This window comes from Dendrobium catenatum, unplaced genomic scaffold (genome assembly GCF_001605985.2).
Source record: "Dendrobium catenatum unplaced genomic scaffold, ASM160598v2 fragScaff_scaffold_30, whole genome shotgun sequence".
Classification (NCBI taxonomy): Eukaryota; Viridiplantae; Streptophyta; class Magnoliopsida; order Asparagales; family Orchidaceae; genus Dendrobium; species Dendrobium catenatum.
The window spans coordinates 463,120-607,298 of record NW_021318492.1 but is presented as its reverse complement, the minus strand read 5'-3'; the positions used below and the strand labels follow the sequence as shown (position 1 = coordinate 607,298).

At 34.3% G+C, this 144,179-nt stretch overlaps 10 protein-coding genes across 16 annotated transcripts; 5 read left to right on the top strand and 5 right to left on the bottom strand.

Moving 5' to 3' along the window:
• Positions 1-2,760: 2,760 nt before the first annotated feature.
• Positions 2,761-12,024, top strand: LOC110103755 (thioredoxin X, chloroplastic; the record flags this gene model as incomplete). The annotated part of the gene is given in 2 exon segments (XM_020832579.1): positions 2,761-2,913; positions 11,633-12,024. Coding segments are annotated over 2 exon segments (360 nt in total), but the record flags the coding sequence as incomplete, so codon positions are not given.
• A 3,578-nt stretch (positions 12,025-15,602) lies between these two features.
• On the top strand, positions 15,603-34,809 carry LOC110103763 (plastid division protein CDP1, chloroplastic). 3 transcript variants are annotated; one of them, XM_020832599.2, is made up of 14 exons: positions 15,606-16,168; positions 16,395-16,508; positions 16,604-16,741; positions 25,269-25,373; positions 25,477-25,599; positions 25,682-26,050; positions 26,140-26,235; positions 26,313-26,441; positions 32,666-32,731; positions 32,810-33,290; positions 33,447-33,601; positions 33,682-33,872; positions 33,956-34,131; positions 34,353-34,809. In XM_020832599.2, exons 1-13 carry the CDS (start codon positions 15,887-15,889, stop codon positions 34,038-34,040), a joined length of 2,334 nt encoding a protein of 777 aa, XP_020688258.1. In that variant the 5' UTR covers positions 15,606-15,886; the 3' UTR covers positions 34,041-34,131; positions 34,353-34,809. The 3 variants fall into 3 exon arrangements, with proteins under 3 accessions (XP_028549085.1, XP_020688250.1, XP_020688258.1); XM_028693252.1 differs by having other exon boundaries at positions 15,603-16,168; positions 32,810-33,601; positions 33,688-33,872; XM_020832591.2 differs by having other exon boundaries at positions 15,605-16,168; positions 32,810-33,601.
• A 5,243-nt stretch (positions 34,810-40,052) lies between these two features.
• Positions 40,053-59,260, top strand: LOC110103777 (dolichyl-diphosphooligosaccharide--protein glycosyltransferase subunit STT3B). The gene is made up of 6 exons (XM_020832611.2): positions 40,053-41,181; positions 53,312-53,848; positions 54,559-55,016; positions 55,160-55,282; positions 56,210-56,269; positions 58,680-59,260. The coding sequence occupies exons 1-6, from the start codon at positions 40,282-40,284 to the stop codon at positions 58,807-58,809; spliced, it is 2,208 nt and encodes a 735-aa protein (XP_020688270.1). The 5' UTR covers positions 40,053-40,281; the 3' UTR covers positions 58,810-59,260.
• A 2,063-nt stretch (positions 59,261-61,323) lies between these two features.
• On the bottom strand, positions 61,324-64,793 carry LOC110103785 (chaperone protein dnaJ C76, chloroplastic). The gene is made up of 4 exons (XM_020832622.2): positions 64,351-64,793; positions 62,891-63,147; positions 62,591-62,774; positions 61,324-62,082 (listed from the first exon to the last, which is right to left on the bottom strand). Exons 1-4 carry the CDS (start codon positions 64,717-64,719, stop codon positions 61,447-61,449), a joined length of 1,446 nt encoding a protein of 481 aa, XP_020688281.1. The 5' UTR covers positions 64,720-64,793; the 3' UTR covers positions 61,324-61,446.
• A 3,599-nt stretch (positions 64,794-68,392) lies between these two features.
• On the bottom strand, positions 68,393-79,659 carry LOC110103790 (endoglucanase 5). Its single transcript, XM_028693123.1, has 16 exons — positions 79,522-79,659; positions 77,392-77,446; positions 76,588-76,685; positions 75,375-75,540; positions 75,157-75,233; positions 73,946-74,173; positions 73,044-73,256; positions 72,627-72,827; positions 72,439-72,525; positions 72,115-72,279; positions 71,902-72,025; positions 70,716-70,879; positions 70,015-70,348; positions 69,706-69,753; positions 69,009-69,074; positions 68,393-68,817 (listed from the first exon to the last, which is right to left on the bottom strand). Exons 1-16 carry the CDS (start codon positions 79,657-79,659, stop codon positions 68,525-68,527), a joined length of 2,457 nt encoding a protein of 818 aa, XP_028548956.1. The 3' UTR covers positions 68,393-68,524.
• A 1,243-nt stretch (positions 79,660-80,902) lies between these two features.
• LOC110103822 (pentatricopeptide repeat-containing protein At1g50270) lies at positions 80,903-83,079 on the bottom strand. The gene has a single exon (XM_020832684.2). The coding sequence runs from the start codon at positions 82,900-82,902 to the stop codon at positions 81,055-81,057; it is 1,848 nt and encodes a 615-aa protein (XP_020688343.1). The 5' UTR covers positions 82,903-83,079; the 3' UTR covers positions 80,903-81,054.
• Positions 83,080-86,535: 3,456 nt separating this feature from the next.
• LOC110103832 lies at positions 86,536-103,958 on the top strand. The gene is made up of 12 exons (XM_020832691.2): positions 86,536-87,213; positions 89,429-89,545; positions 89,636-89,822; positions 90,062-90,216; positions 90,320-90,494; positions 93,570-93,631; positions 100,401-100,482; positions 101,776-101,833; positions 101,918-102,042; positions 102,126-102,218; positions 102,333-102,403; positions 103,397-103,958. The coding sequence occupies exons 1-12, from the start codon at positions 86,711-86,713 to the stop codon at positions 103,521-103,523; spliced, it is 1,755 nt and encodes a 584-aa protein (XP_020688350.1). The 5' UTR covers positions 86,536-86,710; the 3' UTR covers positions 103,524-103,958.
• A 1,614-nt stretch (positions 103,959-105,572) lies between these two features.
• On the top strand, positions 105,573-108,900 carry LOC110103840 (ubiquinone biosynthesis protein COQ4 homolog, mitochondrial). Of its 2 annotated transcripts, none has more exons than XM_020832709.2 (3): positions 105,573-105,778; positions 107,105-107,319; positions 107,952-108,900. In XM_020832709.2, exons 2-3 carry the CDS (start codon positions 107,140-107,142, stop codon positions 108,450-108,452), a joined length of 681 nt encoding a protein of 226 aa, XP_020688368.1. In that variant the 5' UTR covers positions 105,573-105,778; positions 107,105-107,139; the 3' UTR covers positions 108,453-108,900. The 2 variants fall into 2 exon arrangements, with proteins under 2 accessions (XP_020688368.1, XP_020688360.1); XM_020832701.2 differs by having other exon boundaries at positions 105,647-105,778; positions 107,138-107,319.
• Positions 108,901-117,138: 8,238 nt separating this feature from the next.
• LOC110103815 (pentatricopeptide repeat-containing protein At3g22470, mitochondrial-like) lies at positions 117,139-119,950 on the bottom strand. The gene is made up of 2 exons (XM_020832672.2): positions 117,702-119,950; positions 117,139-117,611 (listed from the first exon to the last, which is right to left on the bottom strand). Exons 1-2 carry the CDS (start codon positions 119,485-119,487, stop codon positions 117,271-117,273), a joined length of 2,127 nt encoding a protein of 708 aa, XP_020688331.1. The 5' UTR covers positions 119,488-119,950; the 3' UTR covers positions 117,139-117,270.
• Positions 119,951-120,942: 992 nt separating this feature from the next.
• On the bottom strand, positions 120,943-136,063 carry LOC110103855 (branchpoint-bridging protein). 4 transcript variants are annotated; one of them, XM_020832717.2, is made up of 9 exons: positions 135,897-136,063; positions 128,365-128,690; positions 127,874-127,984; positions 127,732-127,777; positions 127,573-127,655; positions 125,549-125,626; positions 124,797-124,850; positions 122,985-123,119; positions 120,943-122,884 (listed from the first exon to the last, which is right to left on the bottom strand). In XM_020832717.2, the coding sequence occupies exons 2-9, from the start codon at positions 128,662-128,664 to the stop codon at positions 121,193-121,195; spliced, it is 2,499 nt and encodes an 832-aa protein (XP_020688376.1). In that variant the 5' UTR covers positions 128,665-128,690; positions 135,897-136,063; the 3' UTR covers positions 120,943-121,192. The 4 variants fall into 4 exon arrangements, with proteins under 4 accessions (XP_020688376.1, XP_028549061.1, XP_028549060.1 ...); XM_028693228.1 differs by having other exon boundaries at positions 122,985-123,083; XM_028693227.1 differs by having other exon boundaries at positions 128,365-128,682.
• Positions 136,064-144,179: the final 8,116 nt, after the last annotated feature.

Sequence of the window (144,179 nt, the reverse complement as noted above, 5' to 3'; positions counted from 1 at the left end):
GGAGAAATGTAGAGAAAATATGGAGGATATACATATGATATGATATTTAGTGAATTAGAGAAATCATATGATATTTGTTGATTTTGATAAAGTATATGATAAAGTTCCAAGAGAAGTGCTATGGAGAGTTCTAGAAAAGAAAGGGGTAAATAGTGCTTATATTCAAGTCATTAATGATATACATGCATGAGTTGTTACTTGTATTCAAACACAAGGTGATTTGACTAAGTATTTTGCTATCTTAGTTGGATTACATCAAGGATAAACCTTAAGCCCATATCTTTCCACTTTAGTTATGGATGTTCTCACTAAACATTTGCAGGAGATTGTACCTTGGTGTATCATTATTGATGATGATATTCTTTTTATTGATAAGACTAAAGAGGGAGTTGAAGGTAAACATGAATTATGGAGGTCAATTTTAGAGTCTAAATGCTTTCATTTGAGTAGATATAAAACTGAATATATGGAGTATAATTTTAGTAATAATAGATCTAATGGGAGGATTTTGACTTTGGGTGATAAAGTCATTAATAAGAGTATATGTTTTTTATATCTTGGGTCTATTTTCAGAGTGATGATGAAATAGATGGAGTTTGAAACTCAATAAGTAACTCATGTCTATCAAAATATAAACGACAAAGGAATGGGGCATGCAGTATGAGCAATAGAAAGAGAGTAAAAGAAATCAACCTGAAGTCACCAAAACAAGATAGTAAGGACACATGTCATGTTTCCTACAACAGACTTCTAATATGCTTATATATATGTCAAACAACTATTGATGCTAATACCTGGAAGGTAAACACCAACCTAATGGTGTCAAAACTTGACCCCGCCCAAAAAATTCTAATTTTGAGTCAACCCGTTTGTTAGATGGGTCAGATTGAGGTTGACTCAAAAACTTGAAATCAACCCGCAAATTACCCGGGTCACCTATATGCAATCCCGACTCTTACAATCTCATGGTCCATAGTGAATCCTCCCGTGTCCACCATGGACCTCGCCAGCACAACAGTATCATGCCCTTGTCGTGTTTACACCCTGCACCGAACGATCACACCCTCACCCGCACTCGCTTCCTCACCCCGCTGGCTTTAGCGCCCCCTTTATCTCCGAGTTAACAAGTTGAATCGGGTCTAGATCTGAATTTCTAACCCATCTATAAAATCGGGTTGGGTCTAGGACAGCTGAATCAAACCCAAGTCAATTTCTAGTTCGACATGAACCAGACTTGAATACCCATTTTGATACCTTACAACATCTCTAGGAAATCCAATGATTTCATGTAAAGTCACCACTCTTGCGATTCGTCGACCCCTGCTAGCAAAAAATCAATAAAGTTCTACTGACATACATACAATCATACAAAATATATACTTTTATGAATAACCAACATATATTATATAATCAACATGTTAAATTTGATGTGTATAATTGCTATGATTTGCTGGAATGAGATTAATTTAATTTAACAAAGTTAAATCGTATAAATTTAATTTTTCTGGAAAAATTAAATTAGCATGAATAAGAACTAATGAGCAATAAATCTAGGTAAAGTTATGTTTATTACATACTGATTCATTATGAACAATAATGAATGTTTATTACATGTGGGTTTAGAGTAAATAATTCAAAATACAATAGACAATTTAAATACATGAAACATAAGTCTCAAACACAAATAAAAGTATAAAACTACATAAGTAATTTTAATCAAGATCTAATGTCACTACTCCAACTAACATCCAAACAACAACAACAATAATAAAAAAAATAAAAATAATCACTTACTCGACCTTGATCAATAGGGAAGGATGGAGAAGAAAATCTCAACCTTGATTCAAGAGAAAGACGAAAATAAGAAAAGAATCATTCTCATGAGGAAGAGAGAAAAGAAGGGATAGGTAACTTTGATGGTTGTTGTGGAGAGGAAGAAATGAAGAAGGAGGCTCGGCGGTTGCTACGAGGGAGAAAAGTGGAATATTCACAAATGACATGAGAGGAATGCAATAGACAGGAGAATCCAATCAATTAGGAAAAGAATCGAGTAATCCTCACGATTGGAGGTAGAGACAGCGGGCGAGGCGTTCAGCTTGCACAAGAGTGGAAGATTGTGCTTGACTTCAGTTCATGAGGAAGAAATGAGCGGTTTGTTGCTAGCTGGTTCATCAAAGAACCATGGTCGAATGAACCAGTTCGGATTATATAAATCGAATCCATTTGAAATTATTATTATTTTAAACAAACTTCATTTCGTATAAAAATGAAAATGGAGATAATCTTGTTCAAAATGAATATTCACATATATTTTTTCAAGAATAAAATAAAATAAAATATTTTTCAAATCAAGGATAGAAGCATGTGATTTCCACCAATAATTTTTTTTTTTTGGGGGGGGGGGGGGGGTTAATTCCGATCAATATTTTTTCAATTAGAAAATTATTATCAACCATGGTCAAGTTTCACCGGTGTAAATTTCCAATTACAATGTCACACTAACACTTCTACCTTAAACGAATGGACTCAAAAGAACGAAAAAATTCCGCTGCAATGCTCGCTAAGAAATGGCAGCGAGCTTCTGCCATTCGTTACTGACCCCTGTCCTCCTCTCGTCCAAGGGGACCATTCCTCGCGTGCCTTCTCTTCCGGTGCGGGTACTCCGACGGAATTACTCTCGTACCCACCCTCTTTCCGGGCAAGACTAAGGGGGATTTTCCAACGTTGTCCTCCGCTCCGCTTGCCGGCGACATCGGAAAGCTCTCGGTGCGCTGCGCTGCTGTGAGAACAATAGTTCAGAGCGAGTTCGCTGGCCAGGTGCTGGGGTCGGAAATACCTGTGCTTGTAGACTTCGTCGCCGATTGGTGTGGGCCTTGCCGTTTAATCTCGCCTATAATCGAATGGGCTTCGCAGGTATGTATTTTATTTAGATTAGGTCATTTTAAGTGGGTTTAACACAACGGCAATTTTACGGCTGTTTGGTTTGAAGGAATTGCAAGAAATGAAATGTTAATGAAAATAATAGGAATTAAATTGAATATTGTTTTGCTCCTTTTTTTTTAAGGAGAAATTTTTACAGATAAATATATTTTTTCTTCCATACATTTTGAGGAAATTTTGAATTTTTGTTTTTCGCGGGGAGGGGAGAGTGCGGGTCTCATTTGATAAATTTTTGTTCCCATTTTTCAGTAGAATTGCGTAGAGCAAATCGTCAATGAGAAAAATCTATTTGTTTATATTTCTTAAATAAATTTACTTTTCTCTTAATTACATTGGAACAAACACCCTATATGAAATCGTGGAGTAAATTGCATTTGGATTTCCCTTTATTCCGTCAAACCAAATAGCTACTTAATCTCACAAATGTTTAGTGAAAAATACTTTTTTGATGGATTACGGGATGAATATGAGTTTACTACTACTGTTCAGAAATTTATCATTAATTTAGGGAGAGAGCTGGGATAAATTCAAACAAAATTAATGGTTTAGTCATACTAATGCGGGTTTTAGTTTACCCAGCCAACTTAAGAACAAAATTTATTTTGGGTAGTTTTTGGGGTTATGTTAACTTCAGGATAACTCCCTGATTTAATTTCTCTCGTTAGGTTAATGTGTTTTGTAGTGAAGGTGGCCCGTAAAATTCAGTAATTTTTCTGAATGGCACAATTTCTTTGGGAATGAGTATATAATTTCTCTGGGAAAGTGGCTATTCTGTAGTTTTTTTTTTTGTCCAATTGCTCTCCAACTTCTCATAGCATAGAATTGTCATTAGAGTTTCATAGATTCTTTTAAAAGAGTAGAAACATAACTCATATGTTTTATTAATTGAAATTAGGGCCCGAGACTAGTTATATATAAGTAGGCAAAGAACAATCACAGATAAGAAAACACCAAGGCCAGTTGCATATCAGTTCACATGGGAAGCTTGCATGTATTTAGTTTAAAGAATGTAACATGTTGGATTCAAACTTACATGACATCCTAGGAAATAGGAACTATGCCGCTTGAACTAGTACTCTTTGGTTGAAAACTTAAAGTTTCATAAAGTTCATGCATGTCATTGTGTGAGAGTTGGATATTTTTAATAAAACAAAATATCATTATCTTTCTTTGTGTTGGTGGTGATTTATATTGTTTACGTATTTGTATAAATTTTCAAATTATAGTTGCAGATGGGTGACAAGTACATGATCTTATACCTTTTCTGAACGCAACGAGCAAATCAAGATTTTGAATAGATAATTCAATATAAGTGGATTTTGAACTTGTGTTACCTAGTGAGTTCTTGTGAGCTTATGGATCAAATTGGATTCATGGCCTATTTTAGATGCTATCGGAAGAGCAGAGTCGAGCAGCCAAGAGGAATGTGTCGCTTTATTCCCTACCGTCTTGTTTCTTATATAATATAAATGCAACTCACTATTAATTATAGGCTGTGCGGAGATGGGATGTTGAGGAGTTGAATTGTGGGGACTTGAAGGATTGATTTGATGTTCTATTTGGTTGAAAAAAAATTAACTTGATTTGTATTTTGATTAGTGGAATGCTCATTGTGAACCATACAAATTTGATTTGTTGGGAATTTGAAAAGAGAGATGTGAGGAGAGTGAGATGAACTTGAGGCATCAATGTCCGAATGTTGGTATTCTTGTGTAAGTTCTTCCCTAAATATTATATTTTGGGTAGTAAGGATGTCGCTCGAAGAAAGTAATCGTCCATTGAGTTGTATAACTTTTTTATGGTTGCAGGATAACATTTTTTATAGCTCGAAGAGTACAATACAAGATACATTTGTGAGCTTTGGGATCTAATTTACTTTAATTTTAATATATATACACATGCAACGCACCCAAACACTTTAATTGGAATGGAGGATATGATTAAGGTGTGGGGGCATGAATGTTGGAGTAAATTTGGTTTTTGAAAGTGAAACACTTGGGAAGGCATTTTGTTTATCAAATATGCAACTGCTAGAATTGCCTCCCCCTTAAATGTTTAGGGATGTTTGTTTTTCTCTCAACAACTTTATTTTGTTAAGGCGTGTCAACACAAAAGCTTTGATGAACAATCTCCGACTTGCTAGATAATCACCATTGGTGGTTTCAAAATATTCCTTTTCATTGTCAATTTCCAACGCTTCTATTTTTGAGTTGAAGTGCCCATGGATCATATTATTGAAAATTTTGAAAATCCGACCTTTCTGTCTATTTTCTTTCCTGAGAACGACCAAGCCACTCTTTTGTTCTCATAAGTTAAAGAAAGTAACCATATAGTTCCAATTATATTCTTAGTTCTTGATGGTTCCCCTACATCACTGAATTACTGAGGCTTTGTAATTTTGAAAGTGATAAGAATTATGAATGTGCTTTTGAAAATTGATAAGATTTACATTGTATATCTTTTAGATTTTTACACTTAATAATGAGTGGAAGACATTTTGGAGATGCAAAATTTGGAAATCCCAACTAATAATGGCATAACATGATTTCACTTTCTTTATTAGAAGTGACAACTAAGATGAAACTTTTGGCTGATTGATATTGTATCCAACACAATCTGCCTTTATAGTGACTTTTCAACTTTAAGGAGATGAAGACTTGACCACACCTTAGCACCGCCATTTGTCCCCCCGAATCTAACAAGTTGAGGAAATTTTAGTTACACAATTAAGTTCATGAGTAAACTTGCTAATTGATAAGAGTTTGCAATTAAAATTTAGGATGAGAAGCATTTAATTGAGTGCAAGGTCCTTTGAAATAATTATAGAAGATATTCTAACCATCTAGATGAGAGATTTATTTTCAATTCCAATTATTTTCCTGCCATGTACTATATAATTGGAAGATGGTGACATCCCTAGTTATGTGATCAAAATTCTTCATGTCAACAATTCATGGCCTCAATTTTGTTTGTTTATAGTAAGAGCACTCAAGAAATTAACTTTATAAGCTAAGGAGCCTATTCTAATAGTGATGCATGCAAGGGTTTGAAGTGATTGGGAAGGCGTCCTCTTCCTTTCTAAACGGAGTTAGTTTGATTGTTGTGATGCTTTTCTTGATTGAGATAAGGTTTCCCGTACTTTCATTATTGATGGAGTTCTTGAAGGTTCTTATTCTATCTATTTCCCATGTATTTTTCAATATGTCTTTCAATTATGGATTGGTCGTTGACAATAGTCACACCAAGCTTGCCCCTACGTATTTTTTAATGTCTCTTGATTTGTTTGTCGTCATTGTCGTGCTTTTGAATTTTGTTTACTAGAAGTATTGAGTTTTCTATGAATGGACAATAGGAAGAGATCAAGGCATCTCCTTTTTCCTGCTATCCTCATTGTGAACATCTAAAAAACTTATCAGATATTAGGCAAGTGCTTCATCCCTAAAATTCTTCCTTGAACCTCATCAAAGTTCTTGTTGAGTCTTTTTAAGAATTTAAGAATTGTTTATTCTCTACAATTACCTCGTATTTCTTTCCATCTCTAGCTTAGTCTCAATTATCCTCTCCTAACATATCAACGCGTTGCCAACTACGAGTGAAAATGTTAAATTATCGAGGGAGTGATAGATCTCGTTGAAAGGATCATGGATCACAGTTTCAATCTCAAATAATTCTAAAGTGTTTTCATTGTTGGAGTATATTTCTTTTGTTGCATCTCATGTTTCCTTTCCAGTACCATATTTTAAGAAAGACTCCTATTTCATTGGTCGTGGAATTGATCAGCCAAAATATGACCATGTTGTTTTTTTAATTCCAAATTTTGATTTACGGGTCTTCCTTTTCAGGCGGGGCAACAACACCAGTGAATAATTATCATTCTCTTTTTTCGAATTGAACATCTTGGTGGATTGAGGCCATTGAAGGTAATTATGCCCATTCAATTTTTGTCTTATAATCGAAAAACATTGTTGTTTGTTGCACCATTATTTCCCATGATAGGAACTTTTGGGGTTGAAGGTTACATTAGAGGCAAATGATGTGTCTATTTTTTGGTGACCATGTTATACTTGGTCATCAAAATTCCTCAAGCTTTATGGCTAGATGAAGGATACAATTGGAGAAGCCTATTGAATTGGTCTTTAAATCGAGGGATGCAATCGGACTTGGTTGTAGTGAATCTAAAGACAACAACAAAGATGTGGGCGAGGCAAAGACATTTGGATTCAAAGTCGAGAGATTGATTTTGGTGGAGGATGACTTTGGAAACTTAAAAATATCCTATTGAAAGAACCGTACACATACGTAAGAGAGAGAACAATCTCATTACTTGAATGGAGCCTAATTCCTTACACAAAAATAGGAAATGAAATAACTAAGAATCGGGCAACAAAATATCAAAATATCCTATTCTTGGTAATAAAATAAACTAATTTATAGTAACCATATAGTTTTAGAATGCCATAAATATGGTTTTTGTGATACCCTTATGTGAAGCTTATATATTTCTATCAATTTTAATTTTCGTGGACCGCTTATTTTTTTTTCTCGCTCCTTTTGTTACCCTCATTGCTTATGGTATTACCCATCTCATTCATTATAATATCATTTGGTTGTTTATCCCATACCTTTCATATATGTGCATTAATCTTATCATTTATATATATTCCTAGGATACATCCAAAAGACTACAAAATGCTCTATGAAATTGGTTAATTAATGTTGTGATGAGTGCTATATTAAGTTGATGTATATCGGATTTGGTTGCTTGCCTTTTAGGATTAAACCATGGGCATTCATTGTCAATTGTTTTCCATAATGCTTGTTTGGCAGGACAAATTTTAGTTAGTTGCCAGAGAATTCGCTCAAATTTGTATGATAGTCTATTTTGACATACTCTACACAGTTGTCAGGCTTAATTCTATTTTGACACTCCTATATGTGTCCATCAATCAAGGATGATATATGTTACAAATGGATAAGAGCAATGCCTAATTTTATGGTGATTTTATGAAGAACTGTATATGGAGCAACCACCTGAATATGCTGCTTAGGTGAAGAACTACATATATTTGCTTAATAAGGTCATACTTGGGCTTATATATATCCCTCTAACTTGGTTTGCAGACTTCTACAAAGTTATTATCAAGATTGATCATTGTAGTGGCACTACAGATCCTTTTATTTTCGTTAGTCATACGCTAGTAGGCTCGATCTTATATTTGTTTATGATGATATCTTAATCGCTAGGCGCGACCATTAAAGCACTCACAATAATGAGGATTCAATGATGCAACTCGGTAGTGAAGGCTAGCAGAAAATTTGATTTATGTGATTGTCAACAGATCAGATGTTTCGTTTGCTATAAGATTTTTGAGCTAGCACATGCAAACACCAAAACAAAAGCACTTGGAGTCTGTTTTCCGCATTACTAGATATATCAAGAAGATTCTTGAAAATGGTTACTATATGCTAAGACTAAGCAGTTGTAAATATCGATTCTGCAAGGCATAGGACGTCAACATTTGAATTTTATATTTTGTTGGAGTTAATTGGGGGCTTTAGAAGATGCCTATGATGTTGGAATAGAGGACAAAGTGTTGTTGACCAATAAAGTTTAATAGATGCCTAGGATTAATGGAATGCATTTTGAAAATATATGTTATTGAGGTTCCATGAATGAAATGTGGATTCAAATAAGATTTGTTTTAACTATGAAGGTTGAGGTTTCCCAAAGAAATAAGCTTCTAATGTTAATTATGATTTGAGCATATTCGGGAGAACTCTCAATTTAGGAATCACACTTGTTTTTAGGTTAGATATGAGCATATATTATTGAGATTGTTATAGTTTGCTAATCAAGGGTTAGGCTTAAGCAAAGGTCAAAAGAAAACCATTTGTGGTCAAAATCTATGGAAAATAATAGGTTTTTAGGGAAGAAAATGGAATTTACATTCTAATACATTAGATAAAATCTAGATCATCATAAACAGCCTAGAACTGCAACTCATTAAGATTTAGAGAACAATTTATAAATTTAAAGTGTTTTAGAAAGACAAGATAAACATGTTAAAATGGTGTATAAACTCAATTAAGATCACATAATTTTGTCATCCAGGATAATCAATTTTCTAATCTACCTAGTTAAAGAAAGTAACCAATTTAGCCTGACCTGAAGAGTTTTGTCAGTAACCACGAGTTAATATCGTCGAAGGGCATTACGTAAATTTAGGAAGTCCAAGAAAATAAGATAAATAACTTAAAGTGATAGGAGGACAATCGTGATTGAAATCTTATTATTCTATTATTTTAAGTTATGATAACATTAGTCCTCTTGGCCAACTTGTAACTTGAGAATTTTTGTCAGCAACTATGAGTTGCATCATATAAGAGAACCTTGTATACTGGTGGGTAGGAATACACATGCATAATCCTTGGATGACAAATAAGACTTCTACTCTACAACCATAATAGGAAGAAGCCTAAATTGAACACATAGTAACACCCTAATAATACTTGCTTTGATTGAAATAGGAGCCTAAGCTCTAATGTTAAGAGGAACTTAAAAAAATAATATTGTATGCATGTATAAAACTTACAATTTGACCATATGGGGTTAAGAGCTTGATTATTAGACTTACGTTCCATCTGGGTCAAGAATATCACTAACTCACCTAAATCCATTTGCAAAAGTGATGTTATCAGATCTTAATGAATACAAAAGCGCCGAACACATCTTAGAATTGGGAAGGACATGAGTAAATGCTTTTGCTATCGTTATGTGCTTAAATGTCCTAATATAAATCTTATCTTGTATATTGACTCATAAGATCATTTCATGATGTAAATTGACGAAGCATTTGTTGATGAGTCATAAATTTACTGCTAGATGATAAGGCAAATGCTCAATTATTATACATATTGAGGCATAAATGAGCTGTGTTATTTATTTTAAAAAATCCGACTAAGAGAGTGGTCAAGCACATTTTTCTTGATTTGAAAAGATTAATTTAATTGCATGTTTTACTAGGTGAAAAATATAGTCATAGGATATATTCATCATCACATATGCAGTAAAACATGGACATGGCAGTTAAATAGGTAGTAAAAGAGAACACAATTTCTATAATTACTCATTCCCTGACCTGCCATCCTAGGTCTCCTGCAAAATAAATGTCATTAGCACGTATATATCACAACTCAACATCACATCTTGTCATATTACAACGCATCACATATATGCATAATTATATCACTAACATCATAGTAGATGCATCATTGATCTGAAGCTAATGAATGCAATTGGGCCTAAGCATTTATACATCATCAATGTGCAAATAAAGGTGCTCATCTCATAAGTGCAACATCGAAGTGTGAGAAATTAATTACCATCATAACCATCTGACTATATATTTCAATTTTGAGACCTTTTAACTAATGATTTGTTATATGAGTAAATGAACATCTTAAGCAAGTCAGTAGGATCATTTATAGGTTTTAAGGCTTTAGGAAAGGATGCATGTGTGCATGTATACATTTATGCATGCATACAAAACAACTTATAATTATTTAATTTCTTGGATATCAATTTTTGCCTCAAAACAACTTATATCATCAAAACAACTCCTTAAGCAAGTCAGATGTATACATTTTTGCCTCAATTTTGAGTTCATAGGTGCATTCCAAATCTCCTTCTATGCATATATTTTGTAGTTGATGATATACAAAATTATGTTTAATATGACTCCCACCAGATTTCTGGATATTCACCACAAATTAAACATTCATCCGAAGATAAGTACTAAAGGTAGATAATAAGCAGATAGTAAGATTTCAGTTCATTTCCAGATGGTCGGGAGCACAGCCACATTAGTGGTTTTATACATGTGGGTAAGGTAGGTTCTAGAGAGTGCTGGATGGTGAGGTTGTTATTGCCAGTCAGGTGTCAGGAGTAGTGGAGACTGACTGATGTAGAGGTCACCACTTTAGGTGTAGTGTACATGAGGTACACCTTGAGTGGTCTAACAACTTTAGCTTGTGCTTAAGTTCAGTTGATTAATTAAGTTTGAGCTAAAACATAAAAAAAATGAGCTCGAGTCAGTCTTTGCTGCAACTTTTTTTTTGGGGGGGGGGGGGGGGGCATTTATTATAAATGAGAGAAGATAATTTCAATTCAAACAAATGTTGTAATAAAATGATAAAAAGAATCACAAGTTAGAGGAGAAATAATAATAAATTAGCTGAGTTGAATTAGACTTCTTAATTGTTTTTTACTTTAACTCTTGAATTCTAATATGTTTTCATATATTTATATTAATATTTTTTAAACCGGCTGCTCACGAGCTAAATAGTAAGTTTAGGGCTTACAAGCCATTATCAAGTCGAGTGACTAAGTCAAAACCAGCTCGAGAATCAACTTTACTCATTTACACTCTTAGTTAAACCACAATGCATTCTAGTAGTTTTAGGCTTCGTTTGGGACGGCTTTCTTCCTGCTTCTTAAAGCAGCTTTTTAATACAAAAATTAAATTTTTTGTATTAAAAAATGTTTTAAAAAGCAGCAAAAAAGCCATCCCAAACGATGTCTGATTTCATAACACTGTTCTTATCGATTACTTCACACACAAAAGAAAAAAAAGAGTTATTGAACAGCACCATTCTGCTAACAGTATGCATACTGAATATTTTTGTTTTATAGGAATACAATGGCAGATTAAAGGTTGTGAAGATTGATCACGATGCAAATCCCAAATTGATCGAAGAGTACAAAGTCTATGGCCTTCCAACCTTGATTCTCTTCAAGAATGGCCAAGAGGTTCCAGAAAGCCGTAGAGAGGGCGTTATAACAAAGATTAAGCTCAAAGAGTATCTGGATTCTTTGTTGAGCTCAACAAACGTTGTTTAAACTTTACTTCTTTTTGTATTAATTAATTCTTTCAAGTAACCTGGATTCAATATACTCTACGTTTTTAGAACTTGTCTTTGCCTGAAGCCTTTTCAGCGTAATATTTATTTATAGCATATTGTGAAAATTTTATTCTTGGCAATATTGGCAATGAATCGAGTGCAATAAATTTGACTTTCAGCTTATTTTGATCGATTCTTTGATGTGTATTTATGAAGCCTATTTGTGCATAATATAGTGATTATAATGTTAGTTATTTGTTGATCAATTGTGTTGTATTATTGCTAGGATTTCAATTTAATATGTTGAGCTTGTTGGGGGTTGCAGGGGTCCTCTCCCTACTTAGGTTTTGATGCTTTGCACTTAAAAAAAAAAAGTTCTCGTACAAACGCACGGCGTTGCAGTGTGGTGTACCTGAGCGTTCGACGCTGCATAGTTTGCTTGTAGAAAAACAGAGAACGGAGCGTTGCGATGCTCCAGACCTTTGCGCTATTAGGGGGACTCCGACGCTGCGACACTGTTAGGTAGATTGAAGATAGAGAGTTGAGCCCCTGGCATTGCGAGATGGTCTGATAATTTTCTTTCTCATTTTTCATTAAGTGTTCTATCGCTTGGCGGTTTTGTAAATTTCTCTTTGTATGTTATAGTGTGAGAATGGCATAAGGATAAACATAAGCAATTATAGTGAGAAAGAAGAGAGATTTGCACTGTTTCTACCAAATTTTCTTATTGTGGTGTGATTTCGTAATTTTTTTCCGGTTTCAAATTTTTCATGTTAAATTATGATGTTCTTTATTTTCACTGCATTTTATCTCTTTATTGTTTATGTTCGTTGCATGTTTTAATCCCCCAACATATAATTATCATTGGACTTAACAACAATTATGTGAGATTAGTTTTATGAATTATTTGTTTTTTAATGACTTTAATAATATTATTTTTGGTTTATTATTATTTTGAATTATTTTATATTAGTTCAATATATCTTTTTTATAAAATTTTCAAGTTTTAATTTTTACTTGGTTGAAGGATAATTTAACTAGCAGAGTTAATTTCTTATGAATTCCAAACTTACATTACTGTCAAGATGTAATTATGAGGCAATAATATTTTTGTTCTTAATTCTTAGACAAAAAACAAAGCATTATTGATGTTGAATACTTACTAGTTACTATTAAAACATCAATTAAATTATTTTTTTTATTAGCAATTTAAAAAAATAAATAAAAATTTGATATTTAAATAATTTAAATAATTTGTTATATGCACACATTTTAATAATGAAATTATCTTGAATGGCCAATAATTTTTATAAGAAATATTAATTACTTATTGAAAATTATATAAAGGGTCGATGAACTCTATTTTCTATGTTCCTCTAGTTGAAATAAGTATTTCACCTACACTAATATTTATGATCGATCAACTCAATTGAATTTCCTGCATCGAAATTCTTAAAATATTATTCTTCACTCATCATCAAGACAACATCATAATTTATCCTACTCTCAATCTAAAACTTAGATTAGATCATTTTTTAAATTAAAAATCTATATCATGATTCATAAACTTTCTAATAAAAATTTGAAAATCATACCAATGCTCATTCATTTCATGATCAAGATGAATTTATAAAGATTTTTATTTTTTTTTGACATTTTATTGCACTGGCAAAAATTCATCTATATGTGATATGTTACAAAAATTGTCTTGATCGGATACGAATATTTGATGCAAATATGAATAAGAAACTCCTCTGATACGAGGCTCATGACAGCATGCATAATTCTTTCCATTGTTCATAAGCTCTATTTAAATGGCCAAAATAAAAGATAGATGCAATTCTTCAAATATAGATGTTGGGGCGTGACAATTTTGACCACCGTCAACCGACTATGGTACTTTAGTCCTCCATCGTTTGCCAATTATGGTCTCTTCGACCATCGTCGCCCGATTATGGTCCTTTCGACGATCGTAACTCATCGACTATGATCCTTCCGACCACCAACGCCCGACTGTGGTCCTTCCAACCTCTATTGCCTTCTAACAATGATCCTTCTGGCCATCATTATTCAATTACGGCATTCCCAATCAAACAAAATAGACGATACTCTATTTAGAACAATTATCATGTCATTCTCCAACTATGGAATATGCTTTTTATACAATGTGTGTTTATTTTATTGAGCCAACGCTCTCCTCCAATGAAGGGCATTATTTGCAATCAACCAGAAACACTAGTAAATTCATCTAAATTGGGCAAGACCTTGTAGTTTTTTCCCTTTTTTTAGAAGTTTTCACGTAAAAATTATGATCACTCCTGAACAATACACCTCTCTCTCTAATCTCTATGTGTGTTGAATATTCGTACAAGACTAAGATGCTAAATTCTCTATTTCTCTACTGATGCAAAATTTTCAAGACGCAATAATATAGTACCATCTTGTTAGCATAAAATACCAATTGATTTTTCTTAGGTCTTTGTACAAATTGATTCATCATAATAAAAACATAATTATTGCTTAATTATAAAATACAGAGACAATTTTCAGATCCTTCAAACTTGAAATATTACATATTTTCTTACTGAACTCTGACAGATTACTTATATGATGCGAAAATGGAAGTTATTTACATGCTTATGTCGCTTAGGTCCTCCTTCCTCCGGCAGCTATAATAATACACAAAGTATTTTAATTTTATAAAAAAATTGTTAATTTTTAGATGATGTTAAATGAAACAACTTAGAAATAATCCAATTTGATTCAAATTAATTCAAAATTGAAACGAATAGAACTATGATCGTATTTCGATTCACTAATAGTATCATTCATTCTAATTTTGAGACACCTCTTAGTCCTAACTATTATATTCATAGGGGAGTCAAAATGGATTGATGGGTTCGATTCAAGTCAGGCCTGAAATTGACCTGATTTGTTATGTATTGTTCCTAGATTTAGGATTATTTTTTGTATGACATGTATGATCATTTGTGTAGCTATTTGTATAGCTTTAGGAGTCTTTTAATAGGGGTTTTTAGGCTGTAATATGAGGCCAAGAAAGAAATAAAGTTTATAGAATTTTTGGCTCTCCTCCCCTCTCCTCTCTCCCTCCTCATTCTCTCTCAAGATCCGGTGGAAGTTCTTCTTCCACAAGGAAGGGATCTGACATGATTGGAATCCAACCAATATGAACTTGACCCGTTTAAAATACTGGTCAAAAGACCAACCAGAAACCAACCAGCTAAAAAATCAAACACTACACATTAACCTATTTTGAATTATCATACACTTCTAATACCGAAAACATTTATTAAACATATCAATCTCAACTCAAATTTTTAGAATCAAATCATTTATTTCGCTTCTAAACTATCATACACTTCTAAAAAAAATGTATATTTAACTCAAACAATCTAATAAAAATGTAATATATTTTAATTTGAGAAATATGTAATGAAGGGCCTAAATACATGATTTAGATACATACAATTTTATTACAAATTATTTATATATCTAATACCCAAAATTTTAATATTACATTCTTATCACTCATATAAAATTTTAATATCGAATATATCACTATTATATTTCATGATTATCACCCATACTATCTTAAAAATTTTAATATTTTATTTTATACATTCATATTTATTTTATAAGAGATAAATACATAATATTATAATTTTAAATATTGAATATTTAAATAGCATGAAATAAAGTGCATGTATATCCACAATGAATTTTTTTGTGTGATTTTTCTTATGGGAATCGAGCTTTTATGTTACAGCGACGCTCTTTTTAGCATCAGTCATGTGGCGGAATCGATTCCTCAGCATTCGGTTTCCAATTTCTCCGTGCGCTTGAGATATCCTATGACTCCGGCAGTGGAGTGAAGCACAGAAGCCCTAACCCTAGCGCCGTCTCCATTCGGATTCTTTTCCACCAGGTGCACATATCACATGTAGTTCGGTCGTTGTTCTCCATCGAGATGAAGAAGCTCTGGTTGACTCGGTGTTTAGCTGCTGATTAATTTGTGCTTCTGGTCATGGCATTGGTTCACTTGGTGCTAAGTTTAGCTCCTTACTCTCGTTTCTTTGGGTATGGAGTTTTTGATGAGAGACGGCGGGTTATTCCCCCGTCTGAGTCTCGAGGCGGCGGAACTTTCTTAGGACGGATAGGTACAACTGGGCTAACGAAGAGGTTGTCGCCGGAGGCAAGAGCTAGATTGAGTCGGAGGTGCGTCGCAAGACGGTCTGCATTGAAGGCGACGGAGGTGGAGAGTGGGCAGATCGTAGGGCTGGTGGAGATTCCTGTCACATGTTATCAGGTTGTGGATTTTCTTATTTTTGTAATTTATATCGTTTCTTTGATTAGCGAACTCATACCATTTGCTGGAATAATGAATTCAAATGAGTTGTAGCTTTCAATTAAAATTCTAGTACTGTGGGTTGGAAGTTCGAATGAATGTTATAGGCATATGCGTGTGTTACTTTTGCAGTGTGACTAAACACCTTCATGTGGGTTTCTTCTTAGTTTCAGTGATATCTTTGCAGTTCTTAGGTCTTTCTCTGAAAGCTGAAAAGGATGAGGTTGTAAAAGCTGTGATGGATTTAAAAGATTCAGAGATCGAGGCTGGTTACACTGGAGATGCCATTTTCTCACGGCAGGTATCACAGGCAGAATACATTTTCATGTTGATGAGATAGATGTGAACAATTTCAAAAAAATATTATGTTGACATTCTTTCTACTTGTGTTTCCAGCATCTTCTAATGGATATCAGAGATAAGCTTCTATTTGAACCAGAATACGCTGGCAATTTAAAAGAAAACATTTCGCCAAAATCTTCTTTACGCATTCCTTGGGCTTGGTTGCCTGGTGCTTTGTGCCTTCTACAAGAGGTAAGTATGTCCTTTTCATCTGTTTGAAATTTTGACCCTGAAGAACTTTCATGATTGATCATGGATTGCTTAGGAAATACAAAAATGGGAATTCAATCATATCAGATCTTATAAACCTTGTTGGATGGTTATGGGTTAAAATATTAAGATTTCATATGATAAAGGAATATTGGTTATTTAGCGAATTTCACAATGTTTGATTTGATCACCATAAGGATTTGAAGCATACTTAGGATTATAAACATATGGCCATATGAAGCAATTATGCTATGAAACAACAAGTATCTTCTAAATTCTTCTTTCAAGAATTTGCAATATTTGTTTTTAATTTGAGATGTTTTTTAGGCAGGCCAGTGTAGTGTAGTTGCTAGATATTTCCTCTTTTTTTCTTTTTTCTTTTTTTTTTTTTAAGGGGGAGGGAGGATTTTGATTGCTATTTTTTTCTCCTTAGACTTTCGTGTTTGGCTTTATCCATTATTTGGGGTGGTGGCTTACAGGGCTTTGGAACGATGGCATTTGAATTGTTTACTTTGGACGTATCATGTACATATCTTTTTTGTGTTCTCTCTTGCTCCAAGCGATTCATGTTTTGTGGGATGTGGCTTTCTTTTATTGTTGTGATTTTGCAGTTTTTATTGGCAGAGCATGTATGCATATATACATATTGTGGATTTTAAAATTTTGGAATTTGGTTTACAATGCTAAGGTTTACATGTTGGAATTTGGCTTTCCTTTATTTTTGTCTCCTTTGGCTTTGGCTTTATCCATTATTTGGGGTGGTGGCTTATAGGGTTTTGGACGGTGGCATCTGGATTGTTTACTTTGGACGTATTACGTACACATCTTTTTGGTTTCTATTCTTTCTTGCTCTAAGCGATTCATGTTTTTGTGGCATGTGGCTAGGCGTGTAAACGAGTCGAGTTGAGCTCGAGCCAGGCCCAATTCGAGCTCGAACTCGATTCACCCCACAGTAAACGAGCTTGAGTCGTTCGCAATCCTTTCGCGTCTAGTCCGCCTTCCGCAGTGGTCTTCCGAGGTCCATGTATTTCTTTTTCCGCGTCATCTTCCGAGGTCCGCGTCGTCTTTCGCGTCGAATCCCAATTTAGTTTGCGCTCATGGTTCGCTTTCGAATCACAAATTCCGTTCTTCTGCGGGATTTTCAAAACTTCAGCAGGCCACCCATATTTATTATTATTATTTTTTAATTTGATTTGAAAAAAAAATGCAGATGCAACACTTCAACAACTTTTTAATAAAAGCTATCAATTCTTTACATGCCATCCGTATTTACTATTAATTTTTTTAATATTCTAATTTAATAAACAAAATAAAAATTATTTAATTATAAATTAGTGATTCGAGCTGGCTCGCGAGCTCACGAGTCGAGCCTCATACAAGATCAAACTTGTGGCTCCCTAAGCTCTGCTAGCAAGTTTGATAACGAGTCGAGCTCGAGCCGGCTCGGCTCACTTACACCCGTAGCTGTGGCTTTCCTTTGTTGTTCTGATTTTGTAGTTTCTATTGGCAGAGCATGTATGTATATATACATATTTGGGATTTTTAAAATGTGGAATTTGTTTGACAATGTTAAGTTTTCCGGATTGTGTATTTGGTTGTGGATATATATTTGGATTGTTCCAATTTATTGTTTTAATTAACATTGGGATTAGTCTAATTTTGAATTGAGTTAATCCTATGCCAGCCATTTCTATTAGCCTAGGGGATAGAGTCTATAAGTAGGGGTGTGTATTTGGTCTATTTAGTCGATTTGGTTTACAGATTGGATGGACTAATTAATTTTGATTCAAAAATTTATAAATTTGAACAAATTAAACTATTTTTCAAATCAAACTGATTCAAATTGAACTTTAGTTCTGTTTATTCAATTCTATTCTAAAATAACTGAAAGGTAATTAACTTTAATAATGAATCTAATTATATTTAGCTTAAATATTATATATTAAGAAAAATACCAATTAGTAATTCCTAAATTTATATTTTTTGCATTTGAAATAAAGAATATCCATATTATTTATATTTCATGGGATTTGTTGATTAATTGTTTGAAGATATTATTATAATTTAATTTTTTGGTTTGATTAGCTTTAAGAAACAAAAATCAAAGAAGGTTAAAATTACAACAAAAAATTGAATTGATACTTTAATAATCGAACCTAAGCAATAAAATAAGATTCATTTGGCTCAATTTTATGGTTTTATTCAAATTTCAAACAATACACATTGTATTTATAAGAGCCATGTAATTTAAACTTTAAGCTTAAATAAAATTTCTCTTTCCAATTTTAATCTTGTGTGTGAAAGTTGGATATGTGATTCCTTTGGGTGCAGTACAAGTGCAATTTCCTGATTTTGGGGGAAGTCTTCTTTTTACACCTACATTAGGCTTTTTTTTTCTCATTTTGATATTTTCATTCATTAGTTCATTTCATCTACATAATTTAATATTGGTTTGTTTAATGCTATTAATTTTGATGGAGAATTGACTCATTTTAAATTCAATTATGAAAATTTAATTTAATTGTTTTCTAATTTTTTGTATTTTTAATTCCTTGCATAATTTCTTGAAGTATTTCATCACTTCATTATCCATTGTATTGTAATTATACTATTGCATGTTCATATTTAATGAAAGTAAGTTGTTAAATGAATTGGTGACATGTGATATGTGAATCATCAAATTTCTATGCATGAAATAATGTTGCACATCATATTAGTACATCAATTTGTGAGAAATCTATTATGCTGTATTCTTATTGATTCTTATAAAGATTCTCTTTGAATTTGTCTCTCCAATTTGCAATCCTGAAAGGGTATCTATGTGACGTATTGGGATTTACTTTAGTCTAATAATTCACCATATAGGAGTGGCGATAGTCTAGTATTTGTGTGACTAAAACACCAGCAGTGATGATCCCATACTAAAAACATGACGCAGTTTACATATAGACAATCTTAACATGCACTTACATACCCCCATAAATAAACAATGAGATTCTAATTACGCTGAATTACACAAATTATACTTAATTAATCGTTGCATATGGTTCTTTCTAAGTTAGCTCCCAAGCTAGAGCCTCATCTTTCCTAAATGCAAAGTTGGGGTCCTTTTCCCCTATAAATAACTTCAATGAAAAGCTTTTGGAGCTTGTAGGAAGAAGCATTGAAGCACTATCAGAGGAACATCATGATGACATTATGGTATAAGTGCATGTTCATTACAAAATGGTCTTTGCTTATAGTTTTCTTCATCATCAACTTGATGTCATCAACTGTTGGTTTAATGTGATCCTTTTGTTCGTTGTTTCATAAGGACTCCTTAGTCCCCATAAAGCTTAGCTTATCTATGTCACCTATACATACCTTTCTTGGCTTGTGTTTAAATGATACTCTTACTAGTAATTTTTGTACCTTCATTTCTTGGTGTGGGTGGGATGCTCTTCGCGTGGAATTGTTACCCAAATTCCTCGAAATCTTGAGGCTTTTAGCTAAACTTCGCTCCTCATTATGGGAAAAAAATATACCATGCAAAATTGTGGCCATGATCACTGTGTCATCAACTAGGAGTTGGGCTCATGTGCACTAAGAATAAGATCCAACCCTAAAAGATGCCACTCGTAAACTTTGACACAGATTTTCTGCAATCAAAATGCAGTTGGAGAATGAAGCAAGCATGATTGAATTGAGTTGGAGATTGAACAAGGATTGTTAGCTCCTCTTGGTTTAAAAGCGATGAAAAAGCACAAAAATGCCATATGGACAAATAATGGAATGCCCGTAAAACATGTTGCATGTAATTGTGTTTGACATATATGTCCCTAAAATATACAACAATGTGTAATTACATGAACTACATTCATAATTATGCATGGCCTCACATTTTACCATGGTTTTGAAAATTGGACTGGATCGTATGGTTCGACTGGTTCAACCGTGAACTAGTCATGTGGCCTGTTCGATCCTCATGAAAAATCGGTCCACTATCAAATCGGTAAAATTGGTTCCGATCTTTAAAGACCATCCAATTTTATTCATAATATATTAAAATAATTTAATTTAATATATAATATTTAATTAAATATGATATTAATTTAAATATAACATATTTTATTTGTTTAATTATATCCGTCAATTTTAAATTATTATGTATTAACACTGCCATTGCCAGGTCCCAAGTCCTGGATGAGAAAAGTGGTGGGTTGCGTTAGGTATTTGACAGCCAGCGTAAAACTTGTCGAACAATAATAATAATAATAATGTATTAAGCACTAACAAATAATACCCACATGGTTCCACCACCCTATGTGGGTTCTTAATTCATGAATACATGAAAAGCCATATGAACAATACAATGCAAACCTCCTAAGTGATGTGGGACTAAACAATTAGTAGAAATTTCTACAATGTGTGCATGGTGGATTGCTTCCATGAGGATTCTTTGAAAAAAAAAATATATAGAATATTCAAATAAAAAATGGTTATAATAATTTTTAATGTTCTTAAATTTATAATTATTTGTGTATTATAATTATCTTAAAATATATTAAAAATTTTTTAAGATATATTTTCGGTATAATTTTGATTATAATATACTAATAAACTTTTTTTTACCTAATTTCTCTCTAAATATGAAATTAAATAATATTAAGAAAATAATAATCTAAAATAAATAATGTAGTATGACTTTATAAATTTGATTTTATAATGTGAATTATATATATAATTTATAGGTGTAAATTTTACCTAAATATATAACATAAATTAAAAATTATTTATATTAAATTTATATATTTATATATAAAACTAAATTTCTATTAAATAAAAATTAAAAATCAATGATTTGAGATATTTAAATTTAAATTAAATTTATTAATTATGTGATTTAAATATATAATAAAAATTAATAATTATTTATATTTAATTTTAAATTTATGAAATATATTATTTATGTATGAATTTATTTATTTTTTAGTCCCAAAATTATTTTATTTCATAATTATTACAAAGTTATTTATTATTTAAATATATTTTTTTTCATTTGGGGTAAGGACCATTAACTGCAATAATTAAAATATAAAATGCCACAATAATAATAAAAATTATTATTATAATAATAATAATTTTTTCAAAATAAATTTTTATGTTGATCACAACAAGTATTGCCTAATGAATGAATGAATTGCAATAGAGATGGATAGTCCCACAGATGGACCCACCATTTCTTTGAAAAAAATTCAAGGAAACTCAAGTGTCACAAATGGTTTCTAGCCAATCCAAATCAGGAAGCTTGCAGGCATCTTTAGCTTGAACCAATGGGTCTAGCCAAAGAAGAGGGTGAAGAGCATTGGTGTTCTCTCTTGCAAAACAAAATTGTTCATAGACTATAGAGGACAACTTAAAAAGAGGAAAGCATGTCTTAAACTTTAACCACATGTGGAATTGTTTCAGTTAAATTCTATAACAATCTGTATCCGTTCCACGTTTGTTAAGCGTGTTTGCACTGACAAGGCTTTATTGGGTTACTTTTGGCCTTTGATTAGAGATGTTAGCTTACTATGTCAATAGCAGGCTCCATGCCCATGTTGGTATATATACACAAATACTATTGGAGTCAATACTGTGCATCGTTCGAAGTTCTGCCAAATGACAATAACTATTGTTTGGCACCAGCATAGGTGGTCTCACTAATACTTTGATGCTTGTTCTCTACTATCCATTAATCTACCCCATCTTTACCAAATTGCAATTTTTTCTAAAATTTTATTCCTTTAGGTTTATTGAGGATGTTAGTAGCGTATTATGTAGATGAAATTCTATTTACTTGATGATAGTGGAAATTTGTACTTTCTACTGTGCGATAGTTGTTGGATACTAGATAGTTATTTAAGGAGTTCATTCAAATGACATAATTTTATTAGGTGATTTCTTTTTAAATAGATGAAATATTAAAACAATGGATACAACAATAACAAGTCTTTATTCCACTATGCGGGGTCGATAGTAGAATAATGGATGAAATATTTAGTCAAGATCAAGTATGTGATATTCAAGTCTATCATGTGTGAGATAACAAAAATTATCAATCTATATTGTTAAAAGATTAAGTGATATTTATGCGTGAATGTGTTTAACTATCAATGATTTATTATAAAGAAGATTGGGGATTTAGATGAGATACAGTGTAGCTGAGCTAGGGGTGTAAACGAGTCGAGTCGAGTCGAGTTTTGGCCCTTATCGAGCTCGGCTCGTTAGATAGATAGCGAGCTCGAACTCGAGCTCGAGCTCGAGTCGAGCTCGACAGTCGAGCTCGAACTCGAGCTCGTGTCACTGTTAACGAGCTCTTAGAAGTGGGCTATTTTTTAAAATCATATTGAAATTATTTATAAATATTATAATCTAAGCAATCAAATAAAAAGTATGTAAAACCCAAAAAAATCCAGCTTCCTTTTCCCCCAATTTCCCATTCTTTATGTGTTTATGCTTTCAATGCTTCTCTCATTTGCCTTCAGCTTCTCTTTTTTTCTAAAAGACAGAAGTTGACTCATAAATTGACTCAAACTCATCTGCGTAGGCTCAAGTTCTAGCTCGATTAATTAAGTCAAGTCAAGTTCAAATTTTTGTTGACCAAGCTCAACTCAAATTGTTTCACCCAAAATCAGTTAACTTCTAGATTTAAGGTTGGTAGTTAAAATGGAGAACTGTCTTGATGTAATATGCCATAAGAGAAATTGATAGACTTGAAGGTTAAATTTTTGAAATTATAATCAAATTGGTTATACTTGATGGATATGACAAAAATAAGTTTGTTAAGATGTATCAACTAGAATTGATTGATTGGGAATTGTTTATGTTTATAGAGATGATAGGTGTAACACACTAACACTTATTGAAATGAGATAATATAAAATAGTTTTAAGGTTGTATGGACATGTAAAATAGAGGGTGAGGGACACACCCATAAGATTGGTGTATAAAAATTATTGTGAAAAAGATGACGGGAAAAGGTATAAACATAAGGTAACTTGGTTAGAAATTATGTTAAAACGATTGTGCATATAGCGTGAACACCTCATGCTAAACTCAACAAGAATTAATGGAGTGTAAGGATATATAATTCCGATCCAAACCATTAGGATAATACATGATGATGATGTTGACACATGACCTTGCATGATAGAGTTGGCCTAGAATAATGCTTAGGTAACTTTGATTGTAACATGGAGTTCAAGAGTTTGAATACAAAAAAGCATATTGATGTAGTCATGAATTATTATTTTATGTTTGTTTTTTTCTTGTGTTTTTGGATGCTATGTAATTTTATTTTGTATTGCCCTATGATGAAAACAACCCATCATCATGCTGGGTTAGGTGCTTTCAGGTCAATTCACTCCATTGCCTTCCTATTGTGTTGATCTTACTTCCTTGCTCCTGTTGTCTGCTATTTTTTCCCTGTTGTCTTCTATTTTTTCTCTGTTGTTTGTTGGTTTTCCCTGATTTCTTGTCATTTTTCCTGCTATTTGCTCTGTTTCTCTGTTGGTTGTTCAATTTTCTTGCTGGCTGCTCAGTTTTCCTGTTTTCTACTTAGTTTCCCTGCTGGTTGGCTCGGTTTTCTTATTGTTGGATGCTCGATTTTCTCTTTGTTGTTTCCTATGCAGGATGCTTTGTGTTTCTCTTTTGAGGGCTATGTTGGATGGTTCTTATTGGCTGTTTTGGAGGCTCATTTATGAGAGTTAATGCATGCCCTTTCCCCTCATTTCTCCTATAAATACTAGATGAATTTCATTGTGCAGAAGTTGTTGATTATGTAAATAAATTTAAAACTGAGGGTTTCTACTTAGCTTGCGAGCTAGTCTTACCCCTATCCCCTATTACTTCCTCTCGGTCTTCTTTCTACTTCTTCTCTCCACAGTTTTTCTTCCACCAGTATCTTTCTTCCATAAACATTGAGAGTTATAAGGTGTTGTTGTGCCCTGTTGTGTTGGTATTTGCCAGAGGGGCGCCGACTTGAACGGGATCATAATTTTTTGTGGTGAACTACTTGTTTGAGTTTTCCTTTGAGCATCATTCCATATTTTTGTGATTTGCATGTGAGGTGATCGATTGCGGTTGTTCTGAGGGTATAAAATTTCATGTTTTAGTTTGTTTCTTTTTTTTGCTCGATTTCCTAATCATTTTCTCATATTTGTTTCCTATTAAGTCTCTTTCAGTTGGTGTTGGTTTATGTTTTATTGAAAGGAAGTGTCTTAATGCTTTCCTAGTGTTCTCCTACTTGATTTCAGAGCTTAGATTTCATCAATTTGGTATCAGAGCTTAGGTTACATTAATTTGATATCAGAGCTTAGGTTGCATTACATATTAATAATTTAGGGGTAAAAATGTATGCATCAGTTTCTTTCTAGATATCCTACATAAGTTAGAGACTCGTGCAGTAGGTACACCCTAATCATGACATGGCAATGTATTTTTATTATACTAGCTATTTGAATGCTTTTGTTGCATTTTTTTACAGGTTGGAGAAGAAAAAATGGTGGTAGGAATTGGTAAGGCAGCTCTTGAACATTCTGATGTTAAGCCATATGTTCACGATGTGCTTCTCTCTATGGCACTAGCTGAAGTAAGATATGGCCGTGAAAGGAACTCTATTTTGTTTAAAAATATTTCTTTATGTCTACAACGTGTCAAAGCTAAACATGTAAGTTATACTTTCATTCTTTTAGTGTGCAATTGCAAAGGCTTCTTTTGAGAAAAGCAAAGTGTATGAAGGATTTGAAGCCCTTGCTCGTGCTCAGTACCTTTTAAAGAGCAAAGATTCTCTTGGGAGTATGCCACTGCTATCTCAGGCAAGTATGCTGTTGAAGTGTCTCTGTAAGCTTATTCCAACATATTCTTCGAAATAAGTTGTTTTATTAGGCATGATTCCAGATAGAGGAATCTTTGGAAGAGCTTGCTCCAGCCTGTACTTTGGAGCTGTTAAGCTTGCCTCACATCTCTGATAATGCTGAGCGTAGAAGAGGTGCGATTGCGGCCTTGCGTGAATTACTCAGACAAGGTCTTGATGTTGAAACTTCCTGTAGAGTTCAAGACTGGCATTGCTTCTTAAGCCAGGCGTTGAAGAAGATGATGGCCTCTGAAATAGTTGATCTACTTTCTTGGGAAAACTTGGCTTCTGCTCGGAAGAACAAGAAATTACTTGAATCTCAGAACCAGAAAGTTGTAATTGATTTTGATTGCTTTTATTTGGCGATGATTGCACATTTAGCTCTTGGTTTTTCAACAAGACAAATGGATTTGGTATATTCTCGTTGAACTGATATCCTATTTTAGCCTTCATTGCTAGGTGTGATTTTTTAACTCAGTTTAATTTTTCCCCTATATTGTAGATCGATAAAGCTAAAACCATTTGCGAGTGTTTGATTGCATCAGAGGGTGCAGACTTGAAGCTTGAGGAAGCACTTGTCTCATTTCTTTTGGGACAGGTACTTTGTCTCTATCTAGTATCTACCCCTTATAGCTCTCATTTTTTATATTTATAATGCTAATTCTAGGCTTTTAGATTGGTGAAGCAGCAGTGTTTGAGAAGCTTCAGCAGCTTGAAATCAATGGGAACTCAACCTTGCAAAGTTCTACTGCAGATATTCCTAAAACAGAAGTCAGGGACAAGCAGGCTATATATCAATCACTAGTATGTCATGTGCCACGCTTCATGAATCTCATGCATTTTTAATGTTTAAATAACTTACTTGTGTTAAAATCTGATGATATTCAAGTGCTAGCTGGTTTATTCAGGTAGCTAAACTCCATTCAGCTTATCCCTTTTTGCAAGACCTCAATTTAGGTTATTGATTATAGCTTAGTCGAAGCATATTTATTGTGTTTTCTTTCCTGGGAATATTCTCTGCAATCGAGTCTGAGCTGATTATTCATGGTGCTTATGTTGAATTTTGGAGGCCTTCAGGTTTATTTGTTGTCTTAATGATGAACAATAATATTCATTGTAATCAGGTATTGAGCTTGTTTAAAGGCAACCTAGCTTGTATAGGTGGATCTATATCGTTATATAGTATACAAAGCTGATTGATATATTGTGAATGGCATTGTTTGCAAACCATAGAAGAAGAAAATTACAATCAGCTAATGGAAAGTGAGAGGACAAAACCCTGATCTTCATTACCGTGTACAATATTACAATGAAATCTTTTATAGAGATGGCTACAGTAATGTTTATGTAATATTCAAGAATTTGAAAGGTTAAAAGTCAAAATTTAATCAGAATATTGTATCCCATTTTTTGCACCTCTCAAATTTGATAAGTAATATTGCTTGCACGATATATTGTTGAATGTTATTTCAGGTAAAGAAAGGGACAAAGTAGAACCTAAATGAGGATCATGTTATGATAGACTACTATGTTTTTGGTGTTACAATTTTGTTATAAGATAAAAGAATAATTAGGCATCTATGTGACTGAAAATTTTGAGGTGTATAAGGAGTACTAATGTGTATTAGAAACTCTGTAGTTAAACAAATTAAAAATATTAGAACTACTTATACTCAATTGATTTGTGTTAATTGTTAAATTCTTTTGGATTAAAAATTTGTGTATACAAAAAATTATTTTCACTTGTCCCATTATGCTTTGTGTTTGACTGAGAGTGGCCGTTGGGGGGTGTGATAGTTTAAGTAAATAGTAGAGGTATTTATAAATGGATAATTCAAACATATGGACAACCATGATGAAATTCAAAGATATAGTGGAGATGTGTTGTAGTATTGCCCCTCAAATTGATGAGTTTCTTAGAGTTGTCAATTTGTTGTGAAGTAATTGGAAGCACGTGTTGTTTAGGGACTCAGTGAAGATATCAGCTAGCTGCCTTTTAGTGGCAATGTGATGGGCAATAATGCTTTTGGATTTGATGCAATCACAAATAAAAATGATAGTTAATCACTATGTTTTGTTATGATATGAAACACAAATGGTTATTGGCCAGAGCGATTGCCAAAGCATTGTCATATGATAGGTGATTAGAATGCTAATCAATTAAAGTCAATGAATCTATATTATATGAGTAGCGATGGTTGCCAGTACTCTATATTTGGATTGCTTCTTCATGCCCCAAGAGATAGGCATAGAATCATGAAGCATGCGGTAACATGTAGGGACTTGTGGTTAGTGCAATCTCCTGCCCCAATTTGAATCAAAATATTCATGTAGTTGAAGGGGCCATGGTAAATGGGTATGCCATATGTTGGTGGCTTTTACGCATTGAAGCACCCTTTTGTGCTGTTGGAAATGTTGATCAAGTGGATGATTCGTGTGTTGACATAAATGGTTCATGACCAAGTCTTATTATAGTAAGATATTGGGGTGATTCTACCAAATGGCGATGGAGAGTAGGTTCAGAATAGCTAGTGTCATGGGTTTTTGGGGAGGATGCTTTGGAGGTGTTAGGATTTTGAATTGGCTTGCAAATGCTTGGCTGTTGAAGAATATTGAGCTGTTGAAGAATATTGATAAGGTATTTAAGTGAAGTTCATAAGTTATTTAATTTGATTGAATTAGGGGTGTCAAAAGAGACTGACAGGTTGAGTTTGGGTGTGACCCGACATTAACCCGACCCAAATCTAATAAACCCGAACCCGACCCATTTAATAAATTGTTCAGAAAGATCAACCCAATCCGCTAGCAACCCTAATGACCCGAGTCTGACTTGTTAACTCATTACTTATAACTTATTTTTTAACTCAAACTTGAATTGATCCGAACTTTTTAACACGAATTAGTTTATTTTTTACAACTTATTAATTATTAAGTTTAGGATATTTGATAAAAAATAAGAAGATTATACCTACAAGAAAAAAAAAGGGGGACATTATTAAACATGTCATTTTTAGGTAAAAATAGGTTTGTTGGTCAACATGAATCTAACCAGTTTAATAAATGAGTTAGAAAACTCAACCCAAACCCGTCTCGTTTATTAAATGGGTGAACCAGAGTTCCGATTTCTTAGGGCGGGTTCAGGTTGGATTGGTGGGTCGGGTCACTTATTGGTAGGCTTAGATTGAATGCCCAAAAAGCAGATAGATAGCCTAAATTGCACATATTGAAGTGTTGATTGAGGTTGCCCCGCTACTAAGAGATGACATTGTCATGATTGCTATTTGCTAGTTAGGAGAATTTCAATAACATAAAAAAGAAGATACATTATTGCGAAATTGTGTAGCACCAAAGAATTCACAATGTTGGGCTAGAATCAAAGCTATTGAATGTGTTATGAAAGAGTGGCAAACTACCAGCGAGGTGATTGTGGGAGGCCATACATGATTTTTTGTAAGAAGCATACTAGCTAAGGATGGTGTGGATCTATGAAACCTTAAGATTGATATAAATAGTTTTTTGAAGACATCCCTATAAGAAGGTGTTGAAGACATCCATTTGGTTGTGATGGACTACATCAATGATGAGAATTTAGATTGTTGGTATTTTCCCAAAGAGACTAAATGTTTCATTATAGTCAAAGCCTTGCACCTATTTATAGCCTTTCTGGTCTTCGAGAGAGACTTATGTATAGGGAGAATCACAACGGATTAAATTATACCATCCTGAGGGGCAGGAACGGTGGTGGGCCTTTATGCTCCAGCATGAAAATCAATGGAAGGAAAATTAGTCATACATGCATTTATTTTTTAATAACTCTGTAGAAAAGATATCGTATTATCTCAAAGGATAAAAGATGGGTCAGTCTATAGATTCGAAAGGCAAAAATATAACAAATTTTTCCTCTACTCAACACATATTATTGAATAGGGTTTATTTTATTATTAGTAATCCGATTTCCCATGGTGCAACCCCCATAGTTAATCACATCTTGAATAAAGAGTTCAAGAATACTCTTGATGAAGTGTGTGTTCATTTAATTTTTTCGGGGTTTGGTACATAAAATGTCTTCTAAGATTTTCTATTTCAATGGAAGAAAGGGGCTCAAAATGGTTAGTCATCATGCAAATGGTATACAAAAAGCATATAGAGGTCATCATAATGGAGGTGAAATCACACATGGGAAACATATCATGCATAATAATCGAGCATGTGAAACGACGTCATCCACTGACGTGGATATATGGGTTTTATAATCTCTCAAGAATGGTAACTTGCCCATTGATGAGAATTAAAATACTCAATAGACAATTTAAGTCTCAATCCTAAATTTAAGGGGGACTAAATTTAAGAATGAGATATGGCCCATTGTCTAATCTAATGCTGAAACTGCAATGAAACTTATAACTTGAAACCCCACCAGGTATTATGCTTGCTCATGACTTGGACTTACATAGGGGTGTAAACGAGTCGAGTATTTGTCTAATCGAGTTAAGCTTATTTAGTTTTTACTGAGCTCGAGCTCATTACTAAGCTTGAGCTCGTCTCATTAAAAAATTTGTAGGCTCGAGCCCAGCTTGATTGCTCAAGCTCAGTTGAAAAACTCGAGCTTGACTTGTTTATTGAGCTCGATTTCTTTGTTTTAAATTAAATTTTTTATTTTTTTTTATAATTTTGTTTTAACATATAATTAATTTAAAATATTAAATATATTATATAATGCTAATTTAAATTAAGTTTTAAATATATTTTAAGTTAGTCGAGCATCTCAACGAGCTTACGAGCCAAGCCTGACTGAGCTTTAGCTCGTTTAATATACAAGCTCGAACTCGTGGCTTGATAAGCCCGTTAACTAGTCGAGCTCAAGTCGGCTCGCGAGATGGCTCGGCTCACTTACACCCCTAGACCAACTTTTTTGCCTAGACCTGCCTAATTGCATAAAAATCATGATGTTCATTCTCTATACATGTGCAAGATAGGGTAGGTGTGATGTATGAGAAAAGTTCTTACAAACTGACCACATAATCAAAAGATAACCCGACTATGAATGAACATGATTTGCATATGAGAGTTTAATTTAGTTATCTAATTTTAAGTGAGTTGTAGAAAATAAATCCAACATATTGACTCATTGAGCTATGCATATGTGTGCATTAGTCTAAGGTTTTTATTAATTTTTTAAATCTTATTTTTAATGGACAGGGCGATCAACAAAATGTTGACTACACATCTGTAGTTCACCAAAGGGTTTGATATTTATTTTTTTAAAAGAGAATCTGTAAGAGAAGACATTCATCTATTTTTAAAGATTATTTTTTTTAATTTTTTATGATTATTTTTTAGTCATTTGGCTATTTAAGATAAAAAATTTAACATGCTAAAGTCTAATGATAACAAAAATCTAGATCGACTCCAAGCAAAATATATAAAGAAACATAGAAAAAAATGCAGTTCTAATGCACAATTAAAATAAACAATCAATCACAATCTTAAAGAATAGAGAAAAGCCCAAAGTACAGCTGGGTCTGTTATACATCTTAGGAAAAATGAAAAGAAAAATAGTTGAGCTCTATCATAATTACAACTCAGTTTAGAAACTATGCATAAAAGAAATTATATGTTGAGTCTTGAAGGTCTCCATCTACATCATCACTTGGTTACCTGCCTTTTGAAATACCTACATAGCTATCCTATGTTATAATATACATGAATAAAACGAAACAAAACAAAACAAAATCCCAACAAAATATATGTTAGCACAATAAAGCATTAATCATATGATTATATAAAGCTTGGCATATATTGGTGTTGACCTGTATTTTTAGCCCCTGTAGGCCATGCCTATTCAGGGCTTGAGCTTATTATGATAACACCTTCAAGTAAAACATGTATATTTATTAAATTTAACTGCTTTTGGGCATGACCACCTGCAAGGTAAAGCAATATATTTCTATCTAATCACTTAAGTGCAAATGCTCAAAATATCATATCACAAATCAACAAACAAACATGCATAATGTTATATAAGATCATCACATCACAATATGCATAAAAAGAAAAATTCTAACTGGACCTTTGCCCTAAGATGCCCAAGGGATGCGCTTATCACAGCGCCTAGTGTTTGCTAAGCTGGTAAGGGTGTTAATCTAGCCAAATATGTGGTGTTCAAATTGTAGGTCTGATTGAATAATGTTTAAATTTATTAACCATGGGTGATTTTAATTTAAATTATTAATGATATCTGCTCATTTATTATATATTTTTTAATTTAGGAGTTTTATCATTAAGGATTATAACGAGCCCAAATATGATGAACACAACCCACCCTGAAGTGGGACATGTCATCATAAGGGTCCTCAAATCTAACTGGACCTTTGCCCTAAGATGCCCAAGGGACTTTTTTAGGATCTATAGCATGTTATTCTACTTTTTACTCTTGTTGGTGAAAATTCAATGGCTTGCTCATCTTTTTTTTTGTTCTGTTTAGTGATGCCAAATGATAGAAAATAAAGCTGGGAATAAGCTATCAAGTATCATATTTGCTTTTGTTAAAAAAAAAATCTTAACTAAAATATTCTTACCCGTGAAAAAAACTTCTGAAAGTTGGCTAGGGATTGCATGGTCTGTGTGACATTCTGTCTAACCAGATTAGGCTATGAACAATCAAACCACGAAGAATAATTGTATCCATGATGAATTAGCTGGTTTAACAAGCTCTCTGTTTCTTTAGTTTTCTGATGAGTAAGGAGATTTCTCACGTAGAATCATCTTTTTTGAGGAAATTGGCATGTCTTACCCGATATATTTATTGAAATGATTGATTACTCTGTTTTGTAAATTTACTGCATTGAATAGTGCCTGTTGGAAAGATTTGAGTTATACCATTACTTCATACCATCTTTCATGGCAGGAAGTGTAGTTTAAACATGTGGTAACTAGATGGTTTTATCTGTTGCACGCCTTCTCGTTATCAGAGCTTGCATTTAGGTTGTAATTTGTCTTATGCCAGATGACCTACTGAAATTGACCAGGAAAAGTGGCTGAAGGATGCTGCTCTTTCTGTGTTTCCCGATACACGAGAATGCGCTTCCTCTTTGGTGAGTGTAAGAATTAATCAAAGGCTGAAGAAATCTATTTGCTTGTTGCATCCTTAATTATCTACTGTCATCTTGCAGGCAAACTTTTTTGGAGGGCCAAAAAGGATTCTCAATCTCAGTAATAAAAAAATAGGGACTTCTACTGCCTTTTATGCTAACAACAGATCACCTTCGTTTGGTCTTTCACGAGAAAATACCACTTTTGTTGAGCACTCTCCAATAAAGTTAGCAAGACATATGGGAGAGGCTGTAAAACAGCTCGCACCAGTGAGCTTGCAGACCCAATCAAGTCTGAAGAAGGCTAACAATATGACCAGCAATCCATCAAATTCTCCATTGAAGAGAAGCCTTAATCTTCAGAATTCAAAATTTTGGGAAAGCTGGAGCCTCACGGGTGATATTCTGGGAAGGATAGCATGCACCACCTTTGTTGGTTGTGTCATGCTTGGTGTATTAAAGATGCTTAGTACTGCTCAGCCCAGAATCTCACATATGTTGCAGCCTAGTCAATCAACGATGAACAACAATGCCAGCATATGGACATTTGACAATGCACCTGGTGTGAAAAGCTCTTCTTTCATTGATAAGAGTATTTTCTGTCAGCTTAAAAATCTGCTGGCACTTTTCAAACATTACTACAGACATCCAGCAGATAGAAGAAAAATAGAAAATCCTTTGTTTATTGATAATCTTTCATCTTTAACTATGGCATCAGCTGTTGCTGGTACTGCTGCACACAGAAGGAAAATGCCTTTGGAAGAAGCAGAAAGCCTGGTGAAGCAATGGCAAGATATCAAAGCCGAGGCATTGGGTCCTGATCATCAAATAGATACCCTGTCTGAGATTCTTTCTGAGTCAATGCTGTCAAAGGTCGGCATTCTGTATCTCTTTGTTTGTTTCTTTAAACTTCTCTGTAATTTTTCTTGACATCCTCAATTTGTTATGGGCAGTGGCAGGATTTAGCATCTTCAGCCAAAAAAGGAGCATGCTTTTGGAGGTTTGTTTTACTTAAATTATCTATTCTTAGGGCCGATATAGTACTAGATGAGCTTGGCGCTGAGGTTGCCGAAGTAGAAGCAGTGTTAGAAGAAGCTGCTGAGCTTGTAAAAGATTCTCAGCCCAGAAGACCTAGCTATTACAGGTACTTTCTACAGCCATCTAATCACACTTCTATCCTTTTCTGAAATGCCTGGTTATTTATTCTTCTTGAATACCTTACTGCAGTACATACAAAGTACAATATATGTTAAAAAAGCAGGACGATGGTTCATGGAGGTTCTGCAGCGGTGGAATCGAGAGCTCTACATGAACTTCCTATAATCATCGACTATTAAGAGCACATCATATGTTTCTCTACTTTTTATCATCTTACAGCTTTGTGCAGCATCTTGTTATATCCAGTGAGTTCTTTTAATTAGTTTTTCTTGCGTAATTCATATACAAGAGATCTTAGCAAATTAAGGTTTCGTTTGGGACGTCTTTCTCTCTACTTCTTAAAGCAGCTTTCTAGTAAAAAACATTAATTTTGATGCTAAAAAGCTGCTTTAAGAAGCAGTAAGAAAGCCGTCTCAAACGAAGCCAAAGATTGATAGGGTTCTATGCTTTTTTTCTTAATTTCTAGGTGATGATGGGTTCATTAAAATAATCAACCTGTCAATGGACAAGAAGTAGAAGCTGAGCTACATTATCAAATAAATTCCTGTTTCTTACACGGCTAACTCTGCAGTAAGCCCTTTCCTTTGGCCATTATTTTCTTCATATTCTAGACTAACCGGCATGTTGAATTTATAGCTTGGTCCAGTTTGGCACCAATGAACTATGCTGATTACTGTTAAGAATTTGAATTGTTTACTTTAAACTAACGATGATATTCTTTTCAATTTGGTCTTTGATTGTCCCACTTTCGGATTTGCTGTTAGCAGGATTGCAAATACCATTCTGATTTGCGTTTTTCTATGTATCTTTGTGTTTGGCAAGTCCCTTTTTAGGATAGAGTTGGTTTTCCTGATTGTCATTTGTTAAATATTTGCATTTTATGGTTCTTTTTCTTGATAAAAGACAAGGGCAGCTTTCATATCTTTTACTGCTTCTAATGAATGGTTAATTCTGCTGCTTTGAACGCTTTGGTCTTGGTGGACTAACGATTAAATAGTGGCTTTTTTATGTGTAGCTGTACAGTTGGTACTAATTTAAATTGAATCGAATGCATTTGAACAGACTTCGTAAATCAGCTTTTTAGTATATAAATTAAAAATTTTGTACGTAAATAGCTTCTTGAAGCAGTAAGAAAATTGCCCCAAACTGAGAAGATGAGTTTTCTTAGAGTATGTTTTTTTTATTTGTTTATAAAAGGGTGTTAAATGCAAGTATGCAACAATACTGGTGAGTCTTAGGTTTTGTTTGAGATAGTTTTTGGTCACTATTTTTTGTTGCTTTTAAAAAACTGCATTAAAAAGTTGTTTTAAAAAGCAGTAAGAAAATTATCCTGAACAAAGCCTAAAGCTTTGTTTGGGTTGGCTTTCTTATTGTTTCTTAAAGCAGCTTTCAAGTACAAAAATTTTAATTTTTGTACAAATTAGAAAGCTGCTTTAAGAAGAATTAAGAAAGACATCCTAAAGACCTAAGCGAACTTTAAGGTTTTATTTGAGATAACTTTTGGTTATTATTTTTTTAACTATTTTAAAAAATTTTTGTACTTAAAAATTTGTATTAGAAGAAAAAAAAAATTATCCCGAACAAAATCTTAAACTCAAGTCAGCAGATTCATTCATCCTTTGATTCCAAATTGGGTGAGGCAGCTGCTCTATATTATCTATTTCAATTAATTTATCTTTTTTTTTAATGTTGTACGATGGCCATTTGCTAGTTCAACCTGGTTGCCATTTCCTCAAAATGAAGATCACATTGTAAATTACTTCTGCTAATTTGAAATTTTATTATATGAGTTGATCACTTTTAATGCGTTAAATCACTTTTTTAAATTGATATTGGTCTTTATTATTATACACTTCTTTTTAATTAATCGTAATATAGGAAAAAATCATTGAGAATAAAAACAAAATTTATAAAATGTATATAATTTTAATTATTTCTCCTCCCGAGTTCAAATATAGGTTCAATTGAAAAAGATATTTCAAATTTAGTTCAATTAAAAAATACTTAAGTAAAAAATATAGTGTGATTGAAAGTAGGAATTATTGGAGTTAATGGCGGATAAATATATTGTAATGGTTATAATTCTTTTACCAATATATAATTATTGTAATTGGCTAATTAATTAAGTTGATTAATAATTAGTTAGAATGTTAGGATTTTAATTAGGATAATTAATTTTTATTACTGTTTAATTCAAAATTCTATGCAAATTAATTAAGAAGTTTATATTTGGTAATTGAATATAGTCTTAATCATTGGTGTTACAAACTTTGGATTTAATGTCTCTTTCCTATTGTTAATCTAATGCGAATGATAAAATCTCTTGATGGAGGGTACATAAATAAATGCCTCTCCAGAGGAGAGAATATATTTATCAAGCATAGTTGTTTCCTATAGAAGGAGTAAGAATGAGAGAGGAGGACAAGAAAAATGAAGAGAAAAGAAACAAGAACATCCAAATAAGATATATTTAAGTGGTTAAGAGTTGTAGCTTTTGTCCATTATATAAATGGAGGATGATTCCATATGAAGAGAATAAAATAACTACATGATGCTAGCCTTATATCTTTCATAGTGGAGAGAGAGAGAGATAGAGAGAGAGAGACTAATTTTGGTCAATATGGACCCATAAGTTATCTAAAGTTGAGATTTTGTTGCATTAGCAATCAATCAATATAAAGTGTCATTGAGGAGATTCAAAATCATATTGTGGAGGTTAGACTCTACCTCTTGGTACCATATGTCAAGCCCACAATGGCAAGTATAAGTGGTGATGATTACTAAGTTAGGATGTGGATGTGGATGTCCGAGGTTAATAGACTAATTTCTATCAATAGATACATGTTGGTTTCCTAGACATAGCTAATGGGTTAACCTTTGGGCATCAATGTGGTGGTGTTATCATATTGTTGGTGAGTTGTGGAGATGTCTCACTTGATCGACAATGAGAACCAATGCAAGGGTGTTGAATGTAAACCATTAACTCGGAGGAATTAAGCATCAAGAGACCTTAATGAATGGGTAGAAGGACATTTGTCATTAAGAAGGGTTTATCGTTACAAGGCACTAATTAAGGTTTTGTTTGGGATGACATTTTTATAGCTTCTTAAGGTAGCTTTTTAGTATAAAAATTAAAATGTTTATATTAGAAAGCTGCTTTAAGAAGCAGTAAGAAAGCCTTCTCAAACTAAATCATCAAGCTCAGATGGTCCTTGGGAAGGCCAAACAAAAAAATGGGCCTTCTATGATTTATGTGGGTTGATTATATTAGTGCTATCAAAATCATCTTAATATATTTTTCCTGAAAAATTATGTGTTAGAAGGTGGGTCGTTTATGATTTATGTTAGTTGATTATATTAATGCTATCAAATCATCTTAACATATATTTAAATGACCAGAATTGAGTGGATAAATTACGTGTTCTACGGATTCTAGCCCCTTATGCCTCCCCTCCCTAACACTGATAGAATCTTAACGGATTCTGGCCCCTTATGTCTCCCTTTGTGCTTAAAGCACCAGAACAGAACAGATATACATAATTTTCAGAGCAGACCTTATTTTCAGATTTCCCGGACCCAAACAACGAAATCACAAAGGATTTTGGCCCCTTATATCTCCCTTTGTGCTTAAAGCACCAAAACAGAATAGATATACAGAATTTTCAGAACAAAACTTATTTTCACATTACAGATATCAGATTCCCGGACCCTGACAGAATCTCAACGGATTCTGGCCCCTTATATCTCCCTTTGTGCTTAAAATACCAGAACAGAACAGATATACAAATTTTTCAGAACAGAACTTGCTTTCAGATAATTTTCAGAACAGAACTTGCTTTCAGGTTTCCCAGACCCAGACAACGGAATCACAAAGGATTTCGGCCCCTTATAACTCCCTTTTGATATCACAGCACATCAAAACATTCAAATCATAAAAATCGAATACTTCAGAAAATTCGTTAGCGGCAAAACGACAGTATACGAAATTTTCACAAAATTCACAAATTCAGAAAATCACCAAATTACCAGTAATCGTGTAAAACAACGTTACAAAGATTTACTCGTACTGAAGCAATATTTTTCAACAGCCAGATAATTTTATATTCGATAAAAAGCGCAAAGAACTCAAAATATCTGGTAAAAACTTTTCAGAAAATACTCAAATTGTACAAAAAACATCAGTTCAATAACATACCAAAAGTTACGCGGTAAAAGTTTCGTCAATACAAAGATATGCACGTTTTTCGGTAACGGAAACACAAAACTGAGCAGAAAAATACCAAAACTCGAAATCTTTGAAATCAGAAATAGGATTCGGATTCCTTACTGCGAAACGAACAATTCTTTCAACAGTGGCGTCGGACGAAAAGCGCACCGCGAGCTCCAAAACCCAGCTTCTTCTTTCTCTTTCCTTCTCTTTCTCTCTCATGCCTTTTTCTCTCTCTTCAAAAAATATCTCAAAATATCTCAAATCGGATATTTATCAAACAGGATCGTCCCGGACGATTCCCACTCGCCTCGGGACGAACTCCTCTGGACTCAAAACGTCCAGATGAAATTAATTCCAATTTATTTCGTCCCTGGACGAAACTCTCGGGTTCAGTTCGTCCCGACCCTTACAGGTTCATCCAGACGAACCAGGCAGATTTCTTCACAATTTTCTTCAGTTCGTCCCGTACTAAGGCCAGTTCGTCCGAACTAACAACACTCAAAAAATCAACTTCGGAGGGGTTTTACAATATATATATATATATAAAGCTCTAATTATTATTAATATGATTGTATATTATAGTATATAACTATTGGTCGTACTAAAATGGAAAGGAAAATGATTATTAAGTTTGGTCGTTCGTCTTATCATGAAAGAAGAAGAATGATAACACGAAGAAATTTTAAAGTGATAGCTCATCTGAAGATGATCCCTAAAATAGTGAAAGAAAGTTCTCTATCACTGGTTGTATGTCTAAGAAGAGTGGTGATTTCGGTGTTAACATTAAAGATGAATAGATGATAATGAATTGTATATATTAGTTCATGGATCCCATGCAAAGTGACCTTTTTTTATGAGATTCACCAGTCTTTAATAATACCAATGGGTGCTTATGAGTAATGAGAATTAATAGTGATTGGGATTCAAGAACAACTTTAAGTAAGAGTTCTACTGCTACAAATGATGAGGGTGTCTTAAAGGGTCTCAATAACACTTTCTCCTATAGTTGATTTGACATCGTCATTACTTATAAGGAAATTGTTTGGAGTGAATAAGCAATGAATTCCTTCTCATGGGGGTGCTGATTGTAAGGAACACAGGTAATATAAGGGTGGAGAATGAGAAGATGCTTGAGAGATGAGTGCTTATTAATGTAATGCCAACAAAGGAGTTAATGATTTTGCTAGCCATAGGGCATATTTTGTTCCCAAGATTAATAGTGAAGAAATTGGTTCAACAAGTAATGTGAATATATTATATGAGCATAAGAGAGATTGGGAGGAGATGAACATAGATGGTATCTTTGTTATATTATAGACGATGAAGAATTTGAGACTGACATACTTACAATAAGAAATGCAATAGTAAAAAAAAAGGGTATAAAAACATCTATTTAGGAGCTTCTTTATTTTTTACCATAAGATAAATGGTTTGAATTGTCTAGTGTACAGATTTTCACGAAGTGCATCTAGAATGTAATGTAATAATGCAATCTTGAGTAACCAAATATGAGGAAGATAAGGATTCAGAGCATCGAGTTGGTTCTTATAGTTTCTTATCACCTCGATTTAATGCATGAAATTATGTAAGTAAATTGTCTTTGTTTATATGCTCACACTTGCCTTTAGGCCATTTAGTATCTAGTAACTCGCCATATTGTCATCATGATAACTTGTCAAGTTTAGGTTGACATGATAGATGATTGCTAAGCTTCTTAAGGATATGATCAATTTTTATTTTTCATAAAATAGAGGAAATTTTTAATTTAATATTTTCTCATTTTAACTTATTTATCTTCTTATACGCAAAAATATATACATAAAATTTTATATTTAATTTTAAATAAATTACTATTAATGATTTTTATTTTTTTATGATATGATTTAAATTTCAAGTATTATATAATAAAATATAAAAAATTTATTTCTATATATATAGAAAGCCTTTCACGCCTAGCCGTCATCGGATCCTTCCAAGTTCTGCAGGAGATCGACGATAGTCACGCTACTGTTCCTTATTGTGCTCATCCGTCCAAGATTTTAGTCCACTCTCTGTAAAGCCCTTGCCGATCACAGTCCTAGGGTTTCCATTTCTTCTGCAATCAAATGTATCCCTAATTTCCACCCTCATCCTATCAAGATCCCCTGTTTTTCTCTACCCCGCCCCAACATCTGGCCTCCCTGACATGGGAGCCAAGGCCGGATCCTCCCCGCCGGTGGTGCCGCCGCCCGCCTCGTCCGCCACTTCTTTTTTTCCATCCATCAACGGCCTAAAACTAAAAACCAAGCAGCAGGAGCTCTTGATCCGCGTCTCCATCCTCGCTCTCGTATATGTCCTCGCCTTCGCTATCCGCCTCTTCAGCGTCCTCCGCTATGAAAGCATGATCCATGAGTTCGATCCGTATTTTAACTACCGTACCACTCTTTTCCTCACTGAAAAAGGCTTCTACGAGTTCTGGAACTGGTTTGATTTCGAGAGCTGGTACCCTCTCGGTCGCATTATTGGAGGTACCCTCTACCCAGGTCTCATGGTTACTGCTGCCCTCATCTACTGGACCCTTCGCTTTCTGCGCTTCGCCGTCCACATCCGCGAGGTCTGCGTTCTTACCGCTCCCTTTTTTGCATCCAATACCACAATCGTTGCATACTTCTTTGGGAAGGAGATCTGGGATTCTGGTGCTGGTTTGGTAGCGGCTGCGCTTATTGCTATTTGTCCTGGTTATATCTCGAGATCCGTAGCCGGTTCTTATGATAACGAGGGAGTTGCCATATTTGCGCTTCTCCTAACATTTTACCTGTTCGTCAAGGCAGTCAACACTGGATCGCTTGCTTGGGCTCTTGCTTCTGCGTTTGGATATTTCTATATGGTATCGGCGTGGGGTGGATATGTGTTTATAATCAATTTGGTTCCACTCTATGTGCTGGTTCTTCTGGTGACTGGGAGGTATTCGATGAGGTTATATATTGCTTACAATTGCATGTATGTGTTAGGGATGCTGCTCGCCATGCAGATTAGGTTTGTAGGTTTCCAGCATGTGCAGTCTGGGGAGCATATGGCTGCCATGGGAGTGTTTTTCTTGCTTCAGGTTTGTTTATTTTCTTTTCTAGCTTTGCAATGGATTAAATAATGCACAAGAACTACTATTAAGATCATTCAAATTATTATAAAAAAGCTTAGAACTTTTATCTTGTTTTGCTGTACTGATTTCCTAGTACATTTTGTAGATAAATGCGCTTAAAAAATGCTGCCTTATTAGTTATCGGGCTTATATTTGTCTAATTGCTCAGTTTTGCTTCAGAAACTATTTTGTGGGGTGAGGTGAGCACCAAAGTACAATTAATTAGATATAAGTAGGTTAATGAGTTCCGGTTCAAATGAAAACGACGAGCGAAAGTTCTCCGACCAATCAACCTTTATTTGCTTTGGCCTACGAAACATGCTGACTTGTTGGTTGTTAGCTATTGTGAATTACCTGAGTGGAATTTTGTTAGAGCTTTAAAGATTTTACATTGGGATATCAGCTTATATATTTCAGGTAGGCTGTTGAGGATTTTTTATTTTAATGAATGTTCGGTACCTCAATTACGTTCTAGTTTGTTGTTTGTGTTGTTCTCTATGTTTTTTTGTTTATCAAATTTTATTGTTCCATCACAACTTGTCTCCTACCTCTCTCTTTCTGGCCTTTGTGATGGAGGTCACCATGATGACTTAGTTTATTCCTCCACTTGCCTGACCCAAAGGATTTTAAATTGCATGAGTAATCGTTTTTAGATGAATATATCGTTTTTTTATTATGTAGGACCTTATCACAAAAATAACTTCTGCTATCAAACCTCAGTTGTTTCTGTATGCTATCCATTGCTTCAACAAATTTATTGGCAATATTAAGTTATCATTGTCATTATGCCATCATAATATATTCTATGGATGCCAATACTATTCTACTTATATTTTTCTTATGAAGATGCACCTTAGCTAGCTTTTATTGATGTGGAAGAGTTAATCTTTTAAAGAATAAAGCTTAAGATCGGCTTAATTGTGAAGACAAACCTCCTTGCTGCCCTATCAACTACATGATAGCATTTTGATTTTTTTTTAATTCCCATAAGTGAGATTTAATGAGTAGCGCTGATGCCTATGGTGGGCTAGTAACAGGGGCATTTTTCTGTGGTTACCCCATAAGTTTTTTGTACAGGATTAACTAACTCGTTTATGGTTACACTAGTAATGAGAATTGAATGATTGACATTTAAGACAGTTATTTTAGAGTGGAACACCATTCATTAACGAATAAGAGCTCTTGCATGGGTGACTTCTAATGTTACTTGTTAAATAGACAACTCCCAGTGTCCACAAGCAGTTTTTTTTTTTAATCAATTTTCTCATGTCAAGGGTGATTTTTGAGAGGATAAACATGGCCTTGTTTATAACTTGTATGAAGAGAAACAATGTTCGGGCTCCATTGAAATGTGTGGTGCATTCCTTGTAGTTTTTATGTGATCGTTCTCCTATATAATCTGAAAAGGTGCTCCTTTCTAAAATTTCTCTTATTCAAAAACTCATATATTTTGGATTATTAATATGAATCCCTTAATTATAATGATCATGACAATTTTGACTAATTTCATTCCAAAATAAAACTCCATGTTCTTTTTATGAAAATGATGAAGATATTAATCCTTCAAATTTTGGTTTTTTCTATTTTAAATTTGATGAATATGGACATTTTGATGTTGAATTTTAGCAACTCATATATATCTTTTGTGTCGTTGATGATTTCTTCGTTCAAATGAGATTTATACATTGTTGTTTTTTTATACTTTTTATGATATGTACATTTGTAGGATGTCAGCATTTGAAAAAAAAAATCTAAGTATTTAGGCTAATAAGTTCAAATTTTTAGAAGAAAGTAGCTTTAAATAAAACTTTACTATTCCTTTTTCAAATCATGGTCCAGATCACTCTGACGTCTAAAATAAGGCTTGTTGTAATAAAATGTTTGTTTATCTTTTAATTTTCTCGGATTAATATATGTGATTTTTGTAAAATTTGTCATAGCTTTTGCATATTTTGCATGCCATTGAAATTGTTAATGGTAATTCCTAAAATGCTTTGTGTTTAAGAGGTCTTCTATTAACCTATTTAGGCCATATAAAAAATTAATAGCATGATTACACAGTTTTTTGACTATACTTAATAAGAATTGTGGTTGCCATCCTAATGAAACTATGTAGACAATTCGACATTAGTAGCTTGATAAACTAAGATGTAAATTGAGGAGGTGATCTGTTGCCAACCTTTCAATGTGTGGCCTAAGTTGGCCATTAAGAGGTTAGGATAGGAAAGGAGCTTTGTATTTTTGTTTGGACTTCCTAATAACTTAGGGATTGAGTTAAATATATTTCATTATTGCCTACTTGTTGTAGTAGATGTTTTCTTCTTCTTCTTCTTCTTCTTCTTCTTCTCTCTATGTTGTTATGGAAAGCAAGTTCTCTCTCTCTCTCTCTCTCTAAATTTTTGCTCATGTTTTTCCTAAACAATAGATTCTACAATTAGCAATCAGAAACTTCTTCTATACTAGAAAACACTCAATCTTCAACTTTCTTATGGTTTATCTGAAATTCCAGCACCTGGTGACTATTTTTGGCAGGTATTTGTAGGGTTCAACGCTACAACAACAACATCAAACCTTTACCCCACTACATGGGGTCGGTTACATGAATCATTTTTCTTCATTGTGTCCTGTTAAGAGTCAAATTCTCATTTAAATCTAATAAAAAAGAGGTCATTTCTAATATTTTTAACCAAGTTTTTTTAGGTCTACCTCTACCTTTCTCTATATAGGTTAAATCTAATACATCTACTCTCTTAATCGGGTTATCAGAAGGTCGATGTTTTATGTGACCATATCATCTTAGGCGACTCTCTGTAATCTTATCTGTCGTTTGAGCTACTCCAACTTTTTCATGCAAATAATTGTTTGATATTTTGTCTCTAAGAGTGAAACCACTCATCCACCTGAGCATCCTCATCTCTGCAATACTTAATTGTAGGGTTCAACATTGCAACTACAATATCACTGCACTGCCAAGCACGCTACAGTAACTCAGGATACTTTGGTTGTGGGTATTGTCGCTATATGGAAGACAACTAATGGAGGAAATAAAGAGACATATAGGAAAGGTTTTTGGGGAAAAATTCTTATTTTTTATTGATTTTATTGCAAAAAATAAACATAATTGGGATCAATCTAAAATAGGGTACCCAATATTTAATAAAAAACTTAATAAATTTAAATACAAGATAATTCCTACATGAATTAACTTATTATGAGTTTAAAATAGTGCCCAACTATTGATTAATGTTCAATTTGGCCCCAAACTTTTGCATTGTTCTAATTTAGTCCCTTAACTATTAAAAATTGAGTCAATTTAGTCCCAAAGCTTAAAATAAGAGTTAAAGTTAACAACAAGATTAAACAACAACAACAACAACAACATCAAGCATTTATCCCACTACGTGGGATCGGCTACATGAATCCTTTTTCTCCATTGTGTCCTATAATTATTAATTTTTAGTTTTAATTATCATTATTAACTAACCATCATAAATAATATAATTAAAATCTAAGTTAAACATCAATTAATCCAAGTAATTAATTAATTACATCATATTCTTAATTAATTTTAATTAAAATAGTTAAACTAAATTAATTTTTTCCGATGTTATATTTCTCTAGCAATGCATGTTTTACCGTCTTGCTATAGCCGCAGGTTTTCTTTTCCTCTTCTCCACGCCTGCTTCGCGTGAGAGGTTGAGTTTTGAACGAATCACTAAAATAACTTCTTCGCCTCCTTCGATGACGTTTCTTCATGTTGGATCCAAAATCACACCTCGTCGTTCTACTGTAGGATCGGAAGTAACAACGATAGATTGTTTATTTTGGTGGTAGCCATCTTTCTTCGTGCATCCAAACAACCCCGCAGGGTGTCTTGCTTACGGTGTGTCGTTTGTCTAAGAGCCGCACATGAATCTAGCACGTCACAGTATGTCTCGCTCGCAGCCTGCTTGCTTGCTCACGTTACTCTTGCTCGCTCGTGTTGTTTGCAGCTTCTACCTCGCACAATTTGGTCTTCAAGGCATACAATGGTAAGGCGAGTGAGCATGTAACAAATAATTTTACCTAATTGCCCAGAAAGAAGTGAAGCTCTCCAACTTTTTCCATTAATTTAAATGGAAAATTTAACCCAGGGACCAAATTGGATAAGTTTTAATAGTTGAAGGATTAAATGGGGGCAATACGAAACTCTTAGACTAATTTGAGCATTTATCAATAGTCGGGGTACTATTTCAAGCTTTTACTGACTATCTGATTTTTTATGTGATATTGTGATCATAGGTTCCCCTCTTAGGAAGATTTCTTTTTTTATGAAATCATAACTTTTGGTGGGGGGACGTTGACTTTTCAACCTTAAGTTATGTCATTGCTGTGTTTGTCAACTAATATTTTAGGAAGTTTCTAGGAGATCTTAGAAACTTGTCTTGAGAACTTCTTGGCTCATGGAGCTTGAGTAGAATTTAATCTTTTGGAGCCTTTTGTAAATTTCCAATAGTCATATTTTGGGTTTACTTTTTTGTTTGACTTGTTTCTATGATAAAGTCTCTTCTTTAGAGGATGCCAAAATATATGAGACATTGATTTTGTCTTATTCTTTCCTTGATTGAATTTGGTAAGAGGGTTACTTTTTAGTCTCCTTTAACAATTGAGGCTTCTCTACTTGTTTATGACTTACTCCACTGTTTTTTGGAATACATGTTTTTTTTTTTTTCTTTTGGATGTCTTTGAATAACTAAAGATAAACAATTTTAACTGTACATGGTTTTTACTACACCTTTATCACTTTCACTTGGAGTTAATTTTGATGATCGGTTTTCATTAAATTGATAAATATGGCAGCAATGTGTTAGAGAAGAGCCGTATGTCTTGCTTCCCAGTCAACTTTTGTATCAACAAGTTGCTTTTTTTTCTCAAGTTAGAGAGTAATACTAGTTTTTTTCTCTGTAGGGCAGTCTAGAATCAATAGTAATATCTAGCTTGCACCAATAATTTGCCTACTTGCCCTATTGTTAATTTGTCTGTCATTGGAACTCCGTATTCTATTTTATGTAGAAATAAATTTACTTTATTTGTGAGCTAAGATTGATAAGGGCATTATATAGTACATATAACTTTTATGAAGATATGAAACGTCGAAGATTAGATGACAGTTATAAAGTGGAATCATTTTGCACACCATTCATCAAAGTAATCCTTGGTGATGACGAACTGCAACAAACATTGATGGCCCTCTTCATCTCTAACCTTTAAATATTGTGATGCGGTATATTTTCCAACACTAATTTATGCATTAACTTGGTAGAAATAAAGTTCTTTTAGTTGCTGGTGTTGATTAACTCTATCTTGACGTGCATCTTTATGGAAAAAAAAATTCTCGTATTTCTTTTTTGGAGGGAAACCCGTCGCTATATCCATTAGCATAATTATCAAAGATAGAGATGGTTCCAATTATCTACTAGATCCTGCTAGGTATTGTCCACCATTAATAAAAATATTTTTGAGAGTAAGATTCGAGATCTTATGATTTTGTCTGTGTATGAGGAAGCGAATGTTATGTGGGAAAAAGTAGCTAGTAATATTAAAAATGTTGCAAATGATGTGCTTGAAGTTTCAAAAGGAAAAGCTCATAATAATAAAAATAGTTGGTGGTGGAATTAAAATGTGTTAGAAAAGATAAAAGAATAAGAAGCTTTATTATAAGAATTGATTTAGTTGTAAAAATTTTAAAAGTTAGGAAAGATATAAAGAGGCATGTTAGGTGTCTAAGAAAGCAATATGCGATGCAAATATTTTAGCTTTTAATGATTTTTATAATAGATTAGATTCTAAAGAGGGCAAAATATATATGTGTAAGTCAGCCAAACAAAGAGATAGGAATAGTAAGGATTTAGTTCAAGTGAAATGCATTATGGATGAATTCCAAAAAGTGTTTTTTTTTTTTTTCATAAGAGTATTCAACAAAGGTGGATGAGATATTTTGCTAAGTTTTTTAATGAAGATTGTGAGAATATGATTGACTTTAGTGACCTTAATATTTTAAATAAAAATAGATATTTTTATTTTTATCGGCGTATTAGTAAAACTGAAGTTAGAGAAGCTTTAAAGAAAATGAAGTGTGGAAAAAACTATTGGACATGATCATATTTCAACAGAGATGTGTAAATGCTTAGGTGATGAAGGAATTTCTTGGCTTACTAAAATTTTTAATATTATTTTAAAGACTAAAAAGATGCAAAATGAGTGGAGAATGAGTGTGCTGATTCCTATTTTTAAGAATAAAGATTATTCACAAGATTGTGCCAATTATAGAGGAATTAAGTTGATGTGTCATACTTTAAAATTTTGTGAGTTATGGAGCATAGGTTATGATGCGATACTAATGTTTCTCAAAATCAATTTGGATTCATGCCAGGTAGGTCTACTATGGAAGCTATTCATTATTGAAAGGGTTGATGGAGAAGTTTAGAGAGAATAAGGTGGATATACATACAATATTTATTGGTTTAGACAAAGCATATGATAAAGTTACAAGAGAAGTGTTATGGAGAGTCCTAGAAAAATAGGGGTTAATAATCCTTATATTCTAGTCATTAAGGATATGTATGCAGGAGTTGTTACTTATGTTTAAATACAAGGTGGTTTGATTAATCATTTTCCTATTCGGTTGGATTACATCAAGGATCAGTCTTAAGCCCTTATCTTTTTGCTTTAGTCAATGGATGTTCTTACTATACAGTTGCAAGAGGATGTACCCTGGCGTATGCTTTTTGTTGATAATATTCTTCTTGTTGATAAACTAGAGAGGGAGTTGAAGGTAAACTCTAATTATGGAGGTCTACCTTAGAGTCTAAAGGTTTTCTTTTTAGTGGATCTAAATCCGAATACATTGAGTGTAATTTTATTAGTGATGGGTCTAACGGGGGGTTTGTGGTATTGAGCGATTAATAAGTGTACTTGTTTTAGATATCTTGGGTCTATTATTCAGAGTGATGGTGAAATTGATGGGGATGTTATTAGTAGAATTCAAGTTGGATGGTTGAAGTGGAGGAATGCTTCGGGTTTGTTGTGTGATATAAAAGTACCACTCAAATTTAAGGAAAAATTTTATAAGATGGTGGTGAAACGTGCAATGCTTTATGGCGCAGAATTAAGTTAAGTGTTGTCGAGATGAGGATGCTCAGGTGGATTAGTGGATTTATTCTTAGAGACAGGATACAAAACAAGCATATTCATGAAAAGGTTGGAGTAGCTTAAGTGACTGAGAAGATTAGAGAATGTCGCTTAGATGCTTTGGTCATGTAAAATGGCGGCCTTCCGATGACTCTGTTATGAGAGTATGTGTATTAGATTTGGCCTATGTTAAGAAAGATAGAGGTGGACCTAAAAAGATTTGGTTAGAAAATATTAGAACTGACATTTTTTTATTAGATTTAAATGAGAATTTGACTCTTAATAGGACACGATAGAGAAAAAAAGATTCATTTAGCCGACCCCACGTAGTGGGTTAAAGGCTTGACGTTGTTGTTGTTGTTAAGGAATAATTCATGGTGAAGCTTACATCACAATTTGTGATAAGGCTAATGATCATGTGTATGTTGTTGACATGAGTATAGAACTGACCGCCAAGAATATTTAGTTGTGTAAATGGCTGTATACACACGCAACCAAACCATACATGGTTGTATTACTCACATAAGGGTGAGTTCAAAACATCTGATATAAAATGTGCCCATTAGATGGACAAGCTTATGGGAGTATGCAACTATATTTTTTGGGTCATATGAGTACACTGCTATGAACTCCCGCTTATAACACACATAATGTTTTGTACGATATGCACGAGCAATAATTTTTCTAAACCCCAAAATCTAGAGAGAATTAGAAATCAGGAGGGAAAGCGAGGCAAGGAAATTGATGGGCACTGAAGGTTGAAAAAAACAAATGTAGTTCAAATAGGTGCTATTGTGCGGTGAGAGCTTCCAATCATTACAAATTTCAAATGATTACAAAAAAACACCTCAAACCCTGGTGAAAAAGTATTGAAGGGGAAGAGTTGTTGGGGAAGACTGAAGAGTCATTAGAAGTGGGTTTTGAAACCATTTGGTTTAGAAGATGTCTGAAAGTGAATTGCTCTACTTATATTAGTGGATTGATTGAAGAGTTTAACTTGCTCTAAAATGAAAAGTGATCAACTTCAGTGCCACGGAAGGGCCGTATGTCTTACTTCCCAGTTAACTTTTGTATCAACAATATGCCTTTTTTTCTCACGTTAGAGAGTAATACTAGTTTTTTTTCTCTGTAGGGAAGACAAGAATCAATAGGAATATCTAGCCTGCACCAATAAGTTTGGCTACTTGCCCTAATGTTAATTTGTATGTCATTGGAATGCCGTATTCTATTTTATGTAGAAATATATTTACGTTATTTGTGAGCTAAGATTGATAAGGGCATTATATAGTACATATAACTATTATGAAGATATGAAATGGCGAAGATTAGTTGACAGTTATAAAGTGGAATCATTTTGCATACCATTCAGCAAAGTAATAGTTGGTGATGACAAACTGCAACAGACATTGATGACCCTCTTGATCTCTAGCCTTTAAATATTGTGATGCGGTATATTGTCCAACACTAATTTATGCATTAACTTGGTAGAAATGAAGTTCTTTTAGTTGCTGGTGTTGATTAACTCTATCTTGACGTGCATCTTTATGAAAAAATAATTCTAATATGTCTTTATTGGAGGAAAAACCCGTCGCTATACCCATTAGCATAATTATCAAAGATAGAGATGGTTCCAATTATCTACTAGATGCTGCTCGGTATTGTCCACCGCTAATAAAAATATTTTTTAGAGTAAGATTCAAGATCTTATGATTTTGTCTGTGTATGAGGAAGCAAATGTTATGTGGGAAAAAATAGCTAGTAATATTAAGAATGTTGCAGATGATGTGCTTGAAGTTTCAAAAGGAAAAGCTCCTAATAATAAAATAGTTGGTGGCGGAATCAAAATGTGCTAGAAAAGATAAAAAATAAGAAGCTTTGTTTTAATAATTGGTTTAGATGTAAAAACTTTAAAAGTTAGGAAAGATATAAAGAGGCTCGTTAGGTGTCTAAGAAAGCAATCTACGATGCAAATATTTTAGCTTTTAATGATTTTTATAATAGATTATATTATGAGGGCAAAATATATATATGTATAAGTATTCTAAGGAGGGCGAAATATATATGTATAAGTCAGCCAAACAAAGATATAGGAATTGTAAGGATTTAGTTCAAGTGAAGTGCATTAAGGATGAAGTTCAAAAAGTGCTTTTTTTAGAAGAGGATATTCAGAAAAGGTGGATGAGATATTTTGCTAAGTTTTTCAATAAAGATTGTGAGAATATGATTGACTTTAGTGATCTTAATATTCTAAAAAAAATACATATTTTAATTTTTATCGGCGTATTAGTAAATTTGAAGTTGGAGAAGATTTTAAAAAAATGAGATGTGGAAAAACTATTGGACCTGATGGTATTTCGACATTGATGTGGAAATGCTTAAGAGATGAAAGAATTTCTTGGTTTACTAAACTTTTTAATAATATTTTGAAAACTAAAAAGATGCCAGATGAGTGGAGAATGAGTGTGTTAATTCCTATTTTTAAGAATAAAGATGATTCACAAGATTGTGCTAATTATAGAGGAATTAAGTTGATGTATCATACTTTAAAATTTTGTGAGTTATGGAGCATAGGTTATGACGTGATACTAATGTTTCTCAAAATCAATTTGGATTCATGTCGGGTAGGTCTACTATAGAAGCTATTCATTTATTGAGAGGGTTGATGGAGAAGTTTAGAGAGAATAAGGTGGATATACATACGATATTTATTGATTTATACAAAGCATTTGATAAAGTTCCAAGAGAAGTGCTATGGAGAGTCCTAGAAAAAAAGGGGTTAATAATCCTTATATTCAAACCATTAAGGATATGTATGCAGGAGCTGTTACTTGTGTTTAAATACAAGGTGGTTTGTGTTTAAATACAAGGTGGTTTGACTAATCATTTTCCTATTTCAGTTGGATTACATCAAGGATCAACCTTAAGCCCTTACCGTTTTGCTTTAGTCATGGATGTTCTTACTAGACATTTGCAAGAGGATGTACCCTGGTGTATGCTTTTTGTTGATAATATTCTACTTGTTGATAAAACTAGAGAGGGAGTTGAAGGTAAACTCGAATTATGGAGGTTTACCTTAGAGTCTAAAGGTTTTCTTTTTAGTGGATCTAAAACTGAATACATGGAGTGTATTTTTAGTAGTAATGGATCTAACGGGGGGTTTGTGGTTTTGAGCGATCAAGTCATTAATAAGTGTACTTGTTTTAGATATCTTGAGTTTATTATTCAGAGTGATGGTAAAATTGATGGAGATGTTATTAGTAGAATTCAAGTTGGATGGTTGAAGTGGAGGAATGCTTCGGGTTTGTTGTGTGATAGAAAAGTACCACTCAAATTTAAGGAAAATTTTTATGAGATGGTGGTGAGACTTACGATGCTTTATGGCGTAGAATGTTGGCCATTAAAAGAGAAGCATAATATTAAGTTAAGTGTTGCTGAGATGAGGATGCTCAGGTGGATGAGTGGATTTACTCTTAGAGAAAGGATACGAAACGAGCATATCCATGAAAAGGTTGGAGTAGCTTAAGTGACAGATAAGATTAGAGAATGTCACCTTAGATGCTTTGGTCATGTAAAACGGCGGCTTCCGATAACTCTGTTAGGAGAGTAGGTGTATTAGATTTGGCCTATGTTAAGAAGATAGAGGTGGACCTAAAAAAATTTGCTTAGAAAATATTAGAAATGACATTTCTTTATTAGATTTAAATGAGAATTTGACTCTTAATAGGACACAATGGAGAAAAATGATTCATGTAGCCGATCCCATGTAGTGGGATAAAGGCTTGATGTTGTTGTTGTTATTAAGGAATAATTCATGGTGAAGCTTACATCACAATTTGTGATAAGGCTAATGATCATGATGAACAATTGTGTATGTTGTTGACATGAGTATAGAACTGACCGCAAAGAATATATAGTTGTGTAAATGGCTGTATACACACGCAACCAAACCATACATGGTTGTATTACTCACATAAGGGTGAGTTCAAAACATCTGATATAAAATGTGCCCATTAGATGGACAAGCTTATGGGAGGATGCAACTATATATTTTGGGTCATATGAGTACACTGCTATGAACTCCCGCTTATAACACACATAATGTTGTGTACGATATGCACGAGCAAAAATTTTTCTGAACCCCAAAATCTAGAGAGAATCAGAAATCAAGAGGGAAAATGAGGCAAGGCAATTGATGGGCACTGAAGGTTGAAAAAAAACAAATGTAGTTCAAATAGGTGCTATTGTGCGGTGAGAGCTTCCAATCATTAGAAATTTTTAATGACTACAAAAAAACACCTCAAACCATGGTGAAAAAGTATTGAAGCGGAAGAGTTGTTGGTGAAGACTGAAGAGTCATTAAAGATGGGTTTTGAAACCATTTGGTTTAGAGGATGTCTGAAAGTGAATTGCTCTACTTATATTAGTGGATTGATTGAAGAGTTCAACTTGCTCTAAAATGAAAAGTGATCAACTTCAGTGCCACGTTGAGCATTGCAAGTTGCTGCAAAGTGCTAGTGTGCATGGTTTGCAATGTAGAATGCTTCGCAGTTGAGTGACATTGTGAAACTCCATGTCAAAGCATTTCACTCTAAATGCATGATGCGAAGCACACTCTTAACAGTGCCACTTTTATGCCACAGTGTGATCATTATTTATTTCATTTGCTTTTATGCTTCACATGGTTAAAAATAAAAGCTTAATGTTCTCCTATGATTGCTATCTGCTCTTTTGTTGTTTTGGAATACGTACTCTCATGTGTATATGTAGTGTACATGTTTTAATGATAAGCTAATTTGTGTGGGCCGTGTAGTTCTTCAAACTGTCTCATGCTCTGTTCTATGAAATATCTTTCTACGCCATTGTTAATTTATTTGCTTACTATTTTTAAGAATTTTGGCTTTGCTTCTAATTTAATTCTTCTCTGCAGGTATTTTACTTTCTAGACTGGGTTAAGTTCACGCTAAATGATCCCAAATTATTTTATTCCTTCTTGAGGATAGCTTTGACATGTGCCATTAGTGTGGGTTCTCTTGCTCTCGGAGTTGGCATGGCCACGGGATATATTTCTCCTTGGACAGGTCGTTTTTATTCTTTGCTTGATCCGACATATGCAAAGGACCATATTCCCATTATTGCATCTGTTTCGGAGCATCAACCAACTGCATGGTCTTCCTTCATGTTTGACTTTCATATTCTTCTTTTCCTATTTCCTGCTGGCCTGTATTTCTGTTTCAAGCGGTTATCAGATGCCACTATTTTTATTGTTATGTATGGTCTCACGAGCATGTATTTTGCTGGTGTAATGGTTCGTTTGATACTTGTTGCTGCACCTGCTGTGTGCCTTATTAGCTCTATCGCGGTTTCTGCTACCTTGAAAAATTTAACAATGTTAATTCGAGCAAAGAATAATGCTACTCCAATGGGATCCAGCAAGGGGACAGCTAGCTTAAAGGCATCAGCTAAGGTGAGTACAATGCTTTCCCAATCTAATATTTTTTTGTTTGGCTTTTATTTTTTCAATTCTTAATATATTTTTATTAAAAACTGATGAAATAATCAAAACCTTTCAACATATGAGTTATACCTGTTAAAACGGAGAATTTGAGAGGGAAAAGCTTGAAATTATTCATTACAATCTTCCCTATTTATAGATCTATACAAGACATCCTAATGAGGAAAAAATAAATTGCATAATTAATACATAAATAATACATAAAAATCTTTCCTAAATACGTCCCCTCATTATGGCGTAATCCATGAGAGTATCCCACGGATTGATCTTTGTGTCCGTCGGATCCTTTGCACTAGGAACGGCTGGATTTCGATAGCTGGATTTCAACAATACCATTTATAGAATAACTTGATTATTCTGTAGGACCAAATGGTCTTGACTATATGTTAAATTTGACAGTGACTTGTTTTGGTCGTACCTGAACATAAATGGAACACTAGTTTTTCATCTGTAAATATATTTTTTTTTTCTGTCAGTCATTGCCACTAAGTTCTTTGAAATTGCAAAAAATGGATTCGAACTCCTCCCGTATTGATGTTAACCTTAATTGTTTCATATGATGATTATTATTATTATTATTCTATTTAGTTAATGGTAGGTGTACGCTTAACAGTTTCAGAAATGAACTATTATTGAGTTAGCTCATATTTATGCATTTCCAGGCATCATCTTTCGACCAACCTCTACCTTACCAAAGAAATGTGGCTATTGCTTTGTTGCTAGGCGCTTTTTATCTGTTAAGTAGATATGCCATTCATTGCACTTGGGTCACATCCGAGGCCTATTCTTCTCCTTCAATTGTCTTGGCTGCAAGGGGTGCTCATGGTGGCAGGGTCATTTTTGATGATTACCGCGAAGCATATTTTTGGCTCAGGAAAAATACCCCTGCAGATGCCAAAATTATGTCCTGGTGGGATTATGGATATCAGATTACTGCAATGGGAAATAGAACTGTGATTGTCGACAATAATACTTGGAATAATACACATATTGCTACAGTAGGTCGTGCAATGTCATCATATGAAGATGAAGCATACGATATAATGAAATCATTAGACGTGGATTATGTGCTTGTTGTATTTGGAGGTGTTACTGGTTATTCTTCAGATGACATTAACAAGTATGTTGTTATCCAGTTCCTCAGCTTTGCATACCATTGCGTGCATCCCATTAAAATCTTCAGTTGTCCGTAAAACCAGTTTAGCTAACGTTTCATATAGCTATATTGTTTCTTTTTTTGTATAAAACTGATAAATCTTGCAGGTTTCTTTGGATGGTACGTATTGGTGGTGGAGTTTTTTCTGTCATAAAGGAGCCCGAGTACCTTGTGAATGGCGAATACCGAGTTGACAAAGGGGCTGCACCAAAAATGCTGAACTGTCTCATGTAAGTTTTAACCATGATTGTTAAAATTTCGTTTTCGAGATTTAGATGACTTTCGAGATATAGATGACTTTTGTAAACATTATTTAGTCATTGGAGCGGTGAACTTTTTTTTTTGTTGGAATGGAATTGTGGCCTAGGGGCTGTTGGTCAACTGCATAAGTAGGTTACTGCATTTCATTTCTCTTCATTCCAATTTATTTTTTGTATGATGCAAAAGAAATATAAATTATAATTTTTATAGATCTAAAATATTTCTAGTATTTTGTTGCATTTTGGGAATTGTTAAAAATGGGTGATTTTCAAATCCCGAATTGTGCCCGGCTGCCCGCTCATGATTCTCACCCAATCAGCCACGGCCACCCACCACCACGGTTTGCCACCGCCTGCTCTCATTTGCATTTTGCCTTTGAAATTTATCATAAGAAACACAAATATTTTAGTGCATTTAATTTACATCCAACCAAACAACTCCCGGAAAATGCATGCATTTTTTTATAAATATTCAACCAAACTACCCCTTAATAAAGTTCAGCACTTCAATTTTTGAAAAGTCTTGCAGGAACTATCAATTTTTATATGATAATTAATATGCATTGATATTTATATTAAAACAGACTGATGAAACAACTGTGATACGTTCACGCAGATGTTGTGCACGCTTGTTGGAGTAGATGGCCAGGAAGCACTTACTATTTTCAGCTGTAGAGGGCTTCCTTATTATGAATGGAAAAAGCCTTTCATTTCATTCACTAACTAATGATTGGGTTGTCAGAATGCTAGGGATGCATTTTTTTAATTTTTAGCAATCATCATTTACTATTTTTATTATTGCTTTTGGATAGATTTTCTAATTGCAAATGATTACCTGCAACATCACTTGAAATATTCTTTTTGTTTGACAATCTATTCGATTCGGTTGATTGGCAGGTACAAACTTTGTTACTATAGATTTGGAGAGGTTACAACAGAGTATGGAAAGCCTCCAGGGTACGTTGTTTGCCAGATTTCATGTCATTTAATAGCATTGGTTTAGCATGGAATTTACCTTGAAAGTTAACGACTTTTTCTTTGATGTTTTTTTTTTTTTGTGAAATGATATGTCAGGCTTGGGTGTTACCTGTTATTTAATTGTATTATGGTCTCTATCTCATTCAGTTTTACGATTGCTATGTGTTTTTTTTCTGCATTAACTAGCTTTCCAATGGTCAAAGAACTAAAACTGCTTGGACAATGCATTCATATTTTTCATTTGTTTTATTTGAAAAGAAGGCGACGGGTGTAAATGCAACATGGATAAGTTGCTCTCCTGTTTGGAAAAGTTGAAGAAGCTTTGCGAACCATTGGGCTAGGCAAGTGGCAGTGAAATTTGATTATATGTGATGCCATAGATGTTTTATATATATTAGATCTCATCTTAAGGGATCATTGTGGATTTTATCCGCTGTCATGACAATATTTGTCTTCAAGCATAGACATGACAACAATAACAACAACATCAAGCCTTTAATTCATTACGTGGGGTCGATTACATAAATCATTTTTCTCCGTTGTGTCCAATTAAGAGTCAAATTCTCATTTAGATTTAATAAAGAAAAGTCATTTCTAATATTTTCTAACCAAGTCTTCGTAGGTCTACGTCTACCTTTCTTAATATAAGCAAAATCTAATATATCTACTCTCCTAAGTCATCAAAAGGCCGACGTTTTATGTGACCAGACTATCTAAGGCGAATCTCTCTAATCTTATTTGCCATTGGAGCTACACCAAACTTTTCATGTATATGCTTTTTTGTATTTTGTCTATAAGAGTAAAGTTGCTCATCCACCTGACCATCCCCATATGCAACACTTAACGTAATATTATACTTCTCTTTTAATGGCCAACATTCTGCGCCATAAAGCATTGTGATAGGAAATACTTGATTTCAAGTATTTCCAAATCACTTCTACAGCAAATCTCGATGCAAACTGCTGTTCACTGAATATAAATATTATTAACCCTTTTTTTTCTAGAACGCTCCATAGCAGTTCTCTTGGAACTTTATCATATGGTTTCTCTAAATTAATAAATATCATATGTAGCTCCTTTATCTATCTATATTTCTCCATCAAACCTCTCAATAAATGTATAGCTTTCATAGTAGACCTATATGGCATGAATTCAAATTGATTTTTAGAAACATTAGTATCATGCCATAACATATGCTTAATAACTCTCTCTCATAGTTTTAAAGTATGACACATTAACTTAAATTTCTCTCTAATTTGCACAATCTTGTGCATCTCTTTTATTCTTAAAAATACGTATCAACACTCATTCTCTATTCATATGACATCTTTTTAGTCTTCAAAATAATATTAAAAAGTTTAGTAAGCCAAGAAATTACTCTCTCCTAAGCATTTACACATCTCTATCGGAATATCATCAGGTTCAATAGTTTTTGCCCACTTTTTTTTTTTAATCTCTATAACTTCGATTTTAGTAATATGCCGATAAAGTAAAAAATCTATTTTTTTAATTTAGGGTGCTAAACTAAAGCCAATTGTATTCGAACAATCTTTTTTTTTTTTTGTGTTCTCACAATCTTCTTTGAAAAGGTTAGCTAAAATATCTCATCCATTTTTGTTGAATATTCTCTCCTAATAAAAATACTATTTTGATCTTCATCCTTAATGCACTTCACTTGAACTAAACCCTTACTGCTACTATCTTTTTGCTTGGCTCACTTATACATATATCTTTCGTCCTTCTTAAGCTAAATGTAAAACTTCAATTAATTGTAATTTGTAAATTTGTAATTGATTCACCTATCTTCTAAGGAACTTGCTTAAAGATACGAAATTACTTTGTTGATGGAGACTTGTCATTGCTCAACATGTTAATTATTTATACTTTCTTGCAAGTTACTTTGTAATGTGATATATGCCATCATTACTCTAGTTCTTGCCTGTAATTTTCATCAGGCAACGCATTATTTTCATCAGGATTTGGATATTGTGTACATTTCAACGCTGCATTCACATATAAAGCACAAGACTAGTTGTGCTTTTGCGGTGCGTTCTATTTTGGTTTCGTTTGAGGCGGCTTCTTACTGCTTCTCAAAGTAACTTTATAGTTCAAAAAATAAAAATTTTGTAAAAAAAAGTTGCTTTATGAATTGTCCCAATTCCCAAACGAAGCCTTAGTTGAATCTCTTTCAAAACTCCTTATCCTGATGTGTTCTTAACTTGTCCTTGGTCATTACAATACACTTATGGCATGTTAAAAATATTAATCTCTCTGTAGAGCTGCTAATAAGTTGAATTTCAGTATATTCTGTCACTTATTATGTACTGAATTTTCTGCTTCAACCTTTTTTTTTTTCCTCCTAATTTGTAGCTTCTTTTATTTCTTGCAGATATGATCGTGCAAGGGGTGTTGAGATTGGGAATAAAGACGTGAAGCTCGAGTATTTAGAAGAGGCCTTCACAACTTCAAACTGGATAATTCGCATATACAAAGTAAAGCCTCCCAAAAATCGGTGGTGAGGTCATCTTTAATTTCCCAAGATTAAATCAGAACCGTTCCAAGTTCAAGTTTCTTCTGCTTATCCCAAAATCAGAACCATTCAAGTGCAGCTATAATTTCATTTTGATGAACAAAATTTTCTTAGAAGAGGAAGATTTTCTTATTAAAAAGATGTTGGCTCAGGTTGCCTGCTTTGAGTTTTGCTATTTAGAAAACAAAATTTTCAGGTTTCAATCCATAAGCAATAATTTAGCTTTTCCGGGTAAGAGAACTTTTAGGTGAAGCCTATAGGTGTTTTGAGGATATATGGAACTTTTGCATCGATTTTGTTCTAATCATTTTAGAAACATTTCAATGTGTTTTGTTTTTGAATTTGACTTCCACATTTGTATCCAAGCAGATTATTGTACCGAATGCAGATGGGATACTTGAAACCCAGGCATGAACTAAGAAGCCTCGGTTGGCTTTTCAGTGGCATTTTTCAAAAGGTAATTGGGGGCTATAGGCTTCAAATATCAATGAGCTATGTAGTGTTTAATATGTATCGAATATATTACATATTCGACACATATCTATTATGTATCGGACACGTCAAAGATATGTTTGATTAAAAAAATATTTTAAAAAATTGAATATGAATGTCTCATGTGTCTTAAATATTTTATGAAAAACTTTTAGGATAATTTTTATATTTTAAAATTTTATTTATTAAAAAATAAAATAAAAATTCTTAGTTTCTCTCAATAGCCTCAAGTCTAATGGTTGTACTCACATTTCTCAAATATGACATTTTCTATTATATCCTTCCAAGGTATTCATCTTCCATGCACTTGCAAAATACTCTCGGGTGCTTATGCAAGCCATATCAAGGATATAAAGCCTATGTTTGCCCTACTTAGGCTTCATTTAGGATGGCTTTTTTACCGTTTCATAAAATAATTTTTTAATAAAAAAATTTAATTTTTTAATAAAAAGCTGTTAAAAAGCCGTCCCAAATGAAGTCTTAATCTCGCTCATGTCTCTATATCAGTATGTATTTATCTTTTTGTTTATATTTTTCTATTTTTTAAATGTAATCTTTATGGCAGCCCTCTAAACTCTAAATAAGAATTTGAGGCATATTTTGGCCTTCACCTTATTTATTAGTTACATATATTATTTTGCTCTTCTACTCATCATACTCATTGATTCCTTCAACTTATTCTCTCGCTCTTTGCTAAACATAATTAAATATTGCCTACTAAATAAATTTGAATCAATGTATAAGACATTTGATGTTGCTCCAGCAGTGCAAAAGATGTCTCAAAAAGATTTTTTTTGGGATTTTTGAGTCAATTAATATAAATTTACATATATATATATATATATACAAATCCAAAAAAATTAGTTGATAATTAAAACTTCAAAGCAGCATACCCAAATGAGCTGCATGACTCACAGAAAGATCTTTAAAAACTTACCGTATTCTTAATAAATAAAAGGAAAAAAAAGCAAGTAATGCACAATCACGTGGAAAGGTAACTCGGGAGGGCAAAATTGAAATAAAAAAAAAAATATTGCTATACACAACGCACCATGAACTTTTATTTGGTCCGGTAACCTGACGTAGTTTTACGTTTGGATGTCAGTAAAATAGTGCCACGTGTTCTTACTCTTTACCGCACGGCCTGACAACCCGACCTGTAACAGACCCGGGATTGCTATGTTCGCATATTGCTAGGTATTGATCGATTTTGCTCGGCAATAATGAGAAATACCACTCTGTGAAGACTAATACCTAGCAATACCGAGCAATATCGAGTTTTTTTCTCGATATTGCTCGATATTGGCCTTGACAGAGCGATATTTCTCATTATTGCCAAATAATACCTAACAATACCGAGCAATACCTAGCAATACGCGAACATAGCAATCCCGGGCTCCGGTCCGGGTCGGGTCATCGGGCTGCGCGGTAAAGAGTAAGAACACGTGGCGACATATTATTGGCGTCCGAACGTAGAGTTACGTCAGGTCACCTGACCTACTAATTGTTCGCGCCCCACCACACACTTCAATATGGTAAACAAAGAATAAATTAAAAAATTCCCTCCTATAAGTTTAATGTCCAGGCTAAAATAGTCGTGAACTGACGCACTCATCTTTTTTTGCAATAGGTAGGATTAGAACAGGACTTGATATCATCTCCGATCGAACTTTATATTATTGTATGTTCTCAGTCATTTGCTCCATTCGAACTTTAAATCGTACTCCAAATTTTGGTAGGTGAACAGTGCGAGGCTAATATTGACGTCGGACTGTTCACCTACGCCAAAAAAATAATCGCTACAAGATTTGCCGAAGAAGCACGCGAAAGAGGAGAAAAGCGTGCAAGAAATGATTAACATCGCAGGAAACGTGCGAAAGAAAAAGAAATAGCATTCGATTGGAGAAGAATGAGTGCATTTTGAAATTTTAATGTATTTTGGAGTGAAAAATGAGTTTTTCGGTTGGAGATGCCCTACGCACGATTTTTTTTCTTCCTTCCTTCCATACTATTCATATAAAATGATGGAGCTATATTTAAAATCCAAACTGCAAATATATACATACTATATATTGAAATGTTCCTGTATAATTCTAAAGCCCTATGCTTCTATACTGTTAAGAACCAATCTCATTCATCTTCTAGAAACATCCTTCTCTCCAAAAAATCCAATAACTGTAACAATAACCAGACCAATAAAAAACCAAGTGATACCTGCCAATATAACCTGAAGCTCAAAACTGTTGACAATTTCCAAAGCAAAAGACCCACCTATATGTTCTTGCAAGCCATGGCCGAAGCTTGAATCTCTGCCTTTGGATCCATTAACAACCGCTGATATTACTGCCATTGATAATGGAATTCCAAGAGCCAAAGGGTTTGTCTTGTTTTGCCTGCTTATTTCCTCATCAATAGCTTCATTGTTCTTTTCTTTTATAGTAGAACCTATTTGAGGCTCTGGCTTGCCAGAAGCCGATGAAGTAGTTAAGCTGCTGGCCGATTGGGTTGGAAGGGTAAGCAATGGTGTCCAGTATTCTTCATCATCATGGCTTGCTGTAGGCCTGTTAGCGAATCCTGTTGTTGCTCTTGCTTTCAATTTGGCTGCAGCTTCTTGAAGTTTTTTGACATTTGGTGGTGATGGTTTTGTTGAAGAGTCTGTGAGACTTAGCTGAGTTTCTGCTGAGCTGACCTTTTGCCAATACAACCAGTTTGAAATTGATCTGACTGCATCCATAACTGAAGTTCTGGATTTTTTTTGGAGATCAGACTCCTGCAAGATGGAAGGCAGAACAGATTAGTTATTAAAGAATGTTCATATCAAATCTGTCCATCCATTAGATTTTTATATACATAGCACCTAAAACTATTGAAAATGCATATTTAATACCTAAACTTCTATATTTACTAATATAGTAACTAAAATCCCCTTTTTCTTCTATTCTACCACTCCATTTGAAGTGATGAGATACTTGTATTCACTGTGAAAGAATGTCATTGACGGGAAAGACAGTTGTTGATAGTGATTTTTGACGAAAAGGTTTAAACGGAATGTTAGAATTGATTAAAAGAGGGATTTTAGGTGGTATATTAATAAATATAGAAGTTTAAGTGTTAAATATGTATTATTTTCAATAGTTTTAGATGTTATGTATGTAAAAATCCCTTTAGCTATTAACTCTTCATGCAGAAACGTTTTCATTCCTTGGGCAGTTTACATTCCTACTTAGGAATATATTTACAGTTAATAGTTCCATGAACATGAAATTTTCCTTGCTAACCTGTGAATTTTTGGCTGATGCTTTAGCGTTCATCTCATCGAACTTCCTCTGAAACTTTTTCACCTCATCGAATACGTTGGCCACCCGTACCCCTACATTGTTGCCTCCCGTCATCCTCACATAGCCACGCGGCTGCTTTGACATAAGGAATTCAAGGGCGGCAAGGTCTGACCTCTCCACAACCCTAGAATCAAGAACAAAGCATTTTCCCACAGTTGAGTACATCTAGAAAAGTTTTGGTTTAGTTTAACATATTCAGAATTGCAACAAAATCTGTGGAATAGAAGGTTAATGTATTACGATATGCAATCCACCGGACAGGTTTTTATTGCATCGAAGATCTTGTCCTCCGAATCAGCCCACTGTGCGACTACTCTTGCACGGCCATAAGCTGATTCAATAGCAAATGTATTGTTTGCATGCAGAGCACATTTCAAGCAGCCAATGCACTTGACCTCATCGACGAAAACCGCTCGTTGTTCTGCCTGATTTCCAAGCCATCTAGAGTAAATAGGTTTGCCCGTGTATCCTTGAAATTCTAGGTGTTTGGATCTCTCCTGCATGAGCAACACCAGAGTCATATTTAATGAGTTTGTGAAGAGGTGAATTGTCACTGTGTAATTTGGTTGCTTATGGTTATAAATATCATGCATAGCTACAAAACAGTCTTACAGTCTTAACATGAGATCAATTAGTTCAAAGCTCATACAAGAATAGGTCAAAAAAGTATACACAAAAAGAACGATTTGATGAAGATTAAGGTGACCATTCCCCTTAAAATTTGAGAAATGTGAAAATCATTATCACCATTGTTGGCCTTGCTCTTCAATCATTCCTATTTATGATGAAGTATTAAACTTATTAAACATAAATATTTTTGCACTTCTTTCTATACTACCTCTAGTCTACCTATCTTCATTCCCAATCATCCACAACAACAACAACAACATCAAGCCTTTGTCCCACTAAGTGGTCGGCTACATAAATCCTTTTTCGCCATTGTGCCTGGTTAAAAGTCAAATTCTCATTTAAATCTAATAAAGAAAGATCATTTCTAATATTTTATAACCAAGCCTTTTTAGGTCTACATCTACCTTTCTTAACATAAGTCAAATCTAATACCTCAACTTTCCTAACCGGGTCATCGGAAGGCCTCCGTCTAATACTTCATTCACAATCATCTGACACAGATTTATCCATTTATCCATCCATCTTGTGTGAATTTTTTATCTCTCACGATGCATAAGCAAAGCACTTGAATCTATTCTTAATCATTTTATTTTCAATAAACGCTACTCTTATCATTCCTTTAATGAGATGAGTGCAGAAAGAATATAAAAGAATTTCGATTTCCCTACTCTTGAGGTGGTCAAAAGCAGCAGCGGGTCGATGGGTTAACAGGAGGAGTGCAGGGGGCTGCCCCATATAGTTTGAAGATGAATCCTGTGACGCAACGACCATCAAAAGGGTTATCTGCAATGAGGGTCGTCACCATGGAAGTTTTAGAAATTGGATAAGGTAATCAAGCGGCGTTAAACATTTCTGATCGGGTAGAGTCAGTCTTTCATCTCCCTGGATCGGGCAAACATTTCTGATTTCACTTTTAGGTTTCCCTAGATTGAGGAGACACGATTGAATCATGGAGGGATTATTAAGAAACTCATCAACAATAAATCATAACAAGACAGAAGCAAACAAGCACTAATCATCGTACTGCATACATAATCGAAAGAGAACACAGAGAAGAGGCAGAGCAAAACCCGATCATAAGCATAACGTGAAGCTGGATCAGAGAGCACCGAATAAACTTGGTTGAGGAGAATGGCCATATCGTGACCCACAGGCCCGGCGATGTCCGGATGGCACTTCTTCTGCAACGCACGATACGCCTTCCTTATTTCCCCCGTCTCCGACGTCCTCTCCACCCCAAGCAGAGAATAGAGATCATATTCCCCCGCCCATGAAGCCACCGCCGATCCACGCCTTCCGCCGCCGCCGCCGCCGCTTCTGGCCTCGCAACGGATATCCTTCAGGCGGGCACTCTGATTCTTCCATTGCTTCTTGAATCCGCACGCAGTAACCCATGGAGAGGCCTTTGCGCCATTCACAGAAAGAGCGGCGGAGGCCATTCTGTTTGGTTTGTTGTTCTATTACCGATCTTTAAATGGTCGTTCGTTGAAAGATATTTTGCAGTTGCTTCTGAGTGTACGGCAGGAAGAGCGTAGCTTAGGCCATTTAAATAAATAAATGAGTTACTGATAATATTTTTTTTAAAAAAATTATGTTACTATATTCTGATATAAAAATTTAAGAATGAGATTAAAGAAAAGTCTAAATGAAAATATTTTTACATAAAATGGGTGTAAATTATTTCAAATAAAAAGAGTTTTAAATATGTTAATTTTTTATTTGAATTAAGAACTTTTTTAAAATATTTCGAATTAATCATCTATTTCAATTTTAATGTATTTGACAATCATTAGATTTGATCGAATTTTAAATGCAATATAGATTTTCTGTTATAGGATGAGTTTTGTGATGTACAAAACAATTAAAACAAATATTTAAATACCAACTATCATATATCTTTTTATACTATGAAATGCTGCTGAAATTATTTTTCATTATTAAATAAAATTTAATTCTCTTATATTTTTTTTATGATTTTTCACAAGAGAAGCTGCTACAACAACAACAACAATAAAAACAATAACATGTCTTTTATCCTAACATGTGGGGTTAGCTATGTGAATCTTTTTTCTTCATTGTGTCTTATTAAGAGTCATTCTCATTTAAGTTTAATAAGCAAAGAATATTTCTAATATTTTCTAACAACGTCTTTTAGATCTGCCTCTACCTTTCTTAACATAGGATGGATCTAATATATTTACTCTCATAATAGCCTCATTGGAACTAAGGCTGATGTTTTATGTGACCAAACCATTTAAGGCGACACTCTCTAATCTTATTTTCCAGTTGAGCTACTCCAGCTTTTCAGATATATACATGTTTTGTACTCTGTCTCTTTGTGTAAAGCCACTTATTATAATAACTCTAATATGAAAATTATGAAATAGAGCGCCTTGGCACTGATTTAGTCAGTGCTGTGACACTAGGCCATGAAAAATATTGTAAGTGACTATGCTTTTACTTATGTTTTTAATTATTTTAATTTCTACAGATTTTATGTCTTCTAAATCTATCAAAAATGCATTATCTATTGATTTCATAAGTTTTCACCGTGCAAGTTTAGATATACTATAGATTTGATCATTCTGAATGATTTAATATTATTTTAAATGAAATAATGAATTTTGTCAGATACATGATATGATAACTACACGTGATACCCTACTAATCTACGTGATTCATTGATTAGAAGCCGGAGATTGATTAAGAGTTATAAGGAGTCGGGGAAATTGATTAACATGATTCAATGGGAGTTATAAGGAGTACATTAATTGGGAGTTATAAGGCGATACTAGTTGGGAGTCATAAGTGCATGAGCAAGTTACCCTTAAGATATACTCATTGAATATCTAAATATTAGTATCAAATATTGCTACAAATACTATATTGATATTGTGACTGACACTAATTCAATTTACTTTCATGAATACTAGTTAATGTTATTAATCATGATACTAATATTGTTACTGGCATTAGTATTGTTGATTCTTAGTGATACCATGAATAATGATGAAATGGACTAAGATGTCATGAACTATGCTGGATAAATTGATGCAGATAATAAACTATAGAAGGATAAATCAATACAAATAATAAGTATGGATATTAATGCATATATTTTTTTTATATGAGTTATATCATATTATTTTATTTTATATTGCATTGATTTTAATTATAAGATTTTAATTACTTGTTGGACTATGTGCTCATTACTTGATTTTACATGTTTTTAGGAAAGTGTAAGGATCCTATAATATGAGGTTTCATACAAGATAAAAATGCAATCATGTTTATTTCTACTATTCATTGGTAAACTATTGCTAAATGATTAAAATGAAAGAGATAAGTAATTCTTTCAATATAGATCCTGTAGTGTGACACTTATCTACTTGGGCATCCTCATATCTACAATACTTATTTTTATGCTTCTTTTATAATGGCCAACATGTTGCGGCTTAAAGCAATGCAGGTCACATTAAAATCTTATAACTAGATTCAAAACAAGATAACAAAGTAATATACATGTCGTCAGTCAATTCATAACAATAATAGTTATATGATCAATAATCAGTGTAGAAATAGTAACACTCACGTGTAGTAGCATTAGAATATATAAATGGTAAACTAGTGCAACACAAAAACCAACAAACCAATATAGTGGGTAAATGATAAGTTAGTTTGGCTGTCAAATCAAGTAGTCGTATAAATCATGAAAGCAATCATATAAAATGATAAAAATCAAATCATCGGTAAAGAATTGTCAAACTCAGATCAATATAATAAAATTTTATAATAATATATACATGTTATTCATTTATTCTATATCAGTATCAAATTAATATTTTAATCACATGTTGCTCAATATATCACTTGCTTAATATATCATATGCTTAGTATTAATAAAGTGAATCAATAACAATAACAATAACAATAATAATGAATCTATAGTAGTATCAAATAATATCAATGTTAATATCGACAACAGTATTAGTATAATTATAATACTCATATTCCATTAAGCAGTTGTTACAACAGCATCGTCGGTAAAATCAGTGGCATTAATAGTAAAGCAATATAGTAACAATAAATATGTATAATGACAGTAAATCAATATAATATCTGTAAAATCGTAAAAATAATAATGAATTTGTAACACGTATTTCTAAGTCACATTTAAGCAAGTAAGAAGTCGTGGCTATCATAATATTTTTCAGTGGTAGATAATCAATAATCAATAATCGTTAGATCAGTAAACAGAGTCATAACTCTTTATATGTCGGTATAGTAATAACTCTTATAACTCATATTCATTTTATTATGTGAATCTGTAGATGATAACACCCAACCACAATATTTAAAGGAAAGTCCGTCAGCCCATCATTCTGTATAGGTCAATCAATCTTTAACTAACAGGTCAATCAATCTTTACTTGTCCTTTTCACACATTACTATATATAAAATACCAACTAGCTATTATCGAATCACATATACTTTTTTATCTCAATGCTTATATTAATAATGTGCTCAAATAAAATATTAAATTTATATGCATTGTATATCATACTTTTAAAATCCCTATAAAAGAAATTAAGCCCTGCTATTATGTATTAACTTTCCATTTGTGGATGCTTATTTTTTGTAATTCCCCTCAGGAAAAATTAGACATTTGTTTTCAAATAATATTCTTTTCATTAGTTGTAAGAATGGGTTGATGCTTGTATCACCTGCTCTATATTGAATTTTTTCAACTGGGCTAAACGTCGTGTTTTTTTCCTTTCCGGATTTTCTACGTAAAGAAATTTTTCTAGTCTTACTACTTTTATATGTGCATGTTATATTTTCGTACAATATTGAGATGTAAAACATGCACTCTATCGACTTGAATTTTTCTAACATATAACATATATTATTAATTTATTGTTAATTTTGTTACATGAAAGAATTCAAAATTGATGAAAGGATATGTATCACACTTCCTCATAGATAACACATTGGTACTGAAGTTTGTTTTTGTAATTACTTTATTATTTTAAACAACATTTCATTAACATTCTCACTTCTTTAGCAAAAAGTTCTTTAAATGAAATAAATACTCTTAGAAAGCAAAAAAAATTATGAAAAATTAGATAAAAGATAAGAGAAGAAAAGAATGTTTTACAAAGTTTAGACATAAATAGTTATTTCATGATGATCATCAAAAGAACAATCCCCCTTTTGCTTCCATGAAATCACTGATCCTTTGGCTTAGTTATAGCTGATTACTGAAATCTTTGCCTGGAGTCCTCCTTGAACATAAACAAAAATGAATGGTTTGTTTGGGTTCAAAACCTTGAGCCATTCAGGAAGAACATATACATTCTTCTCTTGTGTTGGTGAAAGTCCCCAAAGAGGACCTGATAGGTTCTCTATTGCCAGCTTTAGATTGGTGATTGGCTTTCCGCTTTTGTTTATGATAGTCACCTTGTGCCTGTAGTACTTAACTCCTTTGTCTGAGTACCATGTATTAGTGATTGAATGGAAGAACTCTACAGGATTTACTGCAATGGAATTGAGATTTATAACTGTTAAGTACATTTAGCCTTAGTGATTTCACTTGGCTGCAAAATTTTCACTGAAATTGTTAGAATATTTTGGTGGGGAGTTGAAAAGGAATCAAAATTGCGCTAGAAGCACTGATGATTCCAAGAACAATCTCATTTGAAAAAAAAAAAAACAAAACCACACTTACCAATAACTGGGGAAGGGCTTCTTGCTATTGTAGGAGGGTATGGTTTAGTCTCTTTGGCAGCATAACCTACAATTCAATTTACACCTTTTAGCTTTCTTCAACAAATAGGCCAGATTTTGAATTTCTTTTATTGTTAAAATTTTGATAATAGTTAGTCATTCATGTTAGGGGTGTCAATTTCGGGTCATAGGTCAGGTTCGAGATCTAAAATTGACCCGACACTATTCGGGTCAGCCTGAACGCGGCCCGTTTTTGCAAATGGGTTGGTTTATTGAACCCAAACCCGACCTGCTTCGGGTCATGCTCAACCCGACACGACCCGAATGATCAGGGACCGTGAAAAAAAATTGATAGTTTTCGAGTTAAAATGGGTCAAACTCCATTTTTCGGGTCAAAACGGGTCGAAAATAGGTCAATCTTGGGTTTCCGGGTCAAAACGGATTTTCAGATCAAAAACACATCAATTTCGAGTCACTTTCAGGTGAAAGGGTTAACCTGAATCCGACCACCCGATTTTTGAAATAGGTCGAATTGTTGAACCCGAACCTGATCCGTTTCAAGTCCGTGTTGACGCTAACCTAAAATTTTTGGGTCGGATTCGAGTTGGGTTTTCGGGTCGTGTCAAATATTAACACCCCTAATTCATGTTAAGTGATTAATAAAAATATATGGATCATGAATATGAATTATGTCTCACCTTTCGGTATGATTGGGGTTGGATTTTTTTTCTCTCCTGAAAGAAATCCTGCAATCAATCCCTCTACATCATTAATAACAAAATAAGAAGAAATCATTATTAATGCAAGGGTAATAGAAGGTTCTTTGTTTAAAAAATCTATGAAAAGTTATGTAAAGCCAGCAGTCTTCTTGTGAAAAGTGTAACAATTTAAAATCTCTATGCACAAGGATAATAATTTGCTCTATTTTATAAAGCATTAAATCACTAAAGATCAAACTATAGATGGATTTGGACAAATTCCTAATAGACTTATAACTTGCGAATTACCTGGACCTTGTGAAAGGGAATGCAGCTTAGCGAATAGGCCAACAAGAGGGGCATTTCCAGCAATGGCAGGTTCAGTTTGCTCATAATTGGACCGTTGATCAACAAACTGATCTTGATGATCAGGACCTCCCACAAGAGCTCCTAAGATAACATTTGGGTTTCCCTTTTTGCTATCATACCACTGCTCAAAGCCTTGTATGCATCCCACAATAGCAGGAAGAACAGATTTTGACTGAATCGAAGCACCTCTATGATGCACATTGATTGGATACTGCCCTTGGTACCCAACCAGGTAGCTCATCAGTTTTGGATTCTTTCCGAGAATGTAATCAGCCTGTGTTTTTGTGACCAATTTGAACTTTTAGTGGTTTTGGTTTAATCCAATTTGATGCCAATTAACTTTTCTAATCTTTACTGATTTCAGGAGTTTCTACGAAAACTTAGGGTTTTCACCAAAAATCATTGGTTTTTTTTGGGAAATTATTGGGTTCGAACACCGCATATAGCTTACCTTTCAGAGACAAATTAGATGCAGCCACGTTATCGAGTATCGAGTAGTACCGAGCCGCGGTACCGAGTAGGATGTAATATGGCGCATTTTCATTGGGCAATGGACGGCCTCCGGTGACCGACCCAATAATTTCCTTTTTTTGTTTTTTTTTTTTTTGTGTTTGTTTGTTTTTTGAAGAGTTGAGGCATACCTGTGATTGAGCAAACTGAAGGATTTGATGAGGAGTGACTTGTCCTTCAGGGCAGTTGAGATTGGAGTTGGTTGGTGACAGATAGTCAGCATAGACCGCCATTAAAAAAGCTGAAGATGAAACATACTGCATGTTGTTCCACTCATCAAAGTATAGCAGGCCTCCTGAAAATAAGCGGCAATTGCTGTAAGTAATGGTGCAAACAAGCTGAATATTTAATGAGTTTGGGATCTAATTTGTGACTTTCTTAGTGTAACATCTTTTAAACTTCATAAAAGTTAAATGTTTTGCGGATGATTTTAGAGTACGTTGATGATTTTTTATAGTAAAATATATTACTAAAAAAGAATTTACGTGTATATATATATGCATAAATATATCAATCTTTAGTTTATCAGGTTGTCTCTTGATAATGTTCGGCTCATTTCGAAAACAAGTTGAATTATCTTGTTCAAGCACAGCTCATTTAATGAGCTGATCTTGAACCATCATAGAGTAGGGGTGTTAATTCGGGTTAAAGGGCCGGCTGAATTGACCTGGGGCTAAACGGGTTGACCCGAATCCGACCCATTTTACTTTCAGAACCCGAACCCGACACGACTCGCCAACACGACAATTTACTGATTACTGACCGTAGCCGTAGGGGAAGGCGGGAAGTCTAACTGTTGATGCTTGAGGAAATCCAAATGATTTAACTCAACGAGCAACCACTACGGACTACCGACTACAAGTGAAAGAGGAAGTGAGGAAGCGAGAAACCCTAACTCAAAAATCCCTAAAACGACATAACTCATAAAATGCCATTGAACGAGTGTCACGAATCGTATAAAGTCGTATTAATGTGGCTTAATGCTGGTCGGGTTCGGGTCACCTTTGGGTTAACGGTTGACCCGAACCCGACTCTTTTCTTTAACGGGTTGACCCGAATCAAAATTTTCAAAGTCGGATTCGGGTCATGTCAGTTATTGACACCCCCTCTCGTAGAGCATAGATTGAGGCTTTGTTTAGGACTGTTTTTTTACAGTTTTTTAAAGCCCTTTTTTTTAGTACAAATTCTTTTAGCTTAAAATTTTTTGTACTAAAAATTTGTTTTAGAAAGCAGTAAAAAACCCATCCCAAACAAAGCCTGAGCTGTTCCCAAACATCTAGTTTTTCTGATGCTCCTAGCTGTAAGAATGGAATGAACCTGGTGTCATGGCAACATTATAGCCATTGTTCTTCTGAAGTGAAGAACAGAGGAAGAACTCAGCCTTGGCCTGGTACTGCTTCAATGTGGCAGTGTACGATTCACTTCCTCCTTGCTTTAAAACCTGAAACACTTTACACTAAGAATGAGTAATCTATCCTTCTATAATTAAACTATAACTATGAAACTCAAAAAAATCAAAGCTATTTCAACCTTTGCCATAAGTATTTGCAGGCCTGCATATTTGTTGTCCCATGAGAACTCTTTAACCGCCCATTCAGTGCCTCCTAAAGAGCCAGAATTGTCCACCACATATTTGAGATATTCTTCATCGTCTGTGGCCTCAAAAAGCCAAGCTGCAGCCCAAAGAAGCTCATCCTGCAGATTTCATATCATCGTTGTCTTTATTATCAATAGCTTTATCTTTTTTTCCTTCCTATTTGCACAAATACTTTTGAATAATGTACTCATTTCACTACACTAATTTTATTTGTTGTCTAAAAGTAAAAAGATAAAAGAAAATTTCAGTCCTCTTACATCGTATCCTGAAGAACGATAGAATTCCCGAACAACTGGGATTGAATCATCATATTTTCCCCTAAATGTATCAGCAAATGTGAATAGCTGCAACAACACCAAAATCAAATCTGTTAAGTAAACTAAATAAATGAATGAAATTGCGCTATTTGAATCTAAAAAGCTAAAATTTTATAACTATTTCTTACTTGCTTGGCATGAAGCAGTAGAAGCTGCGAGTAAGAGGAATTGTAAGGTCTGAAAGCTATGGAAGCTGCAGCCAATGCAGCAGCAGTCTCTCCAGCAACATCTGAGCCTGGATTTTCAGTATCAACCTTAAAAGCAGTTCTTGGTGTTGTCATGTCCTCTGCCCTCTCCCAGCAGTAATGGTCAGTATTTCCATCTCCAACCTTGTTAATTTCACTCATTATATCAGCAAAAAAGAATAAAAAGGCTGGAACATTCACATTTTCATGTTAAGGCTTCGTTTGAGACGGCTTTCTTACTACTTAAAACTATTCTTTAGTATAAAAGTTAAAATTTTTGTACTTAAAAGCTGCTTTAAAAAAGCCGTCCTAAACGAAGTCTAAGTAGTAAAAAAAAATCAAAGGAAGTCTTGAGATTACCTGAGCCCATAAGAGATTGGGCTGCTTGTGAGCCTTGATGAAGTAATCAGTGCCCCACTTGATAGCATTAAGAGCATACTCCAGTTGGTTAGCAGCTGCTATTTCTTTCTCGAACTCGACCAAACTCCAAGATAGCATTGTCAATGAATAAGCTATTGGTAGGCCAAATTTCACATGATCACCTGAGTCATAATAGCCTCCAACCAAATCCACCTGATCAAACACACAATTGTGTTAGAAACTGTTGAGTTTTTGTTTTAACAATTTTTTTAGTAGATGTTACTCTATTACTCCTTGTAGAGTAAATGAACAGAGTTCAAGAGAATATTATGTGTTCATGTTTGGCTCATTCAAATTTCAATTTATTTTAATTTGGCTCATGTTTGATATTAATATGAGCTCTTAACAAACAACAATCTCTTTTAGCAGCTAACTGTCCCTCTAACATATAATTATTCTCTAATTTATCTTTGTTGGAGTTGCCTCGAATTTGACTCGACCATTGTTTGTTCATGTCCTTGACCGTCATATGCTTCGCAGATATGTTGGGGGTCCAGGGGGACATTGCCCCCTGGCTGGGTTTGATATGCCTGGTCAGGTCACGAGGTCAAGGCGCACTGCCCATGCGGGGGTTTTTGGGGGTCAGCACCCCCGGAACATATTTTTGTTGTAAGAATTGTTTGGAATTCCACTTTTTTTTTGCCCCGCAGAACAAATCTCTTGTATTCGTTTATGTTTTTCAAATCGTTATTTATTATTTCGTTTCCTAACAATCTTTCTCTTTTGTAACTTCATGTTCACCATTACATTTTCTTTTCCATCCTATTCAACAATCAAAGATCAAATAACAGACAATGAGAACATCGATTAAAAGAGAGAAAACAGAGAAGTGTATAGCTTACTCCTTGAAGGAAGCCATCTTTGAGTCCGGAATCACCACGCCACTTCACTCTCTGATCTGCCGGAAGCTTGCCAGACCTTTGAGCCTCGAAGAAGAGCAAGCTCTTGCTGAGAGCATCTCCATAGTCAAACCCACCACCAGCTACAGAAGACAAGGATGACAATAACAGAAAGGAAGCTAAGGCTAGAGGAAAGAGGAGATACGCCATGCCTTTTGGCTTGAAATTAAGCTGGTAGAGGGCAGACAATGCAGAGTCAGATGGGCTGTGGAGATTGGTTTGTCTAAGTATTTTGGCGTTCTTATAGGGATCATAAGGTGAGGGAATTATTCTTCTTTTCAGATAGTTTGTCAGAGGAGCTTACGAGTGTTATGTCCTGCACGTTCAGTATGAAACAATAAAGCCTTGCACGTTGTGGGAGAGCATATATTATTTATATTTTGTTGAGGATAAAATTATTTACAATAACAATTTTATTTAAAATATCTCACTGTTACATATTTGATCAAGATATTTTTGAAATATTGGTTTGTAGTAATATCTTTGTATAAATTAATTAAAAAAGAATATCTTCAGTCATATTTATTTAATTTTATAACTATATATTTTCTTTGGAGTTTAATGATTACTGATGTTTTTAATTAATTATTTTTAATTCAAATCCATTCTAATGTAATTTGTGTCTCGATTAGGGGGTGTCATTGAGTCAAGTCAGCTCTAACTTGGCTCAATAAATGACTTATGAGCCGAACTTGGAACTTGATGAACTAGCAGAGTCAAGTCTGAACTAGCTTTAACTGTTAGCTCTCGAGCCGATTTGTTTAAAAAATATTAATATAAATTGTACTTAAAATATATTAGCATTCAAGATTTTAATTACAAAGTTATACAAAATAAGAAAAAAAAATATATCTCAATCTTTATATTAAGTAATTTTAAATTATTTTTTAAAATTTCTCATTCATTTTTATCATTTTATTATACTAATTACTTAAACAATAATAATTTCTCCTTTTATAATAAAAAATTCGGTTCGACCTCATAGAATAAAGCTCGAACTCGGGAGCGAATTTGATTCGACTTGACTCGACCCGACCCTTTTGTGCTCATAATCCCCACATCCTGATTTTTTTGTGTCATTTGCCTTGTTTCTTCAAACAGATCCGTTAAAATAGCAGGTTGAGAGGGTCGCCCAGCGCACGTAGACCGGTTACCGGAAGCCCGACGCGGCCTCGGTGCCATTCAAAAACTGGAAAGTTGGAGCCCCTCCCTGCCTTAGAAACTGTATGAACTGCATCAAATAGCTAAAAATGGAAGCTTGCCCAGCACTATATAAACAGAGTCCCGCATCATCTTTCAAAACCGCCGGTCTCTCTCCTCTCACCCCTCTCAACCATAATTTCCTTTCCACCATTCAAAAGGAGTCATTCGCCATGGCCAAGATCCAACTTTTCCCTCTTGTCGTCGCCGCCTTCTGCCTCCTCGCCGGCGTCACCATTGCCACCGATGTCCATTTCCAAGTTGAGGGCCGCGTGTATTGCGATAACTGTCGCGCTGGATTTGTCACCAATATCACCGAGTATATTGAAGGTTTCTTTCTCTCATCAAAAATTTAATGAAATATATGTAGAATAAGGAGGTCTTTAGGAAAATTTATATCAGAAATTGCATGAGGCCGGATCGATCGTCAATATAAATTATATTAAAAATTAAAATAGACTTTAATATAATTGTATTAATTTTGAAATTACTATTATATATATTATATTAATTTCAAAAGATAAATTTAATAATATTTAAATAAGATTTTTATATGATTTATATCAAAATATTATGAAATATTTCTTTTTAATAATTTTTTTAATAAAGTTTTTGTTTTGTTTAGGATAAATAGTCATGATAGATTTGAGAAAATTATTATCAAATAAAAAAAAGATTTATCATAATAACTTTTTAAAAAAATTTCTCACAAAAAATTTTACAAATATCACTCAACATATCTCGATTTATCTATAATCTCACCCCAAGATATTACTTTCCCAACACACACAAATGACAAATATGAATATGAATTGATTTGGAAAAAAATTTTTGGTTCAGCCCAAAGGATAATCCAATCGAATTAAGACTTTGTTTGAGATAATTTTCTTAATGCTTTCTAAAACAATTTTTTAATTAAAAATAGAAGTTTTTTGCTATAAAATTGATTTTAGAAACAACAAAAAAATTATCTCAAACAAACTCTGAATTAGTCTATTGTAGGACATCCATTCAACCGTTAAACGGGAGAATGAAACAAAAAATTATATCAGCAGCACCTAATATTAAAATAAATTAGTGTTACGAGAGATTTAGGTTTCGTTTGGGCCGGCTTTTTTGTTGCTTTTTAAAATAGTTTATTAATACAAAAATTAAATATTTGTACTAAAAAACTGTTGTAAGAAGCAGCAACAAAGCCGTCCCAAACAAAAACTTAATGAAAATAATAGGATTTCAATTTTAATCAAAATCACAATAATAAAAAGCCACTCATGAGCTCGCTCAATCTCATAAAATAATACCTTTGAAGCTCCTCCCAAGAGAAATTGTTCAGCTAACCGCATAGCCCACATGCAGGCGCGACGGTGGCGCTAGAATGCAAGCACTTTCAGAGCGACGCGGTGGAGCACAGCATTGAGGCGGTGAGCAGCGCCGGCGGCTATTACACCATCAGCGTCCCCAACGACCACGAGGAGGAGATTTGCTACGTGAAGCTTCTTAAGAGCCCGCGAGCTGATTGCGCTGAGTTCGTCGAGAACAGAGAGCAAGCGCGCATTCTGCTCACCGAAAATAGCGGCCAAGCCAACAACTTGCGATATGCCAACTCTTTGGGCTTTCTCAAGGACGAAGCCCTCCCCGTCTGCGCCGAGCTGCTCAAGGCCTACTCACTTGATGATGATTATTAACTAATTCTGAATCTTCGGCCAGCGAGGTAGCTGGTCCAGAAAGAGTTGATTAGAGATATATTGATTTGTTTTTTTATTGAAATCATTGAAACTTTTATATTGATATATTTGTGATTGATTAATGTGAAGAACTTTTTATGGGAGTTGAGTTTGGTCTTTTTGGATTTAAGCATGCATGTTGAGAAGTTGATGTATTGAGTTTTATCTATCTAGTTGAATATTCAAAAGATTATTATACGTTCTACTATTTTATTTTGTGTTTTGATGATGCAAATGATTCAAATATGTGCGACCAAGGGTGTCAAAAATTGACATGACTCAAAATCCGACTCGGACCTGACCACATCGGCGCATCTCACATGTCGGACTCGCATCGACATTCGGCGCCATGCATCGCGCATGATCGCATCCGGCCTCCTCCAACCCTGTTGCGGTGTTTCCGCATTGCCGGCTCCGCCAGTCCGCAAGACGCCGCCAGTTTGCCTCACATGCGGATGCGTTCGCCCAGCCCAAGCCTATGCGGTAACGCGGCACGACTCAACGATTCGGGTTCGCAGGTCTGGTCGGGTCAACCCGGTAACCCGCACAAGTCAGGTTCGGGTTGTATATCCTGATCGTCTAGTTAAACGTGTCGGATCCGCATCAACCCGTTTACACCTGGGTTAACGTGGATTGGACCCGAACCCCACCTGTCGACTCAAATTGACACCCCTATATCTGACAAGTCAAATGATGGTGATGGCGAGGAAAGAAAAGGAGAGGTGCGGCACGATGTTGGATGATAGTAATGATGTTGCTGAAGTGAGACGTATTGAGATGAATGAGAATAATGCTAATTTATTTTGTAAAATTATTTTCTAAAAAAAAAAAATCAATGCATGTATGTATTTAGGTGATCAAATTATTTTTATTTGTAATTATATTTTAAATAAAAATATTTCATTCTATAATGCTATGAAAACTAAAGATGGAAACATAAGTGGCCTCGGAGATTCTGCTTTATTTCAAATAAACCCTAAAGTTTTATTTGATTACTACTTTCTGATTATTCTTTAAAAAAATTTATGCCAAGAAGCTAATTTTTGAAGGAGCTTTCAAAGGTTTATAATCATATTTGAAAAAACCTACAGCAATCTCAAATAGACTATTAATCATAAGGTTGAAATTAAATTCTTATTTTGAAAAAAGCTACTTATTATAAAGCAGAATCGGAGATTAATGTTTCGTTTGGGACGGCTTTTTTATTGCTTTTTAAAACAAAGTTTTAGCACAAGAATAAAAAAAATTTGTACTAAAACCCCGTTTTAGAAAGCAATAAAAAAACCGTCCCAAACGAAGCATAATGCTTAGTTTGGGATGGCTTTTTTACTGCTTCTTGAAACAACTTTCTAGTACAAAATTTTAAAAATTTGTACTACATAGCTGCTTCAAGAAGCAGTAAGAAAGCCGTCCCGAACAAGCCTTAATTTTCTCATTAATTCCACCTCTTTGTTATTTTCCACTTATGTTGATTAAAAAAAATTTATTGAAATAAAAAATTATCTATAAAAAATTGTTTTAAAAATAGTTAGAAAGCCGTCGCAAACATGAAACTTTTACATTTATTCTCAAGCGCATATCTTAGCCATTAATATTGTCTTCTCATTTAATAACATCCCTGCTTACGCTGCCTTTATTCAATTACAAAACGGCATCAATCACGACTCCATGACACATATATGACAGTGGCTGGCGATCTCTCCATTGCCGACGTCGATCTCTTGCTCGAGGCTGCAATCTCTCTATGGAGAGCGGGAGCTGTGGATGCTAACGAATATTGAACTTTAATGATTTTAACTTTGAGAATTATTGATAAATCATCAAAAATCAACTTGGTTAGGCACAAAACTTGATGCACATTTGAATTGGAAATTTCTAGAATTAAATTCAAGATCATCCAAATTCTACTTTCAACAAAAATGATAGTAAAATTGATTGGCTCGAGAACCCAAGGATATAAACAAATTATCCATTCAGATTACAAATAAGATTAGACTAAGAGTTTGAATCATATATAAAAAATTTGGAATATTAATTGGAGGATCAAATGATTTCCAGATTCATACAACATCAAAAAATTATCTTGATCGGACACGAATCTCAATGCAAAATCAAGTTGGAAACTTCCAAAATTAAATTGGGACCATCCGAACTCCGATTTCAGCAAACTTACAATCAAACTGAGCGTCTCGGAAATACGAACCCAACGACACCAAAATCAACTCAATCCGAGCCCAAATGAGTCCAAATCAAGGGTTAGAAGCGCTGTTGGAAGGTTCGAACCACAATTTGGATTGCCAAACGGTTTCCAAACATAATATGCTTATATTCAAATCGAGCGGCTCAATGAAACGAATCCAACGAGTCCAAGATCACCAAAATCCGACATCACTAAGACATTCAAATGTCCATCAAACAATCTATGACCAAATGATTCAACATCGGCCGTCCATCCAGCCACTCTCCATTTACCCCTGATCTCTAACCTATTTTTGGGTCATGCCACTCCAGAAATTTATAAATAGACCCCTCATTTCTCTTGAAAGAGGATCCAAGCAAGAAGAGAAGAGAAGGAAGAAGCTCATCCTCGACTACTGCCGGAGTTTCGTCAGACCATAGCCGGAGTTTCGCCGTACCATCGCCGAGTTTCACCGGATCACCACCTAAGGCTCTTACCTTCACCGGACCACCACTTGAGGCCCTAACTTTCGCCGGACCAACACCTGAGGCCATCACCTTCGACAGACCACCACTTGAGGACCTCGCCTTCGCCAGACCACCACTTGAGACCCTCACCTTTGCCGGACCACCACCTGAGCCCTCACCTTCGTCGGGCCACCACTTGAGGCCCTCGCCTTCGTCGGACCAACACCTGTCGCTCTGTGCTCTGCCGGACGACCACCCGACGCCCGGAATTCTGCCAGACAACCACAAAAGGCCCAGAGTTCTGCTAGACAACCACCAAAGGCTCGGAGTTCTGTCAGACGACAATCTAAGGCCTAGAGTTCTCCCAAACCACCACCTGAAGCCCAAAATTCTGCCGAACCATCACCTGACACCCGGACTTCTGTCATACAGTTATTATTTGTAATCTGATCGCCCTTGGAGGCGAATCAGCCCATTGTAACCAACTCAAGTTTTAGTGGAATCATTTTCAACTGGGTTAAGCCCCATGGTTTTTCCCTTTTTCCAGGCTTTCCACGTAAAAATCTTGTGTTTCCTGTGTGAGCTAGATAACCGTGCAATGCTAAGACGTAGTATTTTAACTCTATCGTCGCGTATATTCTAGCCTGCAACAATGCTAATACTCAAATCGAGCATCTCACCAAGATGAATCTAATGAGCCCAAGAGAGGATAGCTTAATTCTAAGAATATTGAAGTACTTAAAGGCTAAATAAATGCTCTACAATTAAGGGATCAGTATGAGTTGTTCGGTGGAATGTTTCAGACTTTCTCCATATTGAGCATGCCATATTTTCTACCCGTTTCACATGCTTTTGTAAAATTGGTGTCTCCAAATTAAGGGGATGGGCAAACTTTTGTAATCAACACTCACGCAGAAGAATCAACTCACTTTACTTTTCCCTTTTTTCAATTTTCATAAAAAAACTCTAGTACCTTTGTGCTCTTTTATTTATAAATTTGAATGTTGGATTCTCATACAGAACTGGGACGCCAAACTCATTCTATCATCACGAATTTTCTAGCCAACAACATAATCTTTTCTTAAAAAATATATTATTCCTCTTAGGAAAAAAATATCATGCAATTCACCATATATAACAATACACTAAACTTTCTCAAGAAACTTGTGAAGAGTAGCATGTAGAATAATTTCATGAAAGCGAATTAATAGCCCATAAAAGACTACCAATGAACATATATGACCATTTATTGAACCTTTTTTATATGCTCCCATGGTTTATGAAGTCACAACCAAATAGAGGCAACAAGTATGACTAACTAATCAAGTAATCAACAAAATCAAACTTTCCTTCCCAATCTTTATTTAACAAATCTTGAATATAAATCATACATAGATGAATTCCTCTAAATGTCCACTCAATTATAGTTTCCACAAATCAACTACTTCAGTAAACACTTCCACGTGTTTATGAATCAAGCTCTCAAGGAACAAGATAGTCACTTTGCCATCCCATTTCCCATCCCAACAAGCACAAAGTATCATCTCCTGAACCATACTCTTCCAAATTCATCAGCAAGGTTATTCCAAGTAAAGTTTCATATATGCCCTCTGCTTGAGCATGAGATCCATCAGAGGCAAGAAACTCATGCAATACACCATTCAGCTCCAGCCAACTGCATCCTGCAACTTTCTCCACCTTCCTCACCCTCATCGCCATCCTCATCCTCGCAGCTTCCTTCCACCTCTTCGACACAGAATACAAGCTTGCCAAAAGCAAGTATCCACTGCTCTGCTCTGGTTTCATTGCAACTATATGCTTCCCCACCTTCTCACCCAAAACAAAATCTCTATGAATCATACAGGCACCAAACAAAGCTCCCCAAATACTAATACTTGGCTCCTTGGGCATGCTTTCTATGAAACAAAGTGCCTCTTCCAAATGCCCAGCTCTACCTAAAAGATCCACCATACAACCATAATGCTCTAACTTTGGCTTTATTCCATACACTTTTAGCATTCTATCAAAGTATATTTTACCTTCATGTACAAGTCCACCATGACAACAAGCACCAAGAACACCTAAGAAAGTAATATCGTTGGGCTTAACTCCTTGCTGCAGCATTTGAGAGAAGAGATGAAGACACTCTATGCCAAGTCCATGCAATGCCAATCCATTAATCAAGGCAGTCCAAGAGTATACATCTTTGTTTGGCAATCTATGAAATACGGAGAAAGCGTCATCGATTTGTCCACACTTTGCGTACATATCGATCAATGCACTTCCGACAACAGAGTTCAATTCCATGCCAATTCTATCCACGTAGCTATGAACCCATCTTCCCTGTTCCAGTGCTCCCAGATGAGCACAGGCAATGAAAATGCTTGAGAGAGTAAGTTGATTTGGATTAGGTCCATCGACAAGCATGCTGCGGAAGATAGACAAAGCTTCCTTGAATCTGTTGCACTGGACATAGCCAGAAATCAAAGAGGTCCAAGAAACCACATTTCTAAACGGCATTTCATCAAATGCTTTTCTTGCATCAAAGCAGCAGCCGCACTTCATATACATGTCTACAAGTGCAGAGCCAACAAAAACGTCTCTTTTCACCCTCCCAGATTCTACATAAAAGGCTTGAATGCTTCTCCCAAGCCAAATATTACCATCCATTGAGCTGCCATTAAGTACACTAACAATTATCATCTCATCAATTACAGCACATGAAGATCTCATCTCGATGAAGTAATCCAGACCTAGCTCCGGGAAATGATTCTTTACATGCACTTGAACCATAGCATTCCAAGAGATGGCGTCCCTCTGTGGCATTTCATCAAACAGCTTGCGAGCTGAATCTAAGAAGCAACCTTTCACATAGCACCATAGAAGGGAATTCTGCACAAAAGAATCAGCTTCCAGCCCGAGTTTGAAAATCTGGGCGTGGATCTGTATTGGATTTGCAGAACCAGAGTTCGAGAGGGATTTAAGAAGAACAGGGAAAGTGTGTTCGTTGGGAGTCAAACCATTTTGGAGCATTTCAATGAATTGAGAGACGGCTGCATCGTACTGGCAGCGCAAGGAGTACCCTTGGATCATGTTATTCCAAAGCGAGATGTCTGGGCATTCGATTCGATGAAAGAGAAGAGAGGCGTAGTTGATGTCGCCGGGAAGAGAAAGGGCGGCGGAACGGAGGATTCTGCCGAGGACTTTGGCATCGCAGCAGAAGCTAGCGGTGATGAGAACAGCATGGATTTGCTTCAGAAAGCTAAGGGTTGTGGGTGATCTAAGCTCCAGCAGGGCGCGGGAAATTAGAGTGGGGAGCTTCGCGAGCATTGGAGTGTGGTTGCTCCATGAAGAGCAGCAGTTTATCAGATGGATAATGAATTCATGGAGGAGATATTGAATGAAAGATTAGCTTGAACTGGATTTTGCTTGCAGCAATTCAATTTAAATTTCAACGGTCAAGTGAATTTACGCGGTTCTTGCATTATAACGAAGAAGAATACCAATTCTTCCGAGTTCTCTCTTGTGTACAACAAATAACACAAATATTTTTTTTAAAATCTTTGTTATGACCATCACATTCTATAAATTATATTTTAAATATCTATTTCTTATCAAAAAAATTTAGTCATTTGTTTATAGAAAGTCACATGCAAAAATAAATGATTAATAATAATAAATGAAATATAATATAAGATTGAGAGATTCATAGCTATGACAAATAACATATGTTAAGGATAAAAATATCATATTAAAGCTAAATGTCATGCCATGTTTTTTGTAACCATATTCATGATTATATTACATGATAATATATTAAACTGGTTGATAGATAATATTGAAATCATACTAGCATTAATATTTATACAACATAACATATCATACTAACATGACTTACTAGGTGTTAGTCATGTTTATTAATTTTTCTTATAGTTTGATAGATCTTTTTTATTTTACTTATTATATTGATTTTATTATTGATTTTTGATATTTTTATTGCTCACATTAAGTTATGATTGATATTGACTATAACTTAACATATATATATATATATATATATATATATATATATATATATAATTTTTTCCATATTTGATTATGGGGCGTTACACCAACGGTGGCCGTCGATAGTCGATGGCTGTCAAGCAAGCTTATTTGCAGTGTAAAGCTTTCTCACTCAAAACTAGACGAGTTTGCTTTATCTAAAAAATGAACTAGAATAATTTACACTACATTTATTTTACTTTACTTTGAATTCCTTTTTCATCTAACCAAGCACTAATAATATTAAATCTCCTACACTTAGAATACTTTACATCCTACAGTATTCCAACCAAACATCCCTTAGTAGGGAAGATTTGTTCAACATGTCTTCCTTAGTTGTGTGATTTAATGCTTGTGGCTTCTATAATGATAAGATGATTGTCCTTAGTTGTTGGCAATGTTCTTAAACTTTCTAATATACTCTTCATGTTATTGATTGGCTTATTGACGAAGCACATCAATTTGATTTAATAAAACAATTATATGTTTAACTATATGAGTTTAAACAAAAGACTAAGATGGTGCTAAAGTAAGAGTCTAATCGGCCCAATATAAGAAACCACTCATGAATTAATAATTAAATTAAAAATTTTAATATTTAAATTTTAAATTTATCATCTAGAAAATTTATATTTTAATAAGGAAAATATATGTGTTGGTCATTTAATAGATATAAGATAAATTAATGAACATGATTGGCACCTTTCTTGATTAATGGCCACCTATTACCTTTCACCCCAAAAATTTTTCTCTTATTTTTGAACTATGATAGTCATTATAACTCTATAAATAGTATTATGTTATGAGAAATGATAATTGGAGGGATTGACTAGTTATATTTTTATTTTTATTATTACTATTCTTAAATTATCTTTTAAAAAGTCAACCAAACTTTCTTCAAAGCTTTCAGCTTAGTTAAAGATCCCTTATATATAATCTTATTCTCCATATTGCTATGTTTTTAATCTCACAAAACTCTATCATTTACTCCATATCATAAGTGAAATTCTAATCTAATCCTCCACATTTATTTCGAGCCATTTGTCACACTCAAACCTCATTTCCTAAAGTGACATAGTAAATACACTCAAATTAGCCCAAAAAAGAAAAATATTGACATTCTTTTTATCATAGCTAGGGGTGTCAATTTGGGTCAACGGGTCGAACTCGGAACTGACCCGACACTATTCGGGTCAACCCGAACCTAAACGGGTTAGGTTTATGGACCCGAACCCGAACCGATTCGGGTCCAGGCCAACCCGACCCGACACGAATGACACGGGGTTGACCCAAAATTGCTAGTTTTCGGGTCAAAAATCGGATCAATCTTCGATTTTCGGGTCAAAAACGGGTCAATCTCTGGTTTTCGGGTCAAATATGAGTTTCCGTGTCACTTTTGGGTCAATTTTGGGTTGCTGGGTCAACCCGAACTCGAACTGATTTTTAAAACGGGTTGATTTGTTGAACCCGGACCCGACTCGTTTCGGGTTCGGGTTGACCCGAACCCGAATTTTTCCGGGTCGGACTCGGATCGTGTTTTGGGTCGTGTCAAAAATTGACACCCCTAAATTCATAGCCCTCCAAACCTTTCAACTTTCAACAAAAAAAAAACTTTAGATCACTTCTTTTAATAAAAAACTAAATATGTATAAGCATTTTTATTAACTAATTCCTCCGAAATAAGCATTTTTATTAACTAATTCCTCCAAAAAAAATGTCCCATCTTGATCACTTATTCAAGTGGCTTAAAAATGATGGATAATCATATCACCAAGGGCACTAACATGTATAGAGACGTTACAATATGTAAATTTCTTCTTGAATCTCATCATTATCTATTTTTCTATTGCCCCTTTCTTTTGGATTTTGAGAAAATTGATTAGAATATACTATTCTTTTGAATTTTTAGGTCAAACCCACGCTCACCCGCACTAGTCCTCGCGCTCGTGCACCCGCTCATGCTCGCATCCGCTAGTTTCGCCGAATGGTGTCGGGTCGGGTTAACCCAGCAACCCGACGGGTTTGGTTTGGGTCAGCATTTTCGACCCGTTTACATACCCGGGTCAGGTTAGGGTTTACCCGTTTGAATCCGGGTCAATTATGAGTTCGACTCGAACCCGACCGGTGACCCGAAATTGACACCCCTAGTTGTTATATAAATGAATACAAAATAAAAGAAATACAATATAAAATGAATAGATAGTATTTGAATTATTTAAAATTATTCGGATGAGTGTAAATGGAATAAAGTAGATTTTTTCTTATTTGATTTTAAGTAAAATGAAAGCAATATAAAGCAAAATAATGGTGGTGACCGATGGCGACATGTAATGGTTAGTGGCAGCGAACAACGGTGGGTGGCGATCGATAATGGTGGTTTGTGGAAATTCGGCCACGATGATGGGAGATGACAATGTAGTTAGTTGGCTTGCAGAGAAAAAAAAAAGTTAAAATTAGATGAGTTTAAAATTTATAAAAATGAACTTAATAAATTTTTACAGTGAATTCTTTTTCAACAAATCAAATATTTAATTTTTTTTCTATATTACATTTCTTGTACTTTGAATTATTTTTCAACAAATGAAACATCTCCATGAGATTTTACTTTACAAGTTTATTTTTAATAAATCTTATTTTGAAACGCTAATAATCAAAAGCACATTAAATGAAAAAAAAAAACCAAAAAAATATTGGAATCATGCATTTTAAATGCAATAATTTTAAAAATTTAGACATCTATTTGATTGAACAAAATAAATTCAATATTTTAAAATTTGAAAGCGACAATTTAATTCAATTTTTTTATATATTTTAAAACCATCCAACAAAATTTTAAATACGCATTCGTTAAACATAAGAAATTAAACATCTCAACTTATTTTACAAAATCCAATATTTCAAACATTAAATAGACTCATTTTAATACCCATTAAAAAAACACAGAAGAAAACATTGCGCGGAGGATCCGAAGAACCCTACTCCCCAGCTGTTCTTCCACTCCGCGAGATGCCGAGACAGGAAATGGATTTACCCGACCGAAGCTCCATCAGATCCCCTACTTTCATCGGTTTCCGAACCTCCGAGGGGCCGCACGATGATATGTGAACTTTCTCAGAAGCAGATGTCAAACCAAATGGCCATTTCCACCCCTCCCCCCTCTTCCTCATCCTCTCCAGCTGCAGCCGTCTCCGTCGCCGGCGTCCGATCGCCACAGTCAGTTCTAGCACAACCCCACCTTCCTTCTTCCCTCTCTTTTAACTTCCTTCTTCCTCCCACACAGCCATTGACATCGTGCCCGCCGCCTGATCACCACCCTGAACCGATTGTGGCGGTGGGGAGAGTGCGGCTGATTGATATCCTGCCATACGAAGGGGCTCCGAGCAGCACTTATCTTAGGGCTGTGGACGCCTTGTCACGGTCACTGACAAGGCACAACGCGGTGGTGATCGAGCTGGGGAATGAAGAAGAAGTGGTGATGCGATGCGCTCTGGAGTCGGTACGGATGTTTTTCAAGGCTCGTGCACAATGTGGGAGCGGTTGGGGAGGTGGGAATTGGGGGAAGTCGGGCCGGGGGTTCTACACTTACCGCGCTGGGAGGTAATATTTTGTAGGGAAGTTGTTCCAACTTCATCAATTCTGCACGTTTTATTGTGTGAACCCAATCCGTGAACACATTTGATATTGAAAATTCTATTTTTTCTACTCGTCTATCTCCTTCGCTTGTAATAAATTCATAGATCTTTTGATATCAATTGAATTAGATCTTTTTTCTTCGATTATTCTAAAATCATTTTAATAAAACCTTTTTTTTAATAATTCTATCTTTTCAGTTCAAGGTACTCATACTATTTCCTTATATTTTGTATAACTATTGTATTACTTGTCGTTTGAGTTGTTTGTTTTCAGTATGCAGTATCGGGCGAGAGAAAATGAGTTAATTTTGTTATGAGTAGTGTCATGGCCATCAATTGCAAGCCACGAGGGAAACAGGTTTTTTTAGGAATAGATATGGGAAGTTGTGTTGATTCATCTAAGAGACTTTTATTTTTACTTGTTCTGAAGGAGATGTCATTCATGTTATGAAAATTCACGATTTGAAACAATTAGTTAATTTTGCCCCTTACTCGAAAAACAACTATGGCTAATTGGTAGTTGCAAATGGAAGAACTTCGGGTTTCTCTCTTTATTTTGTAGAATTTTGACAAAGATGAAGGTTACAAGGTCTCAATGATGGTTATCTAGTTGCAGAATAGGTTTCTACATTTTAATTTCATACTTGACATTCACTTCTATTTTAAAAACTTTCAAAACCTATGATTCAGAATCCTTTTCATTATGAGGCTCTAGGAAAAAAAAAAACAAAATCTACAATTTTTCTGGATCTTTCAAAACTCATGCCTCAATTAAACTCATGACTCAATTGATCAAAGCATGGTAAATCTTAGTGTTTTGAAACCCACTGAGGCGTTGTTTTCAATTATATATGAGAGTTTATTTGACTCTATTATGGGCATTTCAAAATATTTTAATTAGGCATTTAATAGAAATTTTTAGTTTGTGGGCTTTTGAGCTTTAAAACAATTAGATTTCAGTTAAAAAAACTACAAAAACCAAAATAAAACCTAAAAAAATATACTCTCCTCTTCTTCGTGAGAGTTTCTACAACCGACTAGACTCGCGAGTTTATGCTTCTGCAACTAGCCACAAGTTCAAGCTTTTGATGCCAGCTGCAAGCTCAAGATTCTGATGCCAGCCACAAACTCAAGCTTTATTGATGTCAGTACCGTACTCCATTAGTTCTTCTATTTTTTTCTAGTTTTTCTTCCATTTCCTTTCTTCTTCTAGAGTTAGCTTTATTTTAAGGCTGCTATTTTTTTTGAACTTTATTTCTTTTTAGTTTCTTTTTCTTAAGAAATATATTTTTTTCACTTTTAGGTTTGAGCTACTATTTTTTTTTTCTCTTTTCAATTTCCTTTCTTCTTTTAAGTTTGTAGAACTAGTTATATTTTTGGACTTCAGCAGCTCTATTTGTTTTTTTAAATCCTTATCTTTTATATATATTATGGATAAACTAGAATCATATTGCTTTTTTTTATTTAATGTTTAATCACAGGTGTAAGACTTCTACTATAATGGTGAATGATGGTGTTAAGAGAAAAGATATTGCTTGGAAGTGTGAGACTTAAGTTAATTTTGATGTAGAAAAGGCAAAGAAAGGCTACATATATAACAAATGTCATTTTTGCAGCAAAATTATTGCAGGTGGTGCTAAACAAACTAAAAGATCAAACTAAAGTCTCAATAAATCCCTAGCAGTTTGGATTATTTTTTTGGGAGTGAAACATTACTTATTTTCATTTCTGCAGCTTTAGCCTAGTTTTTGTATGTCGAATTAAAATAACTAATATAGTTTAAAACTTTGTTCAACTAGTTGTGTTTTTTATAGCAGATTTTTGAAAGAAGTATACACAGCTATTTTATTTTATCGGTCTCTTGAATATCCTTGGTTATGAAAACTTTTTCATTTCCCTCCTGATTCTAATACTCATAATTTGTATCTCAGGTATTAATCCATTTAGATCAGAGCCTTGACTTAGGGCATTTCATTAAGAGAATTTTGTAAACTAGCATTCTAAATATGAACCATCTAAAATAATATTTAGAAACTCTATTGTTTCTAGTTATGTCTATTTAACCTGAATTCGACTTGTTGGCTAATTTTCATTTCCATTTTGTTCATTTTATCCTTATTAGTAGTTTGTGAGGCTGATAGTACGTTGATATTTTATATTTTGGTCATAATGCATGCTAGAACCTTGGAAGATGGAGACCTATCACCTCCTTGCATGAGTGATGCTTTTAGGTGTTTGAGCAGGGCGGCTCGGTCATCACTTTCTTCAATAGCCAAAAATCTTCGTCTGCGAAGCGAGTAATACTACTGTTACTTACTGTAGTTAATTCAATCATTTGCATTCGTTTTGCTTTTATTATTTGTTTCTTAACTGTTAAGTGCCGGCAGTGTTTTCAACCATTTGCTTGATGATACACCATTGCCTTTGAATGAGGTCTCATCATCAGTTTTGGTAGCAACCTATTCTCATGCCTCTTTACAGAATGGTAAGGGGTCTCTAGGAGGGAAATCTTCAGTTAGTGAAGTCGAAAAAGGATTGTTAACAATTATTGCTTCCGACCATCCAGGCATCCAGGTATGAAGCCCCATCTTCTAACTCTTGGTATCTTTTTTTTTTTTTTCTTTAGTTTATTTTTTCCATTTGAGTTAGACCTGTAATTTTTGGTATCTTATCAAAAGTGTATACATATATGTAACTGGTTGTTGTTGTAGGTTTACCCAATTCTTTTGTATGATGGCTACTGCTAAAATTATGCTATTTTTATGATTATTTTACTTTTTTTAATTGTTCGAATGATTTATTTATGTTGATAGGTTTGTGACCCAAATGGCCATTGGTACCTAGCAGATAAAGGTTCTACTCCTGCAGACTTGTTGCTACTTACTGGAAAGACACTAAGTCATGCTACTGCTGGCCTTCGCATTGCAGCTTCTTATAGGGTTGCTTCCGACTACAACTCTTGTGGAAGGTTTGGATTCTTCTAAGTCCTGCTTTGTCAGAACTCTTCATTCATAATATGTTTCCATAATATTTATTTTGGCATCTGATGAAGGTTTCCTTTGTTATTTTAGGGCATCATTGACATTTAGACTAATGCCACAAGCCAATGCTATCTTGGACTGTTCTCGAATTGCAGCAGCTGGCCATGTGATTCCACAAGGTTACCAACCCATTTCTGTAAGCCAGTTCATGGATGACTTGTCTGCAGAAGAAGATATCATGTGCAACCCTCCTGATAGTGCATGCGTAAGTAAATTTAGAAGTTTGTGTAGGAATCGGGACAAAAAAAAACAACGCAATGATTATATTTTTTCATTCTTTTAATTTACAGCAACTATCATATCTAAGTTTAAAGGCAATGTCATGAAGTGATAACTAGCTTTTAAATATGTTTGAATTTAATTTCAACATTATGTCAGGCCATGTGTGGTTCAGATATTATGTCATGTGCCACCACCGTGTTCAATGTACAGTTGTACGCTACTTTAGTATAAATAAAGATCTGGCAAAATGAAAAAATGGATCACTTTTCTTCAGTGAAACTTCAATTCTAGTTTTTTGAATAAATATCTGTAATTTTTCTCATTTAAAAAACTCGGCTTACTAAAAGAGTGAGAAGATTAGTTGCATAATATCTGTTTGAATTTATGTCACAGTCAAATGAAGACATTTTGATACTTCAAATTTGACCCAAATACCAGTATATTATCAAATCATAAATGGCAGCGTCTTAATTTAAGTTAAAGATTGAACGAAGGTCATAGTTGTGGCATTTACAGAAACTATTGCTGAGGCAGGGACTGTGATGGTAGGCTGCAGCAATTATTAGACTTTTTTTTTCTTTGTAAAGAAATAAAAATGAAAGCTATTTGAGTTGATTGCAACTTAATCAGAAGTATGTTCCACTTGGCTTGTGGATTTAATTGAGTGACCACCCACGTTGAAACTGTTTGGGTAGAAAAGACGAGAAAGACTATAGTTGGTATGCCTTTAGGCCTTAGTAGACACATGTTTATTTTGATATTCTTAAGCATTCAAAAAGCGGCAGCAATGCTGAGAACATGACTGCATGAAAATATTTCCCCTCTTAATTTAGAAAAGTCGAAAAAATTAGTTTGAATTTTATTACTTGATTTTGTACAAAATGTAGAAGTATTTATAGACTTCTCCAAGTACTATGGAAATAAATCAAAATTATGTACAAAATGTAGAAGTATTTATAGACTTCTCTAAGTACTATGGAAATAAATTACAATTATTAAAAAAAAAGGGGGGAAAGTCTCCAAGATGGGTTGATGGCTAGAATAGAAAAATGAAGCACATGGATTGCAATCTAAGAGCTAGAAGGGGATCGATCCAACAATTAGAACTCTAAATATATGTGCACAAAGATTCCTACTAAGATTGATTGACTTGTGGGTCCTACGATCCTTCAATATTCCTCAAATTGAATAATATAAATCTACCATTCTAAGTTTGCTTACAATATTTTTGAATATTGGGTTGCCGAGTCGTTTGATGAGAATGTTTGCTAGTTGATTTTTTATTGGCACATATGGAGTGCAGAGGAAATCACTTTACAATTTCTCTTTTATAAAACGTCTATCCACCTCCACATGCTTGTTATGGTCATATTGTACTGAATTATGAGCAACGCTGATTGTTGATTTATTATCATATTATATCTTCACTATATCTTTCCATTTGATTTTTAAAACTTTTAAAATAATTTTGATCCACAAAAGATCACAAATTTCTTGAACAATTGTTCTAAATTTAGATTTAGCATTAGATCTTGAAACAACAAGTTATTTATTGCTTCTCCATGTTATGGGATTTTCTCCCAACAGTATCAGTATTCAATCGTGGTTCCTTTTTTATTTGTGATCATGCATAATCATTAGTATATCTTTCAATTTGTAAAACATTCTACTTTTTATAGTGAGTCCTTTAAACAGGACTTGATTTATGATAACTGAAGATCTAGAAATAGCTTAGCAGTGAGATTCCTTAGGTTTGTGCAGGAGTTGACTTATGAGACTCACTATAAATGCGATGTATGGACAAATGTGAGATAGATTGATCATTTTTCCAACTAATATTTGATAGTCTCATATCTGCTTCATTTTCTTCTTCATCTGCGTTTAGTTTCTAAAATTATTTTCATAACATACGTACAAATATATCCAAAATTTCTAAGTCATTAAAAATTTCCATTAAATTTAAAATTTAGGAAACCATAAAATCTTACTATCTTAGCTGTTATATTTCTTCAAAATATTACCTAAATTTTCCTTTCCTTTGAAATTAAAATTTCATAATTAGCTATATAATATAAATGATTAAATATTTCTGAAATCAGATTCATAATTATACTAAATTAATTTCTAATTTCAATCAAAATATTTCCATTTAAATTTGGAAATTTGAAACAATATTATTTCTCTAAATTAATTTTGTTAAACTTCCAAATTCTTCAAAATTTTCCTATATATATATACATACATGCATTTATATGACATCCTTCTCATCATCATCTTCTTCTTCTACTTATAAAAACCCTAGGATGTTTTTTCTTTTGTCCTAAATTGGATTTAGGAAACTTATTGTGAGAAAAGGAACTTGCCATTTAGCTTTAGGATAAAATTCTTAGTTTTTTTGGTGTCGAAATCATTGTCTTTTGGTGTCAACAAAACCTACCTAGCGGCCTGCCTTTGCCCTGTTCTTGCGAAAACTATGCTAGGTCTCCTCTAGACGTGCCTGCCCGGCTTGCTCCATTTTACCTCATCTACTTACGGTGGACATTCACATGAAGGTTAGTCTTCAAGCTCCTCTTCCTCATCACATCTATTTCTCTGAGTTATTGGTCTAAGTATCTTTTAATTAAAATAACTATCCTTATTTTCTTATCAAATTTATGATCAAAATTGGCATGCACTTTGTGCAAATGCAGTCTTAACTAATGTTAACTAATATTTTAATCGGTTCTTTGCGACTACAAAATTCTCAATTTTGTTGCCTTCACAATTTACGGCGGCTCATTAAGGTTGCATTTTATACAATTCCATGCTCATTAAACATTATGACCAAATAATCAAAGTTACTCAGGATATCACGAGTGTTAGATTGTTTTTGGTTAATTGAACTGTGATTTTGACATTATGTTATGCAACTTTCAGATTGGCCATTCATTTTTCTTTTATTTTTTTTGATATCTTAGTGAGAAGTCTTTCTATTTTGAATTATAAAGTAATTTGTTTTTGTTTTGATTTTAAGTATTTCCCATTAGCCATTTATAATCCTGAATATTTTGGTTTACAGGAAGTTCAAAACAGTCTTACAACTGAGCCTTCATTTAGAAGTGTCCTTTCAGATCCCTTATCGTAAGTGTTATTTTTTTTAATTATTAAGTACTTTTAATAACATTTGTTTTGTATTAGCACTTTAAAATAGAGTTAATTGCAGTAAAATCAAAGTTTTAATTTGATTTCTTGGAAAAAGTCACCCCTCCTTTAAGCCTCCTCAATATGATGATTAATCAGATTTATCTTAAAAACCAAAATTTATTTTGGTCTAGGGTCGAGATTTTCTATGGGTGTAAGCCCTACCTCTCCTACTAATAGTAATAATAGAAATACAAATAAAAAAATTAAATCACAAATCAAATATGCAGCCTAATTGTTTAAGTGTAGGAGATATGACATGCAAATGTCCATAATTTAATACCAAGAGTGTCCAAGTATTGCTTCAATATAATTTATTACAGTTAAGAATATTAGAATATGCCTGCAAATAATTAATTATCTTAATCCTACAAATGAGACGACATAAGTTGTACTTGATGTAGGTTAAATAGCTAAGCTATGTAAGTTATAACATTAAGGGTGCATTTGGGACGGCTGTCGAAGTTGTTGTATAAAAATCATTATATTTTATTTGGATAATATTACTGTGAATATGCTATGCTGCAACTAATGCGAACAAATTATTTTTATACCCTTATATATATTTAGATTAAAGGACATGGCTTAAATGTCAAAATTTTTTAAAATGTATATGATAACAAATGATAACTAACTAACAGTTCTAAATTAAAATTGTATCCACTTTTACAAAATATTTTATGATTTTTAAATATCAAAGTAACATAATTTTTTTTATAATGTACTATAATACTATTACAAAATCATTTCATAACTTACTTTTGCTAGAAAACATTAGTAATACACATTAAGAAAGAGAAGCCATCATTTCTTCAAAAAATAATTCATTTTTTGGTCTGCTACTATCCCTTATTTGCTCACCACATGACACGTGTCCTAGGTACTCCACCTGTGGTTGTGCAAACAAATATTTCTTTAGGTTGGCATATAACTGGTTTCTCCTTCAACGTCTATAGTACTGTCTTCAGATGACCCATATGCTCTACCTCCGTATGACTATATATTAGAATGTCATAAAAAATATTAAGATAAACTTTCTGTGGTAGGGCTGAAAAATCCGTTTCATGAGAGACTGAAAAGTGGCTGGGGCATTGGTAAGGCTGAAAGGCATCACAAAAAACTCGTAGTGATCTCATGAGTCTTGAAAGATGTCTTGTGTACATCTCGTCTTCATTCTGATCTGTGGTATCCCGACTTCATGTCAATCTTCTAGAAAATGACTGCTCCAAACAACTCATCTAACAATTCATCGATTACAGGATAATAAACTTGTCCAACACAATTTCCTTGTTCAGGGCCTGGTAATATCCGAAAACACTTATCCACTCCTTCTCGGAGCCCTGAGAGGTGGTTCTTGATGGAAGAAACTTGCCTCGTTGAACTCCTCCTGTTCGATCTCCTTTCTCTTTGATTCGGCCAAGGGAACCTCGATCAAAGTGTAGAGGGTTAGCAATCAAAACTGTCAGTGGAGCTTTGGATTGCATCTCTATGAGCTTCTTTATCTTCTCTTCCATCTCTCTCAATTGGCTCTCCATCCTATTTTCCAGGTTGAAAAATATTTCCTCCATCCCTGATTTGATTTGCTCTACATCCCCTTCCAACAGATCAATCTCCTTTGCTGCCATTCACGCATCTAAGTTCCAAATGCAAAAAAAAAAAAAAAAAAAATTCCAAATGCAAAAAAAAAAAAAAAATGGCAACTATGGTCTTCAAATAGCAAAAATCAGCAATGAGGAGGAAGTACGCAATAGAAATCAGTGAAGAGAATTGTGATTTTGGTCCATGACACAGCTCTGATACCAATTTGATGCGCCTTGGTATAAAAAATAGCAAATTACTCCAAGAGATTCAACACAAAAATAATTTTTTATTGATAGAAAATCAAATAAGAATAAAGCAAGATACAATGATCCTCTTTTGAGAAGAGGACCTTCTCTCCCAAACCCTAGATGCCATTTGGATTCCTTACAAAAAGAAGACTACAACACTCTCAAATCAAATTCTCCATACAAACATAACATAAATCCTACTACTTATAGCAAAAAATAAAACAACAAATTCCAAAGCATCCCTCCCCCAATTTCCTCTCAAATCAACCCCTAAATCAGCCATCTTTTATTAGGAAATATCTCATAATTAATCTCCTCCAATTCAGCCCCCAAATCCGCCCTTTTTAATTAGGAAATATCTCTTAATTAATCTCCTTCAAATCAGTCCTTTTTAATTAGAAAAATCTCCTAATTTATCCCTTTTAATTCCTCTTCTCACATATGTAATGATAGGTTTATTGGGCCCCACAAGTGGGGCTGAATTTCCCTCTACCGTGTCAAATACCCAATAAAGATATATTTGAGGGTTCTAGCATCTAATTTACACCTTTGTTGTTTATACATATGGACATAGGCAACGCGGCCAAATATTTTTGAAGGAATTTTTTAAAGAAAATTACTTATGAGAAAAAAATTTGCTAGAGAGTTTAAAAAACTTTTAAAACCAATCATTTTTTAGGGTATTCTATTGATTAGTTAAGTTGCAATTAGGATAGCTTTTCCCCATTATCTATTTGGTAATCGGTTTTGAAAAAGAGGAGTCTTGATGACATCCATAAGGTGATAAATTTTTTTGTGGCACCCATTTTGTTGGGGATTATCATGATAGGATTGGTGAATGATACACTTTTTATTGAAGAAAGATGATATTGTGTAATTGAAGTAATCATGCATATTATTTATCTAAAATATTTTGATGTCGGTATTGAATTGTTTCTTTATCATGGAAGTGATATACCTATATCATTTGAGTGCAATAATCAATGAAAATGATAAATCTAGTTGCTCCAAAAATGTCAGGGATTTTGAATGGTTCCTAAATATGAGAATGAACTAACATAAAAATAACATAATGATGTCTTGCAATTTCACAAGTCTCACAATGGAATTTTTCATTAAAAATGGAAGAATCGTACATTGTAGAGTTTTTAAGAAGGGATATCATAGCCTATAACTATAATGATGCTTCCAAATGATTTCAATATTGTGAGTGGAAATGAAGGAGCACAACAAGTGATTTTTATTTTCAATAATATATAGTCTATCATTCTTGTTAGCTTGCCCAATTATTTTTTCTCATAGTGAGGTCTTGAAATACACAATGATTAGTGAAAAAGTTACATTGCAGCTGTGATCTTTAGTGATTTTATAGATCGATAAAAGATTTAGAACAAGACGAGAAACATGTAATATGTTATTGAGGGTAAATTTCTTTGACCTGGAATAATTGTTAGTAGGATTGCAAATGAATGGAGCGGATTCGAGTTGGAGGGTGCTCGAGTTTGAGCTCGTTTATCCAAAGCTTGTTCAAACTCAATTCGAGCTCGATTCAAACTTTTTTTATGATGTTTTGATAACAGTAATACTAGTACGTGAATAATGGTTTATAATAGCACCACCGTGATCCTTGAAGCACAAATACTTCTAGAGGGTTGATAAGTTATGCTAAATATGTTGGCCATTTGCGCTCTAGGACACCATGTCGAACATGCCATTTAATGTCTCACTTTTTCTCTCTTTCTTTTTTTGTTTTTTTTTTTTTTGAAAAATTCTCACTCTTTGGACGCCTAGACTTCTTGGGGCATCAAATATTTATTGGACTCTTCCCACGACGCTATGTGAATTTTTTTTTTTAATTTCTATTTGATTTATGAAGTGGGTTTTATTTCTAATAATATTATTTTTATATATTTCATATATCTTATCAATTCATGTATGTCCAATATTTTTTCAGCATTGTTTTTTCTTGTGTCCACATTGTGTTATTTCTAAGTATTAGTATCCTTGTCCATGCATCATAGCTAATGATGAAACGATGAGTCCAGGCTTGAACTTAGGTATTGTGATCAGGCTTTGTATTTGTTGGTAAAAAAACCCAATTTTATGAACTTAGTTTAAAGGAATCTACAGTAGTTATTCTGTTGGAACCTTGTTTTGAAAGTCGTCTTAAAACTTGAACTGAGGGATGCTTGTTATTTGACAAGGCATGTTCTATGTATTCATACAAAAATTTAAATTAGTTGAAAACTGTTAATTGTAGAAATAGTGAAACAAATAACTTTTTTTTTTTTAAGCAGTAAAAAATTTGAGATACTAGTACGATGAAAATAATAAGATGGGTTGGATTGCAGAGATTAGATGATTCTCCATAGTTTTGGAGTCGAGTCCAAATTGGTTTGGAGACGCATTTAAAGGCATTTCATTCAGTTCACGGTGTGCAAAATGCTACTATATGCCTTTATGCGTTTTATTAATTCTGTGGGTATGAAAAAAAAAAAACAAAGTTTTGAGGTCCATGGTTCCATTGCAACAGTAAACTGATTCTCCTGTCCTAATTTAAAACAAAAATGATCATTTGCTTCTTGGATTCAGGTAATTTGTTGCAGGTCAGAATGTCAGATGGCTTTGTTGCATACAATTTCATGTTTTAGCCTTTTTTTAATCTTGAAATTTTGGTCTTGCTGGTTTTCTTACATCTCTATCCATTGACTTCATGTCGAATTCTGCATGATTTGGAATTAAAAAATTGCAGATTTTAGCATTCCCTTACCGGGTACATGGCACATGGACATAAGGAACTTGATTATTTGTGTTCGTTCTTATATTCCTTGATAAAATATGATTCTTTTATTGTTACTTGCATCCTGCAAAAATGAAAACTTTGTGATGTAAAACAATCATGCCGAGATGATATACTTGATGAATTTGCACGCTTAATTTTAGAGAGAACAAATAATTATATCTTTATAATGATTTGGAACGACGAGATAAAACATTAAGAGCGGTAAAACGAGCTTTGGCTAAATCACATGCATATGAATTAAGACCGTAAAACATTCAATTAATCTAACATTGCATACATGAATGGTTCAACGAAAATCCCTAAATTAACAACGAGATTAGGCACTATGCATGAGTCCCTCACGCAACTCTCTTGTTCTCTAAGCGTAGTGGTGAAGAGCTTGACATGATCTTTGTGAGTCAAAATTTAGCCTCAATTGAACATAAACTAGGAGAATAGGAAACTTGGGGAAGAGTTCACCATCGTCAAAATTCTTAGATTAATTTGAGGGGCGAGGGAGAAGATCCGGAGTCCGGTGGTTGAATTTAACGAAGTCCTGCGTGTGGACAGCAGTGTGGGATCTTCTGGGCAACCAATGAGAGCCTTCCGGATGGCGAATCAGCACTAGAAAACTGCTGGAATCTTGAAACAGCAGCTGTGACTTTTCCGGACAGCAAATAGGGGTTCCTGGAGAGCAGGAGAGCAGTTTGTCTCGTCGGAAATATTCAGGACAGCAGCCACGTGGTCTCCCGGGATAGCTTTGTTGTTGATTTGGGCACTCTTGGACAGAGGACAGCAATCTGGAACTTTCCCAAACAGTGGACAGCAGGTGGAAATGCAAGAAAATCTGTAACAGCTTTTAGGATTCTCTGGACAGCAACATAACTCCAGCAGTCAGCAGTTACGGAAAGGGTTTGGAAGAGTGACCGGTGGAGGAAGAAGGGGGGAATTGGATTAATTAGATCCTAGATTTATGGGATCTAATTAATAGAGGGGGGAGGGGGTTAAGGTGGCCGGCCAAAGGGAGTGGGAAGAGGGATTTATTACTAATCCTGAAATTAAATTCAGAATTTGAGAAGTTTTGGGGGGAAATCAATTTGAAATTTGATTTCAAATTAGGTTGTAATCAATGCATTAATTGGGAATTGAATGGGGCTCCAACCAAGGTGAGGCCGGCGGCATGTGGAGAGAGGGGAAGAGTGTGGGAGCCATTGAGGGGTTTCCAAATCAGCACATGGGAGTTAGGAAAGCTTATGATGAAGTCCATTTGAATTTGAATTTCGTTATAATGAGGATTTAAGAACTTTCCTAATTAGGAATTTCCAAAATTGGAAAGTTTTGAAATTCAAATTTTGAATTTCAAATTGAATCCAATTTTCCCTCTCAAGCCCAACTACATTTGGAAAGTAGCATGATGATTGGGATCATCATAACAACAAAAAGAAGGGAGCTTGGTGGAGGCGGCGGCATGATGAAGGGGATGGATGGGTTGATTGTTTGCCGTCGGGTTTTGGTGATTTAGGTGGAGGTGGGATGTGAAGTGGGGAAGCTAGTGAATGAAAAGGATGTGGGAATACGGAGACGGAATTGTGGCCGATGGCTTGGGGAATGAACTAAGGTCGGCGGGTGAGGGAAGAAAAGGGGAAGATCGGAAGGGAAAAAAATGGCGAGAAGAAGAAAAGATATGGGGTAGAAAATCAAGAGCTCCACTAACGGGCTGTTGGGTATTGCTTTGAGCCTCTCCTAGGCTTTCCTCACTTGAGAACTCACAAAGAGATCCAAAACCAAAATCTTCATTAACAATAATCATCCTCCTTTCCAAGAGGAAGGGGAAGGCTTAAATAGTCAAATACATGAAAGAAATAAAAAGACACAATTGCCCCTAGGGCAAACATAAGACAAAGCCCTCAAGTGAGGGTAGAAAGGGAAAAGTACAAATAACAAATCAAATACATCAAAATAAATAGACACGATCGTAGCCGTTGATTTTCGATGTCCTCATCACTTTGGTGGAATTTTTCTTGCCATTATAAGACATTCTGCTACTATGGCACTTATTATTCTTATAGATTTGTTTCATGTCATTCTGTTCTTGTAGTGGGGCGTTCCTTGAAGATGCAGTAGTTGTTTCTTGTGGACATTCATTTGGTGGCCACATGCTGAAGAAAGTCATGGAAATGGTACGTGCAAATTCTTTGATTTTCACTTAAAACTAGTTGCCTGACGATAGATACTTTTTTCCATAATGCTTTGAAATTATAACTACAATAGATATTATAACCCAGAAAATTTCTACTATTTAGTTTGAATAATCTGTCACTTTAAGTGAAAATTCGGAAGGCCTTGCAAGTGTATGATATGTTAGGTAAATTTCTTTTGGAATTTGGATTTTACGAAAGGTCTTATATGTTGGAACAATTATTACGTCCTCTGACCAGACGTAGAGCTACGTTCGGCCACCAATAACATGTCGCCACGTACTCTTACTCTTTACCGTGCGGCCCGTTGACTTGACCCGGACCGGAACCCGGGAATGCTATGTTCGCGATTTTCTCAGTATTGCTCGGTATTTGCTCGGTATTGCTTTGCAAAAACGAGAAATACCGCTCTGTGAAGGCCAATACCATGCAAATACCGAGTTGTACCGAGTTTTTTCTAGCAATACCGAGCAAATACCTAGCAATACCGAGCAAATCCCTAGCAATCCCGAGCAAATACCGAGTTGTACCGAGTTTTTTCTAGCAATACCGAGCAAATACCTAGCAATACCGAGCAAATCCCTAGCAATCCCGAGCAAATACCGAGTTGTAGAAAAACTCGGTACAACTCGGTATTTGCTCGTTATTGCTAGGTATTTGCTCGGTATTGCTCGGTATTGGTTATTGCCGAGCAAAATCGACCAATACCTAGCAATACCGAGCAATCTTGGGTCCGTTCCGGGTCGGGTTGTCGGGGCGCGCGGTAAATAATGAAAACGCGTGGCGCGATTCTACTGGCGGCCGAACGTAGAGTTGCGTACGTTCACCGGACCAAATAAAAGTTCCATTTGTTGTGATTGAAAATTTTAATTGGTGGTAATGTTTGTAATTTTTTTTTTTCGGAATGAGAATTTTGATAGTCCTTGCAAGTGCATGGTGGTAATATTTGTGAACTAATTGACATGCTACAGTGCTACTAAATTTGTATTTTGCATGAAGAGGCGCTTAGGCAGTTTGGAAAGAGGGTCTCTGTTTTCGGTGGTGGATTTATAATCTTTATCTTACTGATGGCATAGATTTACTTCTTTTTTTCTAATGGTTTCAGTTACTGTTGAGCGAAGATTCTGCCTGGCTCATTAGATCACCTACCTAATATATATTTCCCAAATAAATTGTTTTGTTATGATGGAAAAAAATAAACATTCTATTGCTTAATGTCTTCTGCATAAAAAACATATTGAACATAAATTTGTTCTTTTTTTTGGTCATATTCAGGCGAGATGCACTCTTTGCAATGCAGAGATTGATTCAGGCTCCTTGATCCCTAATCTTGGTATTTGTCCCTTTATTTTATTTTTTGAGCTTCCCCTCTTCCTCAGTTTATAAATAATTTTTAAAAATAATATACCATTGACAGCTCTCAGAGCAGCAGCAGCAGCAGTGAGGAGTGAAGATGAAAGAAGACTATTTCATAATACTCATCTCAGAAAACGTAGGAAAGAAGGGGGTGAACAAATGGACCCACCAAAGAAACCAGGAAAGGTCTGTGCATGTTAACCCATATAGTTTTAATGATGCTATTGATCTGTCATTTAACCTTTTTTCCTTTTTCTTCTTTTAATCAGGAAAATGGTGAAATGAATGTTGATGGCCATACTGCCAAGCATTTAAAAGGCGTTCAGTTTCCATTTGCAGTTAACGAGAAAGTTCTGATTAAGGTTAAGCAAAATAAAAGATTAATTATGAGCTTCTCTTTGAAAATTTTTGACATTATACAATAATTTTGAGAGTGGCAAAAAGGAAAAGCATACTGACAATAATTACTCATGCAGGGCAACAGGAGAACCCCTGATAAGTTCGTTGGAAGGGAAGCCATTATTACTTCGCTGTGCTTAAATGGGTGGTAAGCTTTCATTGGTCCAAACTCTAAACTTTTATTTCTTATCATTTGGTTTTATTCAAACTTGCAATATAGGAGTATATAACTGCTAATAACCACAAGTTGCAAAAAATAGGAAAAAATTTGGGTAAAAATATCTCGACTAAGTTTAGTCAGGATGATTAAAGCCATTGTGAATTTACTTCAAGAAGAATATAATATATATAGATAAACAATCAAAATTTATATTGAATTCATCTCAAAATAAATCTAGTGGCATGGAGACTCATCTTGATCAAAATTTGATCAGTTATATGTAGTCCGGCCCAAGAGGGGCCGGCTGAATCCATTAAACCTGTCCTTAGTGTACTGGTCCTTAGTGGACCGGTTTATTGCTACAGGCATCGGCCCAGGGAGCTGGGTGGAATCAGGGAAGGGAGAGAGAGAGGGTTGGCTGGTCCTATGGGGCCCACATCTTAATTAAATATTGCTTTGGAGGGAAATATTTGAATTAGGGACTATTTAGGGATTTTGTAATTGTCCTTTTGGCTTTAAATAGTTTCTCTTGAGGGTTAGGGTTTCATCTTGAATTTGAATATGAATTTGGGCTCTCCTTGGTGTGCTTGGGCTCTAGTCTCTTAACTAGAGATTTGGAGACTTGTTTCTTCCTCTTGAATTGATGAAACTTGTATCGTGTACTGATTTTTCTTTTGTGTTAGTGAAATCCTGTTTGGCTCTGAAAACAGTAGTTTACTGCTTGGGGGGTGATTGTGCTCTATCATTATCCTTGCAAGAGTTATTAGAAGTATTATAATGTAATATCAATATTATCACATGCATTCAATAATTCTAGGTGAAATTTGTGATATTTATTATTATAATATATACTCATTATTGCAAATATTTTTTTATTCTTATATATTTTTTATTACTCTATTCTCTTTCATATTTACTCTTATATCAATATAGTATTCAATTCAATAATAACATTACAATTCAAACTAAAATTCATTGAAGGTATCTCCTCAAGATTCTCGACAGCGGCGAGAGTGTTCGACTTCAATACCGATCTCTTCAGAAGCTACGAAATCCTCAAGTTGATGATGGCACGCAGCCATTAACATTGATACAGAGTAACAGTTGACAGAAATCCCAGTCTCTGTTTAATCAGGTTCAAACCTATTTCCAACTGTTTGTAAATTTTGTGATCTTCCTCCTGTAAATGCAATGTTTCAAGGCTTTTACGTTTTACCCCAATGGAAAGAGATAGAACTCAAGGAAGGAAAGAGAAATTACGAGGCCTTTCAAAGAGAAAACTCACGCAGTCAGTTGCGAGGATCTTTGAAAGACTGTACAGATCGAATGAGGAAATACCTTTCTCGTTGCTGCAATCTTTTGCCATAAATATCTTCAGTTTCATGCAATACAGAAAGATGCAACGATGGCCAAAAGAGCATGTAGTTGTATGCATGATTTGCAGGTATTTACTATCTTTGAAATTTTGATCTGCTTAATGCTCGGCTATAAGTGTTGTATTAACATAATATTTATTAGATTTGATCCACATATGTCATATATACATCGAGTGTCAACTTTAGAGCTCTTGGTACAAATATTTGTTATATATGTTTTTTGCTATGGAAATTTTGTCAAATGAATGCCAACTTAGCTTTTTTGTTTGGGATAACTTTTTAATTGCTTCTTAAAGCACTTTTTAGTAAGAAGCGGGACTTCTCAAAGGAGAAAAATTATTCTATGCGTTCATGCAATGATGTTCGGAAACGAATGAGAACGTGTTACGTCATTTTTTAGCTATGTACTGCTACTATTTATCGCTCAATACTGGGTGACGTGGCGCATTCTCATTCGCCTCTAAATTATTCGGTGACTGCACATAATAATTTCTCTTCAAATGAAGCCTAAAATAGATGAAGCAATTGGAAAAGCAAATGATAGTTATAAGCCTTGATTTGATATTGCTCATTTTGGTTGTTAGAGTTCAATTATTTGCTAATATTGGAACTTTTTTTTTTACTTTTTTTCCTGCATTTGAGCTATTAGAATTGGGTCATATTATCGATTCAAATTAGAGCTGAATGGAAATTTTATGGTCTGAGGAAGTTTGATATGAATTTTATTTTAAAATATTATGCAGATGCAATTCAATTTGTAATTCAATATTTTGAATTTTTTGTCACAAATAAATTGAAAGAGATGAAGAGAAAAAAATTAATACACTGATATGATTGTATATAATACCGATAATAAACTCGTAATTAAAAAAAAAAGTTTTGGATAATTTTTATTTAATATTTTTAGGCTGTTTGGCTGCTAATAGGTTTAATAAATTGTGTAAATTTCTATTTAATGAATTTTATAGATTTAAAATCTGAAATATATTTATTATGATAAATGTTAAACAAAGTGTTTATATAAATGATTCGATAATTTATTTAAGAAATTTAAAATTTATGTGATTATGATATTTTATTGTATTTAATTTGTCTATATTAATTTTAGTTTGACTAACGTAATTAAATGTCTCAAGTAATTATTAATTGTTAGTTTATTGAGGTAATCAAATAACAATTTAATTAAATAATTAAATAAAAATAGTTTTGATATAAACTTAATTAACTGATAATAATAATTAATATTAATTTAATTAATATATTCATATTTAATTTCTTTGATTAAATGATAGTTATTTTAGTTAAGAAAAGTTATATATTTTTTAAATTAATCTAATTGAATTACATTTAGCACGAGTTAATACTTAAATAAATGGCTAATTAATAATTTATTAATCAAATTAAACATAGGAATTTTTATTTAAACAAATTAAATAAAAATGGTATGTTTTTGTTTTTATTAATATTTTAATTAATTAATAACTATAATTGACGTTAATTTAATTAAAGAGTACATGACAAATTAATATTGATTAGTTAATTATTTTTTAAAATATAAATGATTTTATTAATACTCACACTAATGATTTAATTAATTAGTTAAAAATTAAATTAATATAATCACAATTATACTAATAATAGCTATAATAACTAATAAATTACAAATATTAATTAAACTAATTTAATGATAATTAATTTATGAACTAATTAAACTATGAATTATTTAATTAAATTACTTAATTATTAATATTTTAAATTATATTAATTAGGTTAATCAATAGGCGTCTAGGTTTGCCTTTCATCTTCTTCTCTTTTCGGCCTCGCTGTTCGGCTACGTTGCTTCGCAGGTGTAGAGATTGCACGAGTCGCTTCTTCGCCTCCTTCGTTGCTGTTCGACTTCTCCCCTTCGACGATTTTCCCTTCCTTTCGGATCGGAAGTTACCTCATTTTGATCGGAAGAAACGACGGGAGCTCGCTGGCTGTGAAGGTAATTCTTCTCCCTTTCGCGCGCTTCTTCGGCCAAATCCCGTAAATCCGCCGAACCAGAGGATTTAGTAAATCCGGAATTTACGGCAAAAAGAGAGAAACGGAGGATTTATTCCGCCATGAGATTGCATAAATCCTGCTCAAATCCTGCATAAATCCTGTTGCCAAACAGCCCTTAGGATGCAAAATTGTCATTTTTGCTGTTTGAATCCGTAGGCGGGTGTCTAGAACTGTAGAATCAGTGTAAGCGACTTGCTATTTCAGCTAATTTATAAGAAAGAAATTGTACATCGGCATATCTATATGTAAGAAACCCGGATTTTAGCATATGCCAACAATTTCTGAATCCATGTTGTTGACTTGTTAGTTGTGTAGAATTAATCACAAAGAATGTAATCGGGTCTCCTTAGATTGCTTGAAGATAAAAAGTAGTTTTATCTTCGCCCTCGTCCATTTTATTTTATGCATGGAAAATAAAATCGTACATTTTAGCTGTTTGTAATGGAGTTTATGGAGTTTTAATTTAGTGTTGATTCCTTGATACTTTTTAGAACTCTTCTCTGTTTTTTGGTTGGTTAATTATTTGATTAGCATGTATATTGCTTGATGTTACTTATTTGCCCTGAGTCAATTCATCTCAATATAGCTCTTTATTGCATTTTTATTTTTTGTAAAAATTTTGCTCATAACTAATTAAATAGAGAGGGGTTGAGGGGTAGGCTGAGTCACATAATCGAACAAGGTAGTGATGCAAGCTTGAGCTAGTGGGGTAATGCACCCTTAACATTTGTGAGTTCTCTCAGTTCAAATGTTTGTCATTTATTTCGATAAATTCATTAAATGTTTTCCCTTATGGTGCCGAATGTTGGCCATTAAAAGAGAAATATAATACTAAGTTAAGTGTTACAAAGACGAGGATGTTCAAGTGGATGAGTGGCTTTACTCTTAAACATAAGATACAAAATGAACATATTTGTGAAAATGTTGGAGTAGCTCCAGTTGAAGATAAGATTAGAGAGAGTTACCTTATAGATGGTTTGGTCACATAAAACGACGGCCTTCCGATGACCCGGTTAGGAAAATAGAGGTATTAAATTTGACTTATATTAAAAAAAGGTAAAGGTAGACCTAAAAAGACTTGGTTAGAGAATATTATAAATGATATTTCCTTATTAGATTCAAACGAGAATTGGACTTTTAATAGGACACAATGGAGAAAAAGGATTCATCTAGCTGACCCCGCGTAGTGAGACAAAGGCTTGATGTTATTGTTGTTATTGTAGATGACTTCCTTACGGCTTACAAAGTTCTTTTAATGGTTGATTAGTTACTTTTATCTGGTTTTCAAAATCCAAAATAGTTATGGAAGGAGCTCATATTCACTTGAAAGGGTGGCAAAGAGCAGCAGTTGCTATTGGCTCAGCTCTCGGTGCTCTAATGGATCCCAGAAGAGCAGATCTAATTGCTGCGCTAGGTGAAACTACTGGCATGCCCGCTTTCCAGAGGGTCCTTACCCGGATGAAGAATAATCCTGAAGGCAGGGTAAGTTTTTGTGATCAGTATTTAGCAAACTTTATTTCTTGCAAGTTTTTGGCTATGGTTTTGAGAGAGTTTTTTGGTCTAATTGCAAAACACTGTTATGTTCTTATGAGATTTTGCTTATTCTGCATTTAACAATCTCCATTGATTGGAAAGAATTACAATAATCTAATTCATCATGTTCAACTAGTCACATTTGCTTTGGTTGCCTCGGTTTGCTTGAAAGTTGCTAATTTAAGGAGACAATATTTATTAAGTGGTAGGCCTTTCTCCAACCGAATTCCAAGCACATGAATGGCGTCGCTCGCCAGCTCTAGCCGAACGGCAAAACTTTCGGTATTTGGTTGCGGGTGAACAGTTTGACGTCAATATTGACGTTGCACCGTTCACATGCGTTATTTTTCTGTATCTACCTGATTTGCTAAAGAAACGCGCAAAAAAAAAGAAAGATGGTTACCTTCTGTTTTTTTTTAATTGCATTTTGGAGGGGAAAATGGAATTTTCGGTTGGAGATGCCCTTAGGCATCATAAAATGGTTGGGTTTATGTGTTGAATGGGATTAAGATTTTTTGTTGGAACTTGGTAACCCAGGAATGGTGGTCTCAAGGTTGTCTATAATCTCTGCTGTGTCACAGGAAATTCTTACTGAGCGTCCAAGGGTAATATCTTCAAAAGTTTCTCATGCATGGGATTTGCCAGAAAACACATTTGGAGCAGCATATGCTAGGTTCATGGGATCAAGAAACTTCTCACCTGATGACCGGCCACCGGTTAGGTTTATGAACACAGATGAGTTGGCATATATAGCCACACGTGCTCGCGAAGTCCATGATTTTTGGCACGTGCTATTTGGCCTCCCGACGAACTTGATCGGCGAGTCTGCTCTCAAGGTGGTAGAATTTGAGCAGATGCTTCTTCCTATGTGTATGCTGTCAGTGATTGGGGGAACAGCAAGGTTTAATGAGAAGCAAAGATCTCTCTTCTTCGGGCATTACTTACCCTGGGCGAGCCGTGCTGGATTGAAGTGCACAGATCTGATTTGTGTGTATTATGAGAAGCATTTCCATGAGAATCTGGAGGATGTGAGAAGGAAATGGGGAATAGAGTTTTGTCCAGATCCAAGAGCTAAAAGCTGAAGCTGTTTCCTACTTTCTTTGATTGGTGATTTTCCAATGATTTTGATTAGCTTATTTGATTTATGGACGATGAAGCTATAGGACCACATGGTTGGATTGTTATCTGATGCTTGGCTGCTGTGTAGTAATGAAAGAGTACAAACACAGCACACATTGGCATGTTGGTTCGGAGTTTCAGGAAGTCTTGAATTCGAGTCTTATATATGTAATGTATGTGTGAATTTATCTTTAATCGGGGTACAGTTAGTTGTCTTCTTTAGTTAAAGATCTAAGAATTTGTTGAAACCTAGAATTGGAATTTTATGGATTTGTAAACCACTAGAGTTCCAACCCTTATAAGAAGAGAAAAATCAATGTTCTACACCTGTAATTTTTTTTCCTTTTATTTTTCACCTGTTTTGTTCTGTTCTGTTTTAAAACTTGTATAAACGAAGTTATTTTGTTCTTTTTTTCTTTGGTTAGATTGATGGATAAAGTGTGTTCATGCTTATATTCAACAGGAATAAAAGTTGCAGAGATACAGAGGACCATATCATAGGAAGCTAACTTAAAAACTGATACAACCAAAAGAATAAAAATTCTCAAAGAAGCTAAAACCATACAAATCCAAGTAAAACAATGTGTTTATATGTTTATAGCACCCACTTTGGTAAATATTGGTTGGAATTAAGGTTGATGTAGTCAACAACAGAGTAATAATTAGAAACATAATTGCTCAGATGAACAGAAATGATGATACCTTTCATTGAATTTGCCAATCACGGGAGATAAGAAATTGAGACCTTGCTGGTAATTTTGATTCCGAGCTCCATGAAAAGGATGAAGATAAATAGACACAAGAGCCTTATCATGAATCAATTTATCCTTTCAAGATGTAGCTCTCATCAACATTTTGGATGTTCTAAGAAATTTGAAGGAAGAAGCTAAACCTCCTCTTACTCCCTTTATCCTTAATTCTTCAAAGTAGATCAGGCCCAATGCATCTTCAAACAGAAATAAAATATTTTTAAGAATGATAACTTTAGAAAAAGTACCACAAAAAAAAAAAAAAAACACCATCCATAAATTAAATGCAATTAATATACCCTGTTTGTCATCCTATATTCCTAATTAGATATTTTATATTTATCAAATAAAACTTATAATTGTGTACTAAGGGAAGGAAATACAGACATCAACTCATTCTGTATCTCTCTCCTCTCTTAGTAAGTAGCACCTATCAAAAGTTTTTTCAATATTCCTTATCAAATCCTCTTCAAAGATACTGCAAGGTACCTGATTATTAGTATTTGCTGAGAAAGGCTTAATAGAAGCCGAAATCAGCCAACATGGAAGCTGCAAACAAAAGAAGAGTTGAAATCAAGGCATGAAAAGATATGCACCTGTAAAAGTCAAGGTTTAAAATTGCGTAACTACGCCTCGAGGCGGTTTTTGTCCGTGAGGCGAGGCGTAAGCCTCGAGGCGGTCTGAGGCGTAAGCCTCACGAACACAGAATTGCGTAAATGAAAAATTAAGGGTTTTAGCAGGAAAATAATAGCAATATTGTACCTTACAATAAAAACATCTAAATTATATATGAAAATAGTGAAAAATAAGAAAGTAGATGCAATAAAATCATGTTCCAAAGTACAAAATCACAAAATATTAGTTTAACAAAACTCCCAGAATACAAAAAACATATAAAATGAAATCATATCCCATCACTAAATGGGTCTTCAAGTGAATCTTCTTCTCCAATTGTATCTATGAATGCCATGTCATCATCATCTTCAACATGACTCACTTTTCTCTTCCCTGTTCATTAAGAGAAAAGATCATTATCATGTATTCATGTTCATTGCTCACTTGACATAAATGTAATGTAATAGCATATAAGAAGTTGTGGAATACCTTTACTTGATTGTTGTGGGGGGAAAAGAAGGGGTCATTTTAAGTGGGTGGGGCCTTTTGGCTGAGGCGTACGCCTCCCTCAAAATTGCACAATCGCACAACTGAGGCGCGCCTCAGCCAATGTGAGGCGTACGCCTCGACAAGTCCCCGAATTGCGTCCGCCTCGGGGCGTTTTTGGACAAAATTGCGCAGAGGTGCGAGGCGCGCCTCTTGTTGCGCAATTTTAAACAGAGGTAAAAGTTCATCAAGCCACAATGAAAGAGTGCTTCTGCAAGTAATTAAATAGCATTATAACGTATACAAGACTAATATGAAGCAGTATGAAATGCTACTTATTTTGTTGCTCAAGGTTAGAAAGCATGTTGATGGTGACATTAGAGTGTGGAAAGTCTATCAGATATTTGGCCGTCGATCTACGGCCATGATCGAGTCGATGTATTTTTGAGTCATATTATGTATTTGTCTTTTATTATTTTATATTTGTATTTGCTTTTGTTATTTTTCAGTTTTACCCTTTATTAAATGGATGTCATGTATAAGCCCCGAGGGCATTGTTGTTTTTTTACTTTTTGAGTCATTTGTACGAGGCTATTTATAACCCAATCCCTTATGTTTCTCTTTTCATGCTTAATGAATGAATGATTAAAAATTTCTCATTGCTTGAGTTTTTTGTGAGATCATGAGAGTGCTTGAGAGAGAAATTCCTATGAGAGAGAAATCGGAACACCCACCAACTTTGGAGATGGCCGGATTCATGGTTCTTTCTTCTCTATCTTCTTCTCCCCTCTCCCTTCCCTCAACTAGCCGCCGGCCTAGAATTTCCCCCATCCCCTTAAGCCGCTGACCACCACAAAACTCACCCTCACCGTCGGCTAACCCCAACTCCACTCCCATCCGGACCCACCCCTCCCCCACCACCCCCACGGCCACACCACAAGCCGTCGGCCCACCCTTGGCTTCTCCCTCCTTTTTCCCATTATTTCCTAATATAGATTGCATATAATTAGGATTAATTTTGAATTCAAATCCAAATGATTTAAAATTCAAAATCTTTCCTAAAATATGAAATCTATTTTAGGAAATTCTTTAAATCTCATCCCAAATCAATCTTTAATTGAATGAGATTTAATTTCTCTCAACTAATTTAAGTCTCCCTATTAAGCAAGACATAAACACTTGCCTTAAGCCCACCCCACTCCATTAAAGCCGCAAGACCCCCTATTGGATTCCCAAGGGATTTATCTCCTAAATCCACATTGCTCTCTTGGAAATTTCTCCAACCGCCTCTCCCTCTTACCTTGGCCGAAATTTCCTAAAGCCCCACCTCCTCATTACTTTCCAAAATCCCATTTTTCCAAAATCCCAAGCTTTCCCTTCTCTTGCCCGCCACCCCTCTCCCTCTTTCTCTTTCTTTAATTATTCTCAATCAAAGGGAATAATTAAGAAGTGTTTATATTAAAATTTCCTTCACCTAAATCTCTCAAAACCTGAATCTAAATTCCCCCAAGCCTTCCCCCTTGCCAGCCACCTTCCCCTACCTTCCCCCACTTGGATTCTTGAGAGAAGCCCCCTTTCTTTCAAGAGAAAGCGGCAAGGGCAGCAAAGGACCACCTCCTACAACACTTCAACGCAACAAGATCGATGCATGGCCGATCCCGATCTTGATTAGGGCATTTCCTACGACGAGCAAGGATTCGTTAACATCCTTCACTCCACTTTCTTCGACATCAATCAAGAGATCGACAACACTGTCGAGGAATATGTGGAACGCATTCTAGATACTCTCATCAAAACCATAGAGGAGCAACTTTGTACCGTTCAATGATGGATTACGTCCAAACCGTGACAAAGGTCTACCAATCTTCCTATTGTATTTTCGTAGTTCAATTCTCTATTGTGGTTTGACTTGATTCATGAAGGTCTTGTTCACCTATATGTGCCAAGCTTAGTAATCGTAGGAATTGAGTTTAGCTTTCTATGTTTCTAATCTCATTGTTAGCGTAGGGATTTTGTTGAAAGCTACTTAATTTGCATGCTATTGAAATTCTAAGTTATTTTGATAATCCAAGTGTTTGGCATGTGATTTGGCCTAAGCGTAACCACCCCTCTTACGCTTTTTTTTGTCATTTTGATTGCTAATAGTTTAAATCATAATTGTTTTTATCAAGAAATTGTGCAAGTTCTTATTGCATACATTTAAAAGCATTATAGTCCTGCATCACATGTTTTAAAAAATAATAAATTTATTTGATTCTGTTAAGTGATTGGATTGGATGTAATCATAAATCAACAGTGATATTAAACTCTACAAAAACTTTCAAAACATCACAATGCGATAAATTTATCTTTACATTCAAAATGAGCTAAACCACAAAACAAAACATCACAATGCCGTTTTATTCTTTTTAATTCACCTGTAAGGTTTATCTAATTCTGGAGGACCGCCATTGAAATAGCTTAACAAAAAGAAGGAGAAAGGCAGTTCCCGGCTATTGTAATGGCAACGAATTTGATATAATATACGTAATTGGTAATTTTGTAATGGTATAACAACAGGTAACACAAAACAGAACAAGTTCAAAATTTCCATCAAAATGAGCATGATGACAGCCACTGTGCATAGCAATTTTCTTAAATACTTGAAACATTAAAGATGGCTTCGAGCTTATTGATGCCGATTTTATGGCCAAATTTTTTATTATTTCTACTTTATTTTTTTATTAATTTTAACTATTATATTTGGATAAAGTTAGGTCTGACCTTTTGGATAAATTTTGACTGGGTCTCAATATAAGCTTATATTTTATTTAATCTTTAATTCTAATCCATGCAATCCTATTTTTATGAACCAAGATTGATGGCTAATAAATAAAGAGATTATTACTGTTGTTATTATTATTAATTAATGAATAAAAAATGATCATTTGTGGCTGATTAAGTATCCTAAGAACCTACTTGTGTTGGCAGATCGCTCTAGTTGTGAAAGTAGAGTTATTTCATCTTTGCCCTCATTCAACTAGCACACAACAGTGCAAAATGCTCTCAAACAACAGGAAAAAACTATTTCCAAGGCAAATAAAATGTCAAGTTACAGGCCAATGAAAGGAAAAAAGTGACAGAAGCGTGACTTCAGTTATACACAAGATAAAAAACATTTCTATGTAAGGCTGAGCGCCAAAATTAAGCATCAAAACCATATGGATAGAAAAATGCTGGAAAAATTAGGATTTCAAATACACATGGAGCACAACAATATCAAAACTAGTACAGCAAAAATTGAAGAACTCTATATTTAGGAAAAAGAGCTAGGAGCAACCCATTTGCACATAAAATAGTAGTAATTGCGACACACAGAGAAGCAAAAAGGGAAAAAAAAAAACACCAAATAAAGAAATTTGGAAAACGCTAACGGAACAACTAGGCTAATTGGTTAATACCCCAGGCACAGAGAGACAACAAAGGAAGATGACACATGCGCATGAGCATAGTATTCTTCAGAAAAAGTTGAAAAAACAATGTCCAAGAAGCTAAACCAAACATAAAAGATGGGCAAAAGAAAAAAAAAGAAAACATGGCCTGAATTAGGCTCTGTGTGGGACGGCTTTCTTGCTACTTTCTAAAGCAGTTTTTCAGTACAAAATGTTTTTAAATTAGAAATTTTTATGCTAGAAAGCCGCTTTAAAAACCAGTAAGAAAGTCGTCCCAAAAAAAGTCTTAAGTGCGTGCATCAAGCTTAGCTTTTTTGAACCAAAATGCTAACTTTCCCACACTAGGTAGGGTATGATTTTTATGAGGACATGAGCACATCCAATTATAGAAGGCTCCTTACTTTCCAAGTTCACACTTTAGAGTACATTAATAATACCACTGTGCAGAAAAGCTGAGGAAAAGGGAAAAAAATAACAGGGAATAGCACTTTTTCAAATGAAATTGCACTACCATGATAAATGTTAGAAACTCTCCGCTTCTAGATTTCTCATTCACCAGCTACTAAGGCTTCTTATGGTGATTATGTTTTGTTATGCATTGTTATTATTATTATTTTTTTTTGGGACATTTAGGCCATTTAAGGCAAACTCATGCACACAACGCATACACAAAGACTCAAACCCAAGACGTCTTAGTTGAAAGCATAAGCTCTCAACTAACAGGCTAAGGTGAGTTGTGTGCATTGTTATTATAGACAAACTGTTTTGCAAGTGTGTTTCAAGTGATCGTTTGCCAGAACAAGCAGTATTCACATCAAAATTGTGACATGTTTGGTTTTTTAAAAGGAAACAGGCTAAAAGTTGGTCAATAATAAAAAAGAAAAACTATGAATGAAATTCAACTGCGCAAAAAGGTTAATAATATAAAACCATCTCAACCAAAATATAAATCAGCAACAAAATTTGCAATGCAAAAAAAAAAAAGTGAAAATTTTTAAGGAAAAAAAATCATGCAGGTAAACACCAAACAACCTCATTGAAGCCCACTCCAAGGACCAATTTCCCAAAAGTTCATATCTGCAATAATAGAAATGAGATTTCCAATGCAAACTAGGTAAGTACCACACATAGCATGGATTTTAGCAGGTCACTTTTTAACATCAAGAAAGAGAATTTAATGTTTTAAACAGTTTGAAATGAAACTTAATACGAGAACACACAAATAAAATTAAATAAATAAATAAAAAGCAGAATACAATAAAAGTCATAAAGATAGAACACCTATATCAAATTTAAAGTTTCCAATCTTATACCACCAGATACAAGAAAAACAAAATCCTACCAAATTTAAACAATTTCATCAGATTAGTGATAAGACTTGATGATCAAAACAGCACACAACAATATAAAAAACAACAAATTTATTCCAAATAGATCTAAAAATAACACCAAGGGGGTTGTATTTATTAAGAGTAAAAGCTCAAAATAGTCCTCCGATAATAAATAAATGTCCAATTTAATCCCAGAGTTTTGCATTGACATATTTTAGTCCATCGACTATCAAGCCAATTGGTCCCTAGCCATTTAAATTAACAGAGAGAACCAGAGAGGTTCATTTCTTGGGGACATTTAAGTAAAATACTTGCTCGATGCTTCCTTATATTCGACCTACTTCTCGCTATACGCCGTGCACGCATTCTGCTAGACACCTGGAGACCATTCTGCATAGGAGAAGCGAACGACCCAGGATAACGAAAGCAAGGTAGACGCGAGCGAGGCAAGCTTGGCGAGAAGTGCTGCGGCATGCTGCGATGCGAGCGAGATAGGCCATGAACGGAGCTAGATTTGTTGTTTCTCTTCGCCTCAATTTTATGCGTCTATTCTATATTGAATCTCATACACCCTATGTTATGCATTGTGTAATGAAAGCGGATCATAAGTAGTTGGGTATGTCTAATGATGAGGATGAGTATTATGAATATAAGGAGTGACTGCCAATGGAGTAAAAGCATAACTAAGGAAGACCATTCACAACATAAAAGAAAATAACTCTGAATCCTTTCGCCTATATTTGATATTGCAACAGAGACCTATTTCTAGTTAGGACTACCATTTATTTTAGGGCAAGTAAGAAATTGTTAGAGAGTTTTCCAATATACAAATTATCCTTGTTTAAGAAAATATAATATAATCTTTTAATATTTTTGTGAATTATGATCTTATAAAATTTTATATAAGTGTTAAAATATATAAAGCTTGATGTAGTTAGTCAGTGTTGTTGTTGTTGTTGTTGTTGTTAAAAAATTTAAGAGGAAAGAATTTAAATATGTTCATGGTTACTACATGGTTCATCTCCAATAAAGGACCTCATTAAAGTATTTGTTTTAATAGGTCCACCCAACTTCAGAGAGAATTGAGAAATAATAGCTGAACCACTGATTTCTTTTGATAATGCTGTAGAATCCTCTGGTATTTAATATGCTTTCCACGGTTTTTTTTTTCTAGTGGAGGTTATTTATTTTATTAAACAACAACATAAAAAAGTGTTATATCAAGAAATTCATAAATATAAAATGATCATTTTGATGGGAACATATAAATACATATTTATTTAATCTAAATTATTATAATATGTGAATAAAGATAATTTCATAAATGTAAAATGCTTTACTTAGATGCACCAAACTTTTTTAATTAAAATTAATATGAGTCAATAAAATCATCAATATCTTTTTTTTTTTTTACATTAAAAGCATGTGCTCATCACTATCTTCATTTGTCTTAACCCAACTTTTAAGAATAGAATTTAAAAACCATTATTTTGCAATCATTTTGTGAGTGTTGAAACTATTTTCCCTGTGGAGCCATGACACATAATGCACAGCATGGCACGCGCCATATAAACATGACGCATAATATAAAATAATTTTAAACAAAAAATGCATTAATATAAAATACCATTAAGTTGATTTTAGTAAAATATCCTACCAAATAGTTAAAATGACAACTAAAAAAATAAATATAATTTATAATTTGAATGTATAACATGTTAACAAAATTGCGCACGCTAGTTGCTCCTTGCACCATGTGGCATTGCTCATGCATGACACCATTAATGGCGTGCGCTATTTTGAAAACATGCATTATGCCAAGCAAATAGTGTCGTATGTATGCCATAGCGTGTGTTATTTTGTGCCATTGACATATAAGATCATACCCATGTATTGCTTTATCTTCTAATAATATTTGTAGATAATTATTGATATCATATCCACTAAATTGATCTAATAAATATAAATAGATGAACTAGTGAGTGGATCAATGGATAAAACCATCCTTTCCAACAATTTAGTAGTAGCAACTTCACATAAATGAATAATAATAATAATAATTTAGTAGTAGCGCAGTAGAAACAAATGTACCAGAATTATTGGAAATGATTGATGGAGAAACATGCAATCATTGACTAGTGGAAACAAAGAAAATCATCCTTTGAGCACTCAACCTGTTTCCACAGGGCAATTATCCAATCCTAACGATAAATAACATAGAGTATCCGGTGATATGCCCTGTTTCAACATTAACTTAAACATCTTATGGGCTTTATCTTTATCACCCATCTTGCGGTATCCATTAATGAGAATAGTATAAGTCACAACATCAGGGGCGAGACCATATTGGATCATTCTATCCATTTTCAGGATAGCAGCATCCATTAGAAATAGATTACAGTATCCATCTATCAGGCAATTGTATAAATAAACATCTCCTGATAAACCATTTTCCTGCATTGTTCTAAAGACTTCCTCTGCCTTCATCATATTCTTATGCTTACAATAACCTGATATTAGAGATGTATATACAATCATATCAGGAACCATTCCATTCTTAACCATTTCTTCAAATAAAAACCATGCTCTAGGAAAGCTACCTTCATGACAGAGTCCACTTATAAGGCTAGTATATGTGAACATATTTGGAGTAACACCTTCCTTCATCACTTTACCAAAAAGCTTAAATGCTTGTTCCAAGCTTGATTTATTGACAAGGCCATGAATAAGGGTACTGTACAAAACAACATCAGGAACAAAGCCTCTCTTCATCACAGTTCCCAAAAAACCCCATGCCACCTCTTCCATCTGTGCTTTGCACATGGCATTGATAATAGTAGTAAATGTATACAAGTTTGGAATAATTCCAAGCTCATCCATGCCATTCAAAAACTTCAATGCTTCTATCGTGAATCCTTTTTTGAGAAGCCCATCAATGATTAAAGTGCATGTAACAATATTGGGCATCACACCGGTACTATACATGCTTTCGAAAAGTATTAGAGCTTCGTCCATCCATCCAACTCTACAATAACTATGAACAAGAATGGTATAATAATAAACATCCGGAACATGATTCCTTTTGATCATGTCCCCCCATAGCATCAGAGCACCATTTACATCCCCATTCTGGGAACAGCCACCAGTAAGGATACTATAAGCAATGAGGTCAAATGATTGTCCATTTTCCCGTAGCTGATTAAATATTAAGCAAGCATCTTTAACTTTCCCAACCGAACATAAACGATATAAAAGGGAACTATAACTAACAATGGTGGGCATGATTCCATTGTTTATCATTTCCATAAACAAGTTGTTGACTTCAGCAATGCTACCCCCCTTGCATAATGTATCTATCAAAATGCTATAGCTATGGACATCAGGTTGAACTCCACATTCCTTCATTTCTTTAAATACCATCAGAGATTTCTGCAAATTGCCATTAGAAGAGAAGCCATAAATAATGGCATTATAACTGTAAGTGTTACATGGAAGTCTTCTACTCTTCAAATCCTGGAGAAAGTCCCAAGCAGATTCTACATCTCCAGCAGAACAAAGCCCTCGAATATATGTAGCATAGGTAACTTCATTTGGTCTCACACCATTCCTTTCCATTTCCAATAAAATATAACTAGCTTCCTGCACCTCCATTATGTCTTTCTTCATGCACATATCTATAATAATAGTGTAAGTATAGACATTAGGTGGTGGGCCTGATTTCATCATGTCATAGAACAAACTCCTAGCATATTCAATCTCATTCTTATCAACCAAACGTTTAATCAAGAAATTGCATAACTGAACATCAATTTCCAATCCAATCTTTTTAACCTTCAAATATGCCATGATTGCATCCTCAAACATGGAATTCTCAGCTAAAACCTGAATGACAGATCTATAAGGTTCTAACAATTTCACAGCACCATTTGCAAAACTGACCAATAAAGATAGCAAATCAAACAACTCAAAGCACGGGCTACTATGCTTTGAATTATTGTAGTACTCTACAATGCTTCTAAATAAGAAGCGAGCCTTGCCATGCATTCCTGATAAGGAAAATATTCCAATGAGAATCGCAAATGATTCTACTGAATGAGATAAACCAAACTGATTCACGGTATCAGCAAACTTTGTATCCTTCACCAAACTCCAATCCAACGTGTGCACAACAATGGCCACATAAGGAAGAAAACTTGGGCGCCTGTTGAAATTAAAACTGTAATCTGTTCCCTCAATTCCATTGGTGGAACTCAGTTGACTGGTTGAATCTGAAATGGGGAGATGGTGATCGCAACATAACAAAGAGGACGCAGAAGAATAATTGATTGAAGGTCTCTTTTTTCTCAAAACTGTTGCATGCAATAAACCTAAACCCACTCTTCTCATCAAGTAAGACCTTTGAGATTAAAAAAGTGATTCCAGCTAATAGAAATACGAATCGAACACCCATCAGGTAATATCCAAATGATAACAAGATGAAGTGAAATCCCAACAACAAGAGGAAGAAATTAAATCCGAAGTAGCTCGTTTATAGAAGAAAGAAATGCAGGTAAACGATGGTACCACTGTAAGACTGAAGGATTAGGAAAATTTTCAGACCTGACTGAAGAAGACAACTGAGACGGTGACATATCTTACAAGCACAGTATTCCAACCCTCGGATCCAGTTAAGAGGGAAAAATCAAGCAGAATGGAGTTAGGGTTAGAAACCAGACGAAAAAGAATAATGGACTGGTCGCTGAAGAAGGACAGTGAAGACGGTTGGACGACGATGGGGGTTGGCGGCCGAAGCAGCGAGGCTTAGGAAGCGGGGTTTTGGGTTTTTGCCTTATAGTAGAAGTAGGAACAAGGAGAAAATATGAGAGAAAAAAAAATTACCTTACCATTCATTATCAATTTTTTCTCACTTATTTTTTTAGTTTTTTTTAAAGTTTTTTTCCCACTATTTTAGTATTGAATGTTAAAATAAAAATCATGTTAATTTTAAATTCAAAATTTTTGTAATGTGATTAAAATTTTCAATAATAACAATCATATTATATTAGGATATTTTTATATAATATGATTTAGCTATATTTATTGTGCTGAATTTATTAAACAATGGTTGGAGTTAGACTTAAGTTGAGGTCCATCGAAATTATTGAGTTGATATTATTTATGCAGTGGTGGAGTTAGAATTTTTTTTTATTTAAATACACATTTTAATCGGACTTTAAATCAGTATAGTCTATTTAAAAAAAAAAGAATTTATTATTATAAAATTTATATTATAAAAATATTACAATCCAAAGCATAAGTTATTTATATCCTCTTATATGTCTTCTGACTTATATAATATATCCCTCCGAATCTTCATATTTTTAAATCATTTTATAATAATTTTACTATCAATATTTTTAAATATATCATTTCCAATATAAATGATCAACCAATAATTCATTCAAGGGTCTATAATTGCACAAATAATTCTTTATAATTATCATAGTATAGAACATCATTCAACCATTGTTGAAATGGATAAAATAATTCAATTTGATGATATGTTCATTTGCAATTGCTTGGGAATGCCATAATGTGATTATATTAGCCATAATGTGGCTCAAAACAGTGGATTTAAGACTATATTTAGTGATCTTTAGCACTTATAGTGAACATCATGAAGTCGTGAATTAGATTTTATTTGGGACGGCCTTTTTAAAGCAACTTTTTAGCATAAATATTTTAATTTTAACCATTGCACTAACATTCATAAGGTTGAAATCTCCTGAATGAGGACAAGATCTCGTTATTGTTCTGAATAGGCTTGTATGTTTACTGTAAGGGATGAATTAGACATGGTGATTTACTTTATAAAAAGGTTAATAATGCTTAGGCAAATGAAGATTAGTACATGAAAATTGATGGTTCAAAATGGCAACACTGCAATTTCAACTTTGTCTACACTAATTTCCTACATTAATACATGTAAAGTGTGCTCAAACCAGTCAGTTTATAAGGCTAGACACCCTCTCAACTTGCAAGCATTAAATTCTTCTTCTATAGACGATTCCTTTTTAAAAATGCTCTGTTTGAGTTTGTGTTTCTAACAGAATCACTTTACTCCCACAGAGGCCATTAGATCTTCATATTCAGCATCTGTCTCTGGTTTTTTACTGGCTCCCTGTTGTGGAGGTGCTGCTGAAGCTGTTGGTGAAAATGGATCATAAATCTGATTGCCTCCAGGACTTGTGTGTACATTTCCGGGCGTAAAGCCGATTGGTTTATCCGCTAGCGGTTGGTTTGGTACAGTAAAACTTCCTGCAGGTCTACTAACAAGAGGCAATCGATGAAAATTTTCAGGATAAGCAGGCATGGAGCCTCCTGAAGGATTTGGAGCTTGGGCAGCACTAGGAAAGCGTGGTGAGCCAACTGGAACAGCTTGGGCCACTGGCTGTACAGGAGCTGGGCTTGGGTATCCTTGAAGCATGTGAGATGGTGGTCTAATGTTGCTTGCATTGGCTGGAAAAGCAGTAGGAGCAGCTGGAAGCCTAGGAGAACTTTGAGGAAGGGCTGCAGGAATGGGACTTTGTAAAGCTGGTCGAAAGGATGGTGCTTTTGGCGCTGCAAATGGAGCCTGTGGTGAGTTCTGTAGTGCAGAATTGTGAGCTGCCGGAGTGTTTGGGGAAGATGGTGGTGGTTGAGTTCGGAGAGGCTGAAAAGTAAAATCGCCGGAAATGGGGCGCGGTGGTTTGAGAGTTGTAACAGGGGAAGCACCAATAGGACTGTTTGCTGAAGGAGGGAAAGTAGGAATGATGGTTGCATTGGAAGTGGATAGAGGTGGCAGTGGCTGAGGTGGCTGCAACCGTGGTTGCACGGGTATAGGAGCTTGTGCATGAGGCGGTGCTGGCATTGGGATAGGAGCCCGGACTATTAAAGGGGAAGGTGAAGTCATTACCGGGGCAGAAGGAGCTCTCTGCAGGAAAGAAGTTGGACGTTGAGCTGGTGGTGGTGAAGCCAATGATCCTGAGAATGATGAAGCCATTCCTGGAGTTGGAACAAGTCCGGTCTGCGAAGGCACCGGCGAAAAAATAGGTGGATTTGTGGAAAGTCGGGCGGAAATGAGAGAAGATGAGTGAGGGGTAAAATTTGCAGCGGGAGGCCTTGCAATATCAGAAACGTTAAATTGAGAAGGCCCAGAGCTCATGGAAGCTGAAGGAACACCCAAAGCCCTCATTGTTGCATTTGAAGGAGCCACCTGATTAATGCTTGGCCCTGAAGGATTTGGAGCAAGGGGCCAGGCAGAAGAAGTTACTGGTGGTCTAATTGGGGGTCCAATCAGCGGGTTTACTTGTCCAGGTGGCTTTAAAGTTGGCACTGGGCGAGAGGTCAATGACTGTGAGATGGGGCCTGAAGGGGGTTGGTTTGGAGGCAATTGAATAGGTAATGGGGGCCTTAAGACAGTCGGCGTTGATGTTCTTGGAACTGAGAGGATATTAGGAGCTTGAGTGAAATACTGAGGGATGCCAGGAGGAGGCCTTAAAAGTGGAAACTGGGTAGGATTGTTGGGAAAAAGTGGAGGCATGAAAGCAGAAGATGGATTAGAAGGAACATTTGGTGTGGTTGTTGGGAACCAGGGAGCAGGGTATGGTTGAAATGGTGATTGGCCAGGCTGAACAGGCAGAGACGGAGATTGAGGTACAGCTTGAATAACATTGTTCACAGGCGTCATAAAAATACCAGATGAGTCCAGATTTTTGGTTTGAACATCCTCACTCGCAACTTTTGGAGTGACTCCAGCATTTCCCTGATCAAAAGTTAAAAAAAAAAAAAAACAACGCATAATTTTTCAGAACATCAGAGGGAACAGCACACCTTTTATGTGGATATAAATACAGCGAACTTACAGATACTGGAGTGAGTAGAAGCTCAATCAGCGCTACTGCTGCATCAACCTTCTCATATGTATCTGCTGAAACATGGACATGAAGGTCATCGTACGTCTCCTGAGAATTACTAATGTCTGACTTGGTTATTTCACTCTGAAAACAAAAGTCTTTTAAGTACGGCTAAGAGAAATCATACTATCAATTCAATTTTATAATTCTCCAAGATTAAACCCCACATTAACATAGAAATATAATTTTAAACCTCACCATAGTCATGTTGTCACCTAAAGCAACAACTTAAATGACTTTGTTTATATTGCATGTCTATTATTCGATTAATTGACCCAATTTTTATTCGATTAATTGACCCAATTTTTTGTTAACATAATGATGTACCAAAATGCTCGGACACCAAATCCAATGCAGCTCAAGATCTAGGGTTTCTCTAGTGCAAATCTAGGATGGGAAGCATAAAAATGATAAAAATACAATTTCAGTCCAACTCTAATCAATCAAAAACTTCAACCCTTTTGATGTAATTCAAAAAACATGTAAAACTCACTCCAAATGATAATTAGAAGATAGTCTACAGCTGCAATTAGGAAAGAAATCTAGGAAAGAACAAAAATATACAACAATTAAAATTAAATAACAGGGAAAAAACAGTGTGATAGATTTAACCAAATCTCAATCACACATGAAAAAACAATCATAATGTAGATTAAAAAAAAAACTAGGATAAAATCCACCAAAGAGAATTAGGCCCACGCTGGGTTGGGTACATGGACCAATGTTCCCTTAAATTATCATAAACCATTACAATGCAATAAAAAAGTTGCATCTTATAGGCTATAGCACACAAAATTTTGATCGGCAGCCAATATGGTTGAACATAGCAGTTGAATCCAGCACAAAAACAGAAAGTTTCGCTAAGTTCCAAGATCGGCAGCCAATATGGTTGAAACCCAACTATAGTGCAAAAACTAAGATTAGAAGGAAACATAGCAGTTGAATCCTAGATACAATGCAAAAAACAAGAACAGAAGGAAATAGAGTGGACAAATCCTAAATACAATGCAAACGATAATAGAAGGAAATAGAGCAACTGACTCTCAGCTACAGTGCAAAATTGAAAATAGAAGACACCAGAGAAGCTGAATTCCCTGAAAAAGAAGATAGTAAAAACCAAAAACAAGGCAAGAAGCACATGAAAACATAAAACCACCATCCAAATCAACAACCGGATAAATAGGAGAACCCTACATGTTGAAACAAGCAATCATAAACAGTTGAACAAGAAAATCTGATAATAGTGAAATTGAAGTAGTTTCCAGTCAAGCGGTAAACCAAAACAGACTAGGTAAATCAAAATATTAGAGAATGCATCGCCTTCTTATAGAGATACTCATCATATGCATGTAAAATCAAAATACGTAGAAAATTTTGAAGTATGAAAAAGACAATTAAATCAGTATTAATACATTTGCATTCCCCCTAAGTATAGACTTTCATATTTGTATCACCACTCTTATTTTTTTCATTGGCATGCCTCATCCTTCATGTATCCAGTAGCACTACTTGATTTCATAAAGTTTTCCACATATATCGATTGACAAAAAAGATGCCTCATGTCACATACTAACCTTATAAAAAACTAGGTAAATAAAAAATAAATAAAAAAACTTCTTTCGGTGACCCAAAAACACATTCACTTTTAAAATTTTTACCCATAATTCTGTCAGTGCTGTGCGAAAGAAAGTAGTTATGTCAATATATTGCTATAGAAATGGAAATGATTCAATGTTGAAGGGAAAAATGAAAATAACTTACCTTCTCCCCGAAGCCAGATTTAGTTCCATAAACTCGTACTTTAGCTCCAGTTTCCTAATGCATGAATATGCAAGCATGAGAACATTAAATGTATATTATTCAATTCAAAAGAAAAGCTAGCATGCTGTGGTCTTTGATACAGTTTATATAGGAATGAAAAATATCCTTAGAATGATGATTGATGACAATAGTTCTACGTTTCATCGCAAATTACATTATGTTACTATTTTTCTAAACCTACCCACTGTCCACAACTAATTGAAAAACATGGACCACATGGCTTTAGAGTGCGGCCACCCAATTAAAAGGTGGTTTCTGCGAACCCCAAGCTCCAATGATGACCAACTTGCTTTTTCCCTCTTGAATCAGACCCAACTGACAAAACATTTTACCCTCCACAATGTAGTTGTGGGAGGGGTTTATGGCAGTGGAGGAAGGAAAGAGAAACTTTAATAGAATGAGCACAAGAGGAAGGGGTTGGTTCTTCAAGTAAATAGACACATAAGAATGTGTAAAAGGACTGGTTTGAGCTTTTCGTGGTAAAAGACAGACCAATGTAAAGCTTCAAACAAGAACTTTAATGGTCTTATTAACAGAAAGAACTATCAAAAACTTACGAGACAGTGAGGGACATATTAGTGAAATTTGAAACAAGGGATACATAAGAACGTTCTATTTGAAATTTGTCTCTATCAGTGAAAAAATAATAACAAGCCTGCATGAAAAAGCTAGCAATGGTGTTGCGGATTTACTTCTTCAAGTCTTTTTTGTGTGTTGCTTTCAGGCCCCAATAACAAGCCAACAAAGTTGTAGCCTGGATATGTTCTAATCTGCAAATATTGAAAAAAAAAAACTACAATTAATGAGACATATATCAGTACTTCCAAGCAGAAGCACCAAGTGTGCTAGCACTTTTCAAAGCAAATATATCATTGCTGCATAATAGTAGCACTTGAGCAGAAATTATTTCCATTAAAGCCAGTCCTACGGTCATTAATTCTAAAAACACAGAAATACCGTATTCAACATCAATATAGTAATATTATATGAACCAAGAAATTATTCAAGTAATCATCAAATAATGAAGAGCAAATTAATCGAAATGTCAACTCATAGTCAATTGAAGATTTTGGATAAATTGCACGTGGGCCCTTGAGGTATGAGGATCGCCCTCATTTAAAAAGAATATAGTAGAATTAGGTCCCTAACATTGCTATCCGCTTTCATTTAGGTCTCTATCTTAACAATACCATTACTTTTGAACAAAATACCTAAAGTACTCGCTAAATATGTAAGGAAAAAGAAATCTATTTGAAGTAAAGCTAAACCATAGTTGGTCAATTACTCTTCCTCATCATCATCCCGCCTCTCTCATTATCCTCATCACCCTGGCTCTTTCTCCACAACCATGGCCATGAGAGCCACACAGCTCTTTCTCCACAAACAACCCTTTGTCTTTCAAAAGCACCATTAACAACTCCAATATCCTAATCTAGCTTTAATTTTTTGCACCCTTGCCCCACCAGCCTAACCAAAATGGCGGATTGATGATCTCACAATCAACGAGGGTTAGTGGATGGCATTCTTCTGTTTGTGAGAGCACGTGCAAGCACACCAATATTACAGCTTTTGGTATAGCTGCAACACACCATGCACATCCATTAGTTTGTATTTATATGATTTTATGGTTTTCATGTTTGGGTTTCTTAAAGGAGTGTTCATTATTTCAAAGTTTTTGAAGGCAAATGAATTTGATTCTGCTAAGATTGCTTGAATTTGCTAGAGTCATGGTTATCAATTATAACAACAATCTCCACCACTAAAAAACCTAAATGATCTTTGTATGTAATGATTAGGATTTTCACTTCTTGACTTCTTTTAAGGGAAATGAATTTGGTTATGTTATGATTGCCTGCCCTTGCTATTCATGGTCATCAGTTATCACAACAATATCCACCACTAAGCAACTAATAGCTGTAAAAAAAGTGACATTGCCGCCTACTCTTTTACTTCCTAGGAAGCGACCCCCTTTGCCTCTATTCAGTTTTGTTGAAAACGATCTGATTTGCACTAGTGAAAGAATAAGCCCTCAAAGCACCATTTAAGATTTTCTTTAATTATTATTATACTCTGCACCTTATTTTATTGTACATTCTGAACTACCAGCAAGATGCCTAAGAAAAACAACCCGACTGACATTATCCCTTCTCAGAAACAAGAAGAACACAATGATGCTCCTCTATTCTAGGCCCACTACAAATACTTTCCATTTCAGAAAGCTCATGTTGGTCAACAGATGTTTCCTAAAGGAAATGAAGCAGAATCTTCATTTCTTTCAAGAAAAAAACTTCAAGACCCTGTTTTAAAGGTATCAAAGGAATGAACATTCAATCCAATTTCTAATATTGTGAAGCTACGGAAGTTAGTCTACAAATGGAATATATGATGTTCAAACAAATGAATTACATAAGTTAGAATTGATGCATTTCAAAGCTAGGCGCGACCTTCAAATTTCCACTCAGAAGAATGAGATGGGCTTGTCCTGCACCTACAAAATCTATGGGTCCAATTCAATTTAGTTGGTGCATTTATGCGATTGTGCATTTTCCTAATAACTTGTACAAGTAGCACCATCATAACAAGTACATCAGTCCCGGCTCCCTTCTATAGTGAAAACAACAAGATGCCGTACATTGTTTTGAAAATAAAAATCAAACTAGGAAAAGAAAATTGTCTGCAGAAAAAAAAAAATCAAATACGCTTCAGCTCTACGTACTGGAATTAGAACTTTAGACTCCTTCATTAGTGGCTTGTAATCTGGTGGAGCCTTGTAACTGGGATTTAACCGTAATATTTCGCCTGAAAGCAAACAAAGATATATATAGTGAAATCAAATGTATGTAGGTTGAGCTCATCTACAAGTCTTGCAGCTTACCAATAAGTTCCCTTCGTTCCAATTCCAGAGGCTGAACCTTGCGAGCCTGCAATGTTTTAACACAACCGCTTAAAATTAAAATTAAAAATTGAATGTTATGAAAGGAAAATATCATAAATTATATAAAAACAATAGTTTATACCTTGCTATCTGAATTAGCATTGGAAACCAGCTTTGGTGACTCAGAACCTTGATCTTCTTCAAATTCCAGAGATCCAGACTTCAGCTGCTGAGTGATCTGCTCCACTCTAGTCTGCTCAAAATTTTTACCACCAGACAGGCAGTAATATCACTTAATGCCGCCTGGAATTTGAAGCTTCCTATGTAAGAATTCACAAGGAATGCCACTTTAGTGCCTTGGAGGGGTTAGAGACCTTCCATTGACACGCATGAAGTAGCTCCCTTTTCACTAAATGGAGCTGTGTGATTCTAGTGCTCAGGAAAATCATAATGATTGGAGGGTGGAAAGTCACCAATGAGAATACCAATCTTTCTTATATTAGATTAGTAACAATAAAAAACTATACCTAACAGAACACTATAAAAATGTAGGAAATAATCAGCATAGATTATTATTATACTTTTGTATGAAAGGTTTGGCAAAAGCACAAGACGGAAAGGCACATAACATACCTGATAAGCTAAAGCTTTTCCCTTTCGAACATTAGCATCTTGTGTAAGATCCGTACCCCATTTTGTTTTTCGTTGGACTTGTTTTGTGCTCTCTTCCTTGACAACACTTGCAGTATCTATTTTGCTCCCACCACGGAAAATGGGAACCAAGGAACCTGACAATTTATTCTTTGGTATGACAAATCCGGCTTTTGTCCCAAACATGGAAACCTTGGGGCTACTGGATGAAACTGTAGTTGAAGCAGAAATTGGAGCTTGACGAGCTTCGACAGAAGATGGCGAGTCAACTTTCGTAGACATTGGCACCTTGTGGATAAGCTAAAACACTGCGATAGTTTGATTGTAATTCGATAGTAACATTCATAAGAAGCTACATCATAATGAATAAAAAAAGCCTATTTAAATCATCAATGGTGCATCAAGCAGAAGCATATACATACATATGTATCTAATGTTCTTCATTTCAATGTGCATCTACATTGTGGGTAAAGCAGATGTGAGATGTTTCTGTATTGATGTGAATATATATTGACATAACGGATAAATGAATGGAATGATGAATGATTGGTATAATTTTATGTCTATATGCAAGCTATAACAACATAAAATAGGATGTCAAGATGCGAGATGATACACTATCTACATGGAGGTCCTTGAGAAAAAAGATAAGAATAAAACAGTTGCGTGCAATAAGCATAATGCATACACATAAGCCAAACTACACCTCCATTACACGTGGCACATAAAAAATTCAACAAACCAAACCAAATAGGATTTTATCAAAAACAAGGGAAAAAAGAATTTGAAAACAATTTAAGCTTGGAGGCAAACTGCTATTCAGCAATAGGTGCGAACGGGCTGTTGTTTTTCCCCCATCTATTCTTAAACATGAAGAACATCATATGGATATGAGAAATGCTTCATTCATTCTTTGAACTTTGGGGATAAACATTAGTTTTGAGAACAATCAATGCCATGAATATCGCGCTCATACAACACCTATGTTCCACTCGCATTATCTGAAACTGAAGCTAGGAAGGATGAGCAGCTACTTATCATGGCTAATATATGGGAATGAGCTAGGGATACAAAATAGCTTAGACTAGTAGCATTTATTTGCTCTAAGGATTTGATAGGAAATACTTGTAGATCTCAAGTATTTTCTATCAACCTTCGGAAAAACAGCGAGAACAGTGACTGGACTGCTGTCCACCGCAGAAAATCACATAAAAACTGCTGTTTACAGCAATAAGACAGCAGATTTTAAGAGGAAAACTGAAAGAAAACTCAAAGCGAGACTTGTATTCCACTAGACAATGAATAAAATCGCAAGATACAATTGATCCTCAATTCGAGAGGAGGATCGATCTCTCCCAAATCTCTAGACGCTGCTAGAGCCAAAGAAAACCTAAATCTAAGAGATCTCAAATTTCAGCCAAATTCAAGATGTCCAAACCAAAGAAAAACAAACTATTTAATGCATACAAATCAAAAGGAAATCCCTAAACTGTCCCTACATTCAAATTTCCTTCTCAAAACCCTCAAAAAAGCTTCCTAAAAAGCTCCCACACGGTGTGCGGCTTGCTTGGCATCTCCGCGGGCGGAGATTTCTCCGCCCAGTTTGCGCTGGGCCGGTCCCGCACGGACCGGTCTAACAAGATTCTCCCCAGGTATTCCACAATATAGATAGGGACCTTAATTTCCAACCAAATCTAAATTCTTGAAAATACCCTCTCTAGTCACAAACCTCTTTCATCATTTCATTGTCGATTTACCCAAAGCCAACAAATCACTAGGTAAAGCAGAACAAGGGATTAATATTAGATAACTGCTTTCCATAAAACCAAGGATAAGTCATTAGCTTTGGCAAAGGATGAGATTTCTTTTTCACGTATAAGATCTGCAAAAAATAGTAGCACTTAAACATTTAAGCAACATAAAAAAAACAAAATGAGAAGTTTTAGAACAACAGCACCGATTTGGATTCAAAACAATCACCTAAATTTTATATGAAATATTTCATAGAAAAAGTGTAAACATATACCATGAAGAAATTTCAAATAATGGATGGAGACTATTGATAGTTAATGGCTCAATATATATTAAGAAACAAAGAATGAAGAAATAATTAATCTTGCAAATGATTTTAAGTTGAAGGAAAAAAAATGGTGAAGTTGAAAACTTCAACCATGGTGAAGCCAACTACAAGGTTCACCGTATTATCAAATGATTGTTGGATGCAAATGACAGAAAGACAGGAGGAGATGTGAGATAGATAGATAGAGAAAGAGAGAGTAATTTCCCGCCCAGCCACCTGCCCGTCTAGTCAGCATAAGAAAGTCCTCCCCATAGCTTTATTACAAAAGCAATATCAAGACAGTCTATTTATGCTTTTGAGGCAATGGCAGTATCCATGCCACACTCAAATCTTTGTTCGTGCAAAAGATAAAATTTCTGTGAAGGTTTGTTTAGTTTCATGAAAAGTGAGTGTAAAGTATTCTAAATGCAAGGCTTTTTTAAATTTTAATATTTGGATTGATGAACAAAAAATGCAGAGTAAAATTTTGGTGAATTCCAAATTCACTCCATATTTCATTTTTTATGAATTCAACACTTGCCATTTTTTGTTGAATTCTAAAGTACATCGCAAAATAACTCCTCTCTAGCTCTTCAGAGCCTGCTGCACCCCTCCCCCTGTGTGGCCGCCCGTCACGGTTGTCAGCAACCCCTCACAGTCCCCGACCACTGTTCGTAATCCCTGCCGCCACCTTTATTCAGCTTTACACTGCATTTATTTTACTTCAAACTAAACAAAAAAGGAACCAACTGCATTTATTTTAAATTCATTCAAATAAATCCAATCATTTCAAATACACCACATTTCTTTTACAAAGTATATTCCAATTTACTCTATATTCCTTTTTTAGCAAATCAAACAACCTCGAAGTTAATACATTTTTTTTTATTAACCTCGAAGTTAATACATGATGTTATATACAACAACAACATCATCAAGCCTTTATCCCATTATGTAGGGTCGACTATATGAATGATTTTTCTCCATTGTGTCCTGTTAAGAGTCAAATTCTCATTTAAATTTAATAAAAATATCATTTATAATATTCTCTAGCCAAGTCTTTTTAGGTCTACCTCTACCTTTCTTAACATAGGCCAAATCCAATACATCTAACCCTCTAACCAGATCATCAGAAGGCCAATGTTTTATGTGTCCAAACCATCTTAGGCGACTCTCTCAAATCTCATCTTCATCCACCTGAGCATTCTCGTCAAGCCTTTATCCCACTATGTAGGGTCGACCACTGTTCTTAACATCACGCTCGCATCCCGCACCCTCCCCCTGCGCTTTAACCACTGAGACATGTCTTGCTCGCCCCCAGACCCTTGCGCTCGATCCCAAGGCCACACTTGCAGCCCGACCCCAAGCTTTCTCGCAGCATGCGCTCGATCCCGCAGCAAGCGCTCGCCTGTGTCCGCCCTGCAACCCTTGCTTGCTCGCATTCGACCCCATGCTCATGCGTCCGACAGCTTGTGCCCTAGTCAATGTTAGGTCGGATCGACCTGGGTTTGGGGTCGGTTGGGGTTGAATTTCTAACCAGTTTCCAAAATCGGGTCAGGTTAAATAGTGATTTGAGGATTGACCCGAACCAGACCTGAAAACTTATTTTGAAACCCCTAGGTCAATTCACCTTGTATTTAAACACAAGTAATAGTCCTACATACATATCTTTAATGACTTGAATATAAGCATTATTAATTATTTCTTTCCTAAAACTCTCCCGAACACTTTTCTTGGAACTTTATCATATGCTTTCTCTAAATCAATAAATATCATATGTAGATCCTCTTTATTATCTCTATACTTCTCCATCAAACCTCTTAATAAATGTATAGCTTCATAGTAGACCTACCTAGCATGAATCCAAATTGATTTTGAGGAACCTTAGTATCATGTCATAACCTATGCTTAATAACTCTCTCTCATGGTTTTAAAGTATAGCACATTAATTTAATTCCTCTATAATTAACACACACTTGTGCATCACTTTAATTCTTAAAAATAGGAATCAACACACTTCTTCTCCACTAATCTGGCATCTTTTAAGCCTTCAAAATTATATTGAAAATTTTTGTAAGCCAATAAATTCTTCACCTCCTAAGCATTTCCACACCTCTATTGAATATCATCAAGTCCAACCACTTTTTCACACTTAGTTTTCTTTAAGGCATCTCTAACTTCGATTTTAATAATACGACAACAAAAATAAAAATCTCTATTTTCATTTAGGATGCTAAGGTCACTAAAGTCAATTTTATTCTCACAATCTTCATTAAAAAGTTTATTGAAATATCTCATCCACCTTTGTTAAATATACTCTTCTAATAAAAGCACTTTTAATCTTCATCCTTAATGCACTTCGCTTGAATTATATCTTTATTTTTCTTATCTCTTTGTTTGGCTAAATTATACATATATATATTTCACACTCCTTAGTATATAATCTATTATATAAATCATTATAAGCTAAGTTCTTGGCATCGTATATTACTTTCTCATATTCCTTGCAAGCCCCTTTATATTTCTCAATTTTCCAAGCTTTTACATCGAAACAAATTTTTATAACAAATCTTATTTTTCATCTTTTCTTGTACATTTTGATTCAACCACCAATTATTTTTACTCTTATGAGTTTTTCTTTTTGATTAAGCGCATTCTTTGCAACATTCTTAATATCATAATTTTTTTTCACATAACATTAATTTCCTCATGCACGTCAAAATCTTAATATCTTGAATCTTTCTCTAAAAAATATTTTATTTGTATTCTTTAAATGTCTCTCTCTAATCCTAGAACAACATTTTACTTTATTTTTCATATTTCGCCCCTTCATTTTAAAGTCCAAAAGTAATAAGTGATGTTGGGACATAAATTTTCAATCAGAATAAATTTATAATATTTGCAATCTAAACGATCTATTTTCATATAAGAACAATAATCAATTTGAGTTATGCTATATTCATTCTTATCAGTGATGAGATGCTCCTCTCTTTTCTTAAAAAATGTATTAGCAATCACAAAATCATAAGCTAGAGCAAAGTCTAATATGGTCTTACCAACTTCATTAGTCTCCCCAAACTCATAATCATCATGAATATTTTTAAAATCTTTTACGACTTTACCAATATGTCAATTTAAATCTCCTCTAATAAAAATTATTTCTTTAAGAGGTATATTTTATATTAATTATTCTAAGTCCTTCGAAAATTTTAATTTAGAACACATATCCAAACCTGCTTGAGAAACATAAGCACTTATAATGTTAATAATCTTATCATCAATAATAATTTTTAAAGCCATAATTCTATCTCTAATTCTATTAACTTCTACAACATTATCACTCAAACCGTTATCTATAATCACACCTACACCATTTATAGTATAACCCCTATCTGAATACCATAGTTTAAATCCTAAACTATCTCTAATCCATTTAGTTTCTTAAATGCATAAAATATTTATATTCCTATGAATCATAACATCTATTAGTTCTATTAATTTGTCTATAAGAGAACTTATATTCCAAGTTTTATGGACTAGCTTATTTTCCCACATCCATTACTGATGTGGGAATCCTTGCTTATTTAACACTACACTGAGCACCAATGTAGTGGCCCTTGGACAGTTCTCCCTATATTCAAGTCATACAGCATGTCACTTCTGGGTAATGTCCAAATATTAACACAATATATTAAAGGATTAATGTCATGATTATTTGACATGTTTTACGCTGATTGTCAACTACCAAATACAACCCTTCACTTTTATCATCTAGGACTTGGGACCTGACAATGGTTGTCGACTATCTAATACAATCCTCCACTTAATGTTATATAAAAATGAAAAAAAAAAAAGCTGAGCTTAATACAGGTATCGTTGTAGATAATATAATATAACTTTAGAAGTGACAAAAGGATTGTCCTACAAGTCGAGTAGATTTTAGTTGGTAACATCAGCAATTTAATCCAACCTAAGCACATTATTAACATGCAATGCTTATTTAATGGATTAGATTAAAGGCGGAGTAAGCAACAATATGGCTTTGTGTATCCTTCTAAAGTAACATATCTCATATATAACAATTTATTATCCATTCAGGAACCATGTTACACATGATAGTAGTATACGACATTCTTCTCCTACACATTATTGAATTAGCTTCGTTGGCTTAACAAAACTTGTCCCGACAAGGGAAAGGTATGCAAGTATGGATGGATCCTCTAAGCAACTCAAGAAAATCTCAAATTGATCCCACCAAAAATAATTTAGCCATAGATAAGTGGAACTAATCCTAAAAACATGGGCCTAGGTTTAGGGGCTCACTAGACTCAATTTGTAAATATTTGGGTTTGAGATAATTTTATAGCCCAAAATATTAAGTTCATCGATTTAACCTAGCTAAATTGTACCAATGGTCCAGGTTTAACATTTGGAAGGTTATAAACAACCACACAAGAGGTGTGGGCAAGTTATTTTTGTTCTTGCGGTGAAATAAATGATTTAAAAAAAAATTAGAATGTTCCCTTAAGGTTAAGATCAATAACTAGAGTGACATCTTTGAAAGAATTTATAGATTAAGGAGGTAACCAAAAATAGTAAAAATTTGGGTGTTGCCAATAAATTCATACGTTATGGTAGTGCAACACTAAAAATCACTTCTCTTTTTATAAATCGAGCACAAACAAGCACAAATTCACATATTTGTACAGATAAATAGATGTACAAACAAATAAGAATCATAGAGGAAGTTTAGATACTAAGGTGAATTTTCCAATACATATAATTGAATATTCAAGTGTGTAGTTTTCCATCAAAATTTGCAAACATAATACTGATAACGATCCTCAAAGGCATGAAGGTTTCACCAAATTATTGGAATTCACAAAACCAAGGAAAACCCACCCAAATCATAAGCATGATCTAAAAATTTAGTCAAGTGGGACTGTCACATTCTAAGCAACATACTTCAAACTAGCGAACAGAATGGAAAACTTCAAGCATCAATGCCTATTTAAGCATTTATTTCATAAGATAAACCATCTACACAAATGAATTTTCGCAGAGCATGCACATTAGACAACAACCAACACTTCATAAAAAGAGAGGGGGTGAGGGGAAGGTTGGAAAGCCGGAAGCTAGCTTATGGAAGAGGAATATGGCAGTGATAGAAGATATTAAATAAAATCACTGGAGTCCCAGCAGCTGAGGAGCAGGGCGCCGGCATTGCAAGTTTAGGGCAAGAAGAAAAAGCGAAATTAAGAACGAAAAGAAGGAAATCAGCGCTCACTCGTGAACTAGGGCGACGACTGCCGCAGTAAACGCAGAGTAGGCAAAAAAAAAAAGGGGCGGGCTGCCGTCTCGGCCACGGAGTAATGGCAAGCAGCGCGAAGAAGAAGCGAAGGGCAGATTCAAAAGGGCAAGGGGGGAAAGCCATAGGAAATAACTAGCGTCTTACCGCTTAAGGCGGATCTCTTTGGAAGCGGTCTGGATCGCAGATTGCTGTCCCGGCAAGGAATGAATTGAAGCAGAGTGCCGTCACTCGTCAGGGGCAGGAGGCAGAGAGACGAGGAGATAAATCGACAGGCGACGTGCCGAAACCCTGATCGGTGGTCGAGGGAAGAAAGCAATGAATTTGCAAGTGAGGGTAAAATACGTAATTTTTTAATGAAAAGTAATAAAAATAATTATTTACATTATTTCTTGATTTTAAAGATTTTTATTATTATTTGAAATTGCTATATATATATATATAATAAAATTAAGTGGTTGAAAGTCTCCGCGTACATGAAAATATGATCCTCATATTCAAAAACTTAAAGAGGCGATTAGAGATGAAAAGTAACATAGGAAAGCATCCATAATATGAGAAAGCATCAAAATTTGGGTCTAAATTGGGTTGAACCATTTTGCATGGGTCAGACACAAGTGCATGATGTGAGTTACAAAATTTATGCAAACATAATATGCACCCCTACCTCTTCATGACACTAGAACATAAAATTAAAATTGAACATTGAAATGATAGTATAAAAATCACTTATCCATAATTAGTCTTAGGTTCTGTTTGGGACAACTTTCTTATTGCTTTCTTGTACAAAAATTTTTAGTTCAAAAAATTTTTATACTAGAAAGCTATTTTAGAAAGTAGTAAGAAAGCTTTCCCAAATGAAGCCTTACTTTTGTGATATAATGATTGGCCTATGACATACATAGCTTGGATAATGCAACTATATCAAGCCTAAAAAACTCTTATTTGAAGAGTTAAAGTCTGAGTAGGCCTCCATAAATTTTGGGGCAAACTTTTCCAACTTTTTTTTGGCAATCATGCATTTTCTTAAGATGCTAGTTTTTTCACATGATAAGAAAACATGTATATTATTGTCTTATGGCACTTTATTTATAACTATTAATTCCACCCCAAAGAAGGTGGGCTAAGAAGAGAGTAGCAATAATGGGCTTGATCACTTGTAAAAGGGTTAGTCTTTAAATCTCCTTTGTTTCCTTCAAATGAAAAAATATCTTCAATGTGAAATTTTGAATTAATATACATGTCAAGTGATAATTTAAGAAGCTATGCATTAAGTCAAAATTCTTAACAATTTTAAAATGATCATTGACCCTATTTAGGGTTTTGTTATTTTAAAGTATTGTCTATTTTAGATATATTGCATGACAAAATATAATCACCCACATTGTATTATGATTAAGAATTTTAGCATATTTACTAATGCTTATTCCGATTTACTTTCTAAGGCCATCATGAAGGCCAAAAACTTCTTTAACAAGTTATTGCGGACTAAAATATACGCGACAATAGAGTTATGATCATACGTCTTAGCGTTGCATGGATATCCAGCTCACACACAAAGAACGCGATATTTTTATGTGGAAAACCCTAGAAAGGGGAAAAATCACGGGGACTGGCCCAGTTGAAAAAGATTTCACTAGAATTTGAGCATGTTACAATAGGCTGATTCACTCCGAAGGGTGATTAGATTACAAATATCAGTCGTATGGTTGAAGTCAGGGATAAATGAAAGTCCGACGTCACTTAATGGTCTGGTGGAACTTTAAGGGTCACATGGTGATTTGGCAGAATTCTGATGTCTCTTGGAAGTTCGGGTGTCAATTAGTAGAACACTAGTGTTTGTAGGTGGCTCGAAAGAACTCTGGGCTTTAGGTAGCAGTACAACGAAACCCAAGGCGTCAAGCGGTGGTACATCGAAGCTTAGGATGTCATGTGGTTGTCCGGCGAAGCTCAGGGCATTGAGCAGTTGTTTGGTAGAGCTTAGGACGTTATATGGTGGTTCAGCGGAGCTTAGGACGTCAGGTGGTGGTCTGGCGAAGCTCAGGGTGACAAGCGATGATCTGATAGAGCTTAAGACGTCAGGTGGTGGTCTGGCAAAACTCAAGACCTCATGTGATGATCCGATGGAACTCAAGGACTCAAGTGATGGTCCGGCGTAACTAAGTACCTCATGTGGTGGTCCGGCGAGACTCAGGGCCTCACGTGGTGGTCCGGCAGAACTTAGTGCCTCAAGTGGTGGTTCGACGGAACTCAGGTGGTCCGACGAAACTCATGGCCTAAGGTGGTGGTCCGGCAGAACTCAGGGCCTCAAGTGGTGGTCCGAAGAGACTCAGAGCCTCAAGTGGTGGTCTGACAGAACTCAGGGCCTCAGGTGGTAGTTCGGCGAGACTCCAGGCAGTGGTCGAGGATGCAAAGAGGCAAGAGCGATCTCCAATCTCTCTCTTGAATCATTTGGCTTAGGGGCCCCTTTTCAAGAGGAAAGATGCTCTATTTATAGATTTTTATGAGTAGTATGGCCTGTAAATAGGTGGAAGATTTATGGCAAATGAGGTGTGGTTTGGATGGACATCCGATGTTGAATCCCTTGAACGTGGATTGTTTGATAGACATTGGAATGTCTTAGTGATTTCGGAATTCATTGATCTTGGGCTCGTTGGATTCATCTCGTCGAGCCGCTCGATTAGACTATAAGAACGTTATGTTTGGAAAACATTTAATAATCCAAATTATGGTTCGAACTTTCCAACAATGCTTCTGGCCCTTGACTTGGACCCATTTGGGCTCGGATTGGGTTGAATTTGTTGTCGTTTGGTTTGTATTTCCGAGACATTCAGTTCGACTGTAAGTTTGCTAAAATCAGAGTTTGGATGGTCTCAATTTTAATTTCAAAAGTTTCCAAGTTGATTTTGCATCAAGATTCGTGCCCGACCAATATATATATTTTTTATGATGTATCATAAATATAGATATCTAGGCTTCATTTGGGACGTTTTTCTTACTGTTTTATGAAGCAATTTTTTAGTACAAAATTATTTAGTTTAAAATTTTTTATACTTCCAAGGCTTTGTTTGTGACAGCTTCCTTGCTGCTTTCTAAAACAGCTCTCTCGTAAAAAAAAAATTTATAGTTCAATAAATTTGTGTACTAAAAAGTTGATTTAGAAAAGAGTACAAAAGTTATCCCAAATAAAACCTTAGTTAAAAAGCAAAAACACATGAATTGAAGCAAAGCAAGATTAATGGGTCTATGTATTTTGCTGTCCTTACTCTTTAAGGACATAATGAAAAGAAATGCAACCCAAAAGAGTCAAAATGGAGATTAAAATCTGTTCGGCCTAGGGAGATTATGCATAGTATACAGTGATGTTAAGGCTTCTTTTATATAAACTTTTTTACTATTCTTTAAAGCAGTTTTTAAAGGAAAAAATTTTATAGCTCGAGAAGAGCTATCACTGTGACCAAAAACCTTGGACAGTTCATTGTTTGCTTGAGAAAAAAGTAAAAGGTTTACCTGTGTGATGAATCATTTACAGTTGCTTTACATGATTGCGATGATCGTGGGGCATATAACTGAGAACAGAAGCAGTAAATATGCAAGGACCTCTTATACGTCAGCATCCTTTTAAGAGCTATAAAAGGGCTTACAAAGTTGTGTGCATATTATTTCTGTAATAGTTACAGGACCCAAATGCATGCACAATAATACTGTAGGAGGAGTGCTCGAGAAGGTACATGCATGGTCTCTAAGGAGTATCCCGTGAAGCATGGATCTTGTAATCAATATTAAAGATACTTTTTGTTGGTGCTCCAAAATGGGCGCTTTGAGAAGTGCTTTTGAAGAAAGGAAAAATTATTTTTGTCCGGATATGGAATATTTTTTGGAGATCAATTAATATGCGATACGTTATCTTTTTGTTATGTACCGTAGCTTGGTATTGCTCGATTCTGCTCACTACACGGCTCGATACCGCTGACATGGCTGCACTTGATTCACCTCCGAATATAGAGCTGCATCTGATATCCATATATAATAATCCTCTCGTTATTGTATCACAATTACAATCATCGTTTCGAGTTTCGATCATCATCACTCAACTACTTTACTCTCCGATCAAGATCATCTGACTTCAGTCCTTCAATCTCTATCACCAAACTATGCTTCCCCAACCATTGTCGCATGATTACAGTCCTTCGGCTATCATCGCTCGATTACGATCCTCCAACCATCATCGCTTGAAATACTCTCTTTACATTGTATCAATGCCTTCCCTTGAGGAAGGGTATCATTTGTAATCGACGATAAATATTAGTGAAACTATTTTAACTATGTCAGACTCTTTGGTTTATCTTTTTATGGGATTTTCACAAAGAAATAGTAGCATATCTTACAATTCTTGCACTTCCCTCTTATTTGTATATATGTTAGATCTTTGTACGAAACTAAGATATTAAAGTCACTCTCTCTGTACCGCCGCAAATATTCTCACACTCAACAAATATATCAAGTTTATTTTCATAAATTTTCATTATATTTATAATTCTTTGCTGTATTTATAGTTTTATGTAGAGAGGATCATGATGTATAATTTTAATGATTGGTATGGATCAATGAAATAATTAGCTGTTCAAATTATAGTCATAAATTATTTCTTTTCCTTTTTTTCAGTTCATAATTTCTATTTTAGGTATTTAATTAATATTTTTATATTATAATATACTAATATATAATATAAATAGCAAAAATACTAAACAAACGGATAACAAAATTTTCTTTTTAATTTTAAAGGAAAATTTGCTCTATTCTAATCCTAATTAAATTTTAATTACTATGAGGAAATATTTATAACACTTCATCTATTTATATCCACTCATTTTGAATAAAACTAGACATATATATAACAGATGTAGCTAGAGAGAGAAAAACAAGATTGATTATTATTACTTAGAAAAACAAAGGTTAGTGCTATTATTCTCTCTCCAACTTTATAGATACTTGACTTCAACATACTTAGGCTTCATTTGGGATACTTTATTACTGTTTTCTAATACAATTTTTTTAGTACAAAAATTTCTAAGAAAGTTGTCACAAACGGAGCATTAATCTTATCCCAACTCTTTAGAACCAGTCTTATAAATTCATAATTTACATTAGGGGCAATTTGATTTGTCAGAAAAAAAAAGTTGAATAACAAGAATGCAATGTAAAATAAATATATAATTAATTGATAGTAATGTAAGAGGAGTTTAGATGAACATAAAAGCAATTAATACATAAGATTGTTATTTTTTGACTTAAAAGTAAAATGAATGCAACATAAAGTAAAAAATGATTGTGGCTGGCAATCAATGGTCACCAATGGGAGGTGACAAACTGCGATGGCCATTAGCTCAGGGTTGGGTCAGCGGAGGAAAGCATTGGTGGGTGTTGGGCAATAGCGCAATCAACAGTGGTGGGCGGTGGTTGATGGTGGTGGCGGTGATCTACGGAAGGTAGTGATCACCAATGGCAATGGTTGGAAACAACACTCAATGGTAGCAACACGGTAGTTAATGACTGGTGAAAGGATAGATGCAGGTGATAATGACAGTGTTTGGCAGTGAGCATAGACAATGTAGTTCACACATTGCGATGAAAAGTAATTCACCCAAAACAATGTGAGTTTATGATAAATCGAATATAAAATAGTGAGTGAAAATGTTATTCACTAAAACTTTACAGCGTGTTTCTTTTTCATCAAGCCAAACATCTAAATTTCACAATCCCCTGCATTCCCTTTTCAACAAACAAAATAGCCTCTTAATTATTTTGTGTCTCTCTTTAAAGAAAGTCCTCTATTCACATTGAATAACTATAATAATTATAATAATAATTATATAATAATAATAATAAAAACTTAATTAAAGTTTGGAAGAACCATTAAAGTTATTTACAATTCTATCACAATGTTTCCATCAATTTTATGTATCTTTGACTCCAATCAAATAATTCTTTAGGGTTAAAAAAATCAAATATATATTTGCAATTTTTTATATGAAGAAAAAAAAATTAAACAAAAAAAATAATAATAATCAATTGATTTATTTTTTTGCTAGACTGAAACCAAATTTTAAATTATTGGTGAATTAATGCTATAGAAAAAATTTAACAGAATTTAAATAAATAATCGCCATCAATATATATTTTATTTATAATTCTAAGCCTTTATCTAAACATATTATTATCTTTAGGAATCTCTTACAAAGAATTGCAACAAAACCACCAGTATCTTATTGGGGAATAAAATATTTTGATCAGAATATATTTTTAAAAAAATATTACACTAATCTCAAAGTATATTAATTCAAGAGTTTTGAGACCTTGATCACTTTTGATCGAAATAACATGATTATATATATTTTTAAATTTTTGTGCAAAGAGAGTCAAGTGATCTACAAGTCTTTTCTTTAGTGATGAGAGAGGGAGAGTAAACATTGTGCGATTATAAAATAAGTTTAGAGCTCTCTACAAAATTGATTAGTCTTATAGAATCCAACTAAAAAACCCCAAACCTTATCACCCCAAGAGCCGCATCTAGCCTTTTTTGCTTTCTTTTTTTTTTTAATTTATTTATTTTTTAAGATATGTGTGGAGCTAAATTTTTTATATATTTTCATATAATATTGATCTCAAAGTCATTTAAAATTCATAAAAAATTTATGGCCAAGTAAACTAGGACGGGGGGGGGGGGGGGGGGGGCGGGGTTGAGGGGAAGAGAGAGGAATGTTGTCCTAAGTCATTTTCATATGTTCACTCAAATACTAGAAGTGTTTTAATAATGGTAGGTAACCTATCATACAATTTATTTTTAGTGATTTTGATTTCTATGCTTTTTTCCTCTCTCAAATTTAATAAATTTATATTATCTCTGGATTTAGATATCTTTAACTTTTTAATATATGATACATACCATTTATTTTGAGCATTCTGACATTGAACATATTGAGAATTTTGATCATGTTATTTTTTATCTAATAATAAATAGAATAAAAGCATGTATAAAATGAATAGAAAATTAGTGTATCCAAATAGACATGAAATATATGACATACATTTTAGAGTTTATTATTTTATTGGATGCCACATGGCATTTTTACATATACATGCATTTTGAGTAGCATTGATTTGTATGTTATAATAATTGTACTAGATATATGCTATATGATTTGCATGTGTATCTGAAAAATACATAAAGGTTGGCTGAAAATGATTGAGCTGATTTAGGATGTTGAAGATATTTGCAATGCTACAAGAGGGTGACCGATGATCTTTTCATTTAAATAAACGTTTGTGGTGTAATTCTAGTGATATAAAAAAGGAAATAATAGAGATTGAAGTGACATGATATTAACCAACCATACATGAAGTAACTGACTTCTTAATGAAAATCACATGACTTTGATGAGAAGAATATGACTGATATGACAGACTAAATTCCTATAAATTGACGCATAGGATGATACGAAAAAGTACCACTGAAGCCTATTATTATGCATAATCTTGTAAATATGGACATGCATACATGTAGAATATGTATATAGTATTATAAAATAGAGCATGGCATAGATAACGTGCATAAAATGATCATTGAAATATGATAAAATACATGACTGAGTATATGTACATGATAAGATGATATAAAAATACATGACACATTGTATTTTAAACTATTATACATGAACTGATACACTGCATATGATATTGTAATAGTATTAGGAACACTTGTTATTATAGATAGACATATTGACTAACATGAATGAACATTAATAAAGACATAAGATATAACATGAATAAGATTCCGAATGCTTTTTATCTATTGTGTTTGCTACTGATATGAGTATTAAATGCAAAAAATATTGATCATTTAATATGGTTATGATCGTACATAATTCCATACTGCTCACATGAATTGATTTTATTCATATTGAGTGTTACATCTTTTTTGATGTTACAAGTTCTATACTAATTATGATGAGTATTTATATGCATATTTTCTTTATTATGGTACATTGACTGCAGGTTGTAATAAGTTCATAAACTTATTGGTTGATCTAGCTCCATTATATGTGATTACACGTGATTTTAGGAAAAGGCAGACCAAGTGGGAAAAGAGGATTGATCCAAGTTATCATTTTTTTTTATTATTTTTTTTGTAGTTAGGATGTTCTGTGTGACTGATGTGATATGATCTTTTTTGGTTGAAAGCATGTATATTGATGTTTACTTATAATTGAAATAAAATAAAATTTTATTTTATACTTTTTATTATTTATGATGTAATGGATGATCTTGGTAAAACTCATTGATGAAGAGCCTAACATTAAATATCAGACAATATGCCATTCGTTGTTCAAATAAAGAAGTTGGCTGAAAGGTTAAAAGTGATTGCTGCAT

Excerpts from the sequence above, each read along its gene's own strand:
- LOC110103832 (XM_020832691.2), top strand. The coding sequence starts at position 86,711 with ATGATATGTGAACTTTCTCAGAAGCAGATGTCAAACCAAATGGCCATT. Across the intron at positions 87,214-89,428 it reads TACACTTACCGCGCTGGGAG|AACCTTGGAAGATGGAGACC; the intron begins GTAATATTTTGT and ends AATGCATGCTAG. Across the intron at positions 90,217-90,319 it reads GACTACAACTCTTGTGGAAG|GGCATCATTGACATTTAGAC; the intron begins GTTTGGATTCTT and ends TTGTTATTTTAG.
- LOC110103763 (XM_020832591.2), top strand. The coding sequence starts at position 15,887 with ATGGCATTGGTTCACTTGGTGCTAAGTTTAGCTCCTTACTCTCGTTTC. Across the intron at positions 16,169-16,394 it reads TTCCTGTCACATGTTATCAG|TTCTTAGGTCTTTCTCTGAA; the intron begins GTTGTGGATTTT and ends ATATCTTTGCAG. Across the intron at positions 26,442-32,665 it reads AGGCTATATATCAATCACTA|GAAAAGTGGCTGAAGGATGC; the intron begins GTATGTCATGTG and ends GAAATTGACCAG.
- LOC110103840 (XM_020832709.2), top strand. The coding sequence starts at position 107,140 with ATGGAAGGAGCTCATATTCACTTGAAAGGGTGGCAAAGAGCAGCAGTT. Across the intron at positions 107,320-107,951 it reads AGAATAATCCTGAAGGCAGG|GAAATTCTTACTGAGCGTCC; the intron begins GTAAGTTTTTGT and ends GCTGTGTCACAG.
- LOC110103790 (XM_028693123.1), bottom strand. The coding sequence starts at position 79,659 with ATGGCCTCAGGTGTTGGTCCGGCGAAAGTTAGGGCCTCAAGTGGTGGT. Across the intron at positions 72,828-73,043 it reads CCAATCTCTTATGGGCTCAG|GTTGGAGATGGAAATACTGA; the intron begins GTAATCTCAAGA and ends GAAATTAACAAG. Across the intron at positions 70,880-71,901 it reads TAATGTTGCCATGACACCAG|GAGGCCTGCTATACTTTGAT; the intron begins GTTCATTCCATT and ends GCTTATTTTCAG.
- LOC110103777 (XM_020832611.2), top strand. The coding sequence starts at position 40,282 with ATGGGAGCCAAGGCCGGATCCTCCCCGCCGGTGGTGCCGCCGCCCGCC. Across the intron at positions 55,283-56,209 it reads AAAATGCTGAACTGTCTCAT|GTACAAACTTTGTTACTATA; the intron begins GTAAGTTTTAAC and ends GTTGATTGGCAG. Across the intron at positions 56,270-58,679 it reads GAGTATGGAAAGCCTCCAGG|ATATGATCGTGCAAGGGGTG; the intron begins GTACGTTGTTTG and ends TATTTCTTGCAG.
- LOC110103785 (XM_020832622.2), bottom strand. The coding sequence starts at position 64,719 with ATGGCCTCCGCCGCTCTTTCTGTGAATGGCGCAAAGGCCTCTCCATGG. Across the intron at positions 63,148-64,350 it reads CACGTTATGCTTATGATCGG|GAGAGATCCAAACACCTAGA; the intron begins GTTTTGCTCTGC and ends TTGCTCATGCAG. Across the intron at positions 62,775-62,890 it reads TGTCCGGTGGATTGCATATC|GGTTGTGGAGAGGTCAGACC; the intron begins GTAATACATTAA and ends TCTTGATTCTAG.
- LOC110103822 (XM_020832684.2), bottom strand. The coding sequence starts at position 82,902 with ATGCTCGCGAAGCTCCCCACTCTAATTTCCCGCGCCCTGCTGGAGCTT.
- LOC110103855 (XM_020832717.2), bottom strand. The coding sequence starts at position 128,664 with ATGTCTACGAAAGTTGACTCGCCATCTTCTGTCGAAGCTCGTCAAGCT. Across the intron at positions 127,778-127,873 it reads ATGCTAATTCAGATAGCAAG|GCTCGCAAGGTTCAGCCTCT; the intron begins GTATAAACTATT and ends AAAACATTGCAG. Across the intron at positions 124,851-125,548 it reads CACAAAAAAGACTTGAAGAA|GAAACTGGAGCTAAAGTACG; the intron begins GTAAATCCGCAA and ends TTCATGCATTAG.
- LOC110103815 (XM_020832672.2), bottom strand. The coding sequence starts at position 119,487 with ATGAGAAGAGTGGGTTTAGGTTTATTGCATGCAACAGTTTTGAGAAAA. Across the intron at positions 117,612-117,701 it reads AAGTGGACTCTGTCATGAAG|GTTATTGTAAGCATAAGAAT; the intron begins GTAGCTTTCCTA and ends CTCTAATATCAG.